Raw genomic sequence first — 102318 nt, forward strand, 5'->3', positions numbered from 1 at the left:
ATCACCGCCTGGTACGGCAACTGCTCCGCCCTCAACCGTAAGGCTCTCCAGAGGGTGGTGAGGTCTGCACAACGCATCACCGGGGGCAAACTACCTGCCCTCCAGGACACCTACACCACCCGATGTCACAGGAAGGCCATAAAGATCATCAAGGACATCAACCACCCGAGCCACTGCCTGTTCACCCCGCTATCATCCAGAAGGCGAGGTCAGTACAGGTGCATCAAAGCTGGGACCGAGAGACTGAAAAACAGCTTCTATCTCAAGGCCATCAGACTGTTAAACAGCCACCACTAACATTGAGTGGCTGCTGCCAACACACTGACACTGACTCAACTCCAGCCACTTTAATAATGGGAATTGATGGGAAATGATGTAAATATATCACTAGCCACTTTAAACAATGCTACCTTATATAATGTTACTTACCCTACATTATTCATCTCATATGCATACGTATATACTGTACTCTATATCATCGACTGTATCCTTATGTAATACATGTATCACTAGCCACTTTAAACTATGCCACTTTGTTTACATACTCATCTCATTTGTACATACTGTACTCGATACCATCTACTGTATCTTGCCTATGCTGCTCTGTACCATCACTCATTCATATATCCTTATGTACATATTCTTTATCCCCTTACACTGTGTACAAGACAGTAGTTTTGGAATTGTTAGTTAGATTACTTGTTGGTTATTACTGCATTGTCGGAACTAGAAGCACAAGCATTTCGCTACACTCGCATTAACATCTGCTAACCATGTGTATGTGACAAATAACATTTGATTTGATTTGATTTGATTTGATTATGGTGATATTATTTATTATAGAGCACCTGCTACTACTCTTAAACCTTTGAATGCTATCTACCATAGTGACCTTTGTTTTGTTATAGTTGACAGTTTTGATACTCGTCACTGCATCCTGTGTCAGAAGGTTGGCTGGACTTCGCTAAAGACCCGTAGTAGATCTCTTCATCACTCAATTTTTTGTTTACAAGGCCCTACTTCATAAACTTCTGTCTTATCTAACTTTTCTGTTGGAGTAGACACCTGAGTTGCCTAACCAATTCACAGGATTGGTAAACTCTTATGTTTCATAGAATCTCCGCTGAGCTAGGTAAATCTGCTTTTAGTTTGATGGTACCGTAATGCTGGAAGAAAATTCTAAATACATTTCATCTTAAAGTTCTGGTACCGTTTGGGCAATTTAGAGTATTGATTGGGGACTTATTTGTGTAGGAATGTAAACTGTTTTTCTGGGTGACTTGTGATGTTTTCAGATGACTGTGTTTGTGTGTGTGTGTATATATATACAGCACCAGTCAAAAGTTTGGACACGCGTACTCATTCAAAGGTTTTTCTTTATTTTGACTATTTTCTACATTGTAGAATGATAGTGAAGACATCACAACTGTGAAATAACACATATAATCATGTAGTAGCCAAAAAAGTGTTAAACAAATCAAAATAGATTTTAGATTTTAGATTCTTCAAAGTAGCCACCCTTTGCCTTGATGACAGCTTTGCACACGCTTGGCATTCTCTCAACTAGATTTACCTGGAATGCTTTTTTAAATGTTTTTACCTGGAATGCTTTTTCTTGAAGGAGTTCCCACATATACTGAGCACTTGTTGGCTGCTTCTCCTTCTTGGTCAAATAGCCCTTACACAGCTTGGAGGTGTGTTGGTTTATTATCATGTTGAAGGAAAAAAATAATATCCCACAAAGCGCAAACCAGATGGGATGGCGTATCGCTGCAGAATGCTGTGGTAGCCATGCTGGTTAAGTGTGCCTTGAATTCTAAATAAATCACTGACCGTGTCACCAGCAAAGCACCCCCACACCATCACACCTCCTCATCCATGTGTCACGGTGGGAACCAGACATGCGGAGATCATCCGTTCACCTACTCTGCGTCTCACAAAGACACTGCGGTTGGAACCAAAATCTCAAATTTGGTCAGATTTGATTTTTCTCAGGGTTTCGCCTGCAATATCAGTTCTGTTATACTCACAGACAAAGCTTGGAAGCTTTAGAGTGTTTTCTATCCTAATCTGTCAGTTATATATGCATATTCTAGCATCTGGTCCTGAGAAATAGGCCGTTTACTTTGGGAACGTTATTTTTCCAAACATAAAAATAGTGCCTCCTAGCTTCAAGAGGTTTAAGCAACGAGTCGGAGTCAGAGGCCGAGCCTTCTCTGGTCTCTCCTCCACCCGTTACGGGGTCTGAGACGTCGAAGTCTCCCACCATTAGCTCTGACAAATTGAAAATCCTGGTCATTAGCGACTCCATTACCCGCAGTATTAGACTGGGGCGGCAGGGTAGCCTAGTGGTTAGAGCGTTGGACTAGTAACCGGAAGATGCAAGTTCAAACCCCCGAGCTGACGAGGTACAAATCTGTCGTTCTGCCCCTGAACAGGCTGTGCCTAGGCCGTCATTGAAAATAAGAATTTGTTCTTAACTGACTTGCCTGGTTAAATAAAGGTAAAAAAACTTAAAAAGAATCATCCAGTGATCATACACTATTTACCAGGGGGCAGGGCTACCGTCATTAAAGCTAATGGTGCTAGCTAAAATTGGCGAGTGTAGAGAGTATAGGAATATTGTTATCCACGTCGGCACCAACGATGTTAGGATGAAACAGTCAGAGGTCACCAAGCGCAACATAGCTTCAGGATACAGGCCTCCTTATTGTCCCAAGAAGCAAACAGCAGGGCTTTCTCCTAATTTTTATGGAATGGTCTGCCTATCTTCAATAATGTCGGCACCAACGATGTTAGGATGAAACAGTCAGAGGTCACCAAGCGCAACATAGCTTCAGGATGTTGTTTCTCTCTCTGAGAGACGCAGACTCGGTCTCGACCTTTAAGTCATTATTGAAGACTCATCTCTTCAGTAGGTCCTATGATTGAGTGTAGTCTGGCCCAGGGGTGTGAAGGTTCAGTTTGTTATATCTGGAGTACTTCTCCTGTCTTATACGGTGTCCTGTGTGAATTTAAGTATGCTCCTTCTAACTCTCTCTCTCTTTCCTTCTTTTCTCTCTTCTCTCGGAGGACCTGAGCCCTAGGACCATGCCTCAGGACTACCTGGCCTGATGACTCCTTGCTGTCCCCAGTCCACCCCAGTCCTCCTGCTGCTGCTCCAGTTTCAAATGTTCTGCCTGCGGCTATGGAACCCTGACCTGTTCACGTGCTACCTTGTCCCGGACCTGCTGTTTTTGACTCTCTATCTCTCTGCCGCACCTGCTGTCTCTAACTCTGAATGATCAGCTATGAAAAGCCAACTGACATTTACTCCTGAGGTGCTGACCTGTTGCACCCTCTACAACCACTGTGATTATTATTATTTGACCCTGCTGGTCATCTATGAACGCTTGAACATCTTGGCCATGTACTGTTCTAGTCTCCACCCGGCACAAGCAGAAGAGGCCTGGCCAACCCTCAGAGCCTGGTTCCTCTCTAGGGAGCTCTAGGGAGTTTTTCCTAGCCACCGTGCTTCTACATTGCTGTTTGGGGTTTTAGACTGGGTTTCTGTATAGCACTTTGTGACATCGGCTGATACAAAAGGGGCTTTATAAATACATTTGATTGATTGATTGATTGTTTGTGTTGAGAAACCATCCGTCTCATAACCTCAGATCTACCAATGGCTGTCAGGGAACACCAACATCAAGACATCCCCCAAATTGCAGTCTGCAATTACACCATATTCGACACCCTAGGTCCACTCCAATTTGCATACCACCACAACAGATCTACAGATGATGCTCATTTGCATCTCATTTGCACTCCAGTCTGCTCTCTCCCACCTGGACAAGAAGAATACTTACAGTACATGAGAATGCTCTTCATCAACTACTTCTCAGCTTTCAATACCATAGTGCCCTCCAAGCTCGTCACCAAGCGCTGGACGCCCTCTGCAACTGGATCCGGGATGTACTTGACTTCCTGGACTTCAGGTGGTGAGTGTAGGCAACAACAACTCTGCCATGCTGACCCTCAACACAGGGGTGTGTGCTTAGCCCCCCCCCCCCCCCCCCCCCCGACTCTGTTGCCACGCACCCAGTGGAGAGGGCCAAGAGCGTCAAGTTCCTCGGTGTCCACATCACTGAGGACTTTAACATGGTCCTCTCACACCAGCACAGTCGTGAACAAGGCACGGCAGCACCTCTTCTCCCTCAGAAGGCTGAAACGATATAGCATGGCCCCTCAGATGTACCATCGAGAGCACCCTGACTGGTTGTATCATCGTCTGGTATGGCAACTGCACCGCCCTCGACCGGAAGGCCCTACAGAGGGTGGTGAGGACGGCCCAGCACATCACTCGGAGCAAGCTCCCATCCATCCAGGACATACAGTTGAAGTTGGAAGTTTACATACACCTTAGTCAAATACATTTCAACTCAGTTTTTCACAATTCCTGACATTTAATCCTAGTAAATATTCCATGTCTTAGGTCAGTTAGGATCACCACTTCATTTTAACCTATTAGATCTCTAGGGGCGCTATTTCATTTTTGGATAAAAAACGTTCCCGTTTTAAGCGCAATATTTTGTCACGAAAAGATGCTCGACTATGCATATTCTTGACAAGAAAAACCATATTCTTGGAAATAAAACACTCTGAAGTTTCAGAATCTGCAAAGATTTTGTCTGTAAGTGCCCCAGAACTCATTCTACAGGCGAAAACAAGATGATGCATCAACCAGGAAATTAGCAGAATTTCTGAAGCTCTGTTTTCCATTGTCTCCTTATATGGCTGTGATTGCGCAAGGAATGAGCCTACACTTTCTGTCGTTCGCCCAAGGTCTTAGCAGCATTGTGACGTATTTGTAGGCATATCATTGGAAGATTGACCATAAGAGACTACATTTTCCAAGTGTCCGCCTGGTGTCCTGCGTGGAATTCGGTGCGCAATTGCCAGCTGCTTGTACTTTTCCATTTGATATAGGGGAGAAACCATGTGTCCAAGAATGATATATCAATGAAGAGATATGTGAAAAACACCTTGATGATTGATTCTAAACAACGTTTGCCATGTTTTCAGTCGATATTATGGAGTTAATTTGGAAAAAAGTTCGCGTTTTGAGGACTGAATTTTCGGGTTTTTTTGGTAGCCAAATGTGATGTATAAAACGGAGCTATTTCTAATACACAAAGAATCTTTTTGGAAAAACTGAGCATCTGCTATCTAACTGAGAGTATCCTCATTGAAAACATCAGAAGTTCTTCAAAGGTAAATGATTTTATTTGAAGGCTTTTATGTTTTTGTTGAAATGTTGCGTGCTGGATGCTAACGCTAACGCTAACGCTAAATGCTAACGCTAAATGCTAACGCTAAATGCTAACGCTAGCTAGCTACTTTTACACAAATGATTGTTTTCCTATGGTTGAGAAGCATATTTTGAAAATCTGAGATGACAATGTTGTTTACAAAAGGCTAAGCTTGAGAGATGGCATATTTATTTCATTTCATTTGCGATTTTCATGAATAGTTAACGTTGTGTTATGCTAATGAGCTTGCTGATAGATTTACACAATCCTGGATACAGGGGTTTTTTCATAGCTAAACGTGACGCAGAAAACGGAGCGATTTGTCCTAAACAAATAATCTTTCAGGAAAAACTGAACATTTGCTATCTGAGAGTCTCCTCATTGAAAACATCTGAAGTTCTTCAAAGGTAAATGATTTTATTTGAATGCTTTTCTGTTTTTTTGTGTAAATGTTGCCAGCTGAATGCTAATGCTAAATGCTACGTTAGCCATCAATACTGTTACACAAATGCTTGTTTTGCAATGGTTGAGAAGCATATTTTGAAAATCTGAGATGACAGTGTTGTTAACAAAAGGCTAAGCTTGAGAGCTAGCATATTTATTTCATTTCATTTGCGATTTTCATGAATAGTTAACGTTGCGTTATGGTAATGAGCTTGAGTCTGTATTCACGATCCCGGATCCGGGATGGGGAGATCAGAAAGGTTAAGAATGTAAAATGTCAGAATAATAGTTGAGAGAATTATATTTTTTCAGCTTTCATACTTCTTTCATCATATTCCCAGTGGGTCAGAAGTTTACATACACTCAATTAGTATTTCTAGCATTGCCTTTAAATTGTTTAACTTGGGTCACACATTTTGGGTAGCCTTCCACAAGCTTCCCACAATAAGTTGGGTGAATTTTAGCCCATTCCTTTGTAGGCCTCCTTGCTTGCACACGCCTTTTCAGTTCTGCCCACAAATGTTTTATAGGATTGAGGTTAGGGCGTTGTGATGGCCACTCCAATACCTTGACTTGTTGTCCTTAAGCCATTTTGCCACAACTTTGGAAGTATGCTTGGACCCATTTGCGACCAAGCTTTAACTTCCTGACTTATGTCTTGCGATGTTGCTTCAATATTTCCACATAATTTTCCTCCCTCATGAAGCCATCTATTTTGTGAAGTGCACCAGTCCCTCCTGCAGCAAAGCACCCCCACAACATGATGCTGCCACCCTGTGCTCCACGGTTGGGATGGTGTTCTTCTGCTTGCAAGCCTCCCGCTTTTTCCTCCAAACATAGCGATGGCCATTAAGGCCAAACAGTTACATTTTTGTTTCCTCAGACCAGAGGCCATTTCTCCAAAAGTACGATCTTTGTTCCCAAGTGCAGCTGCAAACCGTAGTCTGTCTTTTTTATGGCGATTTTCCTTGCTGAGCGGCCATTCAGGTTATTTCGATATAGGACTCGTTTTACTGTGGATATTCCCCCAGCATTTCCACAAGGTCCTTTGCTGCTGTTCTGGGATTGATTTGCACTTCTCGCACCAAAGTACGTTCATCTCTAGGAGACAGAACGCGTCTCCTTCCTGAGCGGTATGACGGCTGCGTGGTCCCATGGTGTTTATACTTGCGTACTATTGTTTGTACAGATGAACGTGGTACCTTCAGGCGTTTGGAAATTGCTCCCAAGGATGAACCAGATTTGTGGAGGTCTACAAAACAAATTCTGAGGTCTTGGCTGATTTCTTTTGATTTTCCCATGATGTCAAGCAAAGAGGCCTTGAGTTTGAAGGTAGGCCTTGAAATACCTTAACAGGTACACCTCCGATTGACTCAAATTATGTTAATTAGCTTATCAGAAGCTTCTAAAGACATGACATCATTTTCTTGAATTTTCCAAGATGTTTAAAGGAACAGTCAACTTAGTGTATGTAAACTTCTGACCCACTGGAAGTGTGATACAGTGAATTATAAGTGAAATAATCTGTCTGTAAACAATCGTTGGAAAAATTACTTGTGTCATGCACAAAGTAGATGTCCTAACCGACTTGCCAAAACTATAGTTTGTTAACAAGAAATTTGTGGAGTGGTTGAAAAACAAGTTTAAATGACTCCAACCTAAGTGTATGTAAACTTCCGACTTCAAGTGTACATGCCAGGCGGTGTCTGAGATAAAGGCCCCAAAAATGGACAAAGACTCCAGACACCTGAGACATAGACTGTTCTGCATGCCCCCACCGGCAGACGATACCGGTGCATCAAGGCTCAGACAGTCTCCTAAACAGCTTCTATCCCCTGGCCATAAGATTGTTAAATGGACATTGAGTAAGGAACTGGCACGGACCTGTATATACTTGCTTTCTTCAACCTATGTGGTAAATCTTGTGTGTTTTTTTTAATTGTTATTTGTTTTTTTCTCTTTTCTATTATTATCACTATCACTGCATTATTGGGAAAGAGCTAACGAGGTAAGAATTCCACTGTACTGTTTTACGCCAGTTGTATCCTGTGCACACGGCGAATAAACTTTGAAACTTGAAACTACAGCATCGCTCTCAAGAACCTTATTTGGTTCTAACTTGCACCTCTATTTTTAAGAGTGTAAAGTCAATCTCCAGGTTCTGAACCAGATCCTCCACAGTCCTCTCCAAAGAGATCACACAGGGGTCAGGGGTCATGATGTCATTCCCCAATGCTCTCCTGGGACACCAGAGTCAGCCACACACGCACGGGAGGGAGAGATCATGTCCATATGCTCTCTTGGGAGACTAAAATGACCACTGGGACAGGAACACATCAGAACCCAGCCCGCAGCATCAGTCTCAACACGCCCCAAAAGGTTCAAAGGTTTGATCAAGTACAAGGTCACACTCAGACCTCCACAGTCACATGAATGATTTCACAAAGGTTTCAGGATTAACATTTTCATCTAAATCTCAGTTAGCTCAGTATGGATAACTGTAGAAACAATTTGTCCCACTGAGTAGAGAAACAGTAGGTGAGACGATTACAGCCTTTCTTACTTTTGGGTACTGCATTAGACCCTCTGAATCACGCTGCCAGATTATACTGAGGTTCACTGTATTTTTTCACCACAAAAATGTTGCCATTAATAAAAAAAGATACAGTCTAACAGAAGATCTCTGTTGTGCGTGTTGTTTTACCTTGTTACAATAACAGCAGCATCCACTATTTATTTATTTTACTACTATGCATCAATATGATCTGCCATTATGCATTTACAGTTCCCTCTGCAGTGATGTTCTATTGCCCCCCTGAGAGTGTAACTCATGATGGCTCTGAACAAACTTTATTTGACTCTATGTAGACTGGAAACCACATATCCTGAGGCTGCATTCATTGTAGCTGGGGATTTTAACAAGGCTAATCTGAAAACAAGACTCCCTAAATTGTATCAGCATTTGGTTTGCGCAACTAGGGCTGGTAAAACCTTGGATCATTGCTATTCTAACTTCCGCGACGCATATAAGGTCCTCCCCAGCCCTCCTTTCGGAAAAGCTGACCACGACTCAATTTTGTTGCTCCCTGCCTACAGACAGAAGCTAAAACAAGAAGCTCCCGCGCTCAGGTCTGTTCAACGCTGGCCCGAACAATCTGATTCCACACTCCAAGACTGCTTCCATCACGTGGACTGGGATGTGTTCCGCATTGCGTCCAACAACAACATTGACGAATACGCTGATTCGGTGAGCGAGTTCATTAGAAAGTGCTTTTAACCAGGGCAAGGTGACCGGAAACATGACCGAATACAAACAGTGTAGCTATTCCCTCCGCAAGGCAATCAAACAAGCTAAGCTTCGGTATAGAGACAAAGTAGAGTCGCAATTCAACGGCTCAGACACAAGAGGTATGTGGCAGGGTCTACAGTCAATCACGGATTATAAAAAGAAAACCAGCCCCGTCATGGACCAGGATGTCTTGCTCCCAGGCAGACTAAATAACTTTTTTGCCCGTTTTGAGGACAATACAGTGCCACTGACACTGCCCGCAACCAAAACATGCGGACTCTCCTTCACTGCAGCTGACGTGAGTAAAACATTCAAACGTGTTAACCCTCGCAAGTCAGGGACGGCATCCCCAGCCGCGCCCTCTGCACAACGCCGGGGGCAAACTACCTGCCCTCCAGGACACCTACACCACCCGATGTCACAGGAAGGTCATAAAGATCATCAAGGACAACAACCACCCGAGCCACTGCCTGTTCACCCCACTATCATCCCGAAGGCAAGATCAGTACAGGTGCATCAAAGCAGGGACCGAGAGACTGAAAAACAGCTTCTATCTCAAGGCCATCAGACTGTTAAACAGCCACCACTAACATTGAGTGGCTGCTGCCAACACACTGACTCAACTCCAGCCACTTTAATAATGGGAATTGATGGAAATTGATGGAAAATATATCACTAGCCACTTTAAACAATGCTACTTAATATAATGTTTACATACCCTACATTACTCATCTCATATGTATATGTATATACTGAACTCCATATCATCTACTGCATCTTTATGTAATACATGTATCACTAGCCACTTTAAACTATGCCACTTTGTTTACATACCCTACATTACTCATCTCATATGTATATACTGTACTCGATACCATCTACTGCATCTTGCCTATGCCGTTCTGTACCATCACTCATTCATATATCTTTATGTACATATTCTTTATCCCTTTACATTTGTGTGTATAAGGTGGTAGTTTTGGAATTGCTAGGTTAGATTACTCGTTGGTTATTACTGCATTGTCGGAACTAGAAGCACAAGCATTTCACTACACTCGCATGAACATCTGCTAACCATGTGTATGTGACAAATACATTTGATTTGATTCTATGTTGTGAGTGCAGATGATTCCCACACATCAGTAGCAGCAAAGCATCCATCTCCTCTCCCTCACAAAGGCAGGCTTGGAGCTGTTTTATTTTGTCATCTGTAATGCTTTGGAGTAAAGGAGATAACGGTGCCACAAGTGCTTAAATTTAACCAGATGCATTCCTGCTGTGAAAAATTGGTGAGCCACTCCCCCCTTCAGACACTGACAGCACTCTTCCCCCTCCGCACACACTTGCATCTGCCTGTGCCCGTGTGTACACACACAGACACACACACATTCACACACACGTGCGTACACAGACACACACACAACATTCTCCCTGACACCCACCTCTCTATCGCCCCTCCTGCCATTCGAAACTCAGCTCATGTTTATTCATCAGCCACTTAAAGGACCTTGTTAAAACTAAATCAGAGGCTCTTTTTATGGTCCTACTCCTTACCCCAGGGGTCAGACAAGTTGGTGCTGAGGGGGACATGACCCTGGGGGCACAGAGTTGTGGCGGAAAGGGAAAACAGAGTTGAGGAGGGAAAGGGCACAGAGTTGAGGAGGGAAGGGAAAACAGAGTTGAGGAGGGAAGGGGCACAGAGTTGAGGAGGGAAGGGAAAACAGAGTTGAGGAGGGAAAGGAAAACGGAGTTGAGGCGGGAAGGGGCACAGAGTTGAGAAGGGAAGGGAAAACAGAGTTGAGGCGGGAAGGGAAAACAGAGTTGAGGAGGGAAAGGGCACAGAGTTGAGGAGGGAAGGGAAAACAGAGTTGAGGAGGGAAGGGGCACAGAGTTGAGGAGGGAAGGGAAAACAGAGTTGAGGAGGGAAAGGAAAACGGAGTTGAGGCGGGAAGGAGCACAGAGTTGAGGCGGGAAGGGAAAACAGAGTTGAGGCGGGAAGGGAAAACAGAGTTGAGGAGGGAAGGGAAAACAGAGTTGAGGAGGGAAGGGAAAACAGAGTTGAGGAGGGAAAGGGAACAGAGTTGAGGAGGGAAAGGGAACAGAGTTGAGGAGGGAAGGGAAAACAGAGTTGAGGCGGGAAAGGGAACAGAGTTGAGGAGGGAAAGGGAACAGAGTTGAGGAGGGAAAGGGAACAGAGTTGAGGAGGGAAAGGGAACAGAGTTGAGGAGGGAAGGGAAAACAGAGTTGAGGAGGGAAAGGGAACAGAGTTGAGGAGGAAAGGGAAAACAGAGTTGAGGAGTAGAGAGGAGCAAGGGGAAGGAGACCCAACTATACTATCATTTGGACAGAGACACTGACCTAAGTGATGGATAAGACTGAAGGGGGGAGGTGGTGGGGAAAATGAAGAGGAGTAGAATGTGAAAGAGAGTTAGAGAGAGAGAGCAAAAGAGAGACAGACAGAAAGTATTCGAAAGACAGAAAACGAGAGAGAAGGTAAGAACAGCTTGAAAGAGAGAGCAGGAAGAGACAGAAAAAAAGAGTGAGGCTTCTCTTCTTCAGAGCTGATGACTGACCTGCCTTCTAGGGTCAATCAAGACTGTTGATTGACAGGTGTGCAGAGTGAAATTCAAGGGTCAACTCAGGTACCGCTTGGGTAGCTGAAGACTTTAACGATTTTCCAGTACTTCCTTTCCTGGGCCTTCCTTGCATTGTAGATATGTGTTGTGAAAGCTGTTGTAAAATGTAATCTAATGTTTTTAATAATATAACTGCCTTAATTTTGCTGGACCCCAGGAAGAGTAGTTGCTGCCTTGGCCCCTCCTGCCATTCCAAACTCAGCTCATGTTTATTCATCAGCCACTTAAAGGACCTTGTTTAAACTAAATCAGAGGCCCTTTTTATGGTCCTACTCCTTACCCCAGGGGTCAGACAAGTTGGTGCTGAGGGGGACATGACCCTGAGGGCACAGAGTTGTGGCGGGAAGGTGGCACAGAGTTGAGGAGGGAAGGGAAAACAGAGTTGAGGAGGGAAGGGAAAACAGAGTTGAGGAGGGAAGGGAAAACAGAGTTGAGGAGGGAAGGGGAAGAGAGTTGAGGAGGGAAGGGGTCCTACAAGGCAGGAATCTCGGCCCCAGTGATGTACTTGGCTGTCCGGACCACCCACTGTAGCGCCATGCGATCGAGGGCGGTGCTATTGCCATACCAAGCAGTGATGTAGCCAGTCAAGATGCTCTCAATGGTACAGCTGTAATACTTTTGGAGGATTTGAGGGCCCATGCCAAACCTTTTCAACCTCCTGAGGGGGAAGAGGCACTGTCGTGCCTTCTTCACGACTGTGCGCATGTGTATGGATAATTTTATGTCCATAGTGATTTGGACATCGAGGAACTTGAAGCTCTCGACCCGCTCCAATGCAGTCCTGTCGATGTGGATGTGAGGCGTGCTCCCATCCACAGCGAGTATAGGAGGGGACTAAGCACACACCCCTGTGGGGGCCCTGTAATGAGAGTAAGCGTGGCAGAGGTGATGTTGCCTACCCTCACCACCTGGGGTCGACCCGTCAGGAGGTCCAGGATCCATTTGCAGAGGGAGGTGTTCAGTCCTAGGGTCTTAAGCTTGGTGACGAGCTTGGAGTGGATAATGGTGTTGAATGCTGAGCTATAGTCAATGAACAGTATGCTCACATAGGTGGGTGTGGGCAGTGTGGAGAGCAATTGAGATTGCATTGTCTATTCTATGGATCTGTTGGGGCGGTATGCATATTGGAGTTGTGGAGTTGATTTGTGCCATAACCAGCCTCTCAAAGCAGTTCATTATTACGGATGTGAGTGCTACAGGGTGGTAGTCATTGAGGTATGAAGCCTTAGAGAATGATGGTGATCATCTTAAAATGTGGGGATTACAGACTGGGGCAAGGACAGGTTGAAAATTACTGTGAATATGCCATTCAGCTGTTCTGTGCAAGCTCTGAGAACACACCCTGGAATACCGTTGGGCCCCTCGGCCTTGCGGGTGTTGACCTGTTTGAAGACCTTACTTACCCAGGCCCTCACACCAGTCCCTCACGCCCCGGCATGATGTTGTTATTGTCAAGGTGTGCATAAAATGCATTGAGTTCATCTGGTAGAGAGGCATTGTTAGGCAGATCATGGCTGGGTCTTCCTTTGTAATCTGTAATGGACTGTAGCCCCTGCCAAACGCAGCTGGCATTAGAGCCTGTGTAATATGATTCCACCTTATTTCTATATTGTCCTTTTGCATGTTTGCTGACTCTGCAGAGGTCATACTGGGACTTCATGTACTTATTCCTGTCCTCAGCCGTAGCCTCAGGGTTGTCTGTGGTAGCCATGTGTGTGGTAGCCCTGTCCTTTAGTTTGGCCCCAACCTCAGTGTTAATCCAGGGCTTTTTATTGGGAAAGCAGCAAACCTTTACTATGGGGACAACGTCGCCGATGCATTTCCTAATGAAGCCAGTGACGTAGGTGGATAGCCCGTCGATGTTGTCGGCGGAGTCTCAAAACACATTCCAATCAGTGCTAGCAAAGCAGTCCTGTAGCATAATCTCTGATTCTGGTGACCATTTCTCAAACGGAGCGAGTCACAGGTACTTCCTGTTTGAGCTTCTGCTCGTTAACAGAAAGCAGGAGTACAGAGTCATGATCTGATTTGCCAAATGGTGGACACGGGAGGGCCTTGTATGCTTGCTTGTGGGTAGAATAACAGTGGTCTAGGATTTCCTCGCCCCTAGTGGCGAAGGAGACATGTTGATGGAAGTTGGGCAACACATGTCTTAATGATGTGGAATTAAAATCGCCGGCACCCAGAAAAGCAGCCTCCAGATGTAATTTTTCCTGCTTGTTTATAGCCCCATACAGTTTGTTAATTGCCAGCTTTTTATTTTTCTTGTCCTGAGGTGCAATGTATACAACAGTCATGATAACAGCTGAAACCTCCCTCAGGAGACAGAAGAGTCGAGAATCCATCGAGTTGTCCGAGATGCATGTTTCAGAAAAGCAGAGAATATTTCAGTTTCGCGAGTCCCGTTGGTACCAAATCCGCAAATGGATATCATCCATCTTATTGCCAATTGACCAGTAGAACGGAGGGGAAAAGTTATTGTTAGTTTAAAAAAGTTATAGCTGATACATTTCGTGAAATTAAAGTAAAAAGAATCTACAAAATAATCACACAATAGCTAAATTGGGTGACGCTTATGAATGATAAAGATCTGCATCTCATCTATTAAAATGTTGTTACAAAGTTATAGTCTGTTAGTAGTCTGCTGTACTTGGAAAAATAACTGTGACATAGAGTAGACCGCTTACAAGTAAGCCCATTAAACCTTATGAGCATGAATCACCATTCATTGAGTGATTATTTTTTATTGGGGATAAGAAGGTATTCATTTTTTTAGATCTAGACAATGAACACCTCCCGCCACAGTTGGTGACAACCTCTCGATCAGCTGATAAACAAGTTCCATCTTTATCAATCAGACTCTTAATCCGATTTTACATATTGGTGTATTCAAATGTCAACTCCAGAAAGTTAACTTTATGAGTTGCACGTCTCAGACCCTCACAGTGTACAGAGGTATTCAGGGCCTTATGTTCAGTCTCTCATAAAGACACTTGTAAAAACATCCAGAAGTCCATAAAAGTGTTCATAAACTCTATGTATACTCTCTTCGCATTATCCTCAGCCTCTCCATAGTTTTCTCAAAACAAGCTTCAGCCTACTGTCTGACCAAACATATCTTATTAGGAGATGTGGAATGTGATGGATACATAAGACTTCTATCCATGCCACACACATCCAACAGTAGCGCATAGGAACGGTAATCCTTCCACCCCCCACCCTTTTCTGCTCTGTCACAGCCCACTGACCACCACCACTGCCCAGCCCTGGCCGCCCCAGGCCGCTAACTGGCCCCAGAGGTTGGTTAAGTGTCCCTATCGGACCACAGTGGAGAGGAACAGCAGATTAGCCATGATCCTATCCATCTTATCCACTAGCGGTCAGCCCCTTCATACGCTCTGTTACACCAGTGTTTAAAAGGAGGAGGTTTGTCCATTCAGGCCCTGGCATATGAATCCCAGACGCAGCGCACAAGAACAGGCTCTTTCAGCCACAGAAAATAGGCCTTTTTGGCACCTTTTATTCTGGTTGCTAAGGACCCCAGGGTTCAATGGCGAGCCCCTGTTGTGAAGGGACAATGGCCCGCCGTCGCCCGACGACGGTTGCCAGAGGAGGCATAATGTATGGGGAGGGACAGCGGGTGTTGTGGCCAGACGAAACGTCTCTCTTAAGACCGGCAGGATCTGGTGATTGACAGGTGGCTATATGCTCCAGTGCTGATCGCCCAGGAGGTCTGCATGTGTGTGTGTGTTTGTGCACTACCAATAAAATAGCATTGGTGAAACCCTGAGAGTTCAATAGGATGGGGTCTCTCAAGTTTCAACTTCTAGCACATATTCTGGTCCATAACCAGCCCAGTTCACTATGGCCTTAAGTGGGAAGTATGCTCCATCAGTCAATCAAGTGCCACCTACAGTAAACTCCCAGTGAGTCCACTATATGTCTGCTGACTGTCTGGGCCCCACCAGAACATCCATCACAGCTCTTTGTTCCCCCTAGTCACGACCAGGTTCCCAGGGCCCTCAGACTGCTTTGTAAAATGCAAAGTGAATCAATGTGGTGTTAATGTACATTCTATTGTCTAAAAAGACAGTGCAGATATACAGTGTGGGATTCTGATTTCATGTGTTTATTTGCACATAAGGATATAATGTGTTTATGCAGTTAATATATGTGTGTTTGTGTATGCTAGTACCTCTTTATCTTTGTCTGTGTACCCGCTTTACACATCCCTGTCTGGGAACCAGCACCCCGCAGTACCCAGACAGTCCCTCAGCAGTCCCCCTGTTCATTTGGGCCCAGGGGGTAAGGGAAACCAACAGAGGGGTGGAGTGGGGTTGGGTGAGGAGCTCTCAACCAGACATTTGGAACAGTCTGGACCCTTCTCTCCCAGACAGGGACCCCTAGCACCCCCAAATGTGCTCAATATGCTCCCATCCCTCTTTCCCATTGACCTTGACCCCCCTGTCACAGTGGCCCTCCAGACAGACTGGAGTCAAAGGTTAGCCTGATAGCCACACATCAGACATGGTTGATGGCCCATGCCTGCATTGATGTGCATGGGAAATAATAGTAATCAGATTGAGAGTCAGCCTGTTGGAATGTGGCTAGTGCATTCCTATAGACATGAACCCAAAGACTTCAAATAATTGCAGCAATAAAGCGCATGAACAATCCATATCATATGGCCAATGGATTTATTTTTAAAAGCATTAGCTTATGTTTAAGCACATGACAGGACATATTGCTTTATAATTGCTAATTGTTAATGTTGTTGTTAAAGTCTCTAAAATTAACTTCTTGTTGAGAAAATGGCCTATGTGGGATCGAGTCAAAATTGACTACAAAGTGTGAATAGGATAATTTTGGTCATAGTCAGTCTCGTCCAAAACTGAGATTTGCAAGAGGTTAGGAAAAGATTGTATGCCACAGAATGAAGGGTACCGTAACAGTTTTCCATGAGTTGGGTTCATTTTAATTCTGCCCACATGTCCACAGCACCCAAGTAATCATCAATTTGGAGCACAGGTGCACACCACCCGATCATAATGTCCATGGTCAATTCAATATCCCTATGGGGCTAGTTAGGGACCATCAGTAAATTACACTATGTACAAGCAACAATATTTCAAAAGGTAACTAGCTCCAAATTTAGATTACTTAAAAACCTCAAACCATAAACTATACATTGTATAAATCCATATACAAATATTGAAAGCATGAAATGAGACAACTGAAAGATGTGCAACATTAAAATATTGTACCATTTACATTCTGTGATTTATTGACGGTCCCTAACTATCCCCAGAGATAGGCTGTCCAAAGTCAAACCAATTATTCCAAGATTGCACACCGGCTGGCTGAAATGAATTGGCTAAATCATTTGGCTAACTCTTCCCACCTGCAAACACAGACAATAGACTCCCACATCAAACCACACCCCGAAACAGACTCACGTTTGAAATCAGTCATGGCCGCTAGCATTTTTTTATGATCCAAATCTAAAATGAATAAGGAAGTGTAGTCGCCCTTCTGTAAAACGGTATAGAATCACCTTGATCCCCTCTGTCAAAGACGCTTGGACCTTCTTTTTGGATTTTTCAGTGGTATCGTTAACAAACAGGCCCCATAACGAAAATGAGAATTAAAAGCAGGTTCAGCCCCTGGTTCGACTGTGATCTTGCAGAGTTACTCCACCTCAAGAATTGAATTTGGCAAAAGGCTCGGCACACGCATACTAAGGCTGACTGACTCTCGTTCAGGCAAATGAGAAATAATTGCACTTAGGTTATCCGGAAGACCAAAGTTAGTTACTTTAAGGAGCAGTTCTCTCTCTGTGGGTCTAACCCCAAGAAGTTCTGGAAAACGGTTAAAGACCTGGAGAATAAACCCTCCTCCTCACAGCTGCCCATGTCCCTTAAAGTTGATGATGTAGTTGTTACTGACAAGAAGCACATGGCTGAGCTCTTTAATCACCACTTCATTAAGTCAGGATTCCTATTTGAATCAGCCATGCCTCCTTGCCCGTCCAACATTTCCTCATCTCCCACCCCTTCTAATGTGACTATCCCCAATGCTTCTCCCTCTTTTTCCCCCGCCACGCTACAAAGTTTTTCCCTGCAGGCAGTCACTGAGTCCGAGGTGCTAGAGGAGCTCCTGAAACTTGACCCCCAAAAAACATCTGGGTCACCGCCAAGGTTATCTCCGACCTTTTTAACCTGTCTCTCCTTTCTGGGGAGGTTCCCATAGCTTGGAAGGCAGCCACAGTTAGTCCTTTATTTAAAGGGGAGATCAAGCTGATTCTAACTGTTATAGGCCTATTTCTATTTTTCCTTGTATCAAAAGTGTTGGAAAACATGTTAATAATCAACTGACTGGCTTTCTTGATGTCTGTAGTATTGTCTCTGGTATGCAATCTGGTTTACGCTCAGGTTATGGATGTGTCACTGCAACCTTAAAGGTCCTCAATGATGTCACCATTGCCCTTGATTCTAAGTAATGTTGTGCTGCTATTTTTATTAACTTGCCCAAAACTTTTGATACGGTAGACCATTTCATTCTTGTGGGCCGGCTAAGGAATATTGGTGTCTCTGAGGGGTCTTTGGCCTGGTTTTCTAACTACCTCTCTCAAAAAGTGCAGTGTATAAAGTCAGAAAATCCACTGTTTTAGCCATTGCCTATCACCAAGGGAATACCCCAAGGCTCAATCCTAGGCCCCACGCTCTTCTGAATTTACATCAACAACATAGCTCAGGCAGTAGGAAGCTCTCTCATCCGTTTATATGCAGATGATACAGTCTTACACTCAGCTGGCCCCTCCCCGGATTTTGTGTTAAATGCTCTACAACAAAGCTTTCTTAGTGTCCAACAAGCTTTCTCTACCCTTAACCTTGTTCTGAACACCTCCAAAACAAAGGTAATGTGGTTTGTTAAGAAGAATGCCCCTCTTCCCACCAGTGTAATTACTACCTCTGATGGGTTTAGAGCTTGAGGTAGTCACCTCAAAAAAGTACTTGGTAGTATGGCTAGACGGTGCACTGTCCTTCGCTCAGCACATATCAAAGCTCCAGGCTAAAGTTAAATCTAGACTTGGTTTTCTCTATCGTAATCGCTCCTCTTTCACCCCAGCTGCCAAACTAACCCTGATTCAGATTACCATATTACCCATGCTAGATTGTGGAGACATAATTTATAAATCAGCAGGTAAGGGTGCTCTCGAGTGGCTAGATGTTCTTTACCATTCAGCCATCAGATTTGCCACCAATGCTCCTTATAGGACACATCACTGCACTCTATACTCCTCTGTAAACTGGTCATCTCTGTATACACGTCACAAGACACACTGGTTGATGTTTATTTATAAACCCCTCTTAGGCCTCAGTCCCCCCTTTCTGAGATATCTACCGCAGCCCTCATCCTCCACATACAACACCCGTTCTGCCAGTCACATTCTGTTAAAGGTCCCCAAAGCACATACATCCCTAGGTCACTCCTCTTTTCAGTTCGCTGCAGCTAGTGACTGGAAAGAGCTGCAACAAACACTCAAACTGGACAGTTTTATTTCAATCTTTTCATTCAAAGACTCAATCATGGACACTCTTACTGACAGTTGTGGCTGCTTTGCGTGATGTATTGTTGTCTCTACCTTCTTGCCCTTTGTGCTGTTGTCTGTGTCCAATAATATTTGTACCATGTTTTGTGCTGCTACCATTTTGTGTTGCTACCATGTTGTTGTCATGTTGTGTTGTTACCATGCTGTGTTGTCATGTGTTGCTGCCTTGCTATGTTGTTGTCTTAGGTCTCTCTTTATGCAGTGTTGGGTTGTCTCTCTTGTCATGATGTGTGTTTTGTCCTATATTTATGTTTTTTATTTTTTTATTTTTTTATTTTTAAAACCAGCCCCTGTCTCTGCAGGTCTTTGGTCGTTTGGTAGGCCTTCATTGTAAATAAGAATTTGTTCTTAACTGACTTACCTAGTTAAATAAAGGTTAAATAAATAAAATAAAGTGACCTCAGACCTGTAAAATATGACAGACAATTTTCTATTCAACTTCATTATTGGATTTGCTATTAAATATATATAGTTTCAGCCACTGTTCTTAGTAACGTTGTTCTGTTTCTGTATCCATAACTCATAGCTCAAATACACTCTACCTTTTACCTTTGGTGACTCCCCCTGGTTTCAACCAATACTTATTTCACTCTCATCCCTGCCTCTTTGTTGTGACTGATCTTTAACAGAGAGGATGGGCTTCATTCTCACTGCACTGATCACCTGGTCAGTCCATGTATCATGTAGCTCAGATGGCTCCCCCTCTCTCTGACTGTCAGCATCCTTTCTTTCTCTCTCCTCCTCTCCATCTATCTCTCTTCCTTTCTCTCTCTCTTTTTTCTTTATCTTTCTCTCTCTCTCTCTCTCTCTCTCTCTGTTTTCCCTCTCTTTCTCCTTCTTTGTCTCTGGAAGATAAATCCTGCCATTAAGAGCTAAGATAACATTAGGAGATATGCCACCAATCCAAACACATTTCAAGCCAGGGGCAAACACAGACAACATGAATCTTATTCACTGGCTAATAAATGAGTAGCTCTAATGAATCCTGAGAGCTCTTTTCAGGTGTGCAGCGCTACAGAACGTTCAGATAGAAATGTATTGTGTAGAACAAACCTGGTTGACTGCCATGTTGAATAGGAGGCACATTTCTACATGCAATGTTTGGAATGTTTCACCTTTCTGAAAACACCCATAATGAGTTACTCAAATTGGTTTGATTATTTTCTAGAGTGGCGGATGAAATTGCACTTTTCTCATTCAACCTCCTTAGTGCATAGCCTACAAGCAGTAATGGGCTATTTGTTTGTCTCTTGCTGTAAGAAGGAGGGAGACTGAATGTATTCAGCATTTCTCTCCTCCACCATTGGACATCAACATTAGACCCATGCTGACTCCAAAGGTTCCCACAGTTGTGTTAAGTTGGCTGGATGTCCTTTGGGTGGTGGACCATTCTTAATACAGACAGGAAACTGTTGAGCGTGAAAAATCCAACAGTGTTGCAGTTCTTGACACAAACCGGTGCACCTGGCACGTTTCAGCATATTTTAGGCAGTTTTGCGCCATAAGAAATTGCTTTGCAAACAAGTATAAATACGAAGATTAAAAACATATGTTTTTATGCAAAACTGCCTTAAATATGCTGAAACGTGCCAGGTGCACCTATATATATATATATATATATATATATATTTATAGACTATTATAAATACTAATTTACAATATACTGGAAGAAAATTAACGAAAATGTGTGCCAAAATCTCTATTTCCCTCTCTCCCTCTTGTTTTCGTTTAACAGCATTTACGGCATTTGCCTTCATCAGAAGGAAAGGCCTGTACAATAGCCAGAACAAAACAGTCTGAGAAATGATTGCACTGATAAACGTCAACTATTTGACTGTGAAATATTTGTATCCCACTTTCGACTAAAATGTTTTCTTTCTCAATTGAATAAGAGAGCATCAGAACATTCCCTTTCACTTGCAGAAAGGCTTTTCAAGACGTTTTGTTGACATATTCCAAGTTTGATAACAATTAGCCCTACCATTAATTGCTAATATGAGGATTCAATCAAGAAATGGAAAGGGAATACACTTTTTTTTGATTTGCCATTGTGTTGTAGCAAGTGTTACTGTTCGAAAATCAATTCGAACAATATACTGTAATTTCGTAAGAAATGCGAGAATGTAAAATACAACATTTAAATTCCAAATATAGCAAAACGTTTGAGGACAAGGAGCTATTCATATTATAGGCCTACATGTTATGCACCAATTTTACAGGTCTAAGGTAAGATTTTTTAAGACAATGATGTTGAATAAATTATATTCACACCTTGTTTTGAGCCCTACTTATGCTCTGGGAAGAGAGCCAAACATCGCTCGCCTCCAGTAGGGCTACATTACCCAGCTGTTAAATGTTCCAGTTTATAGGTATTACTAACAGGGCGTCAATTATTCTGAGATTGAGGCTTACGTTGTATCATATAGCAAGTGCCACGGACTTAAGAGCATTTACCCAATCTAATGCATTGAGAGAGTGATGTCTGACATTCTTACTAATTGATTGTGACCTTACATTAATTGCATCTATTATTAAATGCAAGTTATTCGACGATGTCATAACAATACATCGATGAAAACGCATACGACCTAAATAAAACGGTTATTATTGAATATATAAAGACACAAACTGGAACCATATCATGTGCATAAATACAGATTAAATAGGCCTTCGCTGTTTGTGTCTGGTCCTGAATTGCAAGCCAGTTACAGATTAATTGGAAGTAGTTTATGTGGTTACTTAGCACTTCGAATCCATACCATAAATTAGCCTCTCTGACATATGTAGTGGTATTCCTAATTAATCTTCCCTTTCTCCCAATAGGCCTTGGCTACAAATAAGGTGTTGCTGGTTAAGTGGCCTAATGTTTTGTGTCAATATTTCATTCAAACCAATTGCAAACAATGAGATGTCCTGAATTAAAGGTACAAGGCACAAATTGTCAAGGAAGCTTAAATTAAGTCAATTTTCTCAAAAGGTGTAATTAAATAGGCCGAGATGCACATTCTCTGTTATGAAGGGCTTTTTTTAGCTATATTCCTGACATTCATGTGAGACTGGATTTTACAGCCTGAAATGTTTCTTCTCCATGCATGAAGGTGTCAGTCTTTCAAGCCAGCCCTCAATGACAGCATCTGAGACTCCATTGCTGAGAAGATTGAACATTTCACTGAAGCTCTGTCACTATCTCTTTGATACAAATATTATCCTCTCAGACCAGCTTTCTGCATCACGTTTTATGCCTATTGCATTATCCTTATTATAATTCACACCTTTGAATTAGCTGTTCCAGTTCAGTGACACTTTGGAATTGAATGTGAAATTAGTGATTATGATCAGTGACACCAGTCTGTTACTTTTACCATTCTAATTAGGATTAGCCACAAACAGCTTAGTGATTATGTGGAGGCCCAGGTTCTTTAGGAAGAGAAAGGGGCCCCTGTTGTCTCATACCAGCTCCTCAGACTCCTCCAACATCCAAGTCCAGATGCCCATAAACTGGATGAGGGTTGGGTACCCTATAGTTTGGAATTGAGGTTGGTGTATGCCTTAAACAAACTGCTGTACCCCCAGTCTGAAGAAGTGGGGGGTGAGGATGTGTAGAAGGGATACAGCAGTTTGTAGGATACATTACATCAGCCTGATTAGGAGTTTAGGCATGGCGCAGATCTGACGGCAGCTCTCGAGTGATACTATTTACATCCCGAGAGAGAGGTCAATGGGTCAGAAAAGTTCACAGGACCCATGCCTATTTTCATGCTAACGGCTGATACACTCACTGTATAGAAACATTAACAAATCCTATTCTCTACTGTGAAACTTACTTCCAGCCCCCACAGACTGCTGAATTGGAAAATAAACACAATCTTCCGATTGTTTCTTTCATTTACTACTTGCCATATAACATTTTTAAAACTATTCCCTTTTCACAGGACAACGTGATTTTAACATTGTGCAATCATCAATTATCAATCAGAAAATAAACAAAAGTGTAGTTACTCTGTAGTTAATCTGTATTATACAGATTACCACATATTATGCTTGAAATATGCCTGAAAAGCTGTGTGGTAAATATCCCAGTAAACACACTCTGTAAAATGTCCCATTATTGCTCCCTCTAGTAGTCTCCTGATTGTGGTAAATAGGCTGTAATCACTAGTTAGTTTAGTTAGGTCATCACTATGTAGTGTTTGGTAAAGCCTGGTCATCAAGGACTTCCCCAAGCCTCTGCCTGTCTCTCTCAGCCAAACGGTCACTGGGGAATGGCAGGAAATAGCCACTTAATTACTGGCCCTTGATCGCTGGCTGTGACCCCTGACCTTGATATCTCGCTGGCACTGTTTATTGTCCTCTGGGGGACTGTCCAGAGTTGACCTCTTGACCCCAACCTCTAGCCGCCACAAGGACATTATACCAACAGGTCCATGTGCCTAGGACCCACTTTGTCTCATCAAAGAGTATGCTTTCATCACCTCAAGCTGCTAATTTAACTGACTCAATACTAACAAAGGAGGTGGAGAGTAGGCAAACTTTTCAATAAATAAATATTACATTAAATTATAATAATATACATATATAAATTATTCTGTGTTTTCCTTTGTTGTCCAGTCAAATGAGGCAAATTACGTCCACTTGTGATCATGAACTACAATATAGACCATTATATTCATGATGAAGAGAGCTTGCTGCCTTATATTTCAGGAAATATTTTTTATACATGTGAAATACATGTGAAATGTCACAGTAAATTTGTAAGATTACTTGTGCAGTTGTGTAAATTCTGTCTTTGGGAGATGAAAGAAAATATAATGATTTATCAATTTAAGAAAATATTTGTTAGAAAAAAAAATCTAAATGAATAATCATAGTTTATAACAGTTCTGCAATTGTATTACATTTCAATGTATTTCAATAATTTCACTCAAACAGTTTTTCAACTTAAATTAAGCAATATCCTAGACAACTTTGTAAGTGTTATCAACAATACCAATGATGAGCATTCATTGACTACATTTTGTCTGTCACCAACAAACATGTTTTGACTATAACAACACAAAGAAATAATCCCCTCTTGACCTTACTCCTGTCCACATGTTGTTGAATTTGGACTGATTGAGGTCAAGGGTGAGATATTGGAGGGTCCATCAAATCAGACCTACACTGTATAATCCTAATCCAGATTTGGTGTAAAAAAAAATGGTGTCACTAATCAAGTCTGTTAAATCAAGAATTAGGAGCAGCCTCTTGTCAGAGTAAACAACTCCATCAAAACACGATTCTAACTTCAGATTTACCCTATTTCAGAAATTATAACATTAAATATGAGAATATTCGGTTACCTTAGATTTAGCTTACTAATTGACATTTTATCACGTGTCTGAGGCATAGAAATTCACACAAAAAAATACTGAATTCGTATTTTCTAGCACTTTTTCGTATGTTGTCTAGGCATACGTTTTAACACAGTACAAAATACCCTGCCACCCTGCAAATGCCAATTTTAATATCAGGGGAAATTTAGTAAGGCGGGTGCTTGGAAAGCCTACTGTTTCCCACACACCGGGAAATGGGGCGGATTCCGTGCACGTCCTAACGTCTGGTCCTCACGTCACTGCCATTCAGTAGCCTAATGGCAGCTGGCGGTGGGGTCACGCGGAGACGCTTTCTCACACATATGCGTGTGAATCTGTCAAAATACCAGACAACCTGATTGATAAGAACCACTTCCAGAACGCACCGTCTGTCTTGTCCACAATTGTTTTTTTACTCCCGCCTGCATAAATTATTGTGTTATAAGCCTAAATGCAAAAGAAAAGAGCTGAAGCCTAACCCATTGTATTTCAACAGTGTTGTTCGTGTGGCGCTGTCCAATGTACCAATGTACTTAAACAAGACGGCTAAATTATAGGTTGCTTGCTTAGTTGACACTGGCCAGCTTCAAAGTTTTTTTGCAGCATGGTAGATTACAATTGTTTTCATCACCATACTCCTGTGCTACTTTTCTAATTCCAGTTTGGGGCAGGTGTCCTTGGTCCTACTCCCCACCCAATGTGTTATTTTGGTTCCCTACATTTGCCTTCACTTAAAATATTGATAAACATGAAGCAAGACACAAATTATCATTGTACAATGCAAATTGTATAATTCTATTGAAAATAATGCGAAATCCCTTTCTTCAGGGTTTGTAAACAGCATTGTCATCCACATAGTTGCATGTATGCACACGTACACGCATGCACACGTACATGTACATGCACACACACATACACATACAGCAATGTCATCCACATACAGTGCCTTCGGGAAAGTATTCAGACCCTATGACTTTTTACACATTTTGTTATGTTACAGCCTTATTTTAAAGTGGATTAGAAAAAAATCCCGAGCATCTACACACAATACCCCATAATGACAAAGCAAAACACTGGTTTTAGAAGAAAAAAAAATAAGAAATACCTTATCTATATAAGTATTCAGACCATTTGCTATTAGACTCGAAATTGAGCTCAGATGCATCCTGTTTCCATTGATCATCCTTGAGATGTTTCTACAATTTGATTGGAGTCCACCTGTGGTAAATTCAATTGATTGGACGTGATTAGGAAAGGCACACACCTGTCTACATAAGGTCCCACAGTTGACAGTGCATGTCAGAGCAAAAACCAAGCCATGAGGTTGAAGGAATTGCCCGTAGAGCTCCTAGACGGGATTGTGTCACGGCACAGATCTGGAGAATAGTACCAAAACATGGCCTCCATCATTCTTAAATTGAAGAAGTTTGGAACCACCAAGACTCCCCGACTTTCTAGAGATAGTCTCCTTGCCAAACTGAGTAATCGGGGGAGAAGGGCCTTGGTCAACCCGATGGTCACTCTGACAGAGCTCTAGAGTTCCAGAAGGACAACCATCTCTGCAGCACTCCACCAATCAGGCCTTTATGGTAAAGTGGCCAGACGGAAGCCACTCCGCAGTGAAAGGCACATGACAGCCCGCTTGGAGTTTGCCAAAAGGCACCTAAAGGACTCTCAAACCATGAGAAACAAGATTCTCTGGTTTGATGAAACCAAGATTGAACTCTTTGGCCTGAATGCCAAGTGTCACGTCTGGAGGAAACCTGGCACCATCCCTACGGTGAAGCATGGTGGTGGCAGCATCATGCTGTTGGGATGTTTCTCAGCAGCAGGGACTGGGAGACTAGTCAGGATTGAGGCAAAGATGAACTGAGCAAAGTTCAGAGAGATCCTTGGTAAAAACCTGATCTAGAGCACTCAAAGGCGAAGACAACACCCAGCCAAGACAAAGCAGGAGTGGCTTCGGGACAAGTCTCTGAATCTCCTCGAGTGGCCCAGCCAGAGCCCGGACAAAGCTGTACATCCATGCTCTCCATCCAACCTGACAGAGCTTGAGAGGATCTGCAGAGAAGAATGGGAGAAACTCCCCAAATACAGGTGTGTCAAGCTTGTATCGTCATACCCAAGAAGACTCGATGCTGTGATCACTGCCAAAGGCGCTTCAACAAAGTACTGAGCAAAGGGTCTGAATACTTATGTAAATGTGATATTTATGTTTTTATTTTGAATAAATGCAAAAAATGTAAGTATCCTGTTTTTACTTTGTCATTTTGGGGTATTGTGTGTAGATTGATGAGGGGAAAAACCGATTTAATCCATTTTAGAATAAGGCTGTAATGTAACAAAATGTGGAAAAAGCACACACACACACACACACACACACACACACACACACACACACACACACACACACACACACACACACACACAAACACATACATTTTCAGTACTTTTACATCAAATACAGCTGAGTATATGACTGTCACTTGTGATTTGAGAGCATAAGTGGGTTCATAATGTTTTTCATGATTATTTAATTGAATCAGTAAAAGAACAACAAAATCAATCAAGAGTGAAAGTCAAAGTGTGAATGTATTCCATGAAAGAAATATCAGATTTCTCCAATATTTTCTAGTCTCTTGTGATTTGGTTCTGGGTGCTGAGATTAGTATTTTCAGATATTGTCCCACCCCCATTCTATGGAAGGAGATACATTTTTTTGGGGGGGGAACCAGCGTATCTCTTAAGCAGTGGCGGTTCTATCTTTAATGGCTCCCTGGGTGAACCCCCCCCCCCCCCCCCCCCCCCTAACTGTCATTTTTATTCAGACATTAGGAACAACACAAATAATCATAGCATTTAAAACTATATAAATATATACAAAAATAAGACTCAAATAATAAATATCAAAAAGAAGTAACAAAGACAAATAGAAACACATTGTAGTATATAAATACAATTTTAAAAAAGAATCAAATCATTACACTATTACCCTATTGCTAACAAAAAAACACACAAATAAAACTAAATTGCACAAATCTTCCCTCTTCCTTGTCGTGGTCCTCTGGTTGTATAAACTTTGTATGACAGTGACAGAGATGGTTTCCAATAGTCTGATTGTTGTTTAGTGGTTTGGTCCATACTGTACCAGGAACACCAATAGAGTATGCAGAATCTCCCTCCCTACTGACCACTCCACATCCAAACCTGAGAATATAGGACAGAAATAAATGGTTAAGAATCATTAGCATTAGAATGAGGACAAGAGCTACAAAACCTGCAGTTAATAGACAACCACACGAGCACACACACAGACATGCACACACGCATGTATGCAAGCTTATTGGCAAGCTTATAGGAAGCTCAGATGCTCAATCAAGCTGAACGACACCCTACAAGGTTTAACTATAAATGCATTTCACTGCCTACCCGAAACACTTACACAATCTGTAACAATGCCAGATCCTTGGTCAACATGATAGCCACCTCCACAGTCCACTATCGTTATTTAGGCTACCATAACATAATTCATCTTTATTTTTTTGTTAATTTTAGACACTTTCAAACATTTATTCAAGCCTGAAAATGCAAACAGTATTTTTCAATATTTCAGCATGCACTGCACTGTGTGCGTTTCCTCTCCTCCATTTTAACTCTGTATGAATGGAGCTCTGTAGGCTTTAATCACTTCAGGGAGCCGGCCCAAACTCTTTCTCTGTCAATTTTCACCCACTCACCCATTCAAAAAGTCTCTTTCTCTCACCAGATCCACAATGCAGGGTTTGTCCTCTCTCTCTTTGTCCACCTCTGATATATTTTTTGACTGCTCCCACTTCTCAGACGGCATGCAGCGTATGCAAATAGAGACCCTTTCATTTGCAAGACCCCTCCCCTGAACGGGTACAACCTCGAAGGGAACCACACTCACACACGAACAGACTTACAAATGCAAACACTGGCACATACAGACTGACATATCAGTTATTTTACACTGAAAAGTAAAACTGTTATCTGTCCTGGCCTTACCACAGCCATAAGGTGGTTTTGTAACACTGGAGGTTTATGCCATCCAAATGAATCCTCAATTCAACACAACAATATAAGACAATACAACAGAAGCATTCTACTTCAAATATTTGTAGGCAAAGCATGCAGTGAGTGGCAGAGGGAAAAGTTTTAATGTAGGGTCGAGGATGCATGGATTCTCTTCTATATGGTGAGGGTGTTGTTGTAGACTTTGAGGTAGAGTCTAGACAGGGATCAAGGGTGGGGGTTACCCTACACAGATCTACGGAGGGGTAGATTGAAGGAGGGGCCAGACTGGAGCTATGGAGCGTAGACTGAGTACTTGGGTTTTGGGGGTGAACTGTGTGCCTATGGTGGGTTAGATTGTGTGTCTGAAGTTGGGGTGCCAGTGGGGGTTGGGTAACTGGAGTTGTAGTGGGGGGTGGAGGGATAGACTGGAGCTGTAGTGGGGGGTGAAAAATAACCTCACACTCAACATCAACAAAACAAAGGAGGTGGAGGGATAGACTGGAGTTGCAGTGGGACTGGAGCTGTAGTGGGGGGTGAAAAATAACCTCACACTCAACATCAACAAAACAAAGGAGATGATTGTGGACTTCAGGAAACAGCAGAGAGAGCACCCCCTATCCACATCGATGGGACAGTAGTGGAGAGGGTAGTAAGTTTTAAGTTCCTCAGCGTACACATCACGGACAAACTGAATTGGTCCACCCACACAGACAGCGTCGTGAAGAAGGCGCAGCAGCGCCTCTTCAACCTCAGGAGGCTGAATAAATTTGGCTTGTCACCAAAAACACTCACAAACTTCTACAGATGCACAATCGAGAGCATCCTGTCGGGCTGTATCACCGCCTGGTACGACAACTGCTCCGCCCAAAACCGTAAGGCTCTCCAGAGGATAGTGAGGTCTGCACAACACATCACCGGGGGCAAACTACCTGCCCTCCAGGACACCTACACCACCCGATGTCACAGGAAAGCCATAAAGATCATCAAGGACAACAACCACCCGAGCCACTGCCTGTTCACCCCGCTATCATCCAGAAGGCGAGGTCAGTACAGGTGCATCAAAGCAAGGACCGAGAGACTGAAAAACAGCTTCTATCTCAAGGCCATCAGACTGTTAAACAGCCACCACTAACATTGAGTGGCTGCTGCCAACACACTGACTCAACTCCAGCCACTTTAATAATGGGAATTGATGGAAATTGATGGAAAATATATCACTAGCCACTTTAAACAATGCTACTTAATATAATGTTCACATACCCTACATTACTCATCTCATATGTATATGTATATACTGTACTCTATATAATCTACTGCATCTTTATGTAATAAATGTATCACTAGCCACTTTAAACTATGCCACTTTTGTTTACATACCCTACATTACTAATTTCAAATGTATATACTGTACTCGATACCATCTACTGCATCTTGACTATGCCGTTCTGTACCATCACTCATTCATATATCTTTATGTACATATTCTTTATCCCTTTACACTTGTGTGTATAAGGTAGTAGTTTTGGAATTGTTAGGTTAGATTACTTGTTGGTTATTACTGCATTGTCGGAACTAGAAGCACAAGCATTTGTTGTAGTGGGGGATGGGGGATAGACTGCAATTGTAGTGGAGGGATAGACTGGAATGGTAGTGGGGTGGAGGTGGAGGGATAGACTGGAATTGTAGTGGGGTGGAGGTGAAGGGATAGACTGGAATTGTAGTGAGGGTGGAGGGATAGACTGCAATTGTAGTGGAGGGATAGACTGGAATGGTAGTGGGTGGAGGTGAAGGGATAGACTGGAATTGTAGTGGGTGTGGAGGGATAGACTGGAATTGTAGTGGGGGTGGAGGTGGAGCGATAGACTGGAATTGTAGTGGAGGGATAGACTGCAATTGTAGTGGGTGTGGAGGGATAGACTGGAATTGTAGTGGGTGTGGAGGGATAGACTGTAATTGTAGTGGGGGTGGAGGGATAGACTGCAATTGTAGTGAGGTGGAGGAGGATGGATAGACTGGAATTATAGTGGGGTGAAGGTGGAGGGATAGACTGGAATTGTAGTGGGGTGGAGGTGGATGGATAGAATGGAATTGTAGTGGAGGTGGAGGGACAGACTGCAATTGTTGTGGAGGTGGAGGGATAGACTGGAATTGTAGTGGGGTGGTGGGATAGACTGGAGTTGTGGTAAGGAGGTGTCTGATGAGCATAAAGCCCTCCTTCCCTCAGAGCTGACATCCCCCAGCTCTGGGCCTGTGCCGTGTGTGTGTGTGTGTGTGTGTGTGTGTGTGTGTGTGTGTGTGTGTGTGTGTGTGTGTGTGTGTGTGTGTGTGTGTGTGTGTGTGTGTGTGTGTGTGTGTGTGTGTGTGTGTGTGTGTGTGTGTGTGTGTGTGGTGGGGCTGATGTGTCTTAGACAGCTCAGCCTTCTCACTGGTGCACTACCCTCCCCTAGCAACCTCCACAGGGGTCAAAGGGAAAAACAACTCCTCCGCACCACCTCCAAGACCACCTCTCCCACTGGCCAGACACGAGGCAGTTTGACAGCCATGAACATGAACTTGACGAACTTGAACCATAATAAAAAAAATGTAGAAACAAAAAAGCCTGCTCATTATATAACTTTTGATAAGACGGTGATATTTGTCAAAAATAAATTGTGTCAAATAATATAGAATCAGTAGTAGAATGATCAAAATGGAGAAATAACCAGTATGCAGTATCAGTAAGAACTGAGCGTTAGAAATCTATACAGTGTTGACACTGGAAAACTGACACTCCTCTTTCTAAGTGTTCCCTGCTTCTCTCAGTTCGCAAACCTGAAGTATTTCAGAGAAGGAAAAACACAATAATTACAGAACTGTAGATAGTACTATACAGTAGCTATACATCTTCAATCAGATTAAGAGATATGCAAAGATTTTTAAAAAACAGGTCACCCCATCCTCCCTCCTCCAAACTTCATCTTCCCCTAGTGTGATTATACAGTATAAGAGTACTGTAAGCTCAGTCACCTAATTCTCTACTTTCATTGGAGAACAGAAGACCCTTGCTCCAGGACTACTAGGGGCAGACAGACATAATCTGAAAAGTCCTGGATATAGATATTTCTCCTGTGTCTTCCTCTATAAGATACTTAAAGACAAGGCTTTGTGCTAGATTAGTCTCGGCAAGAGTTACATTAAGGAGGACTGATGAGGCCAGCCTGACCCACATTGGACCCACAAATAAATGCGCACACACCCAGAGACGACCCATGAGCCAGGGTTAATATATATCAGAGTGAACGTTTATACTATCCACACAGCGAGAAAGCAGTCCAGAGAGGTAACTGGGGAGCTGAACTTATTTCATTACCTGTTTGTGGGCTACTTAACTTACCTATAGAGAATGGGAAGTGTAGGAACACACATATTTGGGCTCCCGAGTGGCGCAGTGGTTTAGAGCACTGCATTTCAGTGTTAGAGGTATCAATACAGACCCTTGTTCGATTCCAGGCTGTATCACAACCGGCCGTGATTGGGAGTCCCATAGGGCGGCACAGGGTAGGGTTTGGCCGGGGTAGGCAGTCAGTGTAAATAAGAAGTGATGTGCCTATATAAATAAACATGATCACTTTTTGTTTTGACTCTCAATCACTGAAATAACTCCAAACATTAGAAAATACTTTATTCAAATAATAAAATAAATTTAGAAAAAATATCCAACAGGTCCAGAAACCTCAAACAACAGTTATATGATTAAATTAATGCTAGGCTCCAATATATTTTCTAATTCCTTCTATGGTGGTCACCAAAGCCCACACATTACATCCCATATACGGATAGCTACATTTGTTCAGAGATTAAGGTAAAATCTATGGTTGAGGTATCCATACACGGGAGGGGGAATCTTGGGAACATTTAGATCCCAAATCCTCTTGACACCATGTCTTAGTGCCACTGACCTTCATGACCAATCACTGAATGGACATGACCACATTCTTGATTGAAACCTGTTTTTTTGTTAAAGAACAGATTTAAGTCTTCCTCCTTAAGCATCTCAATACTGGCACGTTATAATGACCATCAAGCTATGCCACATTTGACTTGTTTTGGATAATTTTGGTATTTTGTGTTAGAGTTGATTTTCTGTTTTCTGTTTTGATAACAATTGAGGTTTTACTTCCATACCAAATGTATATGATCTGGAACTGTTGGACAGAATGTATTATATATGAACTAACTGTGTTCTTTCCTTCATTTAATGCAACGATGGCTTAGTGTATCATTAAAGAAAACACATAGGGGAACAGTGCATGTCTGTGAACACTGAACAGATATGCATGGACAGTACTGGGGCTGGATGGGGGGTCTAAATGCATGCATGCCCGCTTCCAGTATTTGAAAGAAAAACGTGTCTCACTAAATACTAGTAGAGTGAGCATGAATACATTTAGATCGCCTGACAAATCTGCCTCGGTCGTCACTGTGCCCCTGCCAACGACTGTACCATCTGTCACATAGAGCTGCGCACACGCCCGCGCGCACGCACACACATACGCGCGCACGCATGCGAGCGCACACACACACACACACACACACACACACACACATCCCCCTAATGCTCCATTACTGATATGCAATTCCACACATAGAGATCCTTTGGAAGAGCCTGCGTCTCACTGTTCCTCTACTTACAGTAGCTTGTGCTCTACGCAGGGAGACAGAAGGAAGAAAGATGGCAGCTCACCCTCTACACACTGTCACTTGTCTCTCTCCTCCTCCCACTTAGCATCTCTCTGCATCTCTCTCCCTGTCCTTTTCCACTCCTTTCCACCCATCTGTCTTTCCCCCTTTTCGATGAACAACTGTCATCAGAAATGGCATTCTATAGTTGTTTTTACCTTTTCAAAAAGCAGATTGTCTGTCAAACAGGTTTTCTTTCTCTCTTTGTTTGCTATAACACAGTACACCACTTTAATAGAAAAAGAGATTAAGTATAATATGAGCAAATTGTCTCTCTCTTTCTGTCTCCATCATAGCTCCACTTATGCTGTATAGACATAAAACAAATCGCCCTAATGCAGTTACAGTACATATAGAGCTGTGAGTATCATTCATCTGAATAAAAAGGCAATACATTATGGGCAGGTTCTGATTAAGTCTGTTCCTGGACTGAAAAGCATGCTCAATGGATATTCTCTATTTAAAGTGTATTTTAGTCCAGGACCAGTCTTAATCTGGGTCTGAGAAACCAGCCTTCCAAATATATACGACACATTCGTTAAACCTGCATGATGAAGAAGATGGATGATTAGTCTGCTGTTTAAACACACAGGTTTGCTGACAATGCTCAGTCAATCAATACATCACTTTTCATCTACTTCACCCAAATTGACTACCATTAGATTTCCTCTGATACGGCCAGTGTTTCAGTGTCTTTTCTTTATCTTTACCTGGTTCCTTTGTGGAACCCGTACCATGCACCCCAGAGATAAACAGAGAAAAATTAGGTAGAGGAGGAGAACTTGGCAGAGAAGAAGCACGTCAGACCCACTAATAATACTGAAACACTCCCTGGCTTTGTCTCCAAATCTATTTGATCACTTAAGGCAACACAATCTAGAACGCAAAATACAATACGTTTCTCATACAATCAAAATAAGAGTGATGAGTAACATTTCACTGTGTAAACCTACCCACCATCCCTCAGCCACCCAGCCAACATATCAAATGCACATATTAAACACACACCACACACACATTAAACTCAGTCGCTCACAAGACCCTCCTGATCGGCTGTGAAAGTCTAATGTCTGTGGCATCTGCTCATAGTCTAGTCTGGAGGGCCTTTCCCACCCTGCCCCCGGCCCCAGGCCCTCCAGACCCAGGGCCTGCCGCACCACCAGCCCTTACAATGGTGGGAAAGCATGGGCTTTTTTGAAGGGTGGGTGAGTGGGGTGGGGTGCGGTGGTGGGGTGGGGGTGGGGGTGGGGGGGGTTAAGAGGGGGTAGGGGTGGATGAACAGCCATTGAGGGGGAGAGAAAGTGGGTCTGAATGATAATGTGAAAACGGAAGGCTCTGTTCATTAACACGCGAATTCAGGCTGCAGCTGCACATTGGCCCTTTAAGGAGACTCTCTCTCTCCCCGTTTCAGGTTGTGGCAGAAACAGCCAGGGGCACAGGGCGTTATTCATATCAGACACAAGTCTGATTTTGGTGTGAGTGTGTTTTGCATGTTCATAGAGCTTAATTACCACAGTAGTGGATACATTGAAAGTCATTTGATTAGGATGGCGAACACACACAACCATGAATCAAGGCAGTTGTGCAATATATGCAATGCTATTTCTATAATAGTTGTGAATATAATGGTCTTATCACCAATATTTGGGAGTAGAGTATATACAGAAATGTGGGAGTAATTTATGAGTAAACTATGCTCACACAGATGCAGACACGCACGCATGCACACACACACACACACACACACACACACACACACACACACACACACACACACACACACACACACACACACACACACACACACACACATTTGATTCAATTTTATATAGATTAATATTAATAAAATAATAATTTGAGAATCGCAACACACAATGCAATTAACAGCCGAGCATGAGCCTTTCCTGTTTTACAATCGAACTTGTTCCTGTGAGTCTTTGTGGATAAGAGTATCTGCTTAATTACAAAAAATGTCAATGTAAATCATGCTTGAAGTGTGTTTGATATTCTCCCACGAAAGGTAAATAATTATTCTAGATCAATTATCATTCAACAACTGCACTGTATATTAGTCTTCATCTGAACAAAAACATAATGAGAAGAAGATTGAGAATTAATTAATAACTATTTGCATCAAGCAAACCAACCATCAACACAACCCACACTAGCATATTTTCCTAGAGCACTAAGCCTTTAGCCTTTCAGAACAAAAATGTCCCTGCCACCCTCCAAAACACAACAAAGAATAACCAACTATTATACAGTTACATTATTACATAACATAATCAATGGCTTCTCAGAATAACATATTCTACTTGAGTGGGAGGAATAGGCCTTCAGCATGTGTTCCTCTACTGTAAACTAGGAAAAGACGTTGGGGGCGGGAGGGGAGTAAAGAGTAAAAAGCCGCCATGACAAGAGAAAATGGCAGGCTTTCTTGCAATCCTCCAATCGGTGCCAGCTCATTCATTTTGTTTGCCTCCCAGCCCTCTGCCTCCTCCACCTAGCCCCAACCCATTCTATTCTAATTAGTAGTATCAGATAGGGCGAGGGAAGAAGTGTGAGGTGTGAGGAAATAGGGAACACCCTCCTCTATTCATCACCCACAAACTATTTTTCACCCCAACCCCACCAAACACAGGACCATAATGCAACTCACGTCGTATGCCAGCCCAGCCATCTTAGGTGCTGCAGCAATGTCTCCCAAGATGGCTCCTCTCTGCTCTCAGCGTGCCCATCCTCTGGAGATCTGGCTTTGTCCCCATCTTGGCATAGGCACAGTGTCTCTTGTCTCCCATTTTGCAGTACAGATGGCATTAGAGGCCAGTGGGTAAAGGGGGTGGGGTATTGTGTGGCAATTCTCCTCCTCATTTGCTTTTTTTGATGATTCTGTCCCCTATTTGAGCTCCTTGATCACACCATGTTGTGAATGAGTCGCCTGTGAGGAAGGTAGGTGGAGGAGAGAGGACATGAGAATTAACAATAAAAACAGACACTATGTTATGAGGTTATTATTGCAGATCTGAAACCATGGCAACTACCTCTGCAGTTTATTTATAAGAGACAAATGTGAACACAACATTCCTGTATTGTTCCTTTAGTTCACTATAATGATAACATACAGAAACCAATTCTACAGTGATGTAATACACATTCTACTAACACAGTGATTAAGTAATTATTTCATACAATACGTCTAATACACATTCTACTAACACAGTGATTAAGTAATTATTTCATACCATACGTCTAATACACATTCTACTAACACAGTGATTAAGTAATTATTTCATACCATACTTCTCCACATATTCTACTAACACAGAGGTGAATTGTCTGTCAGCTGCCTCTGGAAGATTGTATGGTAAGCACACGCACACACGCCTCTCCCAGAAGCCTCTCCCCAAATCATAATTTTTACATCATACAACCAGGCTAACAACACCACAATTAATGGAATCAAAGGAAATCTAAATTATTGCAAGATTTTGTGATGGTATACAGAATTCCCAGAATACTGTGAAGACCACACTGAGTGAAAGCATTGGCCCATACCTGCAAGGGAAAAGACCTTGGACTTTTCGCATAAATCCAATCTCCCTATTTGGATCAAAGCAATTAGCCAGGCATGGACTGACAGTGAGCTTCACTGCAGCAGGTAGTTAAGGGGATGAATGAAAACTCATCTCACTTTAGAGCTCTCTAGGCTTTACAATCTCAGTTGCTTAATTCTCTGCCCAAAGCATACAGAGTAGGTGAAGTACCAAGTTCAGATGTTCAAGCCCTGTATCCCGGATGCCCCTGCCCTTGTTATTGAGAGGTAGAGGTCGAGGTATTGGTAGAATTACTCCCAAGCTCTCAGATGCACTTTAATTTTAACTGCAGTCTGCAAGTGTTTTTCTTACCCATGGGTGTATTCTTAGAGTAGGCCTAAACCATTCAACTTCAGTTGCATTGCTAGTGTATTGTTTATTCAAATAGCCTACACTGCCTGAAACACTTAGTGCTTTGACCATTATTTCAAACATCCTTACATTTTTTGTTTTCCTAATGGCTTGAACAAGGAATAGGCCTACTATAATATTTTGCCAAATTGTAAGAGAGATTCATTTCAGTTAGGAGGCCTAATTATGTACACATTGGTGGTGATGACGCTAGAGAGCGCGCGCCGTTCTCTCCGAGTGGGCGCGAGCTGTTTAGCATTCAGCACCATATTCTAGAATGGACGGGACAGCTCCCAAGTGGCCAGGCTCCGCGGATAATCGCCCCAAGAAGACAAACTAATCCAACCAATCGAAACAGATTCATACAACCCCGACTAATGCCACCAACCAAAATTAAATCGAAATCGAAAAACATTTGTCAACATCAGGCCTATTTATTTATTACAAATGTTAAGAGAGGCCTGTAGTCCTTATTAGGCCACAAACATAGTCATTAGGAAACAGCCAAATATGCCAAGAAAAACTGTCGAGAGGGCCATATCAAAACTAAGAAATGTTTTACGATGTCAGTGAGTTGGGAGAAAAGTAGGCTGGGCTGTTCATATTTTTTGTCTGAAATTAAAAAGTCTGCCATTTTTTATTGTTGATTTGATTCGATTTGTAAGCGTTTTACAAAATATTAAAAACACCATAAATTTGTACCAATTCCATTGCAATCAGTGTGACAACAAATATGTTAATTGTTTTAAAATTAACAACATGACGTGTTGCTTACCTTTGAGGTGGAACTTGACGAAACTTGTCAAAAGGCTTAACTTAGTTTTAGGCATACCCTAGGCCTTATTTTCCACCGGAACAAGAATGTGGAAGTAATTTCTACTTTCGGTTATCTAGCTTTATGACAGGTATTTAACACTCATACAGCTAGATAACCAAAGACAGAAAACGACCTCCGGTTCACATTTTCGTAGACTACTTTATCTTGCTGCCTCAGACTCATGACGGATTGGTGAGCGGGTAGTGATGGCGTGCTTCATCAGACACCTTAAGAAAGGAAGAATTACATATATGATTTAAATATGTTTATGACCATTAGGCTATACATTTCCTTTAAAATGATGGCCGAAAATAAGAGGGGAAGAATTATTTTCTATTCTAGAGATGTCTATTTATTCTATTCGTAGATGTCCATGTGGCGTGAAGACAGGACACTGACAGCAAAGCAACAAAGTCATTTTTAAAAGACCAATAAGACCTGGAATAACATGGACTATAAGTGTGTTTATACAGTTTGGCTTGTAATTACAATATAGCACCACTTCTTTCAGGCTATGATAACAAAAAGGCCTATACTGATACACATTATTATTAATAGGCATGTCATTCGATTATATTTACTTTTCTAATATCTATAATAGATTCCAAATAAAACATAATCAATACTAAGTTCCATTAACAAGTAGCCTATAAAATATATAGGGCTACAATCGATTCGAGTTAAAAACTACATGGCCTTTGATTGAATAAAACATATATGTATGTGTAGCTTACCAAAACAAAAAACAAACAAAAAACAGTACGAACAGAGAGGTTCATCATTTGTGTTTGTATCATATGCGCATGCGACCTGGTTTATGTTGAGCCTATATTTCTCTTTCACCAAATTAAATTATTCAAGTATCGTAATTTAGGGGATATCTCTACAACATTTTGGAGATGTTTCCTTGCCAATTTGAGATGTTTTCATTTATCTCGGAGAGAGAAAAATAATGGATATTTTCCTGTAGTCTAGTAGAGATCATAGTCTAGTAAAATAGTATATTATTGTGTTATATCTTGAAAATGACAATTGTAATATTAGTAGGTAATTCAGTAAATGTGATGTGAAAAGTGTTGATTAATTAGCATGACACTGACCTAACCAACAGGTGCTTTGTTACATTTAATTTGGCTAAAATAATTGGACAACACTTACACAGAAATTAAACTATTTTGCTTCCACTGAAAAAAAGGCTAAATTACATTTCTATTTACGAAATTACTAATTAGTTGTGTAAGGGTTTAGGCTGCATAGGGCGTACTGGTTTTGTTTGCATTTGGTCAGTTATTTTCCTTCTATCCATTAATAAATAGGTTACAGAACTACAACCAAATTGAACAGGTCCTTGTCTATAATCAAATTACATAGGCATATAGACAATTGAAAGCAGGCCTAGGTTTACTTATATTCTGGGATTCTTCTTAATCGCAATACTTATTTGTTGTGTATATAATTTTAAGAACAACAACACTAGGCCTAGTTGTGCATACTAGCTTCAAAAACTGATTTGCTCATAGCCTATACGTCCCTGTTTAGAAGTTTAACATATTTAGAGGATGACTTGGACGTGCAATGAAAATGGAGAACAGATCGCACAGGTCTCGGCCCTTTGCCATGCTTCGGTTCAACCACGTTCCGATCTAAAAACCACAAACATACAAGACATGAAAGGAGACCTATTTAACAGACTGTCATATGATTGCAGAGTTGCCTTTGTGTGCTTCTAGGCCTGATCACTTTTAATGAGACTTCGTGCCAATGACCTGCTTTCTGAACCAAGGGCTATTCTCATCAAAAGCAAGGCTATAACCTACACAATTACTGTACTGTAATCTATTACTGAAAATAACACAGTAGGCCTACACTGTTATAATCCTTTGGACAAGAATGTAGGATTATTTTATATTTGATGTAAAGAAATAACATATACCCCAATCTGCTCAATGTCACCGATGCCAGAAGCGCACGCCTATTTCTAAACATGGCACAACTAAAAACCGATAATTGTAAGTAAAAGGCGACCACCAGCAAATCCGACACATCCAAGGTAGCAGGCAGACCATGGAAATGACGAGAGAACAGATTAATTGTAAAATGCAATCAATCCATGGAATAAGATACCATGTCAGTTCTTAGTGATGCTGATATGGCTTACTTGTGTTTTAGGTCCAAGATAAAGAAATATATTTTTGGAATCCCTTTTATTTAGTCTTCAGTTCTATCTTCCCTCCAAGTGAGTATGTCTGGCTAATTCGCGGTCTCACTCTTCATCTGTCGATCCAATCATTGGATAAATACGCACGGTCTTCTCCGGGTTAGTCCGTCTCCTTCACTAGTCCTCCGAGCTCTTACTCGTCTGCTGCGCGCGTCCTCTGTTGACAATTTACGGCCGTCGTGACGTCATTTCAGTGACAGTTCGTTTTATGTCCAATCACAGAACCAGATGTAACCAATGGTTTTTATGTGCGCATGTGTTCGTAAAGTGCATGGGAGCCACGGGTATATAGTCTTTAAATTTCTTATTAACACTTATTGAGTTACTCCATTATCAAGTCAGTGCCAATTGCGACACCTTGGGAATCCAAATGTGCCGGTTATTGAAGCGTTATTGTATGCTTGCGGTTATGATAAGGCAATGCAATCTACACGGAGCAATCTACAGTATAATATATTTGGTGATTCCCAGTTATGGCTTCTTACAACAAACGTTATGACTCATGTTTACTCTATAAATGTAGGCCATCACATAGCCATATAGGGAAAGCCATCACGCAGACACAAAACTAAGAGGTGTTTGTAAATTTCACTTGATAGCTATAATAATTTATGCGTAGGCCTAACTGGTGCGTAAAAGGCTATTATTCATCCAGCAACATTGATTACAATATGGCAACGTACACGTAGGTGATTGATTAATGTCATAGTAGCCTAATTCAGTAACATTAAATTCTAACTGATCTATGGCTGAATGATGACTCAATTCCTATATGGGAGTTTATATTTGATTCGAAGCCATTATATTATTTGAATTGGTGGAATTTGAACTCAGACTTTATTTTTCCATTTGACTAATCTGCCATTAATGAAATTATGACTTTTCTCTCAGAAGTTGGTCCAATGTTCTGGTGTTTATTTTGTTTGTGAACACAAACAACACTTATTGTGGTGTAAATTGAATATATGTCCCAATAAACTTTCCAATTAAATAGATGACTAATGCGCGTTGAAACAGCCTATATGAGTGATGTTTTGAGAATGGCTTTGTCCAAATAACTGTTCGAGCTTGGATATTAATTTCCTGTCAAAAGGGACATGACTGTCTATCTCACAAAAAAAAACTGTGAGCATGTGTAGCCTACAGTTAACCACCTTGCATGGTTTAACTGTATAGCCAATCAGCCAGGTGGTTCAAGATTGACGTCAAAATTGGATGTCTATCCATGTCCTGAGGACGTCAGGAAATGCCTTCAAAACTGGCCACTAGGGGCAGAATTGCGCACAATTATCAGAGTTTCTACACCCAGAGGCGCAACATCGCGAGACTAAGAAGCCAATCTTACTGAAACATACAGTACTCTAGTTAAAAATTGGACACACCTACTCATTCAAGGGTTTTTATTTATTTGGACTATTTTCTACTTTATAGAATAATAGTGAAGACATCAAAACTATGAAATAACACATATGGAATCATGTAGTAACCAAAAAAGTGTTAAACAAATCAAAATATATTTTAGATTTCAGATTCTTCAAAGTAGCCACCCTTTGCCTAAATGACAGCTTTGCACACGCTTGGCATTCTCTCAACCAGCTTCACCTGGAATGCTTTTCTAACAGTCTTGAAGGAGTTCCCACATATGCTGGCTGCTTTTCCTTCACGCTGCGATCCAACTCATCCCAAACCATCTCAATTGGGTTGAGGTCGGGTGATTGTGGAGACCAGGTGCAGCACTCCATCACTCTCCTCGGTCAAACAGCCCTTGCAAAGCCTGGAGGTGTGTTGGGTCATTGTCATTTTGAAAAAAAATGATAGTCCCACTAAATACAAACCAGATGGGATGGCGTATCGCTGCAGAATGCTGCTGTAGCCATGCTGCTGTAGCCATGCTGCTGTAGCCATGCTGGTTAAGTGTGTCTTGAATTCTAAATAAATCACAGACAGTGTCACCAGCAAAGCACCCCCACACCATCACACCTACTCCTCCATGCTTCACGGTGGGAACTACACTCTGCGTCTCACAAAGACATGGCGGTTGGAACTAAAATCTCAAATTTGGACTCTTCAGACCAAAGGATAGATTTCCACCGGTCTAATGTCCATTGCTCATGGTTCTTGCCCTCAAGCAAGTCTCTTCTTATCATTGGTGTCCTTTAGTAGTGGCTTCTTTGCAGCAATTAAATCATGGAAGGCCTGATTCACGCAGTCTCCTCTGAACAGTTGATGTTGAGATGTGCCTGTTACTTGAACTCTATGAAGCATTTATTTGGACTGCAATCTGAGGTGCAGTTAACTCTAACGAACGTATCCTCTGCAGCAGAGGTAACTCTGGGTCTTCCTTTGCTGTGGCAGTCCTCATGAGAGCCAGTTCCATCATAGCGCTTGATGGTTTTTCCAACTGCACTTGAAGAAACTTTCACAGTTCTTGACATTTTCAGCATTGACTGACCTTCATGTCTTAAAGTAATGATGGACTGTCGTTTGTCTTTGCTTATTTGAGCTGTTCTTGCCATATTATGGACTTGCCATATTATGTACCAAATCTTCTGTATACTACCCCTACCTTGTCACAACACAACTCATTGGCTCAAACACATTAAGAAGGAAAGAAATTCCACAAATTAACTTTTAACAAGGCACACCTGTTAATTGAAATGTATTTCAGGTGACTACCTCATGAAGGTGGTTGAGAGAATGCCAAGACTGTGCAAATCTGTCATCAAGGCAAAGCGTGGCTACTTTCTCCTCCCTTAAACAATTATTGCCTCCTTCTGAAAATATTACTTTTCCAAGCCAAAATCTATTTTTAGCCTCCTTGAGAGACATGCTAAGCCCTGTACTCCCTCCACTTCAAACTCGGTCAGCCCGAACTGTTCTTCTAACTGAAGTCTACATCAAATGGGCATTACTGGTGTACAAAAATCGGTACAACGTTCTAGTTGAGTGACCCCCAAAAAACACAGCTCAATCAAAACCGGCAAACGTATAGCAGAGCACTTTTGACACACCCACTCCTTTCCACACGCCCACTAATTTCCTTTCGACACACCCACTCGCCCATACTCCAATCGCCATATTGGGATGCAGCTACCCCCTGTCACGCCCTGATCTGTTTCACCTGCTCCTGTGATTGTCTCCACTCCCTCCAGGTATTGCTTATTTTCCCAGTGTATATATCCCTGTTTCCTGTCTCTCCGTGCCAGTTCGTCTTGTATGTTTTGTCAAGTCAACCAGCGTGTTTTTCCCGTACTCCTTATCCTAATCTCCTTTTTCTAGTCCTCCCGGTTTTGACCCTTGCATGTTTCTGGACTCTGATCTGGTTTTGACATTTTTGCCTGTCCACAACCATTCTTTTGCCTACCCCTTTGGATTATTAAACATTGTAAGACTCCAACCATCTGCCTCCTGTGTCTGCATCTGGGTCTCGCCTTGTGCCTTGAAAACCCCCTTCTCAGATTGTTGACATTTAAGCTATATTTTGTCTCCAATGTTTATTGATAACAAAGTTGCACAATGCACACATTTCTCTCAAATACATCGTTACAGTTGTTGGTTAGCTAGAACATTTTAGCCATAGACGTGGCAGTCAAAACACCGCAAAACAAGACTTGGTATCAAGAACAAGATCAAACGAGCCACTTATGATTCAACACATGGCAGGCAGTTTCTTGTCATTGTTGCTAGCTATCTGACCATCCAGAATCACAACAACACATGGACTTCTGCCCCACTGATGTATGCTCATCGTTCGTGACACTGTCAGCTAACCCAGCTATAACAAAGCACATGGAGCAGGGCAGGGGCCAAGTTCTTGCCGGTGACCCTACCAGAGCTACAAGACTGTGACCTACTGGTGTCCACGCATTCCACTCCCTTTGCACCACAGTGGCAACATTTTAATGCATTTCATTTTTTTAATGTAGGCTTACATTTGACAGAAATTATGAAAAAAATGTCTTATAACATGCCCACATGTAGTCCAAATAGCTGATTTATGCCACGAGAAATTGACATATAATAAACGTAAGGTCATTCTACTGGGCCTATCACCATCATGACTTTGTATCATGAATATCGGCCTATCTAATTAAAGCAATGAAAGCCCAGTTGTGTTAATTCGTTCTGAGATTTTGTTATTGATGTGTGCCTTCCTGCATGCAGAGGTATATTTTCAGTTTGAATGGACAGACTGACCCCTAGCGATGGTTTTCCATAAGAAATTTGTACATTTTTTAAATCATACTTTGGTTAAGGATAAAGGCCAAATCAATTGAATAGCTCAGCAAGTTTACTTTGCAAAGAGCATGAAGTGCAGAGAATGTTATCAAGAGATGGATTTTTCTATTCAGGAATAACTAAGAGACGAACATATCGTTGATTCCCATACTATTTGCCTGTTTGTTGTATGTTTGTATCCGTGATCAATCACATTGACTGACGAAGCAAGTCGTGCATGTTAAGATCCATTTATCGGTCAATCATTTCCAAAAAACCGACCCCGGCAGGACTCGAACCTGCAATCTTCTGATTCGAAGTCAGACGCCTTATCCATTAGGCCACGAGGCCGTTAAGCTGTTAATGAAAACACGCTGTAATATTCGATAATATTATTCGTTTTAGCCAGTGACTAATTGATTTATTTAACATATTTTCGTCAAATACTGGCCATGTACTTTGCAAAACATTCGCTTTATTTTACACACTCAGGCAAGGGGAGGTCATCCCTGCCACTGGATATCGCTAGATACCTGGTCTGCTGCAATGTTTCACAATCCATGCCTGGAAATCCCGATTAACATTGTTTATATGTGTCACATTGATGCGTGTTGAGGATTGCAAAACGTTGGCTAGGAATTTTAGGGATATTTTTATTCTGTTGTAAACAGCATTCTGACCATTCTCTGCAATGCCGCTTGTAGTTATAGCAGTTTTCTAAAGTAGGCCTATTTAGCAATCATCATGTTTTCATGTTGATGATCTTAATATTACATTTAATGTTTATTGATTATTTTATGGCTTTTATTGGATGGTTTCGTTATGGTCACAAAGTTGACTCTCTCTCCATTAAGGTTTTCATCTTGCTCCTGACCAATGTCCAAGGGGAGGAACAATTGACTGTCAGGACTAGTGAGACAATTCTGCATCTTCGTCCCCTCTGGAGGCCTTTATCCTATGGAGGACACTATGCCGCACCTCCTACTCCACCTAGCAGCCCCATTCTCTCCAGGGCTCCCACCCCCCAGAAACCCGCCTGAACCCGCTCAACATCCAGATGCTGTCCCAAAACCATCAGAAGCAGATCTTCCGCGGCGCATAACAGGAGTACAAGGACGAGAAGGTGAAGTGGAGTATCAGGCACCTGCAGAGGCACCAGCTGTGGGGAAAGAGGTCTCTGCTCCCTGGCATGAAGCTCCAGCTGCCCCACATGGAAGGGAAGGACATCGACGGCCAGTTCCACCTGCTGGCCCAAAAGCAGAGCCTACCCTACCTGGAGGCTGCCAGCAAGCTTCAGCAGGCCCCACTGCCGCCCATGTCCCAGGACCTGGTGTGGGAGGTGAGCTGGATGCGCTACAGGCCGGATGGGGAGGCCAGACGGGTGGATTTCCCAGACGAGGCAGGCCACACTGGCTGTGGCTGTGTCTACCACTGCCTGGTGAGACTGAAAGAGAGGACCAAGACCCTCTACTGTGGGAGGGAGGGTTTTACGCTGGAGGAAAATTATTACTTTATTTCAGTACAGGACAGTTTATATCACTTCTTAGTATTTGTAACTGTAAAATGATCTGTAAATGTAAAAATGATTCGTAAATGTAAAAAATACTGAAAGGCTTTTATAGTGAGGTTAATAGATGGTGTATAATATTGTGTTGGGATGGGCAGGAATGATTACAATTATTTAACAAGGACTATTTATTCTGAGCTGGAGTGGATTGCAGTTTCACTGAATACTCTGTATTCTATCATTCTGTTTCCTGACAGGTACTCGTGGTCCAGCAAGCGTCTGATAGAGGAGAGATACTCCTGATCCAGCCAGCTGATGCCTGCTGACCTCATCCCCTTGGAGACCTGGACAACTTTTGAACTTTACCCCTGTCCCGGGCTGCAGGATCAGCAGACCGTGAAGGATGAGTTCTGGAGAACTTATGCAAACACAATCATAAAAGCACATAAAATGTACATAATTATAACACACACACGTAACACACTCAATTGTAAGACACACAAACACACATTTGTTGTAGATGAAAATATTAACGTGTGTGTGTGTCAGTTCATCACCAGCAGGGTGAACTGGGTGGTACAGAGTTTGGCGGTGGACTACTCCCACTCTTATGCTGGTGGCCGTAAGCTGACTGATGGAGGAGCATGACATCAACGGATGCTTCCTGTATTAGTATCAACAATGAGGTGCCCTACCTGGTCCGCAGTGAAGAAGGCTACTGGGCAGCACTGGCTCTGCAGATCACCAACCTGCTCATTCACTGTCTCCTGCTGACTTCTTGCCAGGTCACCCTAGCAAAAGATCTAACATCAATGGTCTTTTCGGGCTAAATAATACATAAATGACCATGTGGTCATTTAAATGGTTGGGATGTAGCTAATTGTAAGTTAAAATTGAAAGTATTGTCATTCATAGCCAGTGAATTACTCGTTTTACATGTCTCAAACGTCTGTTCAATAAGCTGCTTATGTGTTTGTCCATCTTTTATCGTTGTGCTTTAAAAGTGTATGTTTGCCCATGCGCTGAGTATGCAGGACATGCCCCAGTCATTGGCTTTCTTCAGTGCCGTGGACATTGACCAGTGTTTGAGCAAGGAGGTGACCATGGACTGTGTGACTCCCTCCAACCCCACAGGGCTGGAGTGCAGATATTGCCTACCAGAGGGTGTCTTGGATATCATCATTGTACTTCATTCTTTAAAGTCTTTGCGTTATAATATTGTAGTGTGCATGTGATGGCAATCAGATCTATATTTAACAAAAAATATAAACGCAACATGGAACAATTTCAACTATTTTACTGAGTTACAGTTCATATAAGGACATCGGTCAATTGGAATAAATTAATTAGGCCCTAATCTATGGACTTCACATGACTGGGCAGGTGCACAGCCATGGGTGGGCCTGGGAGGGCATAGGCCCACCCACTGGGGAGTCAGCCAATCAGAATGAGCTTTTCCACACAAAAGTGCTTTATTACAGAAATACTCTGTTTCATCAGCTGTCCGGGTGGATGGTCTCAGACGATCCCTAAGGTGAAGAAGCTGGATGTGGAGGTCCTCGATTGGCGTGGTTACATGTGATCGGCGAATTCTTTAAAATTACATAGGAGGCAGATTGTGATGAAGAAATGAACATTAAAATCCCTGGCAACAGCTCTCTGGTAGACATTCCTGCAGGCAGCATGGCAATTGCACGCTCCCTGTAAACTTGAGACATCTGTGGCATTGTTGTGACAAAACTGCACATTTTAGAGTGGCCTGTTATTGTCCCCAGCATATGGTGCACCTTTGTAATGATCATGCTGTTTAATCAGCTTCTTGATATGCCACACCTGTAAGGAGGATGGATTATCTTGGCAAAGGAGAAATGCTCACCAACAGGGATGTATACAAATTTATGCACAAAATCTGAGAGAAATAAGCTTTTTGTGCACATGGAAAATGTATTTAAGTTCATGAAACATGGGACCTACACGTTATGTTTCTTTTAATTCAGTATATAAAGACGTTTGTTGCTTTTACAAACCATGTTACCTCAAACAGTATACAGCAGCTTTGGCTGTTCAAAACACTAGAAAAAAAACACTGATACCAGAAGGAAGTAATGTTGACTGGCAGTGAACACACAAATGGGCTACAAAAAAATATATTTCACACAATTACATTTAATGTATAATTCTTCAGATTGTAAAGTAACAAACATGTTTATATAATGGCATTTTTACTGTAAATTAATAATTACAGCAGAAATGCTCTTACATGCTCTCAATCTTCTTAGTAAAAGCGTTTAACAAATGATCATAATGCAAAACATCGCTTTTGATCTTTCTCTGTACAGTATGTATACCTAGAATAACAACACATTGACTCTTCACCAAATCAGACATCACCAAAGGCTCTCTGGGAAAAGGGAAATAACAGGGTGAACCGAGCAGTCCTCTATGATGTAGCTAGTGTAGCCAGAGGCTTCATGGGATAGATACACAAGTCCTCCAGAGCTGCCCCAACCCAGGCACTGAGTCATCAAACCAATGACGTCAATAGGAACTACTGGTTCTATGCAGGTTCATGATAATAAGGCACTAAATAGAAGAAAACGGTCCGAAGCGGGGCTATCTGAACTTGTCCAATAAGAAACACACATTTTTGTTGTCTGATGCAAAACATTTTGCTACGGTGTGGCCTAATGAGCACGACCCAACTCAGCAGATCATCAGAACGCATCCGGATGAATGGGGGCAACTCCAGACTGGTTAAGAGAGGAGTGTACTGAGAGGTTTAGAAGGGCCAGGGTATTATTGATTTCCATTACTGCTTCTTCCTCTTCTTCTTGGGCTCCTGGCTCTGCTCTGGCTCCTGGGAGGCTATGGTCTAAAGCGAGAGGAGAGACAAACCAGCACTTACACATGTATCCTCCTCAAAACGCACTTGGATATGTGGTGTCAGACACTGACGAAATGAATTACTTCAGCTCAGACCATTGGGTCTGGGAAACACACAAAAACGAGTTCTAACTTTTGAATGTGGGCGATAGCAGTAGATGTGAGGAATGCGGGAGTATGGACAGGACTAATTAAGCATTAGTGAATTTGGTGTGACAAGTCATGTTGGGGCTGAGTGAATAGGAGACTAAATCAAAAGTTTTAGATCGCCGTCATCTATACAGTATGTGTCAGTGGTATGGTTGATGCTCACTTGCTGACTGTTGTCGTGCTCCTGCAGCGCTGCCTCCAGAGTGGCTGCGTTGATGCGGAAATCTCTGGACGTGCTCAGTTTCATGTACTGCATCAGGTTCACCTACACAACAATAACACCCAGACACCTGTTTCTCACTGTAGTTACAATAATGCTGTGCTTTGGTTAGTTCTGGAGATTGGTCTGTTACTGAGAAGCGCCCATACGGCTCTATATCTTCTAATTGTGTCCTCCATTCCAGATCTTGATTTGTCTGGTTACAAGCAGCTACACTCATCAATTCAATGTGAGACAATCTCCCATCCCAAACCACTCCCTTACATACCTTTGATTTCTTGGAGAGGGTGATGAGGTATTTCTCATACTGTTCTATACTGTAGATCAGGTTGGGAATGGCCTTGGTCTCACGTAGGAGTTTGGCCTTGAGAATGGGAGAACAGCACACATGGTTTTAGTTAGACCAAGGCTCCGAAGATCAGTTGAAGTGGTTGTAAATAAAAGGTCTAACAGAAACTCTTACTGATGCTGTAGCAGTGGCCTCCCCCTCCTTTTTCTTCTTCTTTTTATCATCTGCACCTCCACCGGCCAGCTCACCACTCTGCAGGAAAACACACATCTCAAAGGTCATAACAACAAAGGCCTCCTAGCTAGAGGACAGTGTCAACAAGAAATGTTTAATTAGCATTTGCACCGGGTGAAAGTCTATCCCTTGCTGAAAAAAACAAGTGCAGACACTTAGTAAATCTGGCCCATACTGTCAAATGTCGAGGACAGAAACAAATGATGCCACCTGCTGGCAGACAATGGCTGATGGGGAGGCTAGATTACGTCAACACGAGGCTATACCTGCACGTAGGTGATGAAGGAGTAGCACTGTGGAGTCAGGTGAGAGCCGGACAGTTTGACCTGGAAATACAGGGGTATTAGAGATTTTAGTGGACACACGCACACCTGGGGCTCATATGACAGGTAAAACAGTAATGTACATTGGGACAATGTTGCAGACTCACCAGCTTCTCCACACGTGCTGGAAGCAGGCCCTGTTGGCCTGAGCACAGTTGGATATACTGCAAAGGAAAAGATAAGTGGGTAATTCATTTTAGAGGGAATATAGTAGGTAGGTATAGTGAAGTCAGACTTACATATTTGACCAGGGTGGTGAGGATGGTGTATGTAGGTATAGTAAATGTTAACTCGAAATGACACAACGACAAGGTTCCAGTTTAACAACGTTTACTATACCGTATTAGCAAACTACATAGTTGCCATTGCACTCAGGCCAGGTTCATCGACAACGAGACTGCTGCGCAGGCGCACTAATAACAGAGTGATAGTCCCGTAATAACAGAAATATAGGGATACTTAAAACATGAACTTAACAGTTAAGTCAGACCAGGGTGGTGAGCATGGTGGATGTGGGTATAGTTAAGTATAGTTAAGTCACACTTACATATTTGACCAGAGTGGTGAGGATGGTGTATGTACGGCTCAGCTCTCCCAGCAGTGTGTTGGTGCAGACTCCAGATGGCAGGGCGGTCTGGACCAGCTCGTTCAGGGCCGTCAGGAGAGTCCCCAGCTGCAGCGTCAGCGCCTTCTCCACTGGGTCCTGCTGGCCCGCAGCCTGGGTGGCATCACCTGGAAACACACACATGAAGATGAAGGACAAAGATGGTGCATGTGTGTGTGTGCAGACAGGACGGGGACGGACAGAAAGACAAAATAGGGCAACTACCACATTCACACACAGGTTGCACATATCCTCTCCCCTGCTACTCATCCTTCCCAGTTGAGGACTAGTCATGCGGTGTGTGTACCGTACCAGAGCTGAGCCTGTCAGGGACCAACTGGCCTTTCTTCTTGGTGATCAGCCAGTCCACCTCATCCAATACTTTCCCCACCTGAGACAGCACCAGGAGCTGAAAGAAGAGAAATAGGACAAAGGTTAAGTAAGAATTTTGTCCACAAATGTACCGAAATGTCTATTATACAGTGCATTGTGAAAGTATTCAGACCCCTTCACCTTTTCCACGTTGTTACGTTACAGTCTAAATCTAAAATGGCTAAAATACAATTTTCTTCATCAATCTACACACAATACCCCATAATGACAAAGCAAAAACTGTTTTTTTTAGAGATTTCTGAAAATATATTAAAAAAACAGACACCTTATTTACATAAGTATTCAGACCTTTTGCTATGAGACTTGAAATTGAGCTCGGGTGCATCCTGTTCCCATTGATCATCCTTGAGAGATGTTTCTACAACTTGATTGGAGTTCACCTTTGTTAAATTCAACTGATTGGACATGATTTGGAAAGGCACACACTTGTCTATAAAAGGTCCCACAGTTGTCAGAGCAAAAAACAAACATGAGGTCAAAGGAATTGTCCGTAGAGTTCCGAGACAGGTTTGTGCTGAGACACAGATCTGGGGAAGGGTATCAAAAAATGTCTGCAGCATTGAAGGTCCCCAAGAAAACAGTGACCTCCATCATTCTTAAATGGAAGAAGTTTGAAACCATCAAGACTCTACCTAGCGCTGGCTGCCCGGCCAAACTGAGAAATTGGGGGAGAAGGGCCTTGGTCTGGGGGGTGACCAAGAACCCAAAGTTGCTTCAACAAAGTACTGAGTAAAGGGTCTGAATACTTACGGAAATGTGATATTGCCATTTATGTTTAATACATTTGCACAAATTTCTAAAAACCTGTTTTTGCGTTGTCGTTATGGGGTATTTTGGGTAGATTTGATGAGGAAAAAAATGAATAAGGCTGTAACGTAACAAAATGTGGAAAAAGTCAAGGGGTCTGAATACTTTCTGAATGCACTATATATAAATAGTTACAGATTAGTGAAGGCCATCATATAGTTATTTTGTTAAATACTTTCCCTTATTAACTGAAATCAAACTTTTTCAAATCCATTTTAGCTGTCGCGCTAGGTGTTTGGTCCGAACAGATCCACAAATCATGGGAATTTGTCACGCAATGCAGACCCCCCCCGAGGGCCCTGTTCCCTCCGTGGCTAAAGCCAGTGTGAGAAACGTGCTTAAGGTAAGTCTTGTAGATCTTGAAGGATGGGATAGGTATAATCTGTCTAAAATCCTGCCGAGCATTCCAAAAGCTAAATGGACATAACTGTGAAGTTAACACCAAGAATTTACTTTTAGATCTACACGTGCCTAGGGGTAAGGGTCAATTAGGTAGGAAGGGTGAGACACAATAACACTTTGCATTTAAAATGCAGGTAGGTAAGCGCCACTCACTGTTGTCGGCGAGGCGGTCTTCATGTTGACGATGGCAAAGTGAGACTGCTTCTCCACTTCCAAATCCTGTTATTGTATAATTAAACCACAACAGTATGGCTACAGTAAAACAGGATTGGGGTCAATTCCACTTCAATTCAGGAAGAAATTGAATTTCAGTTTAATTCCTGAATTAACGGAATTGAAATTGACCCCGACACTGCAGTAAAGGCAAAAAGAGCGCTGACATTTTCTCTCTGATCATAATGATTTCTTGTTTCGGGTCAAATACTGTGACCGTCTGAAGGCTGTTGTCAGTGAGATTGCCTGGAGATACAGTGCGGTCTGTAGCAGTCGGTACCTGGTCGATGTCTCCCAGCTGACTGTGTATGTCTTGACAAAGCTCCCACAACAGACTGACGGGACTCTTGTAGAGCACGTGCAGACTGAAGAGCAGGGAGAGCAGGCCTTTACTGAACGCTATGTCCTCTGGAGGGAGGGAGGAAAAGAAAGCCAGAGAGAGGGAGTGAGTGAGCGAGCGAAAGATTGAGGGAGGGAGTAAGAGAAATAAAGAGGGAGGGAGTGAATGAGGAAAAGAAAGGAAAAAGAGACATAACCACTTCCCGTTCTACTAAATGCAGAACTCTTAGCAGCATTAATGCCAAACTGATTCTTAGGAACAAAAGCTCTTGCGTATGTTGTGACAGAATTCAAATGGCTCCATTGTGTCAGTTCAGACCTGTTCAATCTGCAGTGTTTTATAATCAATTAATTTAATTTTAATCAAAATTGCACTATTGATATGTGCAATATCTCATGCCATGAGAGTAACATTCTAACCTAATAAGGGTCCCCTAGGAAACTCTGACCAACACTTTCATTCCTACAACGTCTACTGTACCTGGCATTTTCATTAGTTGTAATGCCAAACAACACCAGCCATAGAATCGGAATACATGTTTTATTTCTATGGTTCCAACAATTCACCAAAGGGTTTTAATCTAAATCACAAGTAAAATCACAATCGCAATAGTTGGCAAAAAATAATTAAAGCAATTTGATTATTTGCCCATATCATGCAGCCTTGGGCCTAGGGTTCAAAACTGCAACACTTTACCTTGACTGTTGCCATTTACTCACCAAAGCTGGTCTCCTTGCAGATTTTCACTGTCCATGTGATCATTTGAACAAACTGGGAGAGAGAGAGCGAGAGGGGTGAGAGTGAGCAGGAGGCCTAGCCCACTCATCTGAGTCCTCACTGGCTCTATGAAGTGCACTTGGGAGGTTGCCTACCTGCTGGGAGGAGGGTTCTAGCTGGCGTGAGAGCACACTCAGGATGTTTACCAGGATCTGAGCCTCCTTGCTGCTGAAGTCCTCCTCCCCTCCACTCAGCTGGGTAAACAGTGCCCTCTGTGGATGGACAGGGCAACAGCGTTAATTTTGATTTTTTCTTTTAGATTTAGCCTAGTCTTAATAATTTTTGCAAATGCCTTTTCATTTTAGTCACATCACATTTTGCATTGCCTCATTAAAATCACTGACTTCCATGTGCACAAACATACAGTACCAGTCAAAAGTGTGGACACCTACTCATTCAAGGTATTTTCTTTATTTGTACTATTTTCTACATTGTAGAATAATAGTGAAGACATCAAAATTATGAAATTACATGAAATCATGTAACCAAAAAAAGTGTGAAATCAAAATATATTTTATATTTGACATTCTTCAAAGTAGCCACTCTTTGCCTTGATGACAGCTTTGCACAATCTTGGCATTCTCTCAATCAGCTTCACCTGGAATGCTTTTCCAACAGTCTTGAAGGAGTTCCCACATGTGCTGAGCACTTGTTGGTGGCTCCAACTTGGCTGGTTTTCCTATACTCTGCAGTCCAACTCATCCCAAACCATCTCAATTGGGTTGATGTCGGTTGATTGTGGAGGCCAGCTCATCTGATGCAACACTCCATCACTCTCCTTCTTGGTCAAATTGACCTTACACAGCCTGGAGGTGTTGGTTCATTGTCCTGTTGAAAAACGAATGATAGTGCAAACCAGATTGGATGGCGTATAGCTGCAGAATGCTGTGGTAGCCATGCTGGTTAAGTGTGCCTTGAATTCTAAATAAATCAGTGTCACCAGCAAAGCACCCCCACACCATCACACTACCTCCTCTAAGCTTCATTGTGGGAACCACACCCGGAAATCATCCGTTCACCTATTCTGTGTTTCACAAAGACACAGGGGTTGTAACCAAAAATCTCAAATTTGGACTCATCAGAACAAAGGACAGATTTCCACCGGTCTAATGTCCATTGCTTGTGTTTCTTGGCCCAAGGAAGTCTCTTCTTCTTATTGGTGTCCTTTAGTAGTGGTTTCTTTGCAGCAGTTTGACCATGAAGGCCTGAATCACACAGTGTCCTCTGAATAGTTGATGTTGAGATTACTTGAACTCTTGTGAAGCATTTATTTGGGCTGCAATTTCAGAGGCTGGTAACTCTAATGGCAGTCCTCATGGCGATCCTCATGAGAGCCAGTTTCAACATTGTGCTTGATGGTTTTTGTGACTGCACTTGAAGAAACTTTGACTAACCTTCTTGTCTAAAGTAATGATGGACTGTCGTTTCTCTTTGCTTATTTGAGCTGTTCTTGCCATAATATGGACTTGGTATTTTACCAAATAGGGCTTTCTTCTGTATACCACCCCTAACTTGTCACAACACAACTGATTGGCTCCAAAAATTAACTTTTAACAAGGCACACCTGTTCATTTAAATGCCTTCCAGGTGACTACCTCTTGAAGCTGGTTGACAGAATGCCAAGAGTTTGCAAAGCTGTCATCAAGGCAAAAGGTGGCTACTTTGTAGAATCTCAAATATAAAATATATTTCGATTTGTTCAACACTTTTTTGGTTACTACCTTATTCCATATGTGTAATTTCATAGTTTTGATGTATTCACTATTATCCTATAAAGTATAAAATAGTGTGAACAAATCAAAATATATTTGCAAACTCTTGGCATTCTGTCAACCAGCTTCAAGAGGTAGTCACCTGGAAGGCATTTAAATTAACAGGTGTGCCTTGTTAAAAGTTAATTTGTGGAGCCAATCAGTTGTGTTGTGACAAGGTAGGGGTGGTATACAGAAGATAGCCCTATTTGGTAAAAGACCAAGTGTAATTTCATAGTTTTTATGTATTCACTATTATCCTATTAAGTAGAAAATGGTACAAATAAATAAAAACCATGGAATGAATAAGTGTGTCCAAACCTTTGACTGGTACTGTACATACTCTTGTCCTACCAACATATTTGTATGCATTACATCCTATTCTCTTCCCAACAGCAGAAATATTACAAAAATATATAGGAACATATAATACTTATCTGGCCATGTAAATGTCTAATTTAGCCTACATAGATATTGCACATTACATACAAAACAAACAGACACACGCCAGAGAGACAGAAGCAAAATCACCAGATGGTGCCACAAAGAAAGTATTGTCAAAGTAGTATGAGTTGCACCTCCGTCAGTCGGTCGTGTCATTGCCATTGTAATCAATGTTCCACAGACGCTGCAGACACATTGATGTCCAGAAGTAGAATGGGAGCTAATGACTGTTTCGCCCAGTGATGTAGTCAAGTCACTAAACCAAGTTCGAATCGAGTCCGAAGTCCCCTGTGCTCAAGTCAGAGTCCAAGTCCAAGTTCTTTCTGTGCCACGTTCTTGAACTTTGGAGATAGAAATGCCATGAATAGAGAAAACGTTATTCCTTATTCATCATGTCTTATTCATCATGTTTGTTCTACATAGCATACTTCCATCTGAACGTTCCAAAACTGCTGAACGCACCCCAGGTTGTTAGCTATAGCTAGCTAATGGAGTAACATGACTGAACAAGGTGTAGCCTAACAAATGGTCAACAGTCCGGTCCACAAGTAGCCTAGTTTTAGAACGGTCCGCGATATGCTTTATGAATATAAAATGCGGCCCACCAATGCACAATAGAAATAAAAAGAACGTAGCACCACTATTATGGGTAATTTATTTTGTGCGTTAATCTCTCAAGCCATTTTCTGGGTAAAAGAGAGAGACTTGGCTACGTAACCTGGCTATGAAATGCAGTGGGGAAAGTGGGAGGGTTGAGTGAGACTACAAATGCAAAGACAGCCTACTTTTCTAAACTCAAGGGAGAGAAAAACAGAGCTCGACTGTTGTTAACTATTAAACTCAATGCTGCTATTGTTTTTAAATTTCAAAAAGCAGCTTGTGTTTCTTAACCAGGCAAAGGGTAGTGGCTGGTGGTTACCGGTTAGCTGCGGGGAAGCAAGACCTGCTCGATGTGTATAATCAGATCTGGAGCGAAGCCTTTCTGCCCACACTCATTGCTTGCGCTCACCAGCTGATGTTGGCTGTGTGTGCGCATCCTTCCCATTGCTGAACAGAACTTCGCTGATCTTGGAATTCTTGACAGGCTGCCCCCAGGTGGTAAGGGCAGGTGGCAACACATCCGCCACGCTGATCCTCAACACGGGGGCCCCTCAGGGGTGTGTGCTCAGTCCCCTCCTGTACTCCCTGTTCACTCATGACTGCATGGTCAAGCACGACTCCAACACCATCATTAAGTTAGCTGATGACAACAGTGGTGGGCCTGATCACCGACAACAACGAGACAGTCTATAGGGAGGAGTTCAGAGACCTGTCAGGAATTATTCTGAGACCTGTGGTGCAAGGACAAAAACCTCTCCCTCGACATGATCAAGACAAAGGAGATGATTGTGGACTACAGGAAAAGGAGGACCGAGCACGCCCCCATTCTCATCGACGAGGCTGTAGTGGAGCAGGTTGAGAGCTTCAAGTTCCTTGGCGTCCACATCACCAACAAACTAACATGGCCCAAGCACACCAAGAGATTTGTGAAGAGGGCATGACAAAACCTATTCCCCCTCAGGAGACTGAAAATATTTGGCATGGGTCCTAAAAGGTTTTACAGCTGCACCATGGAAAGCATCCTGACAAGTTACATCACTGCCTGGAATAGCAATAGCTCGGCCTCCGACCGCAAGGCACTAGAGGGTAGTTTGTTTGGTCCAGTACATAGCTGGGGCCAAACTTCCTGCCATCCAGGACCTCTATACCAGGCGGTGTCAGAGGAAGGCCCTAAAAATTGTCAAAGACTCCAGCCACCCTAGTCATAGACTGTTCTCTCTGCTACCGCACGGCAAGCAGTATCGAAGCACCAAGTCTAGTTCCAAGAGGCTTCTAAACAGCTTCTACCCCTAAGCCATAAGACTCCTGAACATCTAATCAAAAGGCTACCCAGACTATTTGCATTGCCCCCCCCACACACACTTTACACTGCTGTTACTCTCTGTTATTATCTATGCATAGTCACTGAAATAACTCTACCTACATATTACCTCAATTACCGTGACTAACCGGTGCCCCCTCACATTGACTCTGTACTCTGTATTTTACTGCTGCTCTTTAATTATTTGTTAATTTCATTTATTTTTAGGTATTTTTCTTAAATATGCATTGCTGGTTAAGGGCTTGTGAGTAAGCATTTCACTGTAAAGTCTACAGCTGTTGTATTCGGCACATGTGACAAATAACATTTGATTTGAACAGAATGATCTAGAATCTATCCAAGGTCACATCCTGTACACTTTCACACTTCAGTCACACCTGGAACTGGCGAATGTAGAAAGCAATCTTCTCTGTGACGCTGGCATTCCCTGGCCCGTGATCACTCCCTTCCTCCACAGAGAGATCTGAAAGGAAACCACCACATTATATGTTTTTACAAACTGTTACGGACAAGACATCTGTTACTCACAAAATCATATCTACAGGAACCGACTTTGACGAGGAAGCCATTCACAAGAACTTATTTAATTCATTCAATTGACGGGTGTGAATGAACAGTTCTGTTTGGTAGTTCAAAGTGTGTGGAGTCAAGACTTGGACTTTAAGGAAACTCCCTGCCCTGTTCTGAAAGCATTGTGAATGAGAGCTGTCTGGGGATTTTAGTATTGTGGTCTCAAACTTGCTTCATTGTGTCTGTTCCGAATGTATGATCATGCGTTTTTAAACTGGAGACATCTTGGGCAGCTCTCCCTTATAAAAAATATTCTGTATCTCAATGGGATATCCACTGTGGTTTTGCATTGATATCAATAGATTATTTGAAAGATACTTTAAAGTTTCAACTATCTCATTTCAGGATTTGAGCTTTACAGAAGACCCCTTGGTGTGACGCATTGAGAATGAGAGCAGTTTGTGTGTGTCCCACCGATGGCAGAAAGGAGCTGGGCCACCCTGGCTGGGTAGCGCTGCTGCCCGGTGCTGAAGATCCTCAGCAAGCCCTCCAGACACAGCAGGGACACACTGCAACGCTTCTCCTTCTTCCCAGCATCCTCCACTGCACACGGGATGTTGGTGTACCGCCACATCAAGACACTGGGGGAGGAGGCGGAATAAACCAGTTGAGGTCACAGAGAATATGACCAGTTGATGTCATAGAGAACCTAACCAAGCGATGTCATAGAGAATCTTACTAGGTGGTGTCACAGAGAATATAACCTGCTGATCTCTCAGATAAAATCTGACCTAGTGATGTCACAGAGGTGGTGGAAGGTCTTGTCTGTGTTCTGTCCGTCTGGACCGTCAGTGTGTCCAGTTTCCTCCAACTGTGTAATCTTTTGCAGAGCCACGTTCACAGCGTAACGCAGGAAGTCCCCACTAGATCGCAGCACCAACAGAGCCTCCTCTCTGCTCTGAGCGCTGTCTCTGGAAGAACACACACACTTTCAGGTACTGTATGACTTTGAACTAAAATGTGGCACTTGTCTATGCAGCCTTGACAGGAAATACATTCCCCCATACACACACACCTGAAGAGTGCAGTGAGCAGTGTTGACACAAAGCCCATAGACAGCAGGCTTCGGGGGCTCTTGCTGCTCTTGCCCTTTCCAGACTTCTCCTTCAGGATCTCAGACAGCTTGTTATAGCGACTAAACAGCTCCAGGAGTTCCTCGAAAAGACTCTTACTGCAACACACACATTGTCATAGTAAAAGACAAATTCACTCACTGTCTCACAATGTAGCATATTATCCATCCCAGTCCTACATATCCTCAAGAGTTTTGTTGCTTGACACATTGAAATAAATACAAATCCTATTCAGCACGTTTCCCACTCTTTTACTTCACGGGGACGGAGTATCCGAAAAAACATTCCTAATTTCTAAACATTGATTTAAGCATCTGAGCACACAAGTTCATTATTCAAAACACTGATACAGTAGCTTCTCCCACAGATCCAGTGAGCCAGACTTCTTCAGGTTACCTGTAGTTGGCCTTGGTGAAGTTGTATTCGATGAGCACCTCGTACACTCCCATCACCAGCACGGCATAGATGCTGTTCTTCACCCCCACACTGGACAGGGAGAATTCAGCTGACTTATCCTAGAGGGGGGTTTGCACAGAGATAACATCACTTCAGTCACAGTGTACTGTTGATGTAATCTCTGCCACTGGACAAGCCATCATTGTAAATACAAATGTTTATTAATTGACTTACCTGTATTGATAAAGGTTAAATAAGGAAGATTTATATATCCTCCCTCGTGTACACGTACAATTCAAAACACTATGTGCAAGTTTCAAGTTGATAGAGCGAAGAGAAGTTAAGTTATTATGGTTTAATTGGACACAAATGTGTTTTTTTATAAAGATGCCTTATGGGTCCTTGAGGAAAATGTGGTCCTTATGACGAGAATCAACGCTATACCAAGTTTTGTGGTTGTACGTCAAAAGGGGCGAAGGGGCTGAGCCTTAAACTTAAACCAATTGGTGACGTTTTTTGGTGTCTGAGAGTAGCGGTGTTGATATAGCCAAAGTATACTTTTTAACCAATCGGGCAATGAGACATTGCAAAATAAATAATTCCATCAGAAATAATAGGTTTGCTTGCTTGCAGCGTCGCTGCCAGCACCACTAATAAAATACAGTACTCTACTGCTGTTCATTCTACCAATCAAAAGCATTCCGCTTTTCTCCCCTGTAAGATTTTATTAGAGTTGACCTTAACCACAGATTACACTACCATTAACCACAACCTTAGATATTACTACAGTACTCCTTAAGATAAACTAAACATAACTACATATCTTTAAATGTTTATTTGAGAGAAGGTTGAAAAAAGGCCCAAAAAAGACTTGTAATGATACTGTTGGAATCGGCTAAACTTTGATAATTGAGGTAGTAAATGAATGTTAGGAAATGAAAGAGACTGGCTGTTGTGTTACAAGTTAATGGTTTTCTGAAGAAAGACAGAAGGCTTTGGAATGTGTTTGATGGAGGAGAGGAGAGTGATGTGTTGATATAGGGAAGACAGATGGATATCTGTGGATTTGGTGAAGGAGGGGATGAGATCAGGAGGTGAGGTCAGTTCCCCTTAAGGGAGTAATCAGGATTAGTATCTGGTTACCTTCTTTCCTGTGGAGCCATAAACTGTAAGGAGGAGGAGTGTCTTAAGTAGGATACATATAAACTGTGATATCTGAAATGTTTTGCTGTCTGATTTCAGCTGTACAGAACCTTTGGGAATAATTAAACTTGGTTAAAGCTTCTCCAGTGTCCGTGGGTTATTTACTCTGAAAAATGAGAACCTAACAGTACAGATGGCATACTGCGACGCGTGTGGACCAAACAGGACTTTCTGTATGTGACCTGCTGTAATATAATATGCGGATCTCAGGGCTCTACTCGCATACACACCTAAATATTTTGCTGTGCGACCTGGACATTAAATTTGGGAGCATCAGTGAGCCTAAAAAAAATCTGAATGTTAGCTTTATTACCTCAAATATTTTTCATTGTGCTCCTACATTTCTTTGTGTACACCTACATTTTTCAATTGACACATGGTCCTTGTAAAATAGGTCAGCGTAGAGCCCTGGATTTGCTCCTACCTGTATATACAGGTAACTGCCAAATAATGGAAACACTTGAGTAAATGATGGATACAAAGTATATTTAAGGTGCTTCACAGACTGTTCTATGAAAGTCACTACTCTGATACACACCAGCTCAAAGTCCTCCAATTCACACTTGATCATCCGGCGCGTGATGCTCTCCAGGATGCTCTGCAGCTCGTCCTGAAATCCCCCTTCCTCTTCATCATCATCATCATCGTCACTCCCGCCTGCGTTGGGCCGGGCTGAACGGCGCATGCCCTGGTACCACAGCAGGCAGTGGACTGTGCAACTCAACAGATGGGCCTGAGAGGAACAGGAAGAATCTATGTCTTGATGTTCTTGTGGACCTACGCCACACACATACAAGCATGCCAGACAAGGGAGAGAAAAGCAGTAGAGTAGAGTGCTGCTCACTAGTTGGGCCACTTCTGCACACACGCACTCACGCACACACGAGCACGTGACACAATAGGTAAAAGTTAATACCAGAGGCTCCTGGAGGAAGACTTGGTCTCCTTGAGCACCGATGCATAACTCCAGCTTCACTGGGGGCAGAAGGTCCTGCTCTGGCTCATAGTACCGCCTCACCTAGACAGAACACACGCGTCAAATCACAGTGCAGTATACCACATGCAATTACACCTTAAGATATCACACACACCTGCGAGAGCAGGGTCTGCATGATGGAGCTTGCTAGTTGAGAGTTGCGGCGGAGGACATCATGGAAACCCTACAAATAAGGCACACATGACAACCTTGTGTTAGAATATAATATGTATACTGAAAAATATAAATGCAAAAATGTCAAAGATTTTACTGAGTTACAGTTCATAGAAGGAAATCAGTCAATTGAAATAATTCATTATGCCCTAATCTATGGATTTGACATGAATTGGCATGGGTGCAGCGACTGGGGAGCCAGGCCCAGCCAATCAGAATACGTTTTTTTTTACACAAAAGGGCTTTATTACAGACATAAATAATGTTTGTATATGGAGATTGCATGGCTGTCGATTTTATACACCTGTCAGCAACGGTGTGGCTAAAATAGCAGAATCCACTAATTTGAAGGGGTGTCATACTTTTGTATATACAGTGTAAGTACTGTACATTCAGTCTTATAACACTTATCAGCCAAAGCTGGCATTGTGTAGCTTCATCCCAAATATTTTTTGTGCTGTTTTGTGAACACCTATGGTCACTGTCTTGTAATGGTCATTGGTACGAACAGATCTGGGACCAGGCTAGATGTTGTGGTGTGGCGGTTCCGACCTCGTAGAGCATGAGTCGTACATCGGCCTGCTGGCCCAGACATCGGCGCAGGCTGCTGAGGATCTCCAGGCAGAAGGCCTCGTTGGCAGCAGAGTTGTAGCGGGAGTGAACGTCCACCTGGACCTGGGCACAGGACACGTCACAAATGAATGGACCAATAGAAATTCCCTCATAATGGCTTGAATACATGAACGAAAGTGCAGGGGTACACTCAGTGTGCACTCAGTCACTATGAGTGGTGGTACTGATATCAAGACACTAATATCAGACAGACCGAGACACACACACCTGGCTGGAGGAGATGGCCTGGCTGGCTTGGCTGGACGCCATGCTACCCAGGACCCGGAAGTTCTTCAGCAGCAGCAGGAAGCCCGTCACCGCAGACTTCCTCCCATCCAACTGGCTGCAGGGGGTCAAATGACAGGAAAGATTAATTGAGTATGAGCCCAGGGGCTGTATGAATCAAGTGTCTCAGAGCAGGATTGCTGATTTAGGATCGGTTTGGTTTTTTACATCACAATGAAGGAGACAACATGGACAGGGGTGACCTGATCCTAGATTAATACTCCTACTCTGAGACACTTGATACATACGGCCCCATCTCTGATCAGAGCTATGTCTGGTTAGGACAGAGGGAGGGGGAACTTACCTGGAGAACATGGCCTTCCTCAGAACGAGAATCAGAGCATCCTTCATGGACATACTGACCTTCAGCAGAGGCTGGGGACACCACAGAGAGAGAGAGATCACACAAGCAGCCCCTGCACTGGGCCTGGTGTGTGTGTGTGTGTGTGTGTGTTACCTGGACAGCCTTGAGTAGCCCCTGCACAGTGGCCAGTGGCAGGTAAGACAGGTGATCAAACGTCTCTGTCACCTTGGATGATGACTCCAGAAGGATCATGGGAGCCGAGACCACAATGTCCGAGAGGAGATCTGATGATGAAGATGAGAGAGAGAAATCAGACAACATCCAGAAACAATCCCTAGCCCCAACCGTCTGGACACGTGGAGATCGGAGAGGATTGGACATGTGTACGCAAAAGGTCCAATGCCAAATAGCAACAAGCAAAAAAATACAACTATCCCATCAGAGCGCAAGGAGAACAAGATAAGTATATTTACCTATGAAATGAGTGACAGGGGAGGCCGTTTTGGTGACCAATCGGTTCAGGACTTGCTCCAGAATCTCACCCCTGATTGGCTCATGCATCTGTTTAAATAAACCAAAGAAAGTGGTTGAAATTAGAGGTCGACCGATTAATCGGTATGGCCAATTAATTAATTCATAACAATCGGAAATCTGTATTTTTGGGCACCAATTTTTTTATATATATATTTTTATACCTTTATTTAAGGTACACATTCTTATTTTCAATTACGGCCTAGGAACGGTGGGTTAACTGCCTTGTTCAGGGGCAGAACAACAGATTTTCACCTTGTCAGCTCGGGGGATCCACAATCTTGCAACCTTACAGTTAACAAGTCCAACGCTCTAACCACCTGCCTCTCATTGCCCTCCAAGAGGAGCCTGCCTGTTACGTGAATGCAGTAGAAGCCAAGGTAAGTTGCTAGCTAGCATTAAACTTATCTTATAAAAAACAATCAATCAATCATAATCAATAGTTATAACTACACATGGTTGATGATATTACTAGTTTCTCTAGCGTGTCCTGCGTTGCATATAATTGATGCAACGCTGGGGGATGATTTAACAAAAGCGTATTTGCGAAAAAAGCACAATCGTTGGACGACTGTACCTAACCATAAACACCAATGCCTTTCTTAAAATCAATACACAGAAGTATATATTTTTAAACCTGCATATTTAGCTAAAAGAAATCCAGATTAGCAGGCAATATTAACCAGATGAATGTGTCACTTTTCTAGCGTTCATTGCACGCAGATTCAGGGTATATGCAACAGCTTGGGGAGCCTGTCTCACTGCAAACTAATTTGCCAGAATTTTACGTAATTATGACATAACATTGAAGGTTGTGCAATGTAACAAGAATATTTAGACTGATGGATGCCACCCGTTAGATAAAATACAGAATGGTTCCGTATTTCACTGAAATAATAAACGTTTTGTTTTCGAAATGATAGTTTCCGGATTCGACCATATTAATGACCAAAGGCTCGTATTTCTGTGTGTTATTATATTATTAAGTCTATGATTTGATAGAGCAGTCTGACTGAGCGATGGTAGGCAGCAGCAGGCTCGTAAGCATTCATTCAAACAGCACTTTCGTGCGTTTTGCCAGCAGCTCTTCGCAAGCACAGCGCTGTTTATGACTTCAAGCCTATCAGCCTAATGGCTGGTGTAACTGATGTGAAATGGCTAGCTAGTTAGCGGGGTGCGCGCTAAATCAAATCAAATCAAATTTTATTTGTCACATACACATGGTTAGCAGATGTTAATGCGAGTGTAGCGAAATGCTTGTGCTTCTAGTTCCGACAATGCAGTAATAACCAACAAGTAATTTAGCTAACAATTCCAAAACTACTACCTTATAGACACAAGTGTAAGGGGATAAAGAATATGTACATAAAGATATATGAATGAGTGATGGTACAGAGCGGCATAGGCAAGATACAGTAGATGGTATTGAGTGCAGTATATACATATGAGATGAGTATGTAAACAAAGTGGCATAGTTAAAGTGGCTAGTGATACATGTATTACATAAAGATGCAGTAGATGATATAGAGTACAGTATATACATATACATATGAGATGAATAATGTAGGGTATGTAACATTATATTAGGTAGCATTGTTTAAAGTGGCTAGTGATATATTTTACATCATTGTCCATCAATTCCCATTATTAAAGTGGCTGGAGTTGAGTCAGTGTGTTGGCAGCAGCCACTCAATGTTAGTGGTGGCTGTTTAACAGTCTGATGGCCTTGAGATAGAAGCTGTTTTTCAGTCTCTCGGTCCCAGCTTTGATGCACCTGTACTGACCTCGCCTTCTGGATGATAGCGGGGTGAACAGGCAGTGGCTCGGGTGGTTGTTGTCCTTGATGATCTTTATGGCCTTCCTGTGACATCGGGTGGTGTAGGTGTCCTGGAGGGCAGGTAGTTTGCCCCCGGTGATGCGTTGTGCAGACCTCACTACCCTCTGGAGAGCCTTACGGTTGTGGGCGGAGCAGTTGCGGTACCAGGCGGTGATACAGGCCAACAGGATGCTCTCGATTGTGCATCTGTAGAAGTTTGTGAGTGTTTTAGGTGACAAGCCGAATTTCTTCAGCCTCCTGCGCCTTCTTCACGATGCTGTCTGTGTGGGTGGACCAATTCAGTTTGTCTGTGATGTGTACGCCGAGGAACTTAAAACTTACTACCCTCTCCACTACTGTTCCATCGATGTGGATAGGGGGGTGTTCCCTCTGCTGTTTCCTGAAGTCCACAATCATCTCCTTAGTTTTGTTGATGTTGAGTGTGAGGTTATTTTCCTGACACCACACTCCGAGGGCCCTCACCTCCTCCCTGTAGGCCGTCTCGTCGTTGTTGGTAATCAAGCCTACCACTGTTGTGTCGTCCGCAAACTTGATGATTGAGTTGGAGGTGTGCGTGGCCACGCAGTCGTGGGTGAACAGGGAGTACAGGAGAGGGCTCAGAACGCACCCTTGTGGGGCCCCAGTGTTGAGGGTCAGCGGGGTGGAAATGTTGTTGCCTACCAACACCACCTAACAGCTTTTCAAACGTCACTCGCTCCGAGACTTGGAGTGGTTGTTCCCCTTGCTCTGCAAGGTCCGCGGCTTTTGTGGAGCGATGGGTAATACTGCTTCGAGTGTGGCTGTTGTCGATGTGTTCCTGGTTTGAGCCCAGGTAGGGGCGAGGAGAGGGACGGAAGCTATACTGTTACACTGGCAATACTATAGTGCCTATAGAGAGAAATAGTCCTATAAATACTATATTAACTATAACCTAAAACCTCTTACCTTGGAATATTGAAGTCTCATGTTAAAAGTAACCACCAACTTTCATATGTTCTCATGTTCTGAGCAAGGAACTCAAACGTTAGCTTTTTTTACATGGCACATATTGCACTTTTACTTCTCCAACACTTTGTTTTTGCATTATTTAAACCAAATTGAACATGTTTCATTATTTATTTGAGGCTAAATTGATTTTTATTGATGTATTATATTAAGTTAAAATAAGTGTTCATTCAGTATTGTTGTAAATGTCATTATTACAAATTTTAAATACAAAAAATAAAAATTGGACAATTAATCGGTATCTGCTTTTTTTGGTCCTCCAATAAATAGGTATCGGTATCGGCGTTAAAAAAATCATAATCGATCGACCTCTAGTTGAAATATCAGATGAACAGGAGATATCTTACAGGAGAGCTGCTTTAATATTCAGTGTTCCAAAATACATTGCCTGTTACAGCACTCTAATATTATAGCCTGGTTAAAGCAGACTGAATTATGCGCTCACCATTGTTTCACTGAGCGAAATATTCGGTCTGGTTTAACCAGGTTAGTCCTAATAAAATCATCTCTTTGAAAGGCAACTGGGGATCAGAATCATCCCAAATCAGATATAGTGCTTCAGCTGAGAACTAACAGATGGATCATAATCACTATAATGACATTAGCACGTGGCTGTCACTTCAGATCCTGTTCGTTATATAATCTATTCATTAATCACCGTCAGTCTACATTAAGTGATCCAGGGGAGGAGGCCATAGTCACCGTACCTTGAAGCCCTCCAAGAGGATGTGTCCCCCCAGCCGACAGGCCTGCTGTGTGGGTGTTTTGGCTGTGGCGTTGGCCCCTTCGGTTGCAGTCTTCCCGAACGGTCCTGCCTTGGGGCCAAAGGCGTCCATAAGGATGAAACCCAGTTGGACCAGCCCCTGGGTCACATGGTCCCAGCCAAACACACTGCAGGGGTCAAAGGTCAGTGATGGTGTCCTTAGTTACCACACTAAATCAAATCAAATTTTATTTGTCACATACACATGGTTAGCAGATGTTAATGCGAGTGTAGCGAAATGCTTGTGCTTCTAGTTCCGACAATGCAGTAATAACAAGTAATCTAACTAACAATTCCAAAACTACTGTCTTGTACACAGTGTAAGGGGATAAAGAATATGTACATAAGGATATATGAATGAGATGATGCTGGAGTAAGGATCAGTTCTCCCTTTTAGATCATAATGAATAAGATTATATGCCAGATCAGCACTCCTACTCCAAACTGCTTTCTGAATACGAGCCCTGACCTGTTCTTGACAGTGTCCAGGATCATCTGAGCAAGGCTGCAGCGCTGAGGCAGCAGGTCCTGCAGGAACTTGGAGCCCTGCTGCAGATGCTCATCCTTGAAGCCCTTAGTGATCGTCCCCTTCAAGAAATCAAACAACTATACCACCAGGGAGGGAGGGGGTAAAGGGTAGAACAGGGAGGGTCAGAGAGGCTCTTTCCCCAATGGTCTTTCCTCAATTCCTTGCGTACAGTCTCCTCATTGGAAACGTAGTTTTAAGCTCCTTCCCCTCTAAATCTTCTCCTCCCATGCATTTTGAGAAGCATGCAAAGAGAAGATGCGAGGAACATAGGAAAGACGAATTGAGAAAGATCATTTTCTTTATTTTTGTGATTGGAGGTTGTCTGGGTTCCTACCTGCTCCTCGTAGCGTTGAATCCTGGCCACCGAGAGCAGCAGAGCAATGCTGAACGGACAGAGCTCCCCCTGGCACCCCTGCAGAGGACAGAGACCAAACACACAGTCAATACTGTCTAAGCACCATACTGAACATTATTCATCATACATACGGGTGACTAAATTCCTGAATATCTGGATAATAACAATGTTCAATTTATAGACAATTTAAAGCCTCACCCCAAAAGCAGTTTGAACAGCACACCAATAAAACACCCATTCTTTATCATTACTGTCAATCTATTTAAGGGGTGGGTGAGAGAGTATGTGAGAGAGTATCTGGGACCTTAACACTTTTCAGGAACTCCCTCCCTAGCTCCTGGTCAAGCCGCACTGCAAAAACTATGTGCAGGATGGCTGTGCCCTCCACATGCCTCAGCTGGTCCTGAGGAATGGACTGAACCTCCACGTCCATAGTCCTGCGTGTGTATGTGTGTGTGAGTGAGTGAGTGAGTGAGTGAAAGAGAGAAAGAAAGATCGTAGAGTCTTCTCATCAAGGAAGTTCACACACAGCTTGTCATTGAATTAGACATTATGGATTATTGGTGTCATAATGCTCACTCACTCTCCATCTTTCTGTTCCTCTTTCTGGCGAAGATCCTGCTCTTTAAAGTAGCTGATGATTCCTTCCAGGACCTGTTTCTTACAGCCCTGGTAGACAACACAAACACAAGAGGTTGTTCATTCACCAAGCTATGTGGAAACATATAGGACATTGTACATACAAACAGACACACACACCTTAGCAGCCAGCAGCAGCAGCTGGTAGACCAAAGGTGGGATCTCCTGCAGGTCTAGTTTGAGGAACATCCTCAGGACCTTCTCGACCAGGAACTGCAGCTCCTCTGGTGCCAAGGGCACATCCCTGGAGAAGATTGTTTAAGGCGGGGTGTTGATGCACTCATTAACTTAGTGCCAATGCACTCATCAACTAACATCAAACATTTCTATTGAAACCAAGTGAAGCCCAATTCTTTCAGGTTTACCTGAACATAGTGGTCAAGTGGATCACACACTGTGGGTCCCATCTGTAAACACAGAACAAATACATCTATGTTGCATTGACCATAAGCTCTGTGTGCCATATCAGTAAGCAACCATGGCTCCCTGAAGTACATCCAACTGTTTACATCAAATATCCTTATGTGAAATATATCCATATATCCCTCTTAACAGTGCGCTGATATGAGACTATTATAACAGCACCTTAAACACAAGCCATTATAAGACTGGTGTCAGGATCTGAATTAATTGTTTGTATGGTAACCCTTAGAAGAAGCGTGTCCCTCAATGTCATGAGGGAGCTTTCTAAATGTAATTTCCAGTGTAATCCAGGACTTTACCTGCTAGTGATAGGATTATTATATATATTTTTTAATCGAGTTACATATCGGGATATTACTTTTGCCAATATATCGCAACATTATTTTTGCGCTAGTCAGCTGTACCTGCATAGCTTGCTCTCCATCTTTTTAAAGTGAGAATTTGCTTCCAGCACTTTTATTTCAATGACTGATCAAAACTTGTGTTCTCAAAGCGCCCTCTTGTCCCTCTGCAACAGACATATGGTGAGCAGTATGTTAGAAACATTTAATTGCAATAAAATAGCAGTATTGAAACGCAATATATATATATATATATAGAGAGAGAGAGAAAATCGTGAGAATCTAAATACACATTGTATCAGTACCTAAGTATCGTGATAATATCGTATCGGGAGTTCCCTGGCAATTCCTAGCCTTGGTCATTTTCATGAAAAAGGACCCATGAGCAGCAACATGTGAAATTCATGGGAGCATATCAAATATATATATATATATATATATATATATTAAATTAAGGTATATATCTGGGTTTCCCAAACTCGGTCCTCGGGACCCCAAGGGGAGCACGTTTTGGTTTTTGCCCTAGCACTACACAGCTGATTCAAATACTCAACCAATCAACAAGCTTTGATAATGTGAATCAGCTGTGTAGTGCTAGGGCAAAAACCAAAACGTGCGCCCCTTGGGGTCCCGAGGACAGAGTTTGGGATGTGCTGGCATATATACATTTTTCCTTCAAAATATTAGGAATAAGCAAAAGCTTTGATTTCTGCTCAAACAGATGGAAAAGGGATCTCAGAAAACGTCTACCAGAAAAAAAATTAGGTCTTAAAAAGTATAAGAAATACATCAAATCACAACAATGTTGAAATAATGATCCCCAAAAACTAACATCAACACAAATTTAAATGATGGATAAATGTTTCTGCCTTCTGTAAGTTTAAGAAACCTTGCCTTAATTCCGGTAACAAAAACCCACTTATCGAAGATATTTTCTCTCCCTCATGAGAGAAGGTAAACCTATCAATTAGTTTGTGTTTTTACTGATATCAATTTTGTTATTATTTTGTTATTATTAAGTGATTAAAACTCGTTACAAAAATTTAATTTTTAAAATATTTTTTCATCGGTAATGGAATTTCTGCAAATGAATTGGCTACAATGGGAAATCATAGTAGTCACAAACCACAGTTGGGTTCACCAGTTTGAACAACACAGTAGAATACAGTAAAGAAAATCAGAGTATAGTGTGTTTTTGTAAACGTTTCTGTGAACTTGTTAAAAGTAGTCCTTGTGCATGGAGTTGTATAGTTTGTTAAACTTTTAAATCAATGTTTTTTATTTATCTCTGCGCAATTCCGTTACCATGGAATCGCCCCCCTATTACCTGCTGGAACAGAGGCTGTTGATGAGCTGCTTCTTGTACTCTTCCCCACTGAGCTCACCTGTAGATATATCAGGGTAGAAAATAAGGGTATAGAAGACGATTTAGACAATTCTGTAAGGTCAGGTTTCTGCATTCATGGTTTTGAGTTTGGTTTTGTACCTTTGCCATAGGATAGAGCCTCAGTGGCAGCCAGGGCAGTGAGGACTGTGGGGAAGAGCTCCAGGGATTTGCCACTGCCCATCTTACCCAACTTAATGGCATCAACGAAGAGAGACGCCAGCTGTGCCAGGGAGGGGCCGGGCAGGTTGTGGGTCTAGGATGAGAAAATACAGGGACAGGGTTATTGGAACAGATGAGTCTAATTATCAATACCAAACGACTTAAGTTTAAACATGAAAGAAATGGCAGAAACAACCCTGCTCCGGTTTGTGAATAAATAAATCTGCCTATGAAACTGCGTAGCCTAATTAATGGCCGCGCGCAAAACAACCTTTGTAAGAAATATCACTGTACCTCTAGCATCAGCAGTCCAATGATGTCTGATGCCACCTCTGTTTGGAGATCTCCAGACTCACACAGGGGGATGCAGTGCTGGTACAGGAGCAGCCTGCGACTCGCTCCCTCTGGGGCACTGGGCGGAGAGCCTGAGAGAACACACACACTTTGAGACACCATACTTCAACATTGCAGAAGCATCCAAAGGAAATACCATGAGACAATGACAAAGGCCTGGGTCATAGTGTCAAGAAATGTTTTGTATATCACACATGGTTACCTTTGAATATGGATTTGACCATGGCTCCAATGTCCTTCCCCTTCAATGCACTGTTTGTGACAACAGTGGTCAGCTAGAGGGAAAACACCCAGAGATTATTCAAGAGTTGGGTAAATAGTTTAGCCTGGTTGCCACTCTGTTTCTGCTCTCTTATGGAAACTTCTTATGGAATTGACATGGCATGACAATGACAGTTGGCAAGACGGCACAAACAGATCTGGGTACTATGCAATAGGTACAAAGTAGTAATACAATGTGTCAACTAATACATTATTGAAATGTGGTCAAATGAATAATGTGTATTACAAGATACATTATCATAATTGTGTTGTAGGGTGTTGGGAAAATTTGTGTTGACTGGTAACCTGGTCATCAGTCAGGGATGAGAGGTACTGCTGCAGCTCAGGGATGCGCTCTCCATCAGACAACGAAACTATCTTTTCCATTATGTCAGCTCTCATGTTGGACGTCTACAAGGTAAAATACATACACTTTCTGATATGATTTGCAGTGTATTGCACAATGTTCAATAGGGTGTTAAATTATAACAACGTTGACAAAGTTAGCTAGGTACACCACTGCCAGTTCACTACTAATCATTGGCTTTAAGATAACATTAACTACCTCACGTTAGGCTAGTTAGCTATCGCGCTTCCAGTCGTGTGAAAAAAGTTGCTTAACAAACTTTCAGATGACACTACAATACCACCACTTTGGTTGAACCTACCTTTGCAGGTCCTAATTTTATTTTATCGAGTAAAACGGTTTATTTTTGTATTTGTCGGACAATTTCACCAGTAGCTAGCATGCCAGCTTCTACTAACGTTTCGAATTAGCAGCGAAATGAAATTCCGTTGTCACTAGCTAGTTACCACATTCACAAAGTGAAAATGTTCAATATCGTAAAAATTTATAAAAACAAAAAGGTCCTTTTTGTTTTTAATTTAATGTTAGGCATAAGGTTATCAGTGTGGTTAGGGTTAAAGTTAGATTTTAAGAAGATACATTTTAGAAATAGTCGGAATTTAGCCATAATGATGACTTTGTGGCTGGAGTAACTAGTGACGACCGAAATTCCCGCCAGTAAACCTTTTCCTGTTGTCAATGTGTGCATGCCAGTGATTGGCTCTGTGTGTGTATGGAACGCCCACCATGTGCTGCCTACAAATGTCTATTTCTTTACAATAAAAAAGAAAAGCAGACGAGTTAGCTAATAGCTCATTCAAATTTCCAACGATTAGCTGGTTAGCTATATGAACTAATGAAATATGCATATTCCCACGTTGTATACCAGGTGTTAGCTGGATAATTTATCTGACAGTGTCAAGGTAACGTTAACAGACAGACAGACGAGATATGGAAAAACATTCACTTAAACTGTCTTGTTTGCTAGCAGGTAACATCAGTGCATTAGGCTACATCGCGTTAGTACAGTCGGCTAACAACTTAGCTAGCTACAGTACTTAAAGTAACAGTAGCAAGCTGTGTTTTGACAGGTTGTCTAAATAGTTTGTCACATCATCATCATCAAAATAGTCTGTCAGACCCAATATTTCCATACTTGTGTGATTTCATAGTAGGCATACGTTGGATACTTTGAAATTACTTAAACGTTACTGTGGCTAGCTAGCAAGACGTTTATATTGAATAAACATGTACTTCTGTGTGTGTTCTAATGTGCTGAGGAAGCGAAGATGTTAGGTAAAGGTTAGATGCCATTCATTTAATGTTCCATCTATACATCCAATCAGCTCACTGTTTTAAAATGTACATCCTATACTCATCCTCCCTCTTATTTCTATAGCAGACATGGTGGCCCATCTTCAAAAAGTTACCAGATGAGAGCCGGTCTGGCTGCATCACCACATGTAAAGGCAGCTGCACTGGAAGATCACCAAGGACTTCAGCCATAGCCTGTTCTCGCCACTTCCGTCTGGCAGACTATAACGGAGCATCCACCACCTCGCCATGAGACAGTGGAAAAGCCTGGCTATCCACCTGCAGAACCTGCTGTTCACCTGCACCGTAAGAGACTATTTCTACTGACTCTGTAGCAGTATTGCTTCCATCCCTCTCCTTGCCCCAACCTGGGCTTGAGTCAGATCGACAACTTGAACGGATCGACAACTTGTCACCCACAAAGCATCGTTATCTATCACTCCACAAAAGCTGTGATCTCCACACCTGTGTCCAGCTGGGCCTCTGTTCATGACCTCCACATCTATGCTCTGTTGTCCCTCAGTCATCCCCATCCTCTGCTCTACTCCAGTTGCTCTCCATTTTCAGTAAATTATATATAATTGTAATTATTTGTTCAATTGTTTGTCCCTCTGTGGTGTTTATTTAACTGTATATACAGCATAATTTTTCATTGATGTATTACTCAACAGTATGTCCCCCTTCCTCTTAATTCACTCTGAGCAAAAAAAGCCCTTTGCTGAATTCTCTAATTACATTTTGATCAATTAATGTGCGTTTTTGAAAGCTCCATTGTATAAACTATTTAATTGTCCTGTTTGTGTGCCTTGTGCACTGATTTCAAACAATTATTGTATATTTGTCATTCTCATGTCTTCCTCCAATTCTGTGTTTTCAATTGATTTACAATCAAAACAACTTATCTAACATTAGGTTTATAGATGTGAACTTGATATTAAATGTATAGATTAAGCCATTTCTCTTATTGAGATAAACAAGATTTAACTACTGTGGTGTTTTTTGTATGTTTTTATTTAACCTTAATTTAGCAAGTCAGTTAAGAACAAATTCTTATTTACAATGACGGCCTACCCCGGCCAAAACCAAACGACGCTGGGTCACATTTAGGCAACCCCTCTATAAATTCGAATCCTGAAGCGGGTGAACGGTTTGACAAAAAGAGACCGGTTTTCATAATAAAAATGTATGGATGATGACAGATTTACGGGGTAAAAGGAACGAGGACTGTCGGAAGAAGCCCGATGCTATTCTACTCTCAGATTTTCACACGAAAGGAAAATAAAGCATAAAACAACAATTCAACAAATACGTCAGCCGTGTCCGGATTCCATAAATATTGATCCTTCGTAGCAAATGCCCCTCGAATTGGCTAAACTTATTAATTCCCGGTGGCATGACCTCGACTAATGTTATGTCAAATTGATAACGCGTTTGACTCCTGACTAACGTTTTTTTCCGCATCTAGGTAAATTGTATTTAGACAGATATTACTACATTCCATCACGCATTTACAACGCATGTAAAATGCATAGATATACAGTATATCCACGTTTATCTGGTTGAAACCTGGTTGACAATTCAATTGGAAGTCCCTACGTAGCTACGTCAACTTTGCGTCATAGGTTTCCGCCCAGGCACGCAAGGACGGGGGAGATAATCGAAACTGCAGCTAGTACAGTTGTTGTGGTGATGTAATGTTACCCTTTTGGTGACTACTACGGATGGCTGTGTGTGCCAGGCTCTGCGGAGTGGGTCAGTCGCGGAGGTGCAGGCGGCGACAGCGGCATAATCAACAGGACCAGGGAAGCGACTCCGACATGGACGACGAGGTAGGGGTGCGGATTGTGGGCAAGACACAAGCCGTCACTGGCGGCCCCGAAAACCCCTCGGCCGCGGCAGGGCCGAGTGTGGCCCACGAAGCCACTGCTGAATGTGGTCGTGCAAATGTCAGACTTTCGTATGGGCAAAGTGCAAGCACCGGACCACCGAACCCGCAGTCCCTGTTGGATCTGCCCCCAGAGCTTTTGGTGGGAATATTCTCCTCGCTGCCGGGCACAGAGCTTCCAAACCTTGCGCTCGTCTGCAAGACATTCAGGCAAATCCTCAGCACAGAAACCATCTGGAGAAGGCGATGCACGGAGGGTAAATAATGCGGTGATCGCTCATCATTGCAGATATTCTTCTATCATGTCCTATGCTAAATGTGGCGTTTTATCAAACGGGAATTGACAGTAGCCTATATGATTTGGGACGTAGGTAAGTCTATAGGTTGGGCCAGGGAAGGGTCCGGGTATTGCGTTGTTGTTTTTGCAGTTTCTATTTCTATATATTGCTGTGGTCCGGGGAGATTCAATGTAAGGGTTTTCTGAAAGCTTTCTTATCGACCAGTCTACGGGCACCGAGTAGGAACTTTGTTGATTGCTGTTATGCAATGCACTGTTCCAACCTTTGCTTTGAACACACCATTATGAAAGACTACATTGCCTCAACTATCCTTGTCTTCTACAACCCTATCTAAATATCATAACCCATAGACATAAATTACTGTAAAAGGGTTCATGTAGCGCTACCTCCTGTCAATTATTCAAATCGGAGGTCCAGAGTACTGCTGGTTTTGACTTACCTTATAATTATTGCACCCATCTGGTGTCCCAGGTCCAAATCAGTCCTTGATTAGAGGGGAAGAATGAATTGGCTTCAAGGTCTAGATTTGAATTTGCCTGGTATACACCATGTATTGGATTTAGATTTTTCTTACTACGTTCGTAGTATCCAATCCATTATTGGGTCAGTATTGCTTTTGAAATGTGGGATGTGCATATCTCATACAAGACTGGGGGGCTTGATCTGAATGTGTTTAAGCCCAGTGGTTCCCAAACTGTGGGTCGGCAGGGTGGCCGCGGGGTCCCCCCACATTGTTTTCACTGCATAGCTTAGAGAGCTTTTATAACTTGTCAGAAATGTCCAGATCAACAAGCCCATGTCAGCTAACATTTTTTTATTTAGTTTTTTTAGCCCATATATATTGTTGTCATTTTTAATCACTCAAATATCACATGAATATACACAGACATGCCAATATGTATAGAATTGCAACAAAATTAGTTTTAAAAGTGAACATTTTGTGTCATGAACAGTGCTTGTGCCCATAGAAATAGACGTGGGGGCGCGGGATGTTCCACAATGCTGGAAGGGGGCACCTCGAGTTAAAAAGTTTGGGAACCCCTGCTTTAGCCAACGCTTGACTTTTATTGTCATGCCATCATGTTTTGCACAGTTGCCTGGTCACTAGATCTGTATGCACAATTAGCTTTGACCAGGGTACTGTCACAACCTACTTTGTCCTTCAGTGTCACATGTCTGTTTTTATAGAGAATGATAGAGGCCATTGGGGAGTGGCCAAAAGTCCATATTGGCATGGGCAGAGCTGTTGAGGGCTTCCACTATTTTAATGGAGGCAAATAGGTGGGACTTCCAACTTCATTGGCTGATCCCTCCTGGTGACCCTGTTGGAGTCATGTCCAACTGGGTCATCAGGAGGGATTAGCCAATTGTAAAGAAGTACATTTACTACTTCAAAATGGAGTAGTCAATTTATATAATGGCACAGATACAAAGATGAGTCATCTATCTATCTCTATGGTCTGTCTCTATCTCTCTCCCACAGAGTTTGGCATGAGGGAAGACCTGCGCAAGATAGAAGTGGTGGGTGTGTCCAGTCGGGAGCTCTATGCCAAACGTGAGTCTCTCTGTAAAACCCAACCCACTCCCTCACCCCTACCAACTCGCTCGGGGGGTCCTTCATTGTACCATGTTGCTGACGAAACTCAGAGGGTGACTTCCAGAGAGTGGCGAGGGGATCAATAGACCCATAAACTTCGGGACACACTCCTGACTTGAATGATGCAATTCATGGTCCACTTTTAAATAATACATTTAGTATGATATTCAAATGAACTAACCCCCCTGTTGTTTTACAAGATTTAGACCTCTGTAACAGTTAAACATTTCATTTGGGGGGTATTTAACAGTGGAGGCTGCTGAGGGAAGGATGACTCATAATAATGTCCAGAATGGAGTGAATGGAATGGTATCAAACACAGTTTCCATGTGTTTGATACCATTCTATTCACTCCATTCCAGCCATTACGCTCCATTCCAGCCTTTATTATACGCCCTCCTCCCCTCAGCAGTCTCTACTGGTATTTCCTCTGTTACATGTGTCACGTTGTGAAATCAGACAAACAAATTCAGGTGGCTTATAATTAGGAACACCTAGGGCTGTTGCGGTGACAGTATTACCGCCACACCAGCGGTCACGAGTCATGAAGGCAGGCAAATTCCAAGTGACTGTTTAGTCACGATAATTAGGCTTCTCCAAGCTCTGATGCTGCTGATGGTCATTAGTAGCTTACCAAACTTGCTTACTGCCTGGTCCTCTGCACTCTATTGTCCCTCTAATCACTTTGACAGCAATGCAAATATAATAGAAAATCTAATCAAACACGTGATGAGAGCCTATGAGCTCATCTTGCGCAACATTTCTATAGGCTATGTAATTGCGTGAGAAAACAGAGTGATGGCCTCTAAAAAAGAGTAGGATCCCATCAGCTTTCTATAGGCTAGGCCTACAGGAGTATAGCCTACCTGGCTGGTATGAAAATTAACAATGGGAAAAGCATCCTCCATTCGCTATTTAAGTGCATAGATGACATGTCTTTTTTCCTGCTGCCCCTGTTTCGAGACAGGTGCTTGATAATGGTCCATTCTAAATAAAACATTTCGCACATGTTATTTAGTATATGTAAAAACAAGATTAAATCAAGAATAGTTTGATGGCGACAATATTAGCTGATCACTTGTGAGTTATATGTTATCACTTGTGAAGGGGCAAGGGGGTGATTTGGGATTCAGCCACTCTAACTAAAACATCCAAAATACACTGCTCAAAACAATAAAGGGAACACTTAAACAACACAATGTAACTCCAAGTCAATCACACTTCTGTGAAATCAAACTGTCCACTTAGGAAGCAACACTGATTGACAATACATTTCACATGCTGTTGTGCAAATGGAATAGACAACAGGTGGAAATTATAGGCAATTAGCAAGACACCCCCAATAAAGGAGTGGTTCTGCAGGTGGTGACCACAGACCACTTCTCAGTTCCTATGCTTCCTGGCTGATGTTTTGGTCACTTTTGAATGCTGGCGGTGCTTTCACTCTAGTGGTAACATGAGACGGAGTCTACAACCCACACAAGTGGCTCAGGTAGTGCAGCTCATCCAGGATGGAACATCAATGCGAGCTGTGGCAAGAAGGTTTGCTGGGCTGTCAGCGTAGTGTCCAGAGCATGGAGGCGCTACCAGGAGACAGGCCAGTACATCAGGAGACGTGGAGGAGGCCGTAGGAGGGCAACAACCCAGCAGCAGGACCGCTACCTCCGCCTTTGTGCATGGAGGAGCAGGAGGAGCACTGCCAGAGCCCTACAAAATGACCTCCAGCAGGCCACAAATGTGCATGTGTCTGCTCAAACAGTCAGAAACAGACTCCATGAGGGTGGTATGACGTCCACAGGTGGGGGTTGTGCTTACAGCCCGACACCGTGCAGGACGTTTGGCATTTGCCAGAGAACACCAAGATTGGCAAATTCGCCACTGGCGCCCTGTGCTCTTCACAGATGAAAGCAGGTTCACACTGAGCACATGTGACATACATGACAGAGTCTGGAGACGCCGTGGAGAATGCCTGCTGCCTGCAACATCCTCCAGCATGACCGGTTTGGCAGTGGGTCAGTCATGGTGTGCGGTGGCATTTCTTTGGGGGGGCTGCTGTTAAACACTTTCCAGTGGTTAGCACCCTTGGAGGGATATTCATGCCTTTTTGTAGCTGTATGGGTCATCTCAAGATTGCATGTGGGAAATTGCTCCTTGGGGTGTAGATGGTGCCTACTCAGCATCTACGTCATGACATTATCAGGGCTTTTACAGGATTAGGGGTAGGTTGGGTATGGTTGTAGTATTGTGTGGTTGGTCATTGATAACAAACCCTGTACTATGACTAAGACAGGCTAGGTGTTTCTCGATCCTCAAGGTCCTTTCAAGCTCTCTTTTTGTTTCCCTCTGTCTAATCTCTCTCTCTCTCTTCTGGCTCCCACTTCCCCTTCCTCCCTCAGTGGTGGTACCAGTGGTGTGCTCCGGGACCCTATGTGTCTGCCGCTCCCCTTCTCTCTCTCTTTACCACCAATATAGAAACCACCTCACACATGTAAGAGGTGTTTCAAGTGTTCACTAAAATGTTTTAACGAGGCCTCCCGGGTGGCGCAGTGGTTAAGGGCGCTGTAGTGCAGCGCCAGCTGTGCCACTAGAGACCTTGGGTTCGCGCCCAGGCTCTGTAGTAACTGGCCGCGACCGGGAGGTCCGTGGGGCGACGCACAATTGGCCTAGCGTCGTCCAGTTTAGGGAGGGATTGGGATATCCTTGACTCATCGCGCACCAGCGACTCCTGTGGCGGGCCGGTCGCAGTGCACGCTAACCAAGGTTGCCATGTGCACGGTGTTTCCTCCGACACATTGGTTGGCTGGCTTCCGGGTTGGATGCGCGCTGTGTTAAGTGCGGCTTGGTTGGGTTGTGTTGTGTATCGGAGGACGCATGACTTTCAACCTTCGTCTCTCCCGAGCCCGTACGGGAGTTGTAGCGATGAGACAAGATAGTAACTACTAAAGTTGTAGCGATGAGACAAGATAGTAACTACTAAAAACAATTGGATACCACGAAAAATTGGCCTAGCGTCGTCCAGTTTAGGGAGGGATTGGGATATCCTTGACTCATCGCGCACCAGCGACTAGAGTTGTAGCGATGAGACAAGATAGTAACTACTAAAAACAATTGGATACCACGAAAAATTGGCCTAGCGTCGTCCAGTTTAGGGAGGGATTGGGATATCCTTGACTCATCGCGCACCAGCGACTCCTGTGGCGGGCCGGTCGCAGTGCACGCTAACCAAGGTTGCCATGTGCACGGTGTTTCCTCCGACACATTGGTTGGCTGGCTTCCGGGTTGGATGCGCGCTGTGTTAAGTGCGGCTTGGTTGGGTTGTGTTGTGTATCGGAGGACGCATGACTTTCAACCTTCGTCTCTCCCGAGCCCGTACGGGAGTTGTAGCGATGAGACAAGATAGTAACTACTAAAAACAATTGGATACCACGAAAAAGGGGCCATTTAAAAAAAAAATTATACATTTTTTATTTATTTTTTTACAAATGTTTCAACGCTGGAAATACAGACGGACAGAGACATTAGATGGAAGAGACATTAGAGACATTAGACGCCAGAAAGACAGACGACAGACTAGATGGAAGGATGGACAGAAATATGGATATGGTCCCATGTTTCATGAGCTGAAATAAAATATCCCAGAAAAGTTCCATATGAACAAAAAGCTTTTTTCTCTCAGATTTTGTGCACCAATTTGTTTACATCCCTTTTAGTGAGCATTTCTCCTTTGCCAAGATCCATCCATTGCCACAGATGTCTCAAGTTTTGAGAGAGAGTGCAATTGCCATGCTGCCTTCAGGAATCTCCACCAAAGCTGTTGCCAGAGAATTGAATGTTCATTTCTCTACTGTAAGCTGTCTCCAACGCCATTTTAGAGAATTTGGCAGTACGTCCAACCAGCCTCACAACCGCAGACCACGTGTAACCACGCCAAACCCAGGACCTCAACATCTGGCTTCTTCACCTGCGGGATCATCTGAGACCAGCCACCCGAACGGAACAGCTGATGAAACTGAGGAGTATTTCTGTAATAAAGCCCGCTTGTGGGGAAGAACTCATTCTGATTGGCTGGGCTTATGCCCTCACAGGTCCACTCAATGCTGCGCGCCAGCCCAGTCATGTGAAATCCATAGATTAGGGCCTCATTTATTTATTTCAATTGACTGATTTCCTTATGAACTGTAACTCAGTAAAATCGTTGAAATTGTTGCATGTTGCGTTTATATATTTGTTCAGTATGTGTATATATCCATACTAGTCCAAAGTTTGGACACACCTACTCATTCCAGGGTTTTTATTTATTTAGACTATTTTCTACATTGTAGAATAATAGTGAAGACATCAAAACTATGAAATAACACATGGAGTCATGTAGTAACCAAAAAAAGATATTTGGTGAAAGACCAAGTCCATATTATGGCAAGAACAACTCAAATAAGCAAAGAGAAACGACAGTCCATCATTACTATAAGACATGAAGGTCTGTCAATCCGGAACTTTAAAAAAACCATCAAGCACTATGATGAAACTGGCTCTCATGAGGACCGCCACAGGAAAGGAAGACCCATAGTTACCTCTGCTGCAGGAGGATAAGTTCGTTAGAGTTACCAGCCTCAGAAATTGCAGCCCAAATAAATGCTTCACAGAGATCAAGTAACACACATCTCAACATCAACTGTTCAGAGGAGAATGTGTGAATCATGCCTTTAATGGTCAAATTGCTACAAAGAAACCACTACTAAAGGACACCAATAATAAGAAGAGACTTGCTTGGGCCAAGGAACACGAGCAATGGACATTCGACCGGTGGAGTCCAAATGTGAGTTTTTTTGCAGAGTAGGTGAACGGATGATCTCCGCATGTGTGGTTCCCACCGTGAAACTTGGAGGAAGAGGTGTGATGGTGTGGGAGTGCTTTGCTGGTGACACTGTGATTTATTTAAAATTCAAGGCACACTTAACCAGCATGGCTACCACAGCATTCTGCAGTGATATGCCATCCCATCTGGCTTGCGCTTAGTGGGACTATTATTTGTTTTTCAACAGGACAATGACCCAAAACACCTCCAGGCTGTGTAAGGGCTATTTGACCAAGAAGGATAGTGATGCATCAGATGACCTGGCCTCCACAATCACCCAACCTCAACCCAATTGAGATGGTTTGGGATGAGTTGGACCGCGGAGTGAAGGAAAAGCAGCCAACAAGTGCTCAGCATATGTGGGAACTCCTTCAAGACTGTTGGAAAAGCATTCCAAATGAAGCTGGTTGAGAGAATGCCAAGAGTGTGCAAAGCATCATCAAGGCAAAGGATGGCTACTTTGAAGAATCTCAAATATAAAATATATTTTGATTTGTTTAACACTTTTTTTTTTGGTTACTACATGATTCCATATGTGTTATTTCATAGTTTTGATGTCTTCACTATTATTCTACAATGTAGAAAATAGTAAAACATTTACAAAAATGGAATGAGTAGGCGTGTCCAAACTTTTGATTGTTACTGTATAAACTATCAGCATATGAACTACAGGGACATGTACAAGCACTGTATATACTGTTGCACAAGCCTGACCTGACTGTCTCGACACGCGTGTGCTAGTGTGTGACTGACTCCCATACGGACTTGTTTTATGTTATTGCAGCCGGTTGTGACATATACCATTTGTTTACTGACTGTGTGATGTGGTTTTGAAGTGAATGCACTTTGCCCCTTACCTTTAACTGGGACATCTGACGACTAAAACTGGTACTGAAAAAAATCACTGTATGTGTGATGTGTGCATTTAACATGCTTGTCAACATGGTTAGTGCTTGGTGACAGCGCCCTGTTTAATTTGTCTACATCATGCACTCTTTTGGAACAATGGAAACCATGCCCTTGATATAACTTCACGTGTCACCCGTCTTCTCATGTGAGTACAATAACAATGTGTCCCCTCTGCCATATCTGCTGTCCATGAGTTAAGGCCAGACCTCGACTATGGTATGTTAAGTTGTCATCAGTTTCTCAGTCTAAATTCTGTTATGTATTGCTGTGATACCCTGTGATTGAACTGTTCACCACTTAGTGTTTAACCCTTTGTTGCACTGTTGTGTTGCAGTGCTGCACCCATACAGACACATCCTGGGTCTTTGGCAGCCTGACATAGGGCCGTACGGAGGGCTGCTCAACGTGGTGGTATGTAATCAGAACACACACTATTGTGTTCCTTCTTTGTCACATTTAAATAAATAAAAAGTGTATTTTAAATTGTTCAGCCCACCTTGTTGTAGAAATGAGTCTTTTCCCATCAAAACATTTTATTTGTGCTAGGTGGTGATCACTTTTTCCTTTTCTTCTCTCTCTTTACTTCTCTACTACACCATCCCTCTCCAGGTTGACGGGCTATTCATCCTTGGCTGGATGTATCTGCCCCCCCACGACCCTCGGGTCGAGGATCCCATGAGGCGGCGGCCACTCTTCCGCATCCACATGTTGGAGAGCAACAAGGCAGCAGTGGAGTGTATGTACGGACACAAGGGCCCTCACAAGGGGGACGTCCAAGTGAGTCCATTTTCTTCTTTTGTGTTTTGAATGGGCGTAAAACCAACATTGGTGATTTATTGTACAGCCACCTGCAGTTCTTTTTAGAGGGGCAATCTGCAGTTGGCAAAAATCTGAGGGATAGGCCTGGAGAAATGTAACCACTCTTAAATTCATGAGCTATTGATGCAAGGACAATATCCACAGTATCGAAATTATGGTGTTAACCATATTTTGAGTCTATACGGTATTTGTTTATGTTTACATAAACAAGCTGATATTTTGGGTTCTGATTGGGTTTGACAGTTGAACTAAGCTTGCGAGTCATTTCTAAGTTCTATTTCAATCAATTAGTATATACTGTATCATTCATTTATAAGTTAAAAAAATGGATGTTGCAACTGTGGATTTCCCCTTTAATGTTTGCTCAGGAGTATAATTTAACTGATCTACTGACCTGGATGGCATTCTTTGAACCAGCAAGACCCACCCAGTCAACTACTTTAAAATGTTGTATGTCTTTTGTCACCAGTTTTTGTTGCTTTTCCAACTTTGTAGTGCCCATAAGAGGGACTGTTAGGTGAGACCGACAACACAACTGATTAATCGATAATATATAATATATAATAAGGGAAATAACGATGCGCTTATTGTGCTTAAATAGTCATAATCATCACTGATGTTATCCTTTTGTAATGTGTAAGCCGGTGCACTCACTGTGTGGTGAAGTAGTCCCCTGTCTTCCATGGCTTTGTGATTTAAGATGGGATGTCTTCTCCTATTTCCAGACTGGGAAGAAGGACGAGTTCTCGACCAAGTGCAACCAGACAGACCACCACCGCATGCCAGGGGGGAGGCAGGAGGTGAGGAGGGGAGAACGATCTCTTGTAACTTCGCAACAGTTTGTATATTGTTCTCACATGGCTGAGGCAACTCAGTATCTGTCAAATTAATTAATTAATCAATCACATATTTGTATAGCACTTTTTGCAAACACATTTAACCTCAAAGTTATCATACTGAAAGTGTTCCGATTGTCTAAGATTTGTGTTGAATCAAGTCATTCAGCAGATGGTAAATGATTATCAAGCAGGCAAGAGTGACTGCTATGCATTGTTACAGGATAGATACTGTGATGACAGTTGATTTCGATAGGGGATTGGGGCAAATCGGTAAGTGGGCATGACCGTGGGTTTTTGATGTTCTGTTGGCAGGAGTTCCGGACGTGGCTTGAGGAGGAGTGGGGGAGGACACTGGAGGACATCTTCCATGAGCACATGCAGGAGCTCATACTCATGAAGTTCATCTACACAAGCCAATATGAGTAGGTTTTCCTTATGACATAGTCCAGCGGTTCCCAAAATTGGGTCAGGGGTGTGTGCAGGTACTGCAGGGGGTCCGTGGCCAGATATCTTTCTCTCTCTCGTGTGTGTGTGTGCTACCGTTCAAAAGTTTGGGGTCACTTAGAAATGTCCTTGTTTTTGAAAGAAAAGCAACAAAAAAATTGTCCACTAAAATCATATAAAATTGATCAGAAATGCAGTGTAGACATTGTTAATGTTGTAAATGACTATTGTAGCTGGAAAAGGCTGATTTTTAATGGATTATCTATACAGGGGTACATAGGCCCATTATCAGCAACTATCACTCCTGTGATGGTTACACACTTCATGAAGCTGCCCGTTGAGGTCTTGTGAGGCATCTGTTTCTCAAACTAGACACTCTAATGTACTTGTCCTCTTGCTCACTTGTGCACCGGGGCCTCCCACTCCTCTTTCTATTCTGGTTAGGGCCAGTTTGCACTGTTCGGTTAATGGAGTAGTACGCAGCGTTGTACGATATCTTCAGTTTCTTGGCAATAACTTTCCTCTGAAACTCATCAGTCTATTATTGTTCTGAGAAATGAAGGCTATTCCATGCGAGAAATTGCCAAGAAACTGAAGATGTCGTACAACGCTGTGTACTACTCCCTTCACAGAACAGTGCAAACTGTCTCTAACCAGAATAGAAATAGGAGTGGAAGGCCCCGGTGCACAAGTGAGCAAGAGGACAAGTACATTAGAGTGTCTAGTTTGAGAAACAGACGCTTCACAAGTCCTCTACTGGCAGCTTCATTAAATAGTACCCGCAAAACACCAGTTTCAACGTCAACAGTGAAGAGGTGACTCCGGGATGCTGACCTACTAGGCAGAGTTCCTCTGTCCAGTGTCTGTGTTCTTTTGCCCATCTTAATCGTTTTTATTTGTATTGGCCAGTCTGAGATATGGCTTCTTCTTTGCAACTCTGCCTAGAAGGCCAGCATCCCGAAGTCGCCTCTTCACTGTTGAGGTGTTTTGCGGGTACTACTTCTACTTTTCTGCGTTTCTAACCTGAATGTAAAACCACATCAACAACTTTTTCAAACTTTTTATAAACAGCTGAATGTTTGACCTCTTTCCAAACAGGTTACACAAAACGTTGGAGGCTATGACATCTTCGTCTTCTCTGCTATTCAAATCTGTTCGCGGAAAAAAAAGATCCAGTACGGATTTAACCGTACAGCTGTTTTAGTAACTGCATTTAAAAAAAATCTAACTTTTTCCAAAGAACTGCTGTTTTTACCACTCCCCCAACAAGTCAGACAACTTTTAACGTATTAAATCTTCCTCTACTTCTCTGCTATTCAAATCTGGAATCAGAACAGAATTATTTTACAGCTGTTTGTAGGAGGTTATGCATTGCTAAGCATACTAACAAAAACTTAAAGGCTATGCATCTTGTTCTACTTCTCAGAAAATAATGATACTACTAATCAAGAGGTACAGCTGTTTAAGTAACCGCATCACCTAATTTAGCTGACTTCCCACTGTTGAATTAGCTGCCATGGAACCTTCAAATTATAACAATGGGGCAGCACATAAGAGCTATTATGCCACACAACTAAACTCGCCTACCACTGCCTGTAGTTATCTTTTATCTTTAGTACTGGTCTGTAGGCTAAAATTCTGTGCTCGCCACCTACTAGAACCAAGGAATTTTCAAAAATTTCTTGACTATAACCCGAAAGTAGGATTGGAGACGACTTTCTTTTGATTTAAAACATTCTTTGTGTGGAGTAAAGAAGGACATACTGACTTACACAACACATTCACAACTCCCATTTGACCGAAAATGTCAATTTATTCACATTCCATATCTTATCTTTGCATTCATCTCTTCATCCATTAGGTGCCTCTGTTCTGGACCTGTCATAAATTACATCCCTAATTTAAAATGTCGACACAAGAAGAAGGGAATGGGTGTGTGGCGAAGACTCACTATAGGTGCATCTTTCTCCAGAATGCGCTCTGTCTTCCGCTAATTCGTGCGCATCATTGTGTGAATTCTTTGCCCTTTGTTTGTTAATGTATCTTTTTTTATATGGGATATTTTGCTTCAGCACTCGTAGAAGTACCTATCCTGTGTGCAAATGTAGGCCTATTGAAGTTCCTATCTGGGGATGACTGAGCCTAGTATTTCTGAGCTGCGGAACTTCTCAAAATATTTTTTTCATCACCTCACACCGAAGGTCAACAGAGTGTTTTACATCCATTGCAAATGACAATAGTTCCTCACTGCATTTGAAAAATGACCCCAACCCTCTCCCCACTGGGCAAAAACTGTTTGAATCAACCAAAAGTATTCAGACCCCTTGACTTTTTCCACATTTTGATCTAAAATTGATTAAAATATGTTTTTCCCTCTTCAATCTACACACAATAACCCATAATGACAAAGTGAAAACAGTTTTTTTTAGAAATGTTTGCTACTTTATTTAGAATAAAAAAAGATTACTTACAGTGCCTTGCGAAAGCATTCGGCCCCCTTGAACTTTGCGACCTTTTGCCACATTTCAGGCTTCAAACATAAAGATATAAAACTGTATTTTTTTGTGAAGAATCAACAACAAGTGGGACACAATCGTGAAGTGGAACGACATTTATTGGATATTTCAAACTTTTTTAACAAATCAAAAACTGAAAAATTGGGCGTGGGTTATGGGAGGATTTGGCCTGGGTAGTCCATTATTGTAAATCTAGAATCGGCTTCCTATTTCGCAACAAAGCATCCTTCACTCATGCTGCCAAACAACCTCGTAAAACTGACTATCCTACCAATCCTTGACTTCGGCGATGTCATTTACAAAATAGCCTCCAACAGTCTACTCAGCTATTTGGATGCAGTCTATCACAGTGGCATCTGTTTTGTCACCAAAGCCCCATATACTACCCACCACTGCGACCTGTATGCTCTCGTTGGCTGGCCCTCGCTTCATATTCGTCACTGGTCACCATAGCAGCACCCACCCATAGCATGTGCTCCAGCAGGTATATTTCACTGGTCACCCCCAAAGCCAATTCTTCCTTTGGCTGCCTATCCTTCCAGTTCTCTGCTGCCAATGACTGGAACGAATTGCAAATATCACTGAAGCTAGAGACTCATATCTCCCTCACTAACCTTAAGCATCAGCTGTCAGAGCAGCTCACAGATCATTGCACCTGTACATAGCCCATCTGTAAATAGCCCATCCAACTACCTCATCCCCATATTGTTATTTATTTTTTTGCTCATTGCACCACAGTATCTCTACTTGCACATTAATTTATTGCCTTACCTCCCTAATCTTACCTCATTTGCACACGCTGTATATAGATTTTTTCTATTGTGTTATTGACTGTACGTTTGTTTATTCCATGTGTAACTGTGTTGTTGTTTTTGCCGCACTGCTTTGCTTTATCTTGGCCAGATCGCAGTTATAAATGAGAACTTGTTCTCAACTGGCCTACCTGGTTAAATAAAGGTGAAATAAATAAAAACTCACAGAGAATAATATTCGGTAGCTTCTAGCTATGCTTGTATAACTTTGGATTTGCTTGTCTTTGCAATTTGTTTTTACATTTTTGCTCGTTAGCATTTAACTAGCATGTGATTTTTTATTAGTTGTGCAAATTTTGTTAGCAGTCTACTAATAGAGGCCCGATGGGCTTTTCTTTAATTTGTAGCGCCCCCTTGTGTGCCATGCCAGTAATACTGTAAATCCCAGAAAATAAGAGAAGGAAGGTACACTATATATACAAAAGTATGATGACACCCATTCAAATTAGTGTATTTGGCTATTTCAGTTACACCCATTACTGACAGGTGTATAAAATCTAGCATACAGTTATGCCATCTCCATAGACAAACATTTTCAGTAGAATGGCCTTACTGAAGAGCTCAGTGACTTTCAACGTGGCACCGTAATAGGATGCCACCTTTCCAACAAGTCAGTCCGTCAAATTTCTGCCCTGCTAGAGCTGCCCCCGTCACCTGTAAGTGCTATTATTGTGAAGTGGAAACATTTAGGAGCAACAACGGCTCAGACATGAAGTGGTAGGCCACACAAGCTCACAGCACGGGACCGCTGAAGCACGTAGCTCGTAAAAATCATCGGTTTTCGGTTGCAACACTCACTAACGAGTTCCAAACTGCCTCTGGAACAACGTCAGCACAATAACTGTTAGTCGGGAGCTTCATGAAATGGGTTTCCATGGCCGAACACAGCCTAAGATCACCATGCGCAATGCCAAGCGTTGGCTGGAGTGGTGTAAAGCTCGCCGCCATTGGACTCTGGAGCAATGGAAACGCGTTCTCTGGAGTGATGAATCGTGCTTCACCATCTGGCCGTTGGACGGACTAATCTGGGTTTGGAGGATGCCAGGACAATGCTACCTGCCCTAATGCATAGTGCCAACTGTAAAGTTTGGTGGAGGAGGAATATTGGTCTGAGGCTGTTTTTCATGGTTCGGGCTAGGCCCCTTAGTTCCAGTGAAGGGAAATCTTAACGCTACGGCATACAATGACATTCTAGACGATTCTGTGCTTCCAACTTTGTGGCAACAGTTTGGGGAAGGCCCTTTCCTGTTTCAGCAATACAATGCCCCTGTGCACAAAGCGAGGTCCATACAGAAATGGTTTGTCGAGATCGGTGTGGAAGAACTTGACTGGCCTTCACAGAGCCCTGACTTCAACCCCATCAAACACCTTAGGGGTGAATTGGAACGCCGACTGCGAGCCAGGCCTAATCGCCCAACATCAGTGCCCAACCTCACTAATGCTCGTGGCTGAATGGAAGCAAGTCCCCGCCGCAATTGATCCAACATCTAGTGAAAAGCCTTCCAGAAGAGTGGAGATAGCAGCAAAGGGGGGACCAACTCCATATTAATGCCAATGATTTTGGAATGAGATATTTGACGAGATATTTGGTCATGTAGTGTATGACTATGAAAATCTGGATACTGCCCAAGCCAAGTGATGATGTGGAAAACTGATTGGGTTTGCAAAAAGTAAGCAATGTAAGGGAATTTAGACTTTTTTTCACCAAACTTTTAACCTAATTCCAATGACATGGTGACATTTGTTGTTGGTTGACAACTCAACCAAATGTAAATCCAAACTAGACGTTGAACTGACGTCTGTGCCCAGTGGGTCCTTCTCGATAGGCCTAAGTAACCACCGTGCTTCAGTGTGAAATAGCAACCTATTGCTGATCCCATATCTCCAGTGAGAAAGTCATAAAATAGGCCATCTGAACATTTACAGTTATGTCTGTTCTGAGCTCATTGGCGCGGGAAACGGTCAGGGCCCAGTTGAAACAATGTTGCAAGTTTGCTATAGCGAAAGCTCAATCCAGACCAAGAGAGGTTGAAAGGCAGAGGAGAGCACTTAACGTTTTTGACTTAACCAACCGCCATGCATAGCAAATGTGATTTTAAAGAGGATATTTAAGCCTATTTTCATCAGGATGTTGTCTTTCGGCCACCGAGGGTGATCCATGGCCACCGAGGGTGATCCAAACCGGGATCCGAGGGTCAACTGCAGAATTTTGCATCCGACCTGTTCATATATCTGGTTGGTAATCGGGTTAAGGTATATCCGTGAAGACCTCTAGTTAATATAGCTAAAACAAACTTCTAAACTTCTTCCACTAGAGGCGCCATTGTATTTCCCTCCCCAAATGATAGCATAAACTTTTCTAATTCCTTATGTGTAATTATTACAGTTTGTATATACTTTGGTTTTCTAGTAGGAGAATTTGAAAGTGTAGTAGTATTATTTGTGATGAAATATGTGATCCAACTGCCCCACACTCTAAAGTAAATGTTGTCTATAAGACCAGACTTGACTTTATTTCACCACTTCACTTAAGTAAAATGTTTTAAACTTCTTCCGTCACCATAAAAATATTTTTTCAAAGAGCTGAAGCAAGTCGCACAATTTTTCTTCATGGAAAATGACCATCTAGTTGGCTTCATTAATGTTGATGATGCTGTAATGTTATTTTCTGACAGTAACTGCCTGACGTACCGGCGGATCTACCTCCCTCCACGACTGCCCTCTGATCTGTTGCAGCCGGGCCTGTTCAAAGGCACCTACGGCAGCCACGGCCTGGAGATCATCATGCTCAGCTTCCATGGGCCTCGCGCCAGGGCCACCAAGCTCACCGTGAGTACCCCACCTCCACCGCACCCCGGCTGGGCTCCCACCCCGCCTAGCCCCTAATGTTTCCAAACCAACAGTTTTTGGAAATGGAAAACCAAATTAAATGTTATTGGTCACATACACGTTTAGCAGATGTTATTGCGGGTGTAGTGAAATGCTTATGTTTGTAGCTCCATCAGTGCAGTAATATCTAACAATTCAAATCAAATTTTCAAATCAAATCAAATGTATTTATATAGCCCTTCGTACATCAGCTGATATCTCAAAGTGCTGTACAGAAACCCAGCCTAAAACCCCAAACAGCAAGCAATGCAGGTGTAGAAGCACAGTGGCTAGGAAAAACTCCCTAGAAAGGCCAAAACCTAGAGAGGAACCAGGCTATGTGGGGTGGCCAGTCCTCTTCTGGCTGTGCCGGGTGGAGATTATAACAGAACATGGCCAAGATGTTCAAATGTTCATAAATGACCAGCATGGTCGAATAATAATAAGGCAGAACAGTTGAAACTGGAGCAGCAGCACGGCCAGGTGGACAGGGGACAGCAAGGAGTCATCATGTCAGGTATTCCTGGGGCATGGTCCTAGGGCTTAGGTCCTCCGAGAGAGAGAAAGAAAGAGAGAAGGAGAGAATTAGAGAACGCACACTTAGATTCACACAGGACACCGAATAGGACAGGAGAAGTACTCCAGATATAACAAACTGACCCTAGCCCCCCGACACATAAACTACTGCAGCATAAATACTGGAGGCTGAGACAGGATGGGTCAGGAGACACTGTGTTCCCATCCGAGGACACCCCCGGACAGGGCTAAACAGGCAGGATATAACCCCACCCACTTTGCCAAAGCACAGTCCCCACACCACTAGAGGGATATCTTCAAAGACCTCCGCCACGGCACAACCCAAGGGGGGGGGTGCCGCCGCCGCCGCCAACCCAGACAGGATGACCACTTCAGTGAATCAACCCACTCAGGTGACGCACCCCCTCCAGGGACGGCATGAGAGAGCCCCAGTAAGCCAGTGATTCAGCCCCTGTAATAGGGTTAGAGGCAGAGAATCCCAGTGGAAAGCGGGGAACCGGCCAGGCAGAGACAGCAAGGGCGGTTCGTTGCTCCAGAGCCTTTCCGTTCACCCTCCCACTCCTGGGCCAGACTACACTCAATCATATGACCCACTGAAGAGATGAGTCTTCAGTAGAGACTTAAAGGTTGAGACCGAGTTTGCGTCTCTGACATGGGTAGGCAGACTGTTCCATAAAAATGGAGCTCTATAGGAGAAAGCCCTGCCTCCAGCTGTTTGCTTAGAAATTCTAGGGACAATTAGGAGGCCTGCGTCTTGTGACCGTAGCGTACGTGTAGGTATGTACGGCAGGACCAAATCAGAGAGATAGGTAGGAGCAAGCCCATGTAATGCTTTGTAGGTTAGCAGTAAAACCTTGAAATCAGCCCTTGCTTTGACAGGAAGCCAGTGTAGAGAGGCTAGCACTGGAGTAATATGATCCAATTTTTTGGTTCTAGTCAGGATTCTAGCAGCCGTATTTAGCACTAACTGAAGTTTATTTAGTGCTTTATCCGGGTAGCCGGAAAGTAGAGCATTGCAGTAGTCTAACCTAGAAGTGACAAAAGCATGGATTAATTTTTCTGCATCATTTTTGGACAAAAAGTTTCTGATTTTTGCAATGTTACGTAGATGGAAAAAAGCTGTCCTTGAAATGGTCTTGATATGTTCTTCAAAAGAGAGATCAGGGTCCAGAGTAACGCCGAGGTCCTTCACAGTTTTATTTGAGACGACTGTACAACCATTAAGATTAATTGTCAGATTCAGCAGAAGATCTCTTTGTTTCTTGGGACCTAGAACAAGCATCTCTGTTTTGTCCGAGTTTAAAAGTAGAAAGTTTGCAGCCATCCACTTCCTTATGTCTGAAACACATGCTTCTAGCAAGGGCAATTTTGGGGCTTCACCATGTTTCATTGAAATGTACAGCTGTGTGTCATCCGCATAGCAGTGAAAGTTAACATTATGTTTTCGAATAACATCCCCAAGAGGTAAAATATATAGTGAAAACAATAGTGGTCCTAAAATGGAACCTTGAGGAACACCGAAATGTACAGTTGATTTGTCAGAGGACAAACCATTCACAGAGACAAACTGATATCTTTCCGACAGATAAGATCTAAACCAGGCCAGAACTTGTCCGTGTAGACCAATTTGGGTTTCCAATCTCTCCAAAAGAATGTGGTGATCGATGGTATCAAAAGCAGCACTAAGGTCTAGGAGCACGAGGACCGATGCAGAGCCTCGGTCCGATGCCATTAAAATGTAATTTACCACCTTCACAAGTGCCGTCTCAGTGCTATGATGGGGTCTAAAACCAGACTGAAGCATTTCGTATACATTGTTTGTCTTCAGGAAGGCAGTGAGTTGTTGCGCAACAGCCTTTTCTAAAATTTTTGAGAGGAATGGAAGATTCGATATAGGCCGATAGTTTTTTATATTTTCTGGGTCAAGGTTTGGCTGTTTCAAGAGAGGCTTTATTACTGCCACTTTTAGTGAGTTTGGTACACATCCGGTGGATAGAGAGCCGTTTATTATGTTCAACATAGGAGGGCCAAGCACAGGAAGCAGCTCTTTCAGTAGTTTAGTTGGAATAGGGTCCAGTATGCAGCTTGAAGGTTTAGAGGCCATGATTATTTTCATCATTGTGTCTAGAAATTGTGTCTTTCTAATAATCATAATATTTTCCTCAAAGAAGTTCATGAATTTATCACTGCTAAAGTGAAAGTCATCCTCTTGGGGAATGCTGCTTTTTAGTTAGCTTTGCGACAGTATCAAAAAGGAATTTCGGATTGTTCTTATTTTCCTCAATTAAGTTAGAAAAATAGGATGATCGAGCAGCAGTAAGGGCTCTTCGGTACTGCACAGTACTGTCTTTCCAAGCTAGTCGGAAGACTTCCAGTTTGGTGTGGCGCCATTTCCGTTCCAATTTTCTGGAAGCTTGCTTCAGAGCTCGGGTATTTTCTGTGTACCAGGGAGCTAGTTTCTTATGAGAAATGTTTTTAGTTTTTAGGGGTGCAACTGCATCTAGGGTATTGCGCAAGGTTAAATTGAGTTCCTCAGTTAGGTGGTTAACTGATTTTTGTCCTCTGGCGTCCTTGGGTAGACAGAGGGAATCTGGAAGGACATCAAGGAATCTTTGTGTTGTCTGTGAATTTATAGCACGACTTTTGATGATCCTTGGTTGGGGTCTGAGCAGATTATTTGTTGCAATTGCAAACGTAATAAAATGGTGGTCCGATAGTCCAGGATTAGGAGGAAAAACATTAATATCCACATTATTTATTCCATGGGACAAAACTAGGTCCAGCGTATGACTGTGACAGTGAGTGGGTCCAAAGACATGTTGGACAAAACCCACTGAGTCGATGATGGCTCCGAAAGCCTTTTGGAGTGGGTCTGTGGACTTTTCCATGTGAATATTAAAGTCACCAAAGATTAGAATATTATCTCCTATGACTACAAGGTCCGATAGGAATTCAGGGAACTCAGTGAGGAACGCTGTATATGGCCCAGGAGGCCTGTAAACAGTAGCTATAAAAAGTGATTGAGTAGGCTGCATAGATTTCATGACTAGAAGCTCAAAAGACGAAAACGTCATTTTTTTTTTTTTTGTAAATTGAAATTTGCTATCGTAAATGTTAGCAACACCTCCGCCTTTGCGGGATGCACGGGGGATATGGTCACTAGTGTAGCCAGGAGGTGAGGCCTCATTTAACACAGTAAATTCATCAGGCTTAAGCCATGTTTCAGTCAGGCCAATCACATCAAGATTATGATCAGTGATTAGTTCATTGACTATAATTGCCTTTGAAGTAAGGGATCTAACATTAAGTAGTCCTATTTTGAGATGTGAGGTATCATGATCTCTTTCAATAATGACAGGAATGGAGGTGGTCTTTATCCTAGTGAAATTGCTAAGGCGAACACCGCCATGTTTAGTTTTGCCCAGCCTAGGTCGAGGCACAGACACGGTCTCAATGGTGATAGCTGAGCTGACTACACTGACTGTGCTAGTGGCAGACTCCACTATGCTGGCAGGCTGGCTAACAGCCTGCTGCCTGGTCTGCACCCTATTTCATTGTGGAACTAGAGGAGTTAGAGCCCTGTCTATGTTGGTAGATAAAATGAGAGCACCCCTCCAGCTAGGATGGAGTCCGTCACTCCTCAGCAGGTCAGGCTTGGTCCTGTTTGTGGGTGAGTCCCAGAAAGAGGGCCAATTATCTACAAATTCTATCTTTTGGGAGGGGCAGAAAACAGTTTAACCAGCGATTGAGTTGTGAGACTCTGCTGTAGAGCTCATCACTCCCCCTAACTGGGAGGGGGCCAGAGACAATTACAATTATAAAAAAAATTATAATTCAGTCTCTCGATCCCAACTTTGATGCACCTGTACTTACCTCGCCTTCTGGATGATAGCGGAGTGAACAGGCCGTGACTCGGGTGGTTGTTGTCTTTGATGATCTTTTTGGCCTTCCTGTGACATTGGGTCCTGTAGGGAAGGTCAAAGGTAGTTTGCCGCTGGTGATGCATCGAACAAACCACACCACCCTCTGGAGAGCCCTGCGGTTGCTGTACCAGGCAGTGATGCCTGACAGATGCTCACAATTGTGCATCTGTAAAAGTTTGTCAGGGTTTTGGATGACAAGCCAAATTTCTTCAGCCTCCTGAGGTTGAAGAGGCACTGTTGCCCCTTCTGCACCACACTGTCTGTGTGAATGGAACATTTCAGTTTGTCTGTGATGTGTACGTAGAGGAACTTAAAACTTTCCACCTTCTCCACTGCTGTCCCTTTCGATGGATACGGAGGTGCTCAATCTGCTGTTTCCTGAAGTCGCCGATCAGCTATTTGTTTTGTCGACATTGAGTGAGAGGTTATTTTCCTGGCACCACACTCCCAGGGCCCTCACCTCCTCCCTGTAGGCTGTCTCATCATTGTTGGTAATCAAGCCTACTACTGTTGTGTTGTGAAAACAAACGTCTCTATTACGTCCCTATTACCGATGTTTGGGTAGTACCTCTTCCATTTCAAAATGTTTTCCCCCCTACTGAACATGCCCCTGTCCTTTCTCCTCCCTCCCAGGGGGATCCCAACGTTCCAGCAGGCCAGCTAACGCTCGATGTGGACCTGAATCGGCCTGTGCACCTTCCGGACCTCGAGCACCAGCGCAGCGTGGAGGAGCTGTCTCGCCTGGTGCTGGGGGTGCATGAGGAGGCGCAGCAGGAGGCGCAGAGCCCAGATGTGGCCCCCCAGGGGGTTGCTGTTGGAGAGGGGTCTGTGGCCCCCCAGGGGGTTGCTGTTGGAGAGGGGGCTGTGGCCCCCCAGAGGGCTGCTGCTGCAAAGGGGGCTGTGGATGGTGACGGGGCAGAGGGTCTGGAGTTGGCTATGGAAGCCCAATCAGAGAGCCGCCAGCCTGGGCCCAGCAGCAGCAGCAGTGCTCCCTCGGAGGCCCAGCCCTTTGTCCTGCCTCTGGGGGTCATGGCCCGCAACGAGGTGTACCCCCGTACCTGCAAGATGTGGTGAGTCCATCTATTTCACACATGTTCAAGTTGTTTTGCACATGTCCTCGTATAGCCAAGAGTGCTTGTCAAATGTAGCTGCATAGCGGAGTGAGAAGAGATACTCACACATGTATGTACACTTCTAATAGAATATAATGGTAATTTAGAAGACTCCTTCATCCAAATGGACTTAAAGTTAATGCATGTATTCAGTATATGTGGCCCATGTGGGAGTCAGACCCACACAACTCAAGTGTTACAAGCACAACACTCCGGCCATCTGAAACATTGGATCACAACATGTAGACTACGCAACAGGATATCTTGATAATTTTTTTCTTCATCAATTTCAGTTTCTACGGGACAGGCCTGATTGCCGGCCACGGCTTCACAAGCCCGGAGCGCACGCCTGGCCTCTTTATCCTGTTTGACGAGGACCGCTTCGGCTTCATCTGGCTAGAGCTCAAGTCGTTCAGCCTATACAGCCGCCTGACCGACCAGCTGGCCCACGCCTATGCCCCCAATATGGAGCTCTTTGAGGCTATGCTGCGCAACATGCAGTCCTGGACATCTTGATGGGGCAGATCCACACGTCTCGTACAAACATGTTTACTTAGGCCTCTACACACACCCCGATGTGTTGACTGCACCTGGAATACCTCTAGGCCCCTAGTTTGTAAACTATAAGTAATTCCCATAGTTTTTTCCTGATTAGGTCATGTGGTTAGGAAAAACTCTTGGCCCTAATTATCACTGTTATGTATGTATATTTTCCCTCTATAGACCCCGAAAACACAACACGATATTTACCCTCACCTATCCCTGTAGAATCACTACTGTATGCGCACACAGCTTTACAACCCAAACACCTCGACACCGTCCCACACATTTCTGGGCCTGGACAGAAACAACCTTTAGCCCCCTACCCCTTAGGCACCTAAAAGTCCCCCTAGCCTATCGGAGGGAAATGTGGAGATAGTACCATATCGCTTATTATCTAATAGTCTCTCCCTGTCCAATGTTTCCCCTCCTCTTACCTCCACTTGACCTCAGTATCTCTACTGCTGAGGCATGTCCACAGGTCATATGATATGACACTAAGGCTGCGTTTACACAGGCAGCCCTATTCTGATATTTTTTCCACTAATTCGTCTTTTGACCAATTTGATATTTTCACATCAGATCTTTTTCACAGCTGATCTGACGGGTCAAAATACCAATTAGTAGCTTCCTGTGTAAACCCAGCCAAAGGCTTCCTCAAAAGCTTCTTATTTATTTTTAAACCAAAGAAGAGGATTTGTTGACGTTTCACCCCACAAACTCTAGAACAAAGTATCCGTGCCTCTGACTGCATTTTTAGCCAAATTCTTTTGCTTTTTTTCACTCATTGATCTTTGGACCACTCAGATCAGCTTTGAAAAAGATCTGATGTGCTTCGTCAAAATACCAATTTATTGAAAACAAATCAGAATTGGGCTTCCTGTGTAAATGCAGCCCATGAGTTCTAACTATATACCATGTCTGCATTGCCTAGGGATTTCCTATTCATTCTACTAAAGCTATTATTGTGTAACTATTTGAATGCCTCATGTTTGGATGCATGCAGCATTTAATTTGTTTAATGCCACCTGTCTCTAATTATCTTATTCACAATCCGATTAAACACTTTTGGTTTGCTGTATATTGCTTATAGTTTGGTGCACAGATGGCATTATGGAATTGGAAAAGACTGCATCTCAGGCACTTTCACTCTTTTCGTGACTCGGTCAAGGAAGTTATACTGTAACTATGTTAATATTACACAATGGGGCATGTGCATATCAGAAACGATTACGTTTTATTTGCAAAATACTTCTGATGGATAGTATGTAGTAAAATGGAAATGTTGAATGAATGGAGATTTGAAAATTGCGTGTTTGGTACAAGCTTGTGCTGTACTGTAGCTGTATCAGCCATTCTTAGTTGGACTGATAGCATTGTCCTTTGGATGCTTTTAATAACAGGGTGTTATAAAGATATTGCAACATCCTCAATAATAATGACCGTTTGCAAAACATTGCACAACACAAAATGTAATTCAAGGTACTCTCATACTTTACATTATTTACATTGTGAAAAATGTGTGTTTGTCTCGCATTAGCCAACAGTGGTGCCCAGGGGGTCTCCTATTGCAAGTGAACTTTTCTAGGCAGGTCAGTGGATGGTTGTCTCTCAACTCCTCTATGGGTCCCTTTCCTTGACTCCTTTCCTTCATGACCACAAATGGACCAGGAGGGTTTTTCCACCATATGGCTTTCACCAGTCTTTTCCTGTCACCTGACATGTCAGTGATCATGGAGGGCAGGACATAAGGAAAATAAGCTAGTGGGCAGTATTGAGATAGTCACTATCTCATGGGAGGCTTCATTCAAAGCAGTACTTTTGTATTAGACTACAGCTTTACTAACATTAGCAAAAAACTAACTCTATAGAGAGTAAATAAGTAATATATATTAATGAAAGGAAACTATTTAATAAGTATGTTTTGATATTTTTTATTTTTGGGACAACTAGACATTTTTTAATCATTGCTTGTTGATTTGTGTTTTGTAAGCACATCGCTCATCTGTTTGTAACTAATGCTTCTGTGCACCGCTGTTTAAATGAATCACATTTGTAAATTGAGTCTTGCGCTTTATAAATTGCCAATCCCAGTGGCACGACTCCGCTGGAAACCGTTTGACCTGGTGAGCTGCTCTTAATCTGATTTCAGGGAGCTTTGCAGCCTACGTGCTCTTTCTCTTCTCAATAAAATAAACAACACATTTCTACTCTCTTTTTCCACACAATAATGCTGACATTTTCCATTTAAAATAAGCGCACACATTTGCTCATTCTGCCTCTTGGATCTAAAAGCACTTTCTAAAGTGTTAGTGCAATCTGGGACGTTCCTACATTAAACCCTGACGTAACCCTTACTTTTGACTTGGGCAGGAGCTCACTGGAGCTGAGTACCTGCACCTCAAATGTTCTACTTGAGCTCCTGTTCCTCTTATAGAATATTAGGTCAAAGTATTGTGGAGCTCCTGCACTGAAATATAAAGCCAAAATGAGTACCGTCACTTATCAGTCCAACTCAAGTACTGCCCTTATTAACCTTAACCATTTTAAAGGGCAACTTCAACGGGGTGAGACGTCCCAAGGATTCCGGGTAGCATTCTAAAGCCTGTCGCATGCTTACCAGTCAAAACACATTTTGTGACGTTTTTGTTAGTTTTGGTGTTCGGTAGGTTTATTTTTTCGGCTGTTCAAGCAAACAACATTTTTACCTGAGGGAAGCCGAAGTTATGCCCCCTCGTCTGTAGTTGGTCAACAGTACTAGGTCTGTCTACTCCTAGTACAAGTGGGAACTATGTACAGGATTCTTCGAGCAAGTGTTGGTCATTAAATGCAGACAAGTTTTCATGCAATTTTTTTCACTTGAAATACTGCACCAAACATCTTAGTTAAAAGAGTGTCTGAGACCTTGGCAGAAACATAAAAAATAAATGACAGATTTCTTTATTTATCTTAGATTAATTATTTTGAGGAAGTGTATACTGGCTATGTTGCTATGGCATATCAAGAGGGACAAACAGTAATACACTACCATTCAAACGTTTGGGGTCACTTAGGAATGTCCTTGTTTTTGAAAGAAAAACACTTTTTTGTCCATTAAAATAACATCAAGTTGATGATCAGAAATACAGTGTAGACATTGTTAATGTTGTAAATGACTATTGTAGCTGGAAACGGATGATTTTTAATGGAATATCTACATAAAACCTTTTTGCAATTTTGTTAGCACAGCTGAAAACTGTTGTCCTGCTTAAAAATCTGCCGTTTCCCGCTACAATAGTAATTTACAACAGTAACAATGTCAACACTGTATTTCTGATCAATTTGATGTTATTTTAATAGACAAAAATGAGCTTTTCTTCCAAAAACAAGAACATTTCTAAGTGACCCCAAACTTTTGAATGGTAGTGTATATTGTTGCTTTTTTTTCTAGTTTTTCAAGTTAAGGTATTTTAAGGGAGTTTGCAAGCACAGAAGTACCCAGGCCAAATAGCCAAATGGTTTTGGGAATGGCCAGTAAAAGTTAACATTGATCCACTTAGGCAAAAAGGACAATGTCTGAGTTGAATTCAATAAGAGAAAATATGCTAAATGTAGAGTTGAAAATAAAGAGAAGGGAGAGCCAGAAAAGTTATGTTTGGGAAAGATTTTAAGTGTTAAAAGACGATGATAGCAGTGCCTATGTTATGTGTGATTGTGAGGCCCTATACAAATTAGACAGTCACAAGAAGGGGACTTCAAATAGGCCTATGGTACACCAAGATAACTGTAGCCTGCTGTTCAGATTGGTTAAATGGAAACTTAAATCTGGTCACTGACTAGGTCTATGACCTCTCCAGTGGTGGCTGGTGGGAGGAGCTATAGGAGGGGCTCATTGTAATGGCTTGAATGGAATACATGGAACGGAGTCAAATGTGGTTTCCATTTGTTTGAGGTTTATACCGTCCCAAAAATTCCATTCCAGCCATTACTATAGCTCCTCCCACCAGCCTCCTCTCTCATGTAATATTAAAGACTAACTCATGCATAATTATGTATTTCTTGCAGTAAAAGTATACACCAAATGTACATTTTGACTCAGGAACAGGAGTAGAGAGATTTTTTTCTTTCAGCATCTTGAAAGAATGTTAATGCACATTTAGGGACCATCTGTAGAGGTGCTATTATATCAGCATCATAAAAGCTGATCGTATTTCAACCACTTTAAATATGCATCCAAGCCAAACTGATGTCTAATGAGAAACATGTTGGGTAGTTTTCACAGCTTCCTAATTCCTTACAACTGGTCAAACTGCTTTTTGAATTTTTTTCTCAGAAAATCTTACCCATTAGTTTATTTTTATTTTTTTCATAGCATTTTCTTCCGGGTCCCAAAACTTCTTTGCTCCGCTTAAAAAGCAAAGAAAATGTTACTAATGTTCTATAATTTGAAATTTTTTCTGGTGAGCAAGGGTTTATTTAGTCCTTTTGGGCAACATATAATGACAGAAGAGAATCTTATAGACAAGGTGAAAAACAAATAGCTTACCAAAATGTTGGAAACTATAAGCAAAATCATATCTAAATTGGGCCCCAAAAAATACTCCACCCCGTCAAAAAAATAGTTCTGTCGTCTGACTGTAGCCTACAGGGTATTTTCTATTTTTGCCGGTCAGGGTTGGGTGCGGGCCTCAGATTTTCACTTCATCACCATAGGCCAGATCCCGACCTGAGTTAAG

The 102318-nt window shown here is 42.7% G+C and overlaps 2 protein-coding genes, 2 long non-coding RNA genes and 1 other non-coding gene across 8 annotated transcripts; 2 read left to right on the forward strand and 3 right to left on the reverse strand.

Annotated features, from left to right (window-relative positions):
* Positions 1-27430: 27430 nt before the first annotated feature.
* Positions 27431-40499, reverse strand: LOC110497573 (uncharacterized). 2 transcript variants are annotated; one of them, XR_016491061.1, is made up of 3 exons: positions 40297-40499; positions 36037-36315; positions 27431-27830 (listed from the first exon to the last, which is right to left on the reverse strand). It is a non-coding gene; the product is annotated as an uncharacterized LOC110497573 (long non-coding RNA). The 2 variants fall into 2 exon arrangements; XR_016491058.1 differs by lacking the exon at positions 40297-40499 and adding an exon at positions 38097-38359.
* Positions 40500-44852: 4353 nt separating this feature from the next.
* On the reverse strand, positions 44853-44925 carry trnar-ucg (transfer RNA arginine (anticodon UCG)). Its single transcript has one exon. It is a non-coding gene; the product is annotated as a tRNA-Arg (tRNA).
* A 3304-nt stretch (positions 44926-48229) lies between these two features.
* On the reverse strand, positions 48230-73037 carry fanci (FA complementation group I). Of its 2 annotated transcripts, none has more exons than XM_021573755.3 (38): positions 72657-73037; positions 72295-72399; positions 71930-72002; positions 71668-71798; positions 71314-71467; positions 71155-71212; positions 69429-69470; positions 69184-69307; positions 69008-69093; positions 68729-68861; positions 68404-68481; positions 68010-68146; positions 67485-67668; positions 63899-63986; positions 63579-63709; positions 63426-63496; positions 63065-63179; positions 62777-62899; positions 62166-62234; positions 61991-62092; positions 61613-61807; positions 59872-59990; positions 59418-59573; positions 59134-59313; positions 58817-58983; positions 58210-58295; positions 53812-53928; positions 53659-53710; positions 52880-53007; positions 52540-52605; positions 51097-51193; positions 50728-50912; positions 50288-50344; positions 50124-50183; positions 49798-49875; positions 49603-49698; positions 49278-49379; positions 48230-48953 (listed from the first exon to the last, which is right to left on the reverse strand). In XM_021573755.3, the coding sequence occupies exons 2-38, from the start codon at positions 72388-72390 to the stop codon at positions 48891-48893; spliced, it is 3999 nt and encodes a 1332-aa protein (XP_021429430.3). In that variant the 5' UTR covers positions 72391-72399; positions 72657-73037; the 3' UTR covers positions 48230-48890. The 2 variants fall into 2 exon arrangements, with proteins under 2 accessions (XP_021429430.3, XP_021429439.3); XM_021573764.3 differs by having other exon boundaries at positions 72554-72803.
* Positions 73038-73098: 61 nt separating this feature from the next.
* LOC149985255 (uncharacterized) lies at positions 73099-74636 on the forward strand. The gene is made up of 2 exons (XR_016488624.1): positions 73099-73257; positions 73734-74636. It is a non-coding gene; the product is annotated as an uncharacterized LOC149985255 (long non-coding RNA).
* A 619-nt stretch (positions 74637-75255) lies between these two features.
* Positions 75256-99807, forward strand: LOC110497588 (F-box only protein 31). 2 transcript variants are annotated; one of them, XM_090209339.1, is made up of 11 exons: positions 75267-75790; positions 77316-77391; positions 82699-82710; positions 82903-82973; positions 83528-83604; positions 83803-83970; positions 84738-84812; positions 85164-85273; positions 91299-91452; positions 96585-97021; positions 97357-99807. In XM_090209339.1, exons 1-11 carry the CDS (start codon positions 75370-75372, stop codon positions 97577-97579), a joined length of 1824 nt encoding a protein of 607 aa, XP_090065465.1. In that variant the 5' UTR covers positions 75267-75369; the 3' UTR covers positions 97580-99807. The 2 variants fall into 2 exon arrangements, with proteins under 2 accessions (XP_021429452.2, XP_090065465.1); XM_021573777.3 differs by lacking the exons at positions 82699-82710; positions 82903-82973 and having other exon boundaries at positions 75256-75790; positions 77316-77387.
* The last annotated feature ends 2511 nt before the right edge of the window (positions 99808-102318 follow it).

This window comes from Oncorhynchus mykiss, chromosome 2 (genome assembly GCF_057628025.1).
Source record: "Oncorhynchus mykiss isolate SJ-2025 chromosome 2, ASM5762802v1, whole genome shotgun sequence".
Taxonomy (NCBI): domain Eukaryota; kingdom Metazoa; phylum Chordata; class Actinopteri; order Salmoniformes; family Salmonidae; genus Oncorhynchus; species Oncorhynchus mykiss.

Excerpts from the sequence above, each read along its gene's own strand:
- fanci (XM_021573755.3), bottom strand. The coding sequence starts at position 72,390 with ATGAGAGCTGACATAATGGAAAAGATAGTTTCGTTGTCTGATGGAGAG. Across the intron at positions 68,862-69,007 it reads GAGGAACAGAAAGATGGAGA|GACTATGGACGTGGAGGTTC; the intron begins GTGAGTGAGCAT and ends ATACACACGCAG. Across the intron at positions 61,808-61,990 it reads TCTTCCTCCAGGAGCCTCTG|GCCCATCTGTTGAGTTGCAC; the intron begins GTATTAACTTTT and ends TGTTCCTCTCAG.
- LOC110497588 (XM_090209339.1), top strand. The coding sequence starts at position 75,370 with ATGGCTGTGTGTGCCAGGCTCTGCGGAGTGGGTCAGTCGCGGAGGTGC. Across the intron at positions 84,813-85,163 it reads TGCCAGGGGGGAGGCAGGAG|GAGTTCCGGACGTGGCTTGA; the intron begins GTGAGGAGGGGA and ends TTCTGTTGGCAG. Across the intron at positions 91,453-96,584 it reads CCAGGGCCACCAAGCTCACC|GGGGATCCCAACGTTCCAGC; the intron begins GTGAGTACCCCA and ends CCTCCCTCCCAG.